Source organism: Leuciscus leuciscus (genome assembly GCF_965113295.1).
Source record: "Leuciscus leuciscus genome assembly, chromosome: 9".
Classification (NCBI taxonomy): Eukaryota; Metazoa; Chordata; class Actinopteri; order Cypriniformes; family Leuciscidae; genus Leuciscus; species Leuciscus leuciscus.
Genome location: NC_138733.1, coordinates 41,337,556 through 41,460,638, shown reverse-complemented (window position 1 = coordinate 41,460,638; position 123,083 = coordinate 41,337,556). Strand labels below are relative to the sequence as shown.

Here is a 123,083-nt window from a genome sequence, read left to right as displayed (position 1 = left end):
AAAGGTGCGCCATTTGAGCCTTTACAGTCAATCGATTTGAAACACCTGTCTTTCAAGACGGTGTTTTTGCTGGCTCTCGCTTCAGTGAAGCGCATAGGGGATCTGCACGCGCTCTCTGTGAGCGCGGCGTGCATGGAGTTTGGGCCCAATGACTCAAAAGTTATACTCAAACCTAAGCACGGTTATGTTCCAAAATCCCTCAACACACCGTTTAGGGCGCAGGTTATCTCCCTGTCAGCCCTACCGGTCCCTGATGAGGAAAGAGACGCGAGCCTCCTTTGCTCAGTCAGGGCATTACGAGCTTATGTGTCTCGCTCGTCTGTTTTCAGACAAACGGAGCAGCTCTTTGTTTCGTTTAGCGGACGTTCTAAGGGACTAGCCGCGTCGAAACAGAGCCTATCCAGATGGATAGTTGATGCTATAGCGCTGGCAGACGCCTCCAAGGGCATGCAGTGCCCATTGGGTGTCAGAGCGCACTCCACGAGAGGCATGGCCTCTTCGTGGGCCTGGTCAAGTGGGATTGCCTTGCAAGATATTTGTATGGCGGCAGGCTGGGCCTCCCCGTCTACATTTATAAGGTTTTATAACCTAGAGGTTCCCGCCCTGCAGGCCAGGCTGCTGTCGGTCTAAATTACCAGTATTATCTGACCTGATGCGATCAGCTCAGAATGCTGCGTCTGCTGAGCACAGCTCAATGTTCGACAGTATAAAGCTGGGCAAACTGTGTAAGACCCACTTTTTCCCCATCAGTTCAGGCCGTACCCCGCCCTGTCTGTATGATGAAATTCGCGTCCCATCGACGCTACTATAGGTGGAAAAGTGAGGCTGCACCCCTCCCTCTTCCCGGACTCCCTGTGAGTTCCCTGAGTGATTGTGCACTATATGTACCCCGGGCTTTCGCCCTTGGGTCTTTGGTGTCAGATCTCAGCATGCACGGCGTTTTACATTGGGTCCCCTAGCGTAAGATATCTTACGCAGTACGAGAGACCTCTCGTAAGAGAACGTACTCGGTTACTAACGTAACCTCGGTTCTCTCTAGAAGAGGGAACGAGTACTGCGTATCTTGCCGTGCATGCACACGCTCTGGTTGCTTCGATGATGAAAAACCAGATAATAGCTGCCTGCGAGCGATATTTATAGGCCTAGACCACGCCCATTTCGGCGGGACGTGACGCAGCGGGCGCGAAGTGCCCTGATTGGGTCTGACGTCACGCCAGGCCTCGCTCGATAGGCTGCTGCAGTTGCCGCAGAGCAGCCAATAGGCGCGCGAGCTGTCTCGCCTATGTCTGCATTGCTGCTGCAACGCGTTTTGCATTATTACAAAATTAAGGATAATTTTTGGCTTCAATATCTCGCGGAAAAGGATTTTCCCCTAGCGTAAGATATCTTACGCAGTACTCGTTCCCTCTTCTAGAGAGAACCGAGGTTACGTTAGTAACCGAGTACGTTTTCTTGTTTTTATCTTTCTTGTTTTTAGTGACTGAAAGTGTTGAACATCGTGGGAAGAAAGGAATATGGTCAAAAGCAGAAGTTGCTGCTGTGACACAACATTTTAAAATCCACGTAGCCAAAGGCCATTTGGCCACAAAATCTGAGTGTGCTACAAAACCGGTCAGTACAAAACATTAGGGATTTTGTGAGAAACAGAGGTATAACAGCCAAAAGGAGAAGTCAGTATGAAAGTGCATGAGTGCTGTTCATGAAATGCAGCCATAAGCTTTTACATTTTGTAAGCTTATTTTATTATTTTTAAATGTTGCCTGTCTTCTGGGTTATTTACACTTCACTTCTTTGTTGATGTGACTGGTTTCCAATGAGATGATCCAGTTTCTGTATTCAGTGTAGCTGATTTCTCATTTGTTGTTGTTTTTACCACCAATTTGTTGTTGTTTGTTGTCGTTTTCCACCAATGCAATAACTGTGAACTGGACTTTGCATCGCTGCAGCACACACCATTATACACATTTTTCCTCGTTTCTAATGATTCTTCACCTCATATACAATTTTTTTTTTCTTGTTTGTTATTTGTCCATGTGTACGGTGGCCGAGAGAGCTCAACGCGCTGCAACTGAAGAAAACACATGCAAATAGAAAAAAACACCCGCAAATTAAGAAAACATCTTCATCAGTTTCACAACACATGTGTGCTCCATATACTCACAACACAACCAAATACAGAAACGCGCTGCAAATAGAACAGAACACAACGGAAATGTTTCCGGGGAACCCAATAAGTGACGAACGGACGGACGGACGGACGGACGACTGGGACGTGCTTATTGCTCGTGAGCTTTACCTATGCCCTACTCTCTTAAAAGGGCAGACGGCAGAGCCCTTGAATTGGGCACTTTGGAGGGAGCGGGGCACTTGTGTGCCATTATGTTGATGAAGGGAGCAACGAAAGACAACGTAATTTCCTCATTATTTTCACCTGGGATGTTCCCATGACAACGCAGCGCGTGTCCATCAGCTGAATAGCCGTTCTTACCAGAAATATAGTATTATTGCTGTTAACATAACTGTTGCAAATAAATATACATTTTATACAACAAAGTTTTTAAAATATGCGTTATATCTGTGTGTGTGTCTCAACTTTAAAACTTGCCGTCTCATATTTGGACCCTAGCTGCATTCTAACATTTCTTATGAAACTTATTTTAACATAACATGACAAAATAGATTAATGTCTTTCCCTCATGTTCTTTTTCTTTTTCTCTATCTTTATTCATTTATTTGAGTCTTCAGCTCATTGTTCTTTTTAGTATTCTTATGACATTGAACATATTGTAAATACATTTTGTATATTGTATGCAAAAGTTGTATGCCATAAACGTGTAATCTCTGTATGTTTTGCAAAAAAATTAAATAATAATAAAAGTAGACAGCTGTAAGCGCGTCCCAGCCGGGTCCGTCACTTATTGGGTTCCCCGGAAACATTTCCGTTGTGTTGTGAACTTTTGCAGCGCGTTTCTGTATTTGTTTGTGTTGTGAACTTTTGCAGCGCGTTTCTGTATTTGTTTGTGTTGTGAACTTTTGCAGCGCGTTTCTGTATTTGGTTGTGTTGTGAGTATTTGGAGCACACATGTGTTGTGAAACTGATGAAAATGTTTTCTTAATTTGCAGGTGTTTTTCTATTTGCATGTGTTTTCTTCAGTTGCAGCGCGTTGAGCTCTCTCGGCCACCGTACATGTGCCCTGTTTACAAAATATGCTATTGTTGATCTCTTGCACTCCATGAAATTGCACTGTCGATTGATGCTGTGATGTAATTTCGTTGACAATAAATTATTATTATTATTATTATTAGTTTCAAAGGGATAGTTCACCCAAAAATGAAAATTCTGTCATAATTTACTCACTCTCAAGTTGTTCCAAACCTGTATGAGCTTTTTTTCTTCTGCTGAACACAAAAGAAGATTGAAGAGTGAAGAATGTTGGTAGTCAAACAGTCGATGGTAGCCACTGACTTCCATATTATAATTTTTTCCTACTATGGAGGTCAATGGCTACCATCAACTGTCTAGTTTCCAACATTCTTCAATCTTCTTTTGTGTTCAGCAGAAGAAAGAAACTCATACAGGTTTGGAACAACTTGAGAGTGAGTAAATTATGACAGAATTTTCATTTTTGGGTGAACTATCCCTTTAATTGTAGTATCTGCCTTGCTGTTCACATTGTTTTATAGCACTTCAAAATATTAAATACAAAACATTAACATGGTTGAAACTTTTTTTTTCTTTACTCAACTGCTTAGTTGCTCAGAGACCTCTTTAATGAAGGGGAGGTATTGTTTCTTTATTACCAGCGAGGATGTTTCATTGAAATCTTATGGTACTAAGTTGTTGAAAACCTGTAAAGAAGATCAGAAGGCAGTTACATGCTTCTGACACCAGCCCTAATTCAATGAATACTTTAGCACTACTACAGGGATAGTTCAATAATGTAAATTGTCATTTACTCTCCCTCATGTCGTTCCAAACCCGCAAGACTTTCATTCATCTTCAGAACACAAATGAAGCTATTTTTAATGAAATCTGTGAGATTTCTGTCCCTCCATTGAAAGTCTGTTCAACCAAAACTCTGATGCTTCAAAACATTTATAAAGAAATGGTAAAACAAATCCATATGAATGGAGTGGTTTAATCCAGTCTTCTGACGAGACATCATGATTTAACCGATTGAATTCAGGCTTTCATTCACACACAAACATTGATCAGTGAACATACATAAGAGTTCAACTGTACCTGCTTGATGCACAGGAATGAACCTCTTTAAATTAAGGTGAAGGTCAGAGTAATGGACGTGCCGAAAGGTGAATTGCTACAACAGAAACTAAGCCCTAGCCCTACCCCACACCCTGACAGGCTGCTTTAGTGACGAATCATAAAGACCTTTCTCCACACCCATTACTCCAGCCTGCAGACACCCACACTTTAATTAAGGGGCGCGTTGAGGGAATCATCTCAAATGTGCCCATTTTGAGGTTGTTTTGAGGTCTGAGACTTTCAATGTGTTTTTGTTTTGTATTGTAGAGTAACCTCTTATTTTAGTACTTCAAGTTGAACAAAACAAAAATGAGAAATCTAACTGTTACAAAAAGATCTGAATTTTATATTGAGTTTCTAGTCGATTTGGTATATTTTCTCTGCTACTCATCAGTGCTTTATATTAAATAATCTTAATTAGGCAACATAGCAGATCAACTGAGGAGGTAATTTATTCAATTTTGGAGAAATTGATGAAAAGGTTAAGTAGATTGATATGGTTAATCTTGATTTACAGAAAACAAATTATACTGTGTCTGGTAGTCTGGAAAATACAGTTACCCCATAAATCCTATGTAGATTTTGTGGGAACAGCTTGGTTGGAAAGTTGGTTAGACCCATAGGATGTGAAAATTCATCTCAAGTCATCTTTATTTCTATAGCGCTTCATACAACTTAATATTACGACAAACTTAACAGGTAGAATGCAAAGGTTTGCAGTGTTATTGCTGCAAATATTATATATATATAATTAAATGAAAAGTCTAAAAAGCCAGGGGTGTCTAAAGTGTGTCCTGGAGGGCCACTGTCCTGCAGAGTTCAGCTCCAACCCCTACTAAACACAGCTAAATCAGCGAATCAAGGCATACTAGAGTCCTCCAGGCAGGAGTGTTGAGGCGAGCTGGAGCTGAACTCTGCAGGACATGAGTTGGGACACCCCTGCTCTGTGATAATATTCCTGTTTGCAAAGTTTCAGAAAAAGCAGCTGTACCTTGTCATCTCCTCTTTCTGACATTATAAGGCTGCACTTTCAGTCACACATGGTATCATGGTATGAACAAAGATTCCCACACAGCAAGTGTGGCAGTGGCAGCTGATTAAAGGCATTCATTATGACACTACACTTGGTGATATTGATATGGGTGCATTCTCTTACTTGTGTTTCTTCTTTCTTCAAGATTTGATGGGGACAGGTCTCAGGACAGGAGGCCTCTTTTATTTGGTTTGGCAGTCCAGTGTTGGGTTATGTGACCCATTAGCTGGATATGTTTGTGAGGGGGTGCACTATTACTATCAGTGAAAGTAACCCAGCTGCTAACTCAGCAGTGAGTGACCCAAAACCTAGTCAGCATAGTGAAAACAACCCAACAAAAAGGACTGAACCCAGAATATATATTAATATATAAAACCCAAACAATTTTAACATGTATCATATAAATAACCTTAAAGCTACAAACAAACCTTTCTGGCTTTGTTTTTGTGTAGTGATTGTTAACTTTCATGTCAAAGACACGTCATAGTCCCAGTAAACCCATCTGTCTTTGCAGTGCAGTGTGTAGTCATGTTTCTTTGTATATGTTAATGAACTGTGATGTCATTGTGACATCACAAGTCCTTGTAATCCATTTGTCCTCATAATCCTGGTTTTTGTCTTCTAGGACACATGTCCTTGTAAGTCAGCAAAAAATCAGGGTGCCATGTATCTTGTTTTATAAGTAGGGCCCTATGAAATCCGTTTTATTTTTTTTTCAAATTCCGGGGTTTTTTTGGATTTATTTTTAGCCCTTTCGGATTTTTCGGATTTGCTTGTTTTCTTTTCACTTCTAAGCAGTATTGACCTTTAAAAATGCAGTTACACAAACTCACAATTCAGCTTTTTTTATTTAAACTGTTAATAAAGCACATTCAAAATTCTGCAAAATTCAGCCAAATCTCTGGCCAAAAATAACAGTAACATGAAGGTAACAGTTACAAGGTAGGGTTGATGAATATTAAATTAAAGAATAATTGTAGCCATGCTGCAGGGAGACAGAAACACTGAAACAACGATATGTGCCTGACAGAACGCCAACACAATGACATATTACAGCCTAAAAGTATACTGTTAACCCATCATCATCAGTGACCCCTCCATGTAAGCAGAACAATGTATTTTCTATCTACAAAAAAAATCACATTATATTTGAATCAGCTGGCCTTTTCCATTACATTAGTGCTCCAACATGGCTCTCTGTAACTGGGCATCAAGGGAAAGAGGCCGGATTACACTGCGGAATAAGTACATATCGATTTCACATGTACTAACATTTAGCAAAGCACTTTTCTTCATGTATGTGCAGATCGATATCCAAAGAACACAGACAAAATATAATTTTTCATAACTTTAAAGTACTTTCTTGAAGATACAAGCAGGCATGTGTTGCTTTCTAAGGCATTTCCCATCTTTTGCCCACATCTCCATTGAAGTACATGATGGTAAGGCACTTGGTGTTGAGCTCAGTAAGAGACTCTCTCTTGTCAGTGAGCAGTGTCTTGTACTTGCTGAAACTCCTCTCACAGTCAACAGAACTGACTGGGAAGTATATGTAGGACATGGCAATGTTTGCAATGCCTGGAAATCTTTGGCTTGTACCTTTCCAGTAGTCAGCAAGGTCCAAGGAAGCTGAGATGCCTTCATTTCTGACACAGTGTTGATATGCGGTCCACTGCTCACTGAGCTCTGGAGATGCTGGGGTCCTCAATTCCCACAGTGTGCCATAGGCTTCAATATGCCTTTCCATAGCAGGAGCCTGTCTGGGATCAAACACTCTGATCATCTTGTATTTTTTTTTGGCAGGATGGACATCCCAGTGCTTTGAAAAATTTTCAAATGCAATGTGAAATTCATCGTGAAGGTGATCCAACATATCCATTTTCTTTGGCATTCTCATTTGGTTCAGCAGCTCATCAGTTTTGACCCCAAAGCCAAGGGTTTTGGCTGTTCCACTGACTAAAAAGGAACCGAGCTCTTCCATGATGTTGTATGCAGAGACTGCTACAGGAGTGTGGGTGCCCTCCAGCATTGTCAGAGCTGTAACCAGTTTCCCACACCCTTCAGAGATGAAGGTCAGCTTGAAGTGGAGGGCCTCTTGTTTTTCATCGGTTTCAACCAGCTCAATTATGTTTCTTACTGCCTGAGCAGAAGAGTTCTCAGCTAAGAAGAACTCATTGTAGAGGTGGACATGTTCAGCATGGTATTGAACTGCTTCAAACCAGCTATTCCACCTTGTGCTTATAGGCTTAGGGGGTACCTTGGGTTTCTTAGCCTCCTTCATTGTCAAGAAGTACAACCATCTTCTCTTCCTTGCAGGCTTTTTGAAGAAGGCAGACTTAACCCACATCACAAGAGCTGTAGCCTCACTGAAGAATTTGTAGTGTTGCCAGGTCTCTCCCACCAAATTGATGACATGACATAAGCAGGTTGTATGGACACTGTGAGGCATGACTCCCTTCAGTACTTCTCTGTAGGCTTTCAGACAGTATGATGCATTATCAGTCACCACTGCCAGAATGTCATTCAAGTTCAACTGACTGGTATGAAGTGACTGCAGAACTGCCTATGATAATGTCGAAAAATTGCAGCTTTCCATGAAGATGACATCAGTTAGAAAGTATTTTCCCTCAGTGCCTTTTGAATTGAAAAGGGAAGAAAGCTATCTATCTATCTATTTATTTATCTATCTATCTATCTATCTATCTATCTATCTATCTATCTATCTATCTATCTATCTATCTATCTATCTATCTATCTATCTATCTATCTATCTATCTATCTATCTATCTATCTTGCCTATCTTTGCTCCTAAAATGATGAATGTAGTAGGTTAGGCTAGTAGAATATTATATATAAATATTATATTACTATATTTAGAGATCCAAACACATGGTCAAAAAAAGAGAGGTAATCGAAGCCCTCGCCCCGCGACAGATATCCAAATACTTACATCGCCACCAACCCCTGCCATCCCCGGCCCACCCCTATAGGCACATATGGTAAAATGAAATTTTTGAAGTTTTGACAAAAAAGGTTTTATAAAAAAGATAAACCTCACATATTTCAGCCTTTAAATCATTTTTCACAAAAAAAAAGTTTTATAAAAAGATAAACCTTACATATTTCAGCCTTTAAATAATTTTTCACAAAAACATGTTTTATAAAAAGATAAACCTCACATATTTAAGCCTTTAAATCATTTTTATAAAAAGAATGAGTCAAAAAAGATCAATTACTGACATTTACAAATACAATGCACATTAGCTTATCTTTAATTATTAATAGTAAAATTCGGTCCGATTTTCCCGTGGCGTCTGTCGTTGCTATGCAACCATGCACTGCGCTCTCCACAACGACAAAGAAGTTTTAGTAGTTAATAGATTTCCACCACTGAGAACCGCTTGCTGTAGCTCTGCTACAAGATTTATTTACGGAGAAGAGAAAAACACCCTGTGGTGCACCCCCATCCTTTATGTTGACTGGGTTTTCAATGTTGTTATGGAAAGGGTGAAGTTGATATGTTGGTGGTTGGTTCTTATGGCAGGCGGACGGGGACAAAAGTCTTTAAACGAAACGCGTGATTTTCGGCCGCGTCAACACCCACAGCAGCCAATGAAATTGCTGTATTTGAGACTATATTTGCATATGTGACGCGATGGTACGTTGGTATATACGTATACAAACATCAGACATCATGTTTATTCATGAACGTTGTCGTAATGGTATACTGGTATGCACGTATGCAAACATCAGACATTATATTTGTTCATGAGGGATAATGCATTGGTACGTTGTGAGTGATGTCAGTCTTATGTCATGATTTGTCATGCCCTTTTAAGTTGTTCATTTAACGTTCTTTCTCATGGTAGAAACGTCAACAGCTTAAACAATGGCTCTTAGAATGGCTCTTTTATTTTAGCAAACTGCCAAAAAAAAACTTTTCAGACTGTGTGCAGCTGAACTAAGAAAAGCTTAAGATTGCACAGCGCTGATAAGCATGAATGGCAGAAGAAAAAGACTGCAATTAAAAAACAAAACAAGAGAAAATTATTTTAATGTAAGCAATAAAAAACTGCACACATCAGCTGTGGAATAAAATAATTGAAATGCACGTTTAACTAGATTAAGGCATACCCCTGTCTTAATGTAAACCCTGTCCACCACCCCCAAATGTTTCACAAAGTTATTTTTGCCACTGTAACTTATGGCTTCCTAAAGACAGGTTTATGGGTAAATAAATGAATAATAATAAAAAATATATATACCAGGGCTCAACATTAAGCCTTTTCATTTGTCCTTCGGTCGGTCATTCACTTGTCCGAGTAAAAACATTTGTTTGAACAGGAAAAAAATTTGATTTTTTTTTGTGTGTGTTGTAAATATAATTACAAATATAATATTACGAATCAGTATTCTCATCACTGTTCAGTCAGCTTTAACATATATAAATCGGTATATTTATGATATTTTAATCTTTATAAAGGGCATTTTCCCTAATCGTTTTAAATATAGGCCTATGCTTCATCTTTCATTAGAATAATAAGATGCTAAAGGGCTGTACCAATCAAATTAAACTGCATTAAATAATGTAATAAGATTATTTAAAATATTTTTTGAATATACAAATAAGAAATATTATTTGTACATAGAAATAATATTTATAAACCGCCAGTAGGAGGCGGCAGGCGACCGTCTTAATGAGTGAGTCATTTATTCAAACGATTCATTCAAACGGCTGATTCATTCAGGGATGAGGCAGTTGTAAATTAATAGGAATTCATTTAATCTTTGACTCAACTGATTCGTTCAAAACACTGAATCATTCGGTAATGAAACGCAGTTGAGTTTTCCTTTGAGATATGCTGTGGAACTATTTTCGCTGCTGAAATAGAACATATATTGTATCTAACATTCAACTGACTTAATATTAATTACTTGTTTATTGAACTGTAACTGTAGCCTATCATATGTTATAAATATAAAAACACATTTTGAATGTTTCATTTGTTTCCAAATTAGGCTCGCAGAAACTTGTTATCGTCAGAAGCCTATATATTATATTAGGCTATTGTATTCACTATCAGTCGCCACTAAATGAATGCAGAATAGTAATTTTTTGTTAGTGACGTTTTAATCAGGCTATTTGTCCGGTCGGGCAAGTAAAATTCTCTTTCACTTGCCCCTTCAAAAAAAATCCACTTGGCCCAGACACGCGTAAATGTCGAGCATATTATACATATTACATATTTTAAATATATATTACATATTTTAAATATAATGTACTAATTTCATTATAGCACCCATCAGCCTGCAGCATCCAAGATGATGTTTAGGCTACTGTAAAACACACAGAGACAGAACAGCACAAACAAACAAACTCATAGTCATAGCAGAACATTTCTCCATTCATATTTTGTTTCCATTTATGTTGATTTATAAAAAAGTGAACAGCACGAGTCAGATAGGATGAGCAATATATCGAGAGACATGGAAAGGTTGATTGAGACATGATTTTGACCACTTCATTAAGTTTTGTTTTGTAGAAAACCTTTCTTTAAAGTGAATTTCGTTTTGTATAAATTGTATCTTAATTTTAATAAATTTTTCATCAACCAATTGCCTGGATTTAATAAATAGGAAGCCAATATAACAGAAATATAATCATGGAGGCGCCCGCGCGGTCACTTGCATTTTACGTTAACTGGAGCGCATCTCATCCTAACTTAACGAAACTCAGTGTATGCCTCACACAGACATGAGAAATACATCAAATACACAAAGCTTGAAATGTCCTTAAACGAAATAATTCAAAACGAACAGAAAAAGGCTACTCTCTGATTATGTAATCCATTATGTGCATTTCTCTCTATAGGCGCGTTCACGAATATGGCGATCATCAACTTCATCTTTGCAGTCGACACTGTCAGAAAACACTCGTTTATTAATAAAAATCAATACACGCGTCATCGGATTTATGCACGTTGCTTGTTGCACGCACACATATTATGTCGAAATAACGAGATATTATGTTGAAATAACATGATTATTAATAATACATCTTTTAGAATATTTGCTTGAATGCTGAATGTTGCGCTTGTTCAATTTAATAAAATTAAAACTTTAATTGTGATCATTAAAATAATTGAATATTAAATATTTAGTGGCCAAGTTTCTCATTTATTAATAGTAGGCTATATATATATATATGATTGCGCAGCTCCCCCGTCAATGATCTCAGCACATGCGTTAAAAATTCTCTGTCTCAATTTCTGTCTCAATTTGTGTTTAAAACAGTTACAGTTTATAGACTTTAAAAACATTTATCACCACTTGTGATTCACAAAGTGAAAATTAATTTTAAGAAGTTTGTATATCCAGTTGGTTATTGGCTTTTACCGATAAAACAGACACTTTAGGCTACTCTTGTTCTGAGGACATAGTTTAACCTGCTGTCTTATTTTATTTTTATTTTTATTTGTTTACACAACAGCTCTGACAAAAATATGATAATAAAAGGTTTTGTGTTGAAAACCAAATTACAAAAACATTATTATGTTAAAGTGAATAAAGTTCTCTCTCTCTCTCTCTCTCTCTCTCTGTGTGTGTGTGTGTGTTCAGTTATAAATATAGCCTATGCTGTGTAAGTTATATACTTTTGAAAATGATAAACCAATAACTTAAACATTTAATAACCCATATAAATAAATGATATTGTATAATATGGAATATATAGCATTTACTTAATTTACAATGTAACATGAATTAATTTACTCTAGCAGTTAAGATATCAGTAAAAAAAAAAAAAAAAAAGGCCACAATAAACTAAAGGATTAAAATGTGGGTAAATCTAAAAGTAAGTCTGCTTTAAAGGTGAACTAAGTAACTTTTTTTACCTTAACTGAACAGCTTCGGAGTCATTGGAATGGTTATATTACTTATTTCGGGTTGAATGGTGGTCGTTTCGCACCCCCCTGGTGCCCGTGAGCGGAAAATACGCACTTGCAACTTTGAGCCGGCGGCCCGCCGGCCGCTGCGTCAGGAAGTCTCGCGTGATATCAGGTCTCGCAATGTAAACAATTGCTTTACGGCCAAAAGAAATCTGCTAAAATGCTGTCATTATTGCGCTCCCTCACGCTGTCCGAACCCGAATGAAGAAGACGTTTTAAAGAATGTCCCATCTGCTTTGATGTCGTTGATCTATAGCCTCTGGTGTCTGAGAATCACCAACGAGTTTTTACAACAGTGTTGTCAAATATCTATTCCGAAGCTGTGGGGGGAGCTCTAGAGAGAAAACTGCAAGCAAAAAGCGAGAAAACAGCGAAGAAATCCCGAAGCTACTGAGTGCTGCTTTAAAAACATATTACAAGTTCGAACACGGCTATAATGTGCGCATTGAGAAACATGTTCAAATTGGTCGTCTTAACATGGTAAAACTGTGCGTCTTTACACGTACTAAAGTAACGCGACCATAACTGACGCCTTAACACGACCAGAATGGGCGTGTCTACACGTACAAAAGAAACGCGTAAAAAATTGCCCCGTTAACGCGGACAAACAGTGCGTGTTGACGCGGTCAAAAATCACGCGTTTCGTTTAAAGACTTTTGGCCCCGTTCGCCTTCCATAGGTTCTTGTCACATGTTTTTTCATCTCGCTGCGCCTGGAAAAATTGAGCGCGCAAAAGACACGACATGTGAACGGCCCCTTGACGAGCTAGTTACCTCCAATCAGTTGGTTCCTTAGGGTGCGTCACTATACGGGGCCGTGACGTCATCCGCGCACCCTGCTACTTGATGGAGTGCAGTGTCAAATGTGTTGTTGCTCGTAAAAGATCGCTGAACTGCTTATCCACTGTCGGTGCAGAGTTGAATGTGGACATTTGAGACAGGTAAGGGAAGCATTTGTATGCGACGGTGTTTTGTAAATGAAGTTTCTATGGATTGCTTTGGCTGAGCGGGTAATCTGACTAATCTGTATGTTTAACGTAGTGTAAGATCTATCTGCGCTTTCTGCCAACGAGCTTTGTCGGAGACATCTGGCTCCATCCACCGCATAGTTTGGGGATAGTAATCCCGGGACATCATGTTTTGTTGTGAGTATACTGCTCGAGCGTGAAGCCAAGGGAGAAGGAATCGCAGTGTAACACCTTTTGTTTTGTTTTTAGGCACCCGATAAGGACAATAGCGGCGTTCTGCATGAGAATTATCTACCCTGTGCTTCATCGTAAAGTGCTGTTTGCTCTTTGTCTCATCGGCTGCTGTTCTGTCTCGAGTGAACTGTCTCGAGTGAACTGTCTCGAGTGGACCGTCTCGAGTGAACCGACTCGAGTGAACCGTCTCGAGTGTTCTGTCTCGAGTGAACTGTTCCAGTGCACTGTTTCCAGTGAATTCTGTTCTCAGTGATATGCTTTGAGTTTCTTTTGTTTGCCTTCTTTTGTTTATTTCTTTAATTAATTTATTTTTGAATTTGTATGTTTATTTTGATTCAATTATTGTATTAGCGAATTTAGGTATTGCTTTCATTGAACCATTATTATGGTCGAACTATATTGTTGAATTTATGTAATCATTTGTTTATAGTGGTTTTTTTTTTAGTTTCTGCTTTGTCTTTTGTTTTGTTTTTTGTCTTGATTTGTGACGACCGGGTCGGGACCAAGTAGTAGGTTCCTTCCGGGAATTCTATTAAGTTATTCATCATATTGTTATATCATTTTGTTTTTGCATATCACTGCTTGATAATGTCTTTTTTTTTTTTTGTTGGCAGGGCCTGGGCAACCGGGGGCAGACGAGTGACCTTGTCGTGGTCTTCTCTGACATGAGTCGTTGAGTGTGTGTTAGTGTGTGTGTGTGCACTGTGAATAGAGTAATTTTCATAAGGGTGATATCTTGAGACTGCCCCTGTGGGTAAGCCCAGGTTCCTCTGCTGCCAACGATAGAATTAAGCAAATAGATGAGAGTGATTGCTGGTCAACGCCTTTTATAACCATTATGTCTTTTAACAATTAATAAAATCTTTTTCATTACCTATGTCTCTGATTCCAACAGTGATTAGAACCTGTGTGTGCCAGTAGTTTAGAGGTTGTGTTAAATTCTTGGGGTGAAATTCCCCAGGTGGCGTAGTCGGAAATAATAATCTAAAATTGAGGGTGTGTACCATTTGTTGCTCGGCCCAACTCCACATATAATAGAGTTGCCCTCTCACTAGCGCTTCGCTACATTTAGAATACTATAAATGGTTAAACATTTTCTTGTTTAACATGAATTTGTTGTTTTAATACCTGAGTTATTTTTTATTTTTTTACAACTTTGAGCCAAATCTCAAAATCGTCCTATGGTGTGACGGTAGACAACATTATTTCATAAATATTAACATTTATAAATAAAGAAAATAATGTTTAAACATCTTAATGAACACTCCTGGCATAATTGTGCAAGTTTCTATTTCACTAAGTGGCCATCACTTTTCCTATACATACATTTCTAAAAGTGTAGGAATGTCATAAAGTTTGTCACAGAAAAAAATGTCCTTTGGTGTTATGCAATAACCTGATCTTAAGTTGGGCAATATCATGGACAACTAAATTTAGTTGAAAGACCCCATTCAAGGTCATGTGACTGAAGACCCCTATGAAGCCCATGAGCAGTGCACATGGCAAGTATTTCTCTCATAATTGTTCAAATATTTAACTATGTTTTCAGACCACTGAAGTTGTTAAGTTTTTTTGTCCTTTAGTGTGACATCCCTAAATTTATTTTTTTTATTCAAATTTGTATTTTTAACAGCAGGACTATGTAATATTATGCAAATGTATCATGTCAATTGCTAATAACAGTTCAGCTAGTATTAGCATGGTTATTAACTGCCACAAAAGCTCAAATATCCTTTGGTGTGACAGGAAATGTCACAGGAAATGTCCTTTGGTGTGACACTTTGGCCTGTCACACCATAGGACACACAGATGTCACACAATAGCACAAGACCTCCTTAAGAAGCTTTTAAAACGAATATATAAAGTTTCAACCCAAAAAAACAAATGTCCTCCTTTATTATTGTTACAGTGAACACTATATATTCTGACTCTTTTTATGCAATGACTATCTTTGTCCTTTAGTGTGACGTTTTGTCCTATGGTGTGACACATAAAACAACAGAAAAATATACTTATTTTAAAATATCTTTTAAAAAAAGAGTCAAGTTTGGCATTAGGAGAGTTACAATAATATCTCCTCTTAAATAGGTACAATTTCAAACAGTTTTGTAAGGTTGGCGAAAAAGTATTATTGACATTCGTAGGGAAAAGTTTATCAGGTTCATCTATCCATGGTGAAAATGATTCTAATTAGTACTTTCATGTAAAATAAATATCACTTTAAGAAAATAATGTTTTAATAATGTGAACAATTCTGTCTCAAGTATTTTTTTTATGTTATTTAATATAATTTCTTAGTTCTTTTTAAATGTCACACTATAACAACTCCAACTCTTTATAAAAGGTTGAATAATTATCTCAAAGGGAGTTGACTATTGTTTCCTTTTAATCTTATGATTTCAAAGATACTACACAGAACAGCATGATTGAAAAATCATCAAAGACCCCCAAACAACATTGTTTGAACATATAAAGGCAACTTAGACCATTGTAAAGCACATGCAAACATAACATAAATCTGTTGACTCTTTGTGTAAAACTCAAACAAAATAGTCCAAATAAAGAAAGTTCAAAAGTAGTAAGTCCATGCAAGCAAAATATAAATAGTCCCGTCTCAGTCCTTTTCTGCTTGAGGTATGTAGGCAATTTAAAGTCCTGATGAAAAAACTGCCCCCAAAAAGAGGAAAAAATATAAATCCACTGGTTCAAGGCCCCACAAAAACAGGTTATCCTCCAGCTGAAAAATAGGCCTCAGAGTATAGTCCACCATGTATATCCCAGACCAGGGCGTGCACATATGAAATGGCTCCAACGTCTAATACACTAAGTCTCTCTTCCCAGAGAACATTTTAGACAATTAACTTAGAGCTAGGTTAGCCAAAAGAACCATACCACCTCACCAAACACCCCTTTCAAAATGGCCACCCCCCTCTTTTCTTTATCCCTCAGCTCATCCTAATAAGAGTCCTTAGAGCCGAACAAAAGTCCCCTCAAAAATAAGCATAGGCAAATGTTCAAAATCAACATACATGCCAAAAAATAAATAAACAATAAACATATTGGCATGGCACATACATACAGATATCTCAAACGTTTTGTTTGGTTTTTTTTTACTTAAGTGAGCATATTGCAGGGCTTTACTGTGGCAGTGTCACAACACCATAGGACACATTTACAGTACTGTTGAGTGAAAACGTGAAAAAAATATGTGAAGTCACTGACAAAATGAGTGACCACTACTATTTTCTGAAACTGCAGTTTTCCTACTCCATAAATATATGTATTTTTTCTTAAAAAGTTATGTTTTCCAAAAAAAGTACTTTTTCTTGGCTATTTGTCAACTACCCATGTGCTGGTCAAAGACCCGCGGCAGGTGGGTCTGCCTGAGGCTGCTGGCGTTTTCTGGGAGTGCACCTCCCTGCTTGCAATGTTTAACAAGAAACGGACGTATCCTCTTCATTTTCTCAAGTGGTATGTCAGCTTCAGCACACATTGCAACAAAATCTTCCACAAACTCACGCCTTGCTTCTGTTGATTTTGTCGTTGCCTCAATGGTAACCTGGAGGGATTTGCCCGCTGTGGATTTAGCTTTGTTCTTGAGATGAACTTTTGATATCAAATGGTCGTTACATGTGTCTTTGCGGGTCCAGTCAACAGTATGTTGACAACACTTACAAAAAAGTTGTTGTCCAGACTCATAGTAGTCGTTGGGGTTTGGGATTGGGATTGAGGAGATCCTTGAAGTATTCCTTCCACCGTCCGATGACATCCCCAGTCGAGGTCAACAACTGCCCACCTCCACTGAAAACAGTGTTGGTAGGGCACTGCTTCAGTCTACTGAGGCGCCGGACGGTTTGCCAGAATTTCTTCGAGGCCAACAGGTAGTCCTTCTTCATGGCCTCACCGAACTCCTCCCAAGCCCGATTTTTTGCCTCCACAACCACCCGGGCTGCAGTCCGCTTGGCCTGCAGGTACCTGTCAGCTGCCTCAGGAGTCCCACAAGCCAGCCAGGCCCGATAGGACTCCTTCTTCAGCTTGACGGCATCCCTTACTTCCGGTGTCCACCACTGGGTTCGGGGATTGCAGCCTCGACAGGCACCGGAGACCTTACGTCCACAGCTCTGAGTGGCCGCGTCAACAATGGAGTTGGAGAACATGGTCCACTCGGACTCAATATCTCCAGACCCCCCTCGGGATCCGGTCGAAGCTTTGCCGGAGGTGGAAGTTGAAGATCTCTTTGACAGGGGAATCGGCCAAATGTTCCCAACAGACCCTCACAGTACGTTTGGGTCTGCCAAGTCTGTCCAGCTTCCTCCCCCGCCATCAGATCCAACTCACCACCAGGTGGTGATCAGTTGACAGCTCCGCCCCTCTCTTCACCCGGGTGTCCAAGACATACGGCCGGAGGTCAGATGAGACAACCACAAAGTCGATCATTGACCTCCGGTCTAGGGTGTCCTGGTGCCATGTGCACTGATGGACACCCTTATGCTTGAACATGGTGTTTGTTATGGACAAACTGTAACTAGCACAGAAGTCCAATATCAGAACACCACTCGGGTTAAGATCAGGGGGGGCGTTCCTCCTAATTACGCCCCTCCAGGTGTCACTGTCGCTGCCCCTCGTGGGCGTTGAAGTCCCCCAGTAGAACAACGGAGTCCCCAGTCTGAGCACTTTCCAGCACCCCTCCCAGAGACCCCAAGAAGGCCGGGTACTCTACAATGCCGTTTGGCCCATAGGCGCACACAACAGTGAGAGACCTATCCCTGACCCGAAGGCGCAGGAAAACGACCCTCTCGTTCACCGGGGTGAACTCCAACACATGGCGGCTGAGCTGGGGGGCTATAAGGAAACCCACACCAGCTCGCCACCTCTCACCATGGGCAACTCCAGAGTGGTAAAGAGTCCATCCTCTCTCAAGGAGTGTGGTTCCAGAGCCCAAGACGTACGTGGAGGTGATTCTGACTATCTCTAGTTGGAACCTCTGAACCTCACGCACAATCTCAGGCTCCTTCCCCGCCAGAGAGGTGACGTTCCACGTCCCTAGAGCTAGTTTCGTGTCCAGGGATCGAGTTGTTGAGGCTCCCACCTTCGACTGCCGCCCGATCCACTACACACCAGCCCCTTATGGTCCCTCCTGTAGGTGGTGAGCCTGCGGGAGGGCGGCCCCACGTCGCTCCTTCGGGCTGAGCCCGAAGTTGTCGAGTTGTCGAGTTGGACCATGTTCCATGTTCCATGTGGACCATGTTCTACCAGGCGCTTGCATACGAGCCCCAACCCCGGGCCTGGCTCCAGAGTGGGGCCCCGGCTGTGCCATGCCGGGCGACGTCACGGTCCTCGCATTTGTTGACGTCATAAAGGGTTTCTGAACCGCTCTTAGTCTGACCCATCACCTAGGACCTGTTTGCCTTGGGAGACCCTACCAGGGGCATATAGCCCCAGACAACATAGCTCCTAGGGTCATTCAGGTACTCAAACCCCTCCACCACGGTAAGGTGGCAGTTCAAGGAGGGGTTACTGTTATCGTACCACTTATTAATAATTTATGAATGTATAGTAATGTTTTGTAAATGATTAGTTTTAACTAATAACTTATAAGTAACTTATAATTGAACGTTACGTTATTATAAAGTGTTACCAATTCAAGGGATCTAGCTAGTGGTTAGCTGTTGACAGGTTGCTAGCTGTAGACTACTGAATTGCGATGGTTGTGTTAGCTATCTAATTCAGGAATCACCTGAATGTGTGTTCTCAAATTCGTGTTTGATGTCTTCGAAGTTGAGAGCAGCTTCTTTTTTGGATTGCACAATAAGCACCTAAAGACATACTTTTACTCTGCTGTCTCAATCATTATCATGTACTTCTCGAGGTACGGCCACGGCGACTCCCCCCTAGGGATCAATTGTTCTCTGTCCTCATCTTCTGCCATCTTTCCATCAAGTAAATTTATTGCGTGTCAGCCCAAGTAGAGTATGTGATGTCACTTTCCGGAGCAGAAGGTGGCGGTAATGCACCAAAAAGCTGGTTGCCAACCGCCGTAAAACACAAAGAAGAAGTCGTCACCGGCAGGTCCGCGTAGGGCGGTGTCACTACTACATTAATGATCCAGGATCAGTGATCCTTAGCAGTTGTATTAGCATCCGATTTGAGCTTGTGCTTCAGAAAATGTAGCTTCAACTTGTGTGGACGCTGCCACACTACTTGATCAACAAAAGAGCTTTGCTACTGAAAAGCTATTTGATTCAGAAAACAGCGACCACCACGCTATAGAGAAATGTAGTTAAGCCAGTAACGTCACTACTTGTAGCGATGCTACTGCTCAACACTGAGAACAACACAGGTTAATATCTCTCTCTGTGGAGAAAGTGAGGCACGCGGGGTCTGAGCCGGTGTGAGCACACTAACTTCGAAATGCTCAGCCCTCTGACTTCGCCATTTTTTCCTCAGAGGCTCAAGAGGAAAAGGAAACAGGAGAGCACGAGGGGCGGAGTCTTTTCAGCTTGGGAGCAGCTTGTCTCAGTAAGAGCGGCCATTCTGGCGGGCTTTGCGCTCAGCTCGGCGGGCTGTGCACCGATTGGTTCGCGCAGTTACGCCACTCTGCCATAGGTTTGTGCAGTTACCATTGACCAACCAATATCATGTGAGTAGATCACTGCACTGGTATGGCTATGCAGTAGCACTGCGTTATAGGGGTGTAAGAAAAAATCGATACACTTGAGTATCGCGATATTTTATTTTGCAATACTGTATCGATTTTCAAAAATGCAATATCGATTTTTTTTGTTTTGTTTTTTTTTGTTTTTGTTTACGTGCAAAAATATTCATGGTAAGACGGTTCACGTTTATGTTTAAATCCCTTCCGCTAGATGGCTATGCTGAGACGCACCACTAGTGTCCTCACAGTGTTTAACTTTTTGCTAGAAGCTAATAACAACGTAGTAGTTATGGCTGAACCACATGTAAGACCGGCTCCCGCAGCATTCCGTGCTGAAGTGTGGAAACATTTTGGCTTCCAGTGTAAAGAGGGCATCACCGATATCGACAGGAGCCATGCAGTTTGTAAACTGTGTCAGGGAAAAGTCAAGTACTCTGGTAATACCACGAATTTGAGGGCACATTTAGCAAGACACCATTCAGACACTCAGTTAAACGAACAGCAAGCTAAACGAGTCGACTCGTCACAACTCACCCTTGCTCAAGTTCAAACGCACAAATTACCAACGACTTCAACTCGTGCAACCAAAATAACCCAGTCGGTAGTTTATTTCATTTGTAAAGACATGCGCCCGCTCAGTGTGGTTGAAAACGAAGGTTTCCGTGGTGCAAACAATGGAGCCTCGTTACACTATACCGTCCCGGCAACACATCACTGATATCGCTGTGCCCAATCTTTACAAGGAGGTTAAAACAAACGTGTTGGAATGTCTAGCTTTAGCTGAGAAGGTTGCCTTGACGTGTGACGTTTGGACGTCTAGGGCTACCGAGTCATATGTGACGCTTACGGTCCATCACATAACTGACGAATGGAAGCTGGAATCCTGTGTACTGCAGACGAGAGCGATGTACGATAGCCACACCGGAGAGAACATCGCTGCCCTACTGAAAGAGGCTGTTGCTGAGTGGCGTCTGGACATAAAAGATCCTGTCTTAGTTACAGATAATGCAGCAAATATGCATGTGGCGGCTGAACTTGCCGGAATGAGCCACATACGGTGCTTTGCACACAGTCTTAACCTCGCCTCACAGAAAGCGCTGAAAGTGCCATCAGTGGATCGACTACTCGGCAGGGTCAGACGCGTCACCGCATTTTTCAGACGCAGCACCATAGCTAGCCAGCAGCTTAAACAAAATCAGCTCCTGCTCAAGCTACCAAAGCACAGACTAATTACAGACGTTGTTACAAGGTGGAACAGCTCGTATGATATGGTGGACAGGTTTTTAGAGCAGCAGCCAGCCATCTGTGCAGCTCTCCTTTCAACAGAGGTCCGCAAGAGTGAGAAGGATATATTCACACTGACTGATGCTGACATCACATGTGCTGAAGCAGTACTCAAGGCACTCAAGCCCATGAAGGATGCTACCTTAGTGATGTCAGAGGAGAGCATGCCTACTGTTTCCATCATTGCACCACTTTATGCAAAGCTTGTCACGGGCACAGAAGAACACCTGGATGACACACAAACCGTGAAGAGTATCAAGGCTGCTATAGCAAAAGATCTAGGAAAGAGATATGCTGGTGATGAACAGGATATACTGCGAATGGCATCAGCTCTTGATCCTCGGTTTAAGGATCTACCATTTCTCTCTGAAGCAGAGGCCAATGACATCTACTTCAAAATAACTGATGCTGTGGTGGATGACCTCACCAAGCAACAGAATGTAAGTAACAAATAAATACATCAAATACACACACAAATGAAATATTATGTTTAAATATTATTAAATATTATTAGGAAATAATATATTATCACATTAGGCCTACAGTGTAAATAAATAGTAATATAATCTCCATTTAATTGGACTTGAATCTATATACAAAAATAGTATGATTAATATGTATCCTCCTATTGTATGTTTTGATAATAGTTTTATTTTATTTTTCTTGTCACTTTATTTCATTTTAATTTATTAAGTTTCATCTCTATATTTTATGATTGTGGGAGGATCTTGGGCTTTGTTGTACATAGTTATACATTTAAAAATGTTTAAATAAAGAATCACAAAAAAAAAAAAATAGGATGAATTTGGGCTAAGATAAGATTTAGTTGGTGTACATAATCAGAATCAGAATCAGAATCAGAAAGAGCTTTATTGCCAAGTGTGCTTGCACCCACAAGGAATTTTTCTTGGTACTGAAGCTTCCAGTGCACATATACAAATACAAATACAACAAGAAACATAGTAATACAAATTCTAAGAATAAAATATATAAAAAAAAAAAAAAAAAAAAATAGTATAAAAAGTAAAAAAAAAAGGGGTCACAGTTGGGTTTAGTCTGAATAAACATTTACAGATTATGAACATATTTACAGTATTTTGAGAAGTATGAATAATATAAATATAAATATCACCTGAGTTAAAGAATATTACACTAGACAGTGGGAGTCTAGTGCATGTTACAGATTATGAACATATTTACAGTATTTTGAGTAGTATGAATAATATAAATATAAATATCACCTGAGTTAAGAGAATATTGCACTAGACAGTGGGAGTATTGCACTTGCAGGCATATGCCTTGGGGGGCATGTTAAGTGTTCAGAAGGGAAATGGCCTGTGGAAAGAAACTGTTCCTGTGCCTGGATGTTCTTGTGGCCAGTGATCTGTGTCGCCGTCCTGACGGTAACAGTTCAAACAGGGGGTGTCCAGGGTGAGTGGAGTCTGTGATGATTTTACCTGCTCTCTTCCTCACTCTGGAAGAGTACAGGTCCTGGAGGGTTGGCAAGGGGGCACCAATAATCCTCTCTGCAGTCCGGACTGTCCGTTGTAGTCTCCTGATGTCCGATTTGGTAGCTGAACCAAACCAGACAGTGATGGAAGTGCTTAAAACAGACTCAATGACGGCTGAGTAGAACTGGATCAGCAGCTCCTGTGGCAGATTGAACTTCTTCAGCTGGCGAAGGAAGTACAGTCTCTGCTGGGCCTTTTTCACAATGGAGTCAATGTGATTTGCCCACTTCAGGTCCTGAGAGATGGTAGAGCCCAGGAACCTGAATGACTCCACTGCTTCCACAGTGCTGTTCATGATGGTGAGAGGGGGGAGTGCTGGGGATTTTCTCCTGAAATCCACAATCATCTCCACTGTTTTGAGCGTGTTCAGCTCAAGGTTGTTATAGCTGCACCAGACAGCCAGCTGTTCAACCCCCAGTCTGTAAGCAGACTCGTCACCATTTTGGATGAGACCGATGACGGTGGTGTCGTCTGCAAATTTCAGGAGCTTGACAGAGGGGTCTTTAGAAGTGCAGTCATTAGTGTACAGGGAGAAGAGCAGTGGGGAGAGAACGCACCCTTGGGGGGCGCCAGTGCTGATGGTGAGGGTCCTGGATGTGAGCTTCCCCAGTCTCACTCGCTGCTGCCGGTCGGTCAGGAAGCTGGAGATCCACTGACAGATTGAGGATGGCATGGAGAGCTGAGTCAGTTTGGCTGTGAGAAGATCAGGGATGATGGTATTGAAGGCCGAACTGAAGTCCACAAATAAGATCCGTGCATAAGTCCCAGGTCTGTCAAGATGTTGCAGGATATAGTGCAGTCCCATGTTGACTGCATCATCCACAGACCTGTTTGCTCTGTAAGCAAACTGAAAGGGATCCAGCAGGGGTCCAGTGATGTCCTTCAGAAAGGCCAACACCAGTCTTTCAAACGACTTCATGACCACAGACGTGAGAGCGACAGGTCTGTAGTCATTAAGTCCAGTGATTTTAGGTTTTTTGGGAACCGGAATGATAGTGGAGCGTTTGAAGCAGCAGGGAACTTCACACTGCTCCAATGATCTGTTGAAGATCTGCGTGAAGACTGGGGCCAGTTGGTCAGCGCAGGCTTTTAGACAAGCAGATGAGATGCCGTCTGGGCCTGAAGCTTTCCTAGTCTTCTGTTTTTTGAAGACTCGGCTCACGTCCTCCACACAGACCTTAAGCTCAGGTTGGATGGCAGAAGGGGGGAGGAGAGGGGTTGCAGGAGGTGATGGTGGATGTGTGAAGTGCACATCAGAGCGGGTGTGAGGTGTTTAAATTTACTGTAAAACTAATACTAGTTTGATTTAATGTTTTTCAGCAGCAAGGAGAGGTAGAAAGTCCAATGGAGGAAACGGGCCGGTCAGAGGAGGTTGATCAGCCAAACTACGAGGATGGCCCTGTATCCACCCAGTCCCCCAGCAAGAGACCAAGGAGCTCATGTGCTTTGGCAGACTTGCTTGGACCTACTTTTGCCTCTACCAAAAACAATGCAACACCAAAATCTACACATTACACTGCAACAGCTGAGGTTAAACGTTTTAGGGAAGAACCCCCTTTGCCACTTCCAGAGAATCCTCTCAGTTGGTGGAAGTTCCATGAGCACGAGTACCCTCACCTATCCAAAGTTGCAAAGCGCTTTCTTTGCATTCCCGGTACAAGTGTCTCTTCGGAGAGAGTTTTCTCCTCTGCGGGAGATATTGTTAATGCACAGAGAAGTGTCTTAAAGCCTGAGCATGTTGATCAGCTGGTTTTCCTCCACAAAAACCTTAAGATTAAATAAGCTTCCCTTTTCATTGATTTAATTAGTGTTACATTCCTAAATGTTTCCTTTAGGAATTGTGTTTTTGTAACACTAAGTGTTATGTGTTGGATGTACCCATATTAGTGCAAGGCTGCAAGCATTTTTCTAATGACAGATTGCACCTAATGCGTTATGCATTAGCCTAGATGTCACAGTCAGGGGCTATGTATTTTCTTTAATTGACAATTTACATTTGTTCCTTAATGTTTCCTTTAGGAATCGTGTTCGTGTTTTTGCAACACAAAACGTGTTGGTCTGTTGGATGTACCCTGTGTTCTAGGAATAGTGCAAACATTTTTTTTATTGACACAGACAGATGTCTTTTATTTTTTCAGATTGCACATAATGTGTATGTGTTATGTATTGTGACAGGGGCTATGTATTTTCTTTTATTATGGCCTACTTGAGCATATAAAAATTTGCTCACTAAGAACCTGTGAACCACAAATCCCAAACTGTTTGATTTTCTGTGTACTGAATTGTTTACCAAAAGTAAACTTCTTTGAGTTTTATGCACATCATGTCTTTTTTAAATATTACTTTTTCTAAAATTATAGTCCTACTTTAAAAAAATCCCAATATATCGCCTTATGCACAGTATCGAAATATATTGCAATATATCGAATCGTGACCCATGTATCGTGATACGTATCGTATCGCCAGATTCTTGCCAATACACAGCCCTACTGCGTTATTATACAAAAGGCTTCAGAATTCAGAGAAAACTGAGTTTTCCCCATAGCGTATAGCTACACAATACGACTGACCGTTCGAAAGGGAACTGCACATTACTAAAAGCACGTCAACCAATCCCCATGCAAAGCCAGACAGTCTGCTTGCAACAAAACAGCTTCCTGAGAGATGAGCAGTCGTCAAATCCAATACTGAAGCAAGCCGAAGGAAACACATAAAGTGATAAAAAGACAGGCTAGGATGCAACAAACAAATAGTAAATGCCACACGAACAGTTAGTGATGGCAATTTCAAAACACTGCTTCATGAAGCTTCAAAACCTTTACGAATCTTTTGTTCCAGATCAATAGTTCAGAGCGTGTATCAAACTGCCAGAATCACATGATTTCAGTAAATGAGGCTTCATTACGTAATAACTGTTTTGAAACGTTTTGAAACACTTCGAAATTTCAATCGTTCACCGCTGGGGGCAATGATCTGTCAACCCATGAATCATGAGAAGTCAATGAGAACCATGAACAAGTGTCTGTTGGTTTTACTTGATCTCTGATGAGTTTTATACATTTGTAAACATTTTAATTAGACATTAGTTTCATTAAAATTAATAATGCTAGTTATGTCTCTTATTGGCCTGTTTAGCTAAGCCATTCATAGAACAAACAAAACAAACCCTGATGATTGATGATAACTATGTTATTCGTCTGTGCTTTTCCTAGGAACTCATCTCATCAATGTAGTATCACTTTATATCTTTATACTTTATATCACTAAAATGAAATAGGAAGCTGCTCACAGACACTCACATCCACATATGTAAACATAACACTGACGTCTTCACTTCCAGAAACTCAGAAACTCAGTGGCCAATGAGAACACACCACTGTTAGCCCCGCCCCCACGATAGAAATGTGCCAGAATGGCGAACGAAAACTCAGGGAGCGTAAACGATAACTCTGGAAGTGCATTTGTAAATACAGATCAGCGAAAGAAAAAGGATAAAACAGTTAGCAAAACATGCAGTATATTAAAAACACAGTCAAACATTTCGCCTGCTATTTATTTTTTTCCGGTTTCAAAGACATTTTATTCAGTGTCTATTTATATTTTCATTAGTTTCTTGAAAAGTTATGTTCAATATTAAAGGCACAAAAATAATCCCATACGAAACCTCGATCTGCCCACCACTATGAACAAACAGTAATTAAAAAGTTAGCAAACTGCTACATGCTAACAGTACATACATCAAGGGGGTAATCTTTCAGCCGAAACTGAAGCTTCCCTGGGCGCCGCCATTGATTTGCAGACCATCACCTGCTGTTAGCATTCCATTGACTTTACATCTAAGGCGTTTAAAGACTCCATTTGTCCATTATTTATTTCTAAAGAAACACGAAAATGTATAAAAGGCTCCATTACCTTGTATCTTATGTTATAGCCCCGTAGAAGCAGTTTTTGTAAAAATAGCCTAACAAATGCGTCATAATCACGCGACTCTCTATCGCACAGTAGAGAAATTACCGTATGGACACGAAGTGAAGCTCGCGGGCAATCGGGGGGACGTGGAGGCAAAATGACAAAATAATCCATCAGGAGCCATCAGGAAGTGAGTGCTTCTAATTGACTTCACTTTTCTCCGTTGAAATCAATGGGGTCACTGTGTCCATTTCTTTTACTGTCTATGACATACATGCAGCTACTGTCAACAAACAGAAAGGGAAGGAGCTGGACGGGATGCATCACAGGCTACAGCCAACCAGCTCTTAAATAGGAGGCACTCTTCACTGATAGGTGTCAATCACCACCATTTACTTCATTTATTCATTTATTCATTTAGCTGACGCTTTTATACAAAGCTTTATACTTCATTCATTCTGTCACATACAGATTGAAAATGAATTATATAATTATTTATGATAATAATAAGTTTAGGCTACAGACTAATAACAAACACATAAATGCATTACATTCAAAGTTTATGTATGGGTATGTTCATGAATTAAATTAAGACAAGGCACATTTTCCACAGACGCACATCGGTAAACTAGGAAATGCATTTGCGCTCCCGGGGGCGGTTCAGCGTGAAGAGGAGGCGTGTTCCGGCGCAAACGTTCCCTGGTGCCATTTTGCAGGTTTAGAAATCAATTCCGCCACTGACCAGGAAAAACCTAGTCTAAAATCAGTGGCGCGTTGCGCATGTTATTCCCTATTTAAAGGGCGCATGTTTGGCCATAATCAATGTAGCGTGTGCACAACACGCAAACACTTTGCTTCTCTACTCTACATAGACGCAGCAGTTCTCATTTTTAGAAAACCATACATTATTACTAGGGATGCACCGATTGGGAAATTCTGGGCCGATACCGATACCGATGTTTAACATAACAACTTGGCCGATGGCCGATGCCGATGCCGATGTTTTTTCTTTTTGTTATTTATTCCTTCTTTTGTGCCACGGAAACATACAAGTCTTTCGGCTCTTGATCACACTATCCTAGAATGAGCACAAATTCAATCAGACCAATTTATGAAACAAAAAAAACCCTTTAATGTCACTTTCTGGTTGACAGTTATAACCTTATTTATAAGTTCTTTTTCAGTTGTTATGAAGAGCAATATGAGAGAGAAATTTGGTAATCATTGTCTGACCCAACAAAAAAAACATTATAATATTCATTTTATTTTTCGTGTTCGCATTTATGAGGGAAAAAACACGGGTGAATGTTCATACCAAAATATTAAATTTTAAGCGCGCACGCGCTCTTCTGCAAGAGAGAGAGAGAGAGAGAGAGAGAGAGAGAGCCCCGACCGCGCGCGCGCTCTCACTCACTATTCAGAGCGGTCAAGCTTCCCCGTACTTTTTGACAAGAGTCCATGACAGGGAGGCCAGAGTTTCTTTGCAGCTCAAGTCGGCGGCGGTGTGTACAGTTAACGCTCTATCTGTTGACGGCGCTGAGGGAAAAGCTCCCCCCACTGGAAGAAGCAGTCGCCGCCCATTTGTGTCCTCCTGCGCACCCATCAAAGCCGTGCAGAACGTCTTCAGCACTCGCGGATCGTGCATACTCCGCCGCTTCTTCTGCTACACACCATGGTCGTTCTTTTCTCGAGAAAAGGAGTTTTCTCATAGAAAATAAATAAATAAATGCGTCATTGTACCCAGCACTTCTGAAAATGCACTTCCGAATGCGTCTCTGTCCCCAGCATATCAAACCAAACTGACGCCCATGTGACATCGGCGAATGTCATTTTTATTTCCCGATGGCCGATGGCAGTTAACGAGGCAAATATCGGCCGTTACCGATGTTCAGCCGATGCATCGGTGCATCCCTAATTATTACAAGGAAAAATATTAACACACGAGGGAAATCATTGTTGTTTCCATGAAGATGTGAAAAAATAGGCATAAATCTAGCTTACACATTTATCCACATTATTATACGCCTGTTTAACCGAAGCTAATTTGGGTGTGTTTCTCCATCCCCAATGTCACTTCTCTGTGTTTTACGGCCCTGACGAGAACGTCGGTCTCCTCGGCTGTGAAGCGCTCCTGGCGTGCGTCTGGCAAATCCGCCGTTATAATAGCAAGCCGCCATGGAACAAGTGCGCTTGCTCTTAAAGGGAATGTGAGATGTCGCTCTGATTGGTTTATTTCACGTTATGCCCAAACCACACCTATGAGTAATGAAGCTACTTCAGACCAACTCATTTTAGATTTGCGTCGGGTGCAAGAGTAATTTATCCCGCCGGTATAATAGCAACAGTGCCCAAGACCCGCCCACAAAGTTACTTGCGTTTCGCGCTTGATACTTGCGTTTCAGATCATTAAAATAGGGCCCTAAGTGATCCCTGACTGATCCATGACCTTGTTTTCACCGGGGGCCGAACGGACCAGGCGACCCGATGAAGGAGCTGGGACAGTGTGCACAGGAGGAACCGCACCATCACGGATTCTTGGTTCTTGCTTCGGCATCCCATGTTGAACTCCATCATATCGCCGGGATTATAATCATCCGGTCTAAAGTGAACGCTACACACTACCGCATTTTTTGAAGCAGATGCAGAAGTGAAGTCCCGTCTCTCTTACCTGCACAAAATGCACCCAGGCACAAAAGATAATAGCACCGTCCTTTTTCTTATTCAATGTCCTGACAGGCTATAATTCACATTAATTGACCATGATGATGATAAATTGAAATACAATAACTACTGAAAACACACTGAATCACGACCGCTCCCACTGAATTATTCTGCACTGAGCAAACTCCTTCTCGTGACGTAATATATCGCGATGATAAAAAAAAAAGTGTTTTTCAACATGGTCAAATAAACTGTCACGTTTTCTACTAAATTTGTGCCCTAATACTAGTGGCATAACTAATTAATGAACCCCCCCATCACATACACATTAATCTTTATCCTAAAACTACTGTAGAATAAATGATTCTTACACTGTACAAAAAAAAAAAAAGACCTTCAAGGCATAAGCAAAAGACTATAGTTTCTTTATGACATGTTCTGTACACTAAAGGCAAATTTCAAGCATTTTAACTGTCCAGTAGAGCTCAAAACACGTCACTCTCAGTGTGTCTCTGCAGTCTTTTTAATACACGCCTACAAACTTCAGACCTCTTTCACTTCTTCTCTAACAGAAAGAGAAGAGAACGTGGGAGGATTGAAATCTCAACTATATGAAAGAGCCTAAATCACAATGATGAAGTTTTTGAAGAAGCTTTTTTGTGAATACTCTACACCACAAATACTAGTGGTAAAATCCCGTAGAATCGGAATATTGTATCGCGTGTATCAGGTGTCAGTGATTGCTTTGATTTTCAAGTAAGTTGCAACCTTAGAAAATTCATCAATTGAGTCATCAATTTATAGTGTAGTCTTTATCTAATCTAAATGATTTGTAAACAAATGACATTCACACAGTTAATTTCACAGAACTTCAGCATACAATAGTAATGTTTACTTATACTTTTTTACTTGTATGTGATTCTGTTACAGTTATGTGATTCTGCGTCGAGAACACCAGACCACTGACAACATCCTCAGCTCTGTCACAACCAAAGTGAAAGGCATCACTCTAACAAACACCAGCGAGCTCGGTGAACAGATCTGGGATGTGGCTGACTACATCATCCCATCTCAGGTAGTCTTTTGATATGGTGAGAGGTACAGGCTAGCAGTAGCGCTGGAAGGGGGGTGCTGCGGGGGCTGCAGCCCCCTCGTCATAGCATCTGCACCCCCAAGTGGGGGGCTGTGGACTAACATAATATTGTACTTTAAAAACGTGAAATTAAAATAAATAAATGGACAGCGTTAACTAACTCTATTATGCCTAATGTAGTGAGTGTTCAAGCTATGGAGAAAATGAAATAAAGTTTGAATTTGTCATGCTTTGTTCCGATCAGAGCATGTGAGCGGAGATCGAGCGCATTTCTGAACATTCTGCTCAGGGTCGCTCGCTCAACCCAGAATGGCCTGCTGGTTCGAAAATATGTGGAATAAGGGCTGCCTCCGACTAAAGTTTTTTCCTAGTCGACTAGTAGTTGTTCATTTAAGCCAGAAGTAATTTTATTACTTAAATAGTCTATATACAGGATAATGAGCGTGTAGCCTACATAATATAGCCGCACTCAAGTGCACGGCCGCACGCATAAAGATTGCCACAATAAACCTGCAAAAGTATGAATGTGTCAAAAATAGCAAGGAGACATTTAATTGTTTTTTTAATAAACTGGTGTTAATTCTGTGTCGCTGCAAAGATGAAGTTGGCGATGCGGACTCGCATGAACGCCAGAGAGAAATACATGTGAAATGCACATTTCATATGGATTACATCAGAGAGTAGCCTATTTCTTTTCGTTTTGAATAGTTTCGTTTAAAAGTAGACATTTCACGCTTTCTTTAATAGATAGCCTATACTTCTCAAATCTGTGATGCACAAGCTGAGTTTCGGTGCCCTCCAGTTCACGTGCAATGCAAGTGATTGTGCCGGCGTCTTATTACATTGTCTGCTATATAGGCCTATTTGCTTCTTATTTATTAAATACAGGCAACTGCTTGATAAAACATGGATCAAAATTAAGATACAATTTATACAAAACAAAAATCTTTTAAAAATTGTCTTTCTACAAAACAAAACTCAATGAAGTGTTCAAAATCATGTCTTACCCACTTCATTTCTCCAGTCATATTTCGCATCTCATGATGTATCTTTTTCTTTCTCATGATGCATATGCTCACTTTCATAATCAACACTGATTAAATTAAAAAATAACATTAGCCTATAATATTTAAACATAAATGAGTAGTTGAGTACTAAGTTGAGTTTAATGGCTACAACACATATACAGTACAGAGAAATTGTATGTCTTGTTGTCAGCCACAACATAATGACGTCACATATTTTCCAACCCAGCCCCCAGCCCCCCTCGCATGAAACAGCTTCCAGCGCGCCTGATGTGTTAAGAAATAACACAGGATGTGTGGTTTTTAGAGGATGTGTGGTTTTTAACAGGATGAGCGATTTTTAACAAATTAGTTTTAAGAGTTTGTTAGAATTACAAACAATGCATACAATATTTTTTATTTACAGGCATAAAAACAGTGACTTCAATTGCCATATTAGGATGAAGTGAAGGTGTACACAAACTTTATTGGTTCTTGTATGTATTGTCAGGCAGTGTTGGGGGTAACTCATTACAAGTAACTTGAGTTACATAATCAGATTTTTGATTTTTTTCAAGTAACTAGTGAAGTAACGTATTATTTACAACAAAATAGCTGAGTTACTTTTTCAAATAAGTAACACAAGTTTACTTTGTTTTCCCATTTATTGACTGACAGCTCTCCTGTCCCCATGTTGAGACAAATCAAAGTGCAGAGGCGTTGTGTGTGTGTGTGAACATGATGGTTATTGTAATTCTAGACTAAATGTCTCACTTGCACAAAAAAAAAAAAATCAAATATTCCTCAAAATCAGTGAAATGCAGAATCATGTAATACTATGTAAACCTCCATTAACTAAATATGTTAAATAAAACATCATTTTTTAATGCATTTAATCTCACTTTATTGACAAATGTACTTGCTTCTTACCTTCGATGATTCAGTTAAACCATAAGCAAAAATGACTATAGACTTTTTTGTTTTTATTGGTAAAGTGTTAAACTTTTTTCTCCTGCATCCTATTCTTCCATTATCCAGAATAACAGCAGCCGAAAGGTTTGTTTGAGCGGCGCCGTCTTCTGTACACATGTTAATATGCATTTCCTTCAGCCTGAAGCTTATTATTTCACTTTTGGGGCCCTATTTTAACAATCTAAGCGCATGGTCTAAAGCTCAGGGCGCAATTGCACTTAGAGCGTGTCCGAATCCACTTTTTCTAGTTTAAAAAACTGGTCTGTGTGCCAGCCTATGGTCTAAAAGGAAAATTACGTCAGAATCTCTTTCTTCACGCTAGAAGTCTTATCTAAGTCATTGTGGAAGTTGCAATAGAGGACTACTGACCCCTGTTTTTCCTCTCCGCATCCGATGGCTGCTACATGCCAGATTTGTGCGGGTCCCATTGACCCACCCGACCTTCACCAGTTCTGTGTCACCTGCCTGGGCCTCGCCCACGCCGAGGCGTCACTCACGGATGACACGTGCGCCCACTGCGCCGAGCTGCCAGTGCGCGCCCTCAGAGCCAGAAGAGAAGTGGCTCGGGCAACAGCGGGGATGAGGCCCACTGCCGCCAGCGAGCCGCTGGTGGGCCCTCCCCTGCCCAAAGACGAGTTTGACGCTGTAAACTTCGCGGACGATAGCTCTCGCCCCCCCACCACGCCGTCGCGAACTTCGCACCGGACGAGCCTGTGAAAAGTAAGCTGGACTCGTGGTTCCTCCAGTCGAGCCACTTGATGATGTAAAGCCAATTAAAAGTTCCTATTTTTGCCCTTCGAAATATTATAATAGTTAAAAGACATGGCTACAAGTGAGACTGTGTATCGTGATTCTGTACTATTCTGCTAGTTGAAAATGTATTATGCATGCAGTAACTTAATATTACTCTGAGAGTGTATGATTTATGTGCTTACATGTCAGTCACTCTTTTTTTACAGTCTATGGTCCGTCAGCGCGGCATTGCTCGTCAAGTTCGTAGAGAGCTTATTCGGTCCATTTTAAATTCTGATTTTTGCCGCCTCTCAAATGTGTTAAACCATAGATATATTGCCTATGAAGTTCAAGTAAATGCGCTAGAAAATCCGCGCTCATTCAAGGATGTGCATTTATTGCATGGACGGAGAAAGCGCCGACACCTGCAGGATTTCATCTGATGGTACATAAACATATTATAATCTATCTGTTCCGTGAGAGCAGAACAAACGAGCCTTTATTGACGTTTTTAAATCTGAAAACTCCAAAAAGCAACAAAATTGTCAGACATCCATTAATGCATGTTCACAGAGGAAAACAACTGAAATACAGCGCTGGTTGTTCTCTCGAACGATACTCGACGACAACGACAGAATCCTAAGCCGTGGGCAAAGTAATGGGTGTATTAAATTGTATGAAATAATCCCGAAAAAAATCACAAAACACTGCAGAGGTGGCAAGTTTAGCAGCTAACATTTGCTGAGGTGAAGTGACGGTTAGTAACAGCAGACAAACGGCTAGTAGTGATATCAGCGGCAATCCACCTGTCACTCAAGTGGCCACACCCTTAATTATGCAGAACTTTAAATATTAATCAACTAAACGGATGAGTTATAAAAAAATTCACCCTCCTCACAGTTGTTATGAAGGGCAAAATTAGCTGAATAGACCAAAGCCACATAGAGAACCAGGCTGTAAAGATGTTTTTTTCTGCTGTAAAGTTGGTCATTTTAACATGGGGGAGATACAGATTTGACTCACTTCTGCAGTCGAAGTGGCCGGTCAATGAATTGCAGTTTAACTCACTTCCATGTTGGTTTCAAGAGAGAGACGGGGAGGTTGCCGTTTGGAAGAACCCTGTTCTTTCCAGACATGCACGAACACGTGGTGAAGTCGTGGGCTGCACCCCAATCGGCACGCACCCACTCTGCCACGCAGGCCATGTGCGCGCACGTGGACGGGGTGGAAGCCCACGGGTATGTGCGCATGCCCCCCGTCGAGGAGACTGTTGCCCCTCTCCCTCCGTGCCGCCGTGGGATCTAGCTCTAGTTTTGAGGGCTCTATCTCTACCACCGTTCGAGTCCTTAGCTTCGATTGCGGTTAAGGAGCTTTCCCTGAAGACAGCCTTGCTTCTTGCTCTCGGCCTCTGTGAAGCGCATTGGAGACTTACACGCGTTTTCGGTGAACAATGATTGCATCTGTTTCGGACCTAGTGACTGTAATGTCACTCTCCGGCCGAGACCAGATTACGTTCCGAAGTGGCAGATTCGCTATTTACTTGACGGAATTTGCAAGCGGAAAGACTGAATGCGTCTCCAGAGCGCAAACGGATCTGCTCGTGCACGAGGTAAAAGCGCACAAGCAGACCATATGGAACAAGCCGGATTCCACTATATCTTTACGTACACAATATTAATCTTTTACATTGTAATCCTTTTATTTTTTATATTTGGCATGTTTGTGTGACCCCTAGGGGGCGCTCCACACACAATTTGGATATCTAAGCTAGAAAACCCAAACAGCGCTCCCCTTTAAACTATTTAAGTCAAGTCAAGTCAAGTATATTTGTATAGCGCTTTTCACAATACAGATTGTATCAAAGCAGCTTCACAGTATTAAATTAAAATAATACAACAAGGTTTGTTTCAAGTGGAATTTATTGATTATATAAATTCAAAATATCCCCAACTGAGCAAGCCAAAGGCAACAGTGGCAAGGAACCGAAAAACTCCATCAAGTGACCTAATGGTGTCCTAAAACTCCATCAGGTGACCTAATGGAGAAAAAAAAAAAAAAACCTTGGGAGAACCCAGGCTCAGTCGGGAGCCAGTTCTCCTCTGGCATTTATGAGCTAGAGACCGGATTGTATTTTGAACTGTAAGATTAAAAATATTATATGAATGCCTGGCTGAAGAGATGCGACTTTAATCTAGTTTTAAACTGGGAGAGCGAGTCTGAGCAACGAACAGTATCAGGAAGACTATTCCAAAGTTTTGGAGCCAAATGTGAAAATGCTCTTCCTCCTTTAGTGGTTCTGGATATCCTAGGTATGACCAAAAGCCTTGAATTTAGTGATCTTAAAGAGCGCGATGGATTATAGGGTGATAGAAGATCCGTTAAATAGACTGGAGCTAAGCCGTTTAGGGCTTTATAAGTCAGTAGCAATACTTTGTAATTAATACGGAACTTTATAGGTAACCTATAACCTTTAATAAAAGAAAATTACGCGTCATCCAATCTTTTATATCTTTAACACACTCTGTCAATTTGGAAAATTTAGCGTTTTCATCCGGCCGTGATGAAATATATATTTGTCATCAGCATAACAATGGAAACTAATTCCATGTTTCCTTATAATATTTCCAAGTGGCATCATATATATTGAGAATAACAGAGGGCCTAACACAGATCCCTGCGGCACTCCATAGTTTACTGGAGTTATGATCGATTTTTCTCCATTTAAATAGACAAAATGGTAGCGGTCAGATAGGTATGATTTGAACCAGCTTAGTGCTTGTCCTTGAACACCAGTATAATTTTGTAGTCAATCTAAGAATATTGTGTGATCTATAGTATCAAACGCAGCACTAAGATCAAGTAAAACTAGTATTGAGATACAGCCTTGGTCAGAAGCTAAAAGTAAATCATTTGTGATTTTAACGAGCGCAGTTTCAGTGCTATGATGCGGTCTGAATCCAGACTGAAACTTTGAGACTGACTGAAAAAGAGCCCAGTTGAGCGGACACCACTTTTTCTAATATTTTAGACATAAATGGAAGATTTGAAATGGGTCTATAATTTGCTAGGTTATTATGATCTAATTGTGGTTTCTTAATTAGAGGTTTTATAACTGCCAGTTTAAATGTTCTTGGAACATGACCTAAAGATAAAGACGAGTTAATAATATTGAGGAGAGGATCTTCCACTACAGGTAACACTTCTTTCAGTAGTTTAGTTGGTATAGGATCTAATAAACATGTTGTTGTTTTAGATGAAGTGATAAGTTTATTTAACTCTTTTTGTTCTATAGTTGTAAAGCACTGTAATTGTTCTTGCGGGGTGATAATTGAAGCTGAATTATAAGGCGCAATTGAAGATTGAACGTTTACAATTGTGGTTCTGATGCTTTCTATTTTCTCAGTGAAGAAGTTCATGAAATCATTACTACTGAACTGTAACGGGATATTTTGTTCGGGTGACGTCTGTTTATTTGTTAGTCTAGCCACGGTGTTAAATAAAAACCTTGGATTGTTTTGGTTGTTTTCTATTAGTTTGCGGAGGTGCTCAGCCCTGGACGCTTTTAGGGCCTTTTTATAACGTGACATACTGTCTTTCCACGCAATTCTAGAGACCTCTAAATTAGTTTGTTTCCATTTACGCTCTAAAATACGGGTTTCTCTCTTTAAAACATGCGTAGTATTGTTGTACCATGGTGCTTTAATTTTCTCTCTGACCTTTTTTAATTTAATAGGTGCAACCACATCCAATGTTCTAGAGAGAATGGTGCTCATAGTGCTAGTTAGTTCTTCTAGTTCATCTGTTTGTTTGGGTTCAGGCAGCAGCTGAGACAGATTAGATAAGCAATTTGAGAAATTATCTATGGTGGATGGGAGGATTGTTCTGCCTGGTTGATAACGCGGCGCCGCATGACATATTACAGCAGTACGTAATATGCAAGTTACCATGTAGTGATCAGTGACATCATCACTTTGTGGAATGATATCTATATCGGTTGGATCGGTACCATGTGATATAATTATAATTTCATTGAATTTAATTAAATGTGATTTAATTAAATCGAGTGTATGATTAAGACGATGAGTTGGTCCGGTGACGTTTTGCTTGACCCCAAATGAATTTAATAAATCTGTAAACGCAGCCCCTAACACATCATTTGGATTATCTACGTGTATGTTAAAATCTCCAACAATTAATGCTTTATCGACATTGACTAATAGGTCTGAGAGAAAATCTGCAAACTCTTTTAGGAAATCAGCGTACGGCCCTGGCGGTCTATATACGGTAGCCAAGGCTAGAGATAATAGGGATGTTTTTCTAACATCTAAGAGCGTAACATTTAGTACAAGTACTTCAAACGAAATAAACGTATAACCCGTTTTCTGAGTAACATGGAGAATATCTCTATAGATTGTTGCAACACCGCCGCCACGGCCAATCAGACGGGGCTCATGCTTATAACAGTATCCAGATGGAGTAGACTCATTTAGACCGAAATAATCATTTGGTTTAAGCCAGGTTTCAGTAAGGCAAAGTACATCGAAGCTATTATCTGTGAGTATTTAATTTACAATAACTGCCTTAGGTGTGAGTGATCTAATGTTTAGAAGACCTAGCTTTAGAAATTGTTTTTGTTTACTAATAGCAACATTTTCTGTTTTAATAACAATTAGATTTTTCCTAGATCCTGCAGTAGATTTATTATTTGATCCCACTAAACGAGGAATAGACACGGTTTCTATGCAATGTTCTACACTAGTATTTATATCAGTTAAGTTGGTGCAGCAGAGACTATGATTTGGACTTTTGGTTACTAGTCAAAGGGTATTTAACATTTTGGAGATGTTATCCGACAGAAGATCCGCTCCGAATCTGCTTGGGTGTAAGCCATCAGCACGGAAAAGCCTAGGACGCTCCCAAAACAGATTCCAATTATTTACAAAGAGCAGTTTCTGCTCATTGCACCATGACATTAACCATTCATTTAGCACAAATAATCTGCTGAACTTTTCATGCCCTAGTCGGTACGTGGGAAGCGGTCCTGACACAATGATCGTTGTTTCAGGCGATGTGCTGCGTACCGTATCGATCAGATTCCTGAAGTCTTTCTTCAGAATCTCCGTCTGGCGCAGCCTGATGTCGTTCACTCCCGCGTGCTGGACCACAGTTCCGACGCGCTCGTCACCGTTCAGGATCTCGGGAACGCGAGCAGCGATTTCAGAAACACGAGCACCAGGAAAGCAGTGACTGTGCACCTTACTTTTACCTAACGTAGCGTGTACGTGCCGAACGATGGAATCGCCGATGATCACAGCATCGCGTTCTGTTTCGCGAAGAGGGGAGAAGCGGTTTTGTGTGGATAACTCGAAAACCGGGAGGGTCGGAGAGAGTCTTGGTCTAAACCTGACTCGCGTCTTCCGCTGCGGAACCACCCAGGCTTCGTGGTGGCGTGTTGGAGCCGGAGTGAACGAGACCATGGCTGATCGCGACCGATGCTGAGGAACGCACGGAGTAGACGAGGTCGGAGTCAGCGGGTTAGTAACGTTACTCACTGATTTGTGTGCATCGGCGCGTGATGTTTCAAGAGCCAAACACCGGTCTCTCAGCTCGGCCTGTCTCAATAAAAGGTCGTGGATCTGTTTCTCAACAGCTTCCAGCTCAGACTGCAGTGCGTGCAGCTCAAATGTGTCCTCACCTGCACCAAAAGGTAGACTACTTACATCTGATATATTCGCCATTTTAACAGATGGACAGTGAGTTAGCAACGAAGCTACCAGTGATGCTATCAATATTAATACTAATTTATGACTGAAGTCTTGGATATAATCCGTCTTTTTAGTGGTAAGGGTGTAGAGTAGACGCACGATAGGCGAAAAAATGTTTGTTTGTAAATGAGTGTGGAGAAGACGCGTTCAGCCGTGATCCACTAGAGCAGGGGTCTCCAACACGTCGCTCGCGAGCTACCAGTAGCTCGTGTCCTGATTGGAGGTAGCTCCCCAAGGGCCGTTCACATATTGCGTCTTTTGCGCGCTCAAGTTCGTTAATTCAAATAATTGAAGCGACGCGCTCATTTTTTCCAGGCGCAGCGAGTCAACATGAAGGATGGGGGTGCACCCAAACACTACGGGTGTTTTTTTCTTCTCCGTAAAAAAATCTTGAAGCAGAGCAAGCGTTTCTCGGTGCTGGAAATCCATTAGCTATTAAAACTTATCTGTCGTTGTGGAGAGCGCAGTGCATGTTGCATAGCAACGACAGACGCCACGGGAAAATCGGACCAAATTTTACTATTAAAAGATAAGCTAATGTGCATTGTAAATGTCAGTAATTTATCTTTTTTGACTCATTCTTTTTATAAAAATGATTTAAAGGCTGAAATATGCGAGGTTTATCTTTTTATAAAAACTTTTTTGTCAAAACTTTATTTGAACTTGTACATGTTAGTAGATAACGTTGCAAGACACTCCTTTAAAATCTGGCCATAATTTTTTATGTTATTATTTTAATGTTTATGTAAACAAAAAGTGCATATTGATGCAAATTGTATTTGTTATTTGCTGGTTTTAGACATAAAACTTGGTGAATTGATTTTATTGTGTAGTATTACTTTTTGAACAGGATTCTGTGATAACCGTGATCATTTTGGTCACTATAATCATGAAATGAAATGTTCATGCCATTTCATCTCTAGTTATCATGCAACTATAAAATCAACAATAGTTATGTGTTTTTACAGAATAATATGCAAAGTACAATTCTCTATATTTTTTTTTCAAATCTCTGATTCTGTTCTTTTCTCTGATATTTAAGGGTGACATATATAGGCCTACAAAAACTATTTTAGGTCTAAAACAGTTTGGATAGTAGTTCATATGAGAGTTATGAGACATTATTTAAGATATTTAAGTATTGTATTACAAGTAGCTCTCGGCCACTTTCATTTTTAAAAAGTAGCTCTCAAATGAAAAAAGGTTGGAGACCCCTGCACTAGAGTAACCTATAAGAGTATCCGGAGTTGGATCACTAAGGCTTGAGACACGTCTGCTCAACAGTCCGCGTTGTAACTATGAGGTTTGAGCAGTAGTGCTTCTCAGTGAGGAAACGTAGAAAATGTTAGTTGTAAGTGAGTTTAAAGAGAAAAATCAAGAATTATAAATCAAATCGATAGAGCTCCAAAAACAACAACGCATTCAGACGCGACGCGATTTAGGCAGGTTGTATCCAATGAAGGCACAGAAATGGGACTGATGTAATCAAATATAATTGTATTAAACACTAGACAATATACTGATTGGCAATCAACAAATGTTGCCCCGTAGGTAACAGTGAACAATTCTACAATAAATAAATCACAGTGAATAAAAGTCTCATAGTAAATGAGGTACAGGATATAAAGTCTAACAATATCAAGTCTACAGTGAATAAAGTCGAATAAATAGATACGGTTCACATACACACACTCCAACACTGCAAGAGACACTTCAAACCAAATTGGCCGTGCATACACTAACACAGCATTTCACACTTCACACTAGTGAACATTGCAAAATAGACACTGTCCCCAAAGGAGATATTGCACAATGCCCATAGGCCGAATATTGGAATATGATGATTGCCAAACAGAGAAACAAAAACAAAACAAACAAAACAAACAAAATGAACCAAACATTTAGATTAACAAGCTACCACTAGCAAGACTCCATCCTAGGTCCAGGTCATCACAGAACAATGGTAGCAGATCCCCAAGACACACACACAAACATCCAAAGAAATAAAAAGTAAAACAGAATGATTAAACCCAGGAAAAACAGTGGCTAGTGACAGACGAAGGCAATCCTAATTTTTTTTTTTTTGACACCAGCCTAGATGAATTAGAGCTATATGCCCCGTAACAATAAAGTTAAACAGTGTGGATGACTAATTGCTGTGCACTCTTCCCAGTGTTGCTTGTTTCTGCAAACCCGTATAGAATCACTACTCGCTATTATGTGAGCAAGTTTCTATAGACCCGTAACTGCTGCTACCATTTACTGGTCACCATACATGCAGACACCAGACCAAGGTTCTCCCGTTTACACAGCCAATACACCAAGAGGCTCATTCTTCAACTCACACCGCATTTATGTTTTTCTGTTCATGTCTCACGACACATTTAAAGGGACGCGTCACTTACACCACCTGATCCAAATAATCAGTGCCAATGAGCAGGCCTTAAAGGTACACTTCCCATCTCAACCACCCTACCTGCTACATTTGTGTGCTGCTGCACATACCTGTGTGTGTACGCGCGTTGTGGACCCGCCCATAGATATCATATAATAAAGGCTAGATGTCTCGTCCGCGCTGCTGGCCAATGGAGGTCGACGTCTGCACACGGCGGCCATCTTGCCACAGGGAGCTCGCTCACTCATAACATGATGCATGTACTTTTAAAAAAACATAACTTGCTCAATTTTCTACCGATTTTCAAACGGTTTGGTTTGTTATAAACGTCAGAGATGTAGTTATGACACTGCATACATAATTATAACAATGGACTTCCATATGAAAGAATTATAGCCACGTTAATAACGTTTGTAAGAAACCAAACCGTTTGTAAATCCGTCAAGATTTCAGCGAGATAAGAGGATTTGTGTGCGTGCTGATCACTCACCTTAATTCACAGCTTCCCTGTGACAAGATGGCCGCCCGCCGGTGATGCCTTTCGAGACTCCGCCTTAAGACATCTAGCCTTATATGGATATCTATGGATCCGCCTATAGGCACACATTACTAACGCACTCTTTAAAGGGTAACTAAACCTTAAACCAACTTTTTTTTAGTTAATGATCTGTAAGACTGGGTCTTTATTAATGCTGTTCATTGATTCAAGTAATTTTTTTGACATTTGTGTTTAAAGGGTTTTAATTCTACAAAATATGGTGTAAAAACGTATGAGTGCTGCCCTCTTCAGGTTGAATGGTGGCTACTGCAGTTGAATTTTCTTATTGAAAGTTGTGGTTCCCTCTGGGTGGAGTCAGGCTCTGACCAGGGGTTTAGTTACCCTTTAAATATGCGTCACTGGTAAACTTGCGTCACTGGTGTGAGTGAGTGGAGGCGGGACCAATTAGCATATTCATAGATCCGAGTATACTAAATCAAGTAAGGGTGTCGAGTTACATTCAAGCTATTTTAATGCTTGAAGACATTTTTTTTCTTTCCCACAGGATTTACGTTTAAATATGTCATTTTGGTGATCAAAGATGAGTTTTATGGGATAAAATGTCTTTCTGCTCTTTGTTGGATTCGCTGAACATTCTATTGGCCAACATGTATGCAGTCTGGGATAGTCACATTCTATCAACATGCCTTTAGACATCTTATACTCATGAGTAACTATTTCAGGTGTCATTGATCACATTCACATGTTTTGCATGTTGCAGGAGGACAGTTCTTTCTTCATGATGACCAACATGATCCTCACACCAAACCAAACACTGTCAAAATGTGCAGAGGTGAGACATGAAGAAAGTGTGCTCTCTCGTAATCTTTCCTCTTCTTTGAGCTTCCATTTAGACAAAGGCACAAACACAACTAAAATTACATCTCAAAACAAATTCCGAATTATATATAACATTATATCAATGTCATTCAACTTATTGAATGACCATAAAAGATTTGGCTGTTAATTTATTTTAAAACTAAATCAACTGATTTGACATTTACCCGTCTTTGGCTTAGTATTACATTTATGAATTCTTTGTATTACATTACTTGATATTCATTTTAATTTCATTTAGTATCCAACCCTGAAAACCATTTGCACATCTGACATGAACTGCACCAAAGGCTTTAAAGATGCTCGAGGGAATGGTATGGCTCAATCTGTACACTGCATACAAAATATTACTTTTTGTGACTTGAAATCCAGGCAGTACCTACTATTAAGACATGCCTCTGTTTTAGGTGTTCAGACAGGTAGATGTGTCGATTTCTCAGACTCAGTGAAGACATGTGAGGTGTTGGCCTGGTGTCCTGTGGAGAAGAAAGTCAAACCTCCGAAGTAAAACTCCCACCACTCACCATCTCAAACAAAAAAAAATAAACGTTGAAACTTATTTCTTAGTTTTAGCAGTAAAGTTATTCATAATATTCATGTTTTTTGCCTTGATATTTCAGTCCAGCACTCCTGGCAGATGCTGAAAACTTCACGATATTCATAAAGAATAATATTCAATTCACCAAATTTAACTTCAACAAGTATGTTCATCTCAAACACATATTTCAGCACTGTTTTTTATGTAGCTAATGTAGTGTTGCTTATTTCTTTATTTCTTGCAGAAGGAATATCCTACCAAACATGAACAGGTCCTACTTGGCAAACTGTGTGTTCAACAGGAATACTGACCCTAACTGCCCAATTTTCAGAATCAAAGATATTTTTGAAGAAGCTGGAGAGGATTTTCAGACCATGGCAGTCTATGTCAGAAACAAATTTTATGTTTATTTGACATTGATCTTATCATGAATAAGCTTTAATCCCCTTATAATACTCTGTTGATGAATATGTGTTTTGTTGGTGCACTGCTGTAGAACTGACTGACATCTTTAAGTGTTTTCTGTGCTCAGGGGGGAATAATGGCAGTGCAAATCCAGTGGGATTGTGACCTGGATACTGACTCGTGTGCTCCCCAGTACTCCTTCCGCAGAATAGACAAGAAGGACCCAGAAAGTAGTGAAACCCCAGTGTTCAACTTACGGTAACAGATGTTTGTACTTTAACTATGTGGGGCCTTCAGTCCTGCGCGTTCGGTCTTTTCAGTGTGGCAAAGTAATATAATTCCAATTAAACTTTTATCTGAGTCCATTTTATCACAACCTCGAATTTAGTTAAGGATGCCAATTAGTTATTGACCATTTATATAATAATTTATCTACACACTTGATTATTCTGTTTAACTCTTTATTGAAATCACACTCACATTCGGGTTCCTACAACACTTCGAGTCTCACACCAGCCGGATATACGGATCTTATAATCACAAACTCGTCGGTCCTGGTCATTAGACAGAGGCAATTGACTTATACCTTTAGATGCCACACCATGCTTGCTTATTTCTAATAGTGTGCTATTTAGTGCCCATAGATCTGTACACACCTAATTAAGGTAAGACTATATCTAACGAGATGTCATGACCATTACCATATAAATAAGCTGACCAACTTTAGTTACCTTAAAAGTGAAGTTTGTCATTTCTGCACTACTAACAGCACCAATCAGAATTCCAAAATCGTTTCCAAACAGGTTTCATCAAACAAATGCGTTCTATTGACCAACATGTATGCAGTCTGGGATAGTTACATTCTATCAACATGCCTTTAGACATCTTATACTCATGAGGGAGTATTTCAGGTGTCACTGATCACAGTCACATGTTTTTGCATGTTGCAGGAGGACAGTTCTTGTGTTGCTTCCATCCGAACGGTAACATTTCGGAAGTGGAAGTCTATTGATCAGACAGTATTTTCAAATTCTCTTGTTTTCACTTTCAATGATCTGCACTTCACATCTTTGGAGGAGAAAGTCTCACAGCTGAATAATGCTCTTGCTGTTAATCTGGATACCTTTGCTCCCCTGAGGTCACGCAAGGTTACTTTTGCTCGCATTGCTCCATGGTATAATGACAATCTGCGCACTAAGAAGGCTGCCTGTCGGAAAATGGAGCGAAAATGGCGTCTCACTGGCTTGAATGTTCATTATCTAGCCTGGAAGGACCTTCTAAGTGACTACAGAGCATTAATTGAGATTGAAAGATCTTCGTATTTCTCTCAGACTATTGAAAACAGTCAAGAAAACCCAAGACATTTGTTTCAAACTATAAATAGACTGCTTCAAGTTAAAGCTGTTACTACCATGCCTGTTTCTCAGCAGCTGTGTTACTTTTTTCTTCATTTCTTCAATTCAAAAATTTATAACGTACATAAACAAATTTCTGTCCCATCTGTTTCTACTCTTTCATTCCACTATCCACCTGGGTTCACTGGTACTTTTCTAACCAACTTTCCCCTCTTGATACTGACTGAGACTCTTAAAAGGGAGGCATCTAGCATGAAATCTTCCACTTGCTTGCTTGATCCTATTCCCACATGCGTATTTAAAACATGTCTTGTGCCCGGCTGTTCTCAGTATTATGAACTCTTTGCAGACTGGGGATGTTCCAGCAGCATTAAAGATTGCTGCGGTAACTCCAGTACCTAAAAAAGAGAATGTATATGATTTTAATAATTATCGTCCTATTTCAAACCTTCCGTTTCTGGCAAAAATACTTGAGCGTATTGTTGCCTCTCATTTGTGTAACCATCTCATGATTAATAACCTTTTTGAACCACTTCAGTCAGGTTTCCGTAAATTTCACAGTACTGAGACGGCCTTGGATAAAGTCACCAATGATTTGTTGATGGCTTCTGACTCTGGTGCAACATCTATTCTCATTCTTCTAGACTTAAGAGCCGCTTTTGACACTGTTGATCACAGTCTATTGCTTACACGCCTTGAGAGAGTGTCTGGTGTGTCGGGGACAGTTTTAAAGTGGTTTAGATCCTATTTTGCTGACCGTTCCCAGGTCATCAATGGGTATGAGATTAGCTCTGTTCTCACTGGTGATCCTCAGGGGTCAGTTCTGGGCCCTTTACTTTTTAACATATATCTATCACCACTTGGCTATCTCTTGAGATCGCTCGGCCTCCATTATCATTTGTATGCCGACGATACACAGATTTATATACATTCAAAACCAGATGAGCGCCCTGACACAGATTTTTTTTTGGCTGTATTACTGAAATAAAAACCTGGATGAGTAATAATTTCCTGTGTTTGAACAATGATAAAACGGAAGTTATGCTCATTGGTTCCCATCACCAAACTTCCAAAGCTGGTTCTTTGTCTTTGACTCTTGATGGCTCTGTCTTGGGTATCCAGAGTAAAATGAGGGACCTTGGAGTTATTTTTTATGCTAATCTTTCATTTGATTCTTTCATTCAGAGTATTGTTAAAACATCTTTCTTCCATCTTAGAAACATCGCTAGATTGCGGCCGATGTTAACTTTTCCTGTAGCTGAAAAGCTGATAAATTCCTTCGTTGTCTCTCGGATAGACTATTGTAACGCCCTTTTAGCCGGAGTTTCTAAATCTACACTACACAAGCTTCAACATGTACAAAATTCTGCCGCCAGGATCTTAACTGGGTCCAGAATATGCAACCATATCATTCCGGTTTTGGAATCTTTGCAATGGCTTCCAGTCAGGTTCCGAATCGATTTCAAGATTATGATGCTCACATACAAATCTTTGCACGGCCTGGCTCCAAATTATCTAGCAGAACTGTTGTACCCCTACACTCCTAATCGCAGATTGCACTCCTCACAATCGAGCATGCTGGTTGTTCCTAAAACTCGCTTAAAGTCTATGGGTGAAAGGGCTTTCTCTTTCTATGCACCTGTCCTTTGGAATTCTCTACCTCTTGAACTTAGGGAAGCTCAGACTTATGCCATTTTTAAAGGTCAACTTAAGACATATTTTTTTAAACTTGCATTTACCTGTTGATGTGTTTCTTTTAACAATTGTTTATTGTGTGTACAGCGCTTTGAGAAGCTGCTTTTAAAGGCACTTTATAAAATAAAGGTTAATATTATTATTATTCTTTCTTTCCGACAAACTCGTCGGTCTTGGCCATTAGACACAGGCAATTGACTTATACCTTTAGATGCCACACCATGCTTGCTTATTTCTAATAGTGTGCTATTTAGTGCTCATGGATCTGTACACACTCTTCTAAGAGACTTGTTTTCTTCTAAGAGACTTTATATAATCATACCATGGTTTCCCATGTACACTTAGAATAATATTACAATAATACGAGGTTGAGGCTCACCCTATTTAGACTGGTCTAGCAACACTCTGTTGCTCTAAATGGAAATTTAAGTATTAGCCCCTACATCCAATTTGTTAGGCGGAGCTCTAAAACTTCAGTCGGCCTGCCCCAGTGCTCCACCTATTCTGAGAGTGTACTTGCACTAGACATGGTTGGTTGTCTTGTATCATGCCCTGGGGTGATTTCTCCCCCTCTTTCAGTTGCTTAGTCGGTATAGGGTCTAACATACATGTTGTTGATTTAGATGATTTAACAAGTTTAGACAATTCTTCCTCCCCTATAGCAATGAATGAATGGAATTGTTCCTCAGGGACACTACAAATGCACTGCCTGATGCAATACTGTAGTAGACTTCGCATTGTTATAATTTTTTCCCTAATATTATCAATCTTGCAAGTAAAGAAGTTCATAAAGTCTTTTCTGCTATACTTTTTGGAAACTTCAGAATGAGAAGCTTTATTTCTCGTTAATTTAGCCACTGTATCAAATAAATACCTAGGGTTGTGTTTGTTTTCTTCTAAGAGACAAAAAAAAAAAAAAAAGCAGATCTAGCAGTTTTTAAGGCCTTTCTGTATGAAATCGTGCGTTCGTTTTCTGAAGGTGGCTAGAAGGCTGAACCGGCTTTGTCCCCTTACTATTCCAACATCTACAGTCCTTAGGGCCATTAGGGGCCCACCCTTCGAGCTGTTCCAGTCGGCCGAGCTGTGGCACTTTCCGTTATAGACCGCCGTCCTACTTGCCCCAGCGTCGGTCAAGTGAGTTTGTGACTTGCAAGCACTCTCTTTGAGCACGTCTTGCCTTGATTTTCTGTAAAGTCATTCTCAAACCAAGACACAGCTATGTACCTAACATGCTCTCTACTCCATTTAGAGCACAGGTAATTACTCTCTCTTCCGTTTTCAGAGGACAGGCAAGATTTGCACTTACTCTGCCCTATTCAGGCCTTAAGAGTATATATAGAGTGCTCTGCCCACTTCAGTTCAGGTGGGCTGAAGACCCATAGATTCATGAAGTTTCACTGTGTGATTCAATAAGGCTTCAGTATTCGGAGTAAAAGTAGTTTTCCCAAAGCATTTAGCGATGCAATACTCATTCCTGTTATTTCAGGGAACCAAGGTTTTGTTAGTAACAAGTATGTTTCTTTCAGCCAAGACTCCTTGAGTTTGATGCTTTAAATACATGATTTTATCTCATCTCGACTAGACTACTGCAACTCAATGTATATAGGTATTAGCCAATCCTATATAAATCGCTTACAAACAGTCCAAAACATAGCTGCTAGACTTCTGACTGGCACTCGCAAATATGAACACATCACCTCCGTCTTACAGTCTTTGCACTGGCTGTTTGCAATTTTACTCTTTGTTTTTAAGTTTTTAAATGGACTAGCACCTTCTTATCAGCTAGATGTTTAAAGTCACCGAAAAAAGTTGACCAGGCTTTTGCCATAGCTGGCCCTAAACTGTGGAACAGCCTACCACTCTCTATTAGAATAATCTTATCAGAATCACATTTTAAAGCAAAATTAAAAACCTCTCTTTGAGAAGGCTTATAATCACTGAGTCAAATGGGGTTTGTCTAAACATCAATTGTGTGTTTGTGTCTTATTGTCATATTGTTTTTTTGTCTTTTAGTTTTCTTTTAAATTATATTGTTCAGCGCAATGCTCAACCACTGTTGTTTTTGGGCTTTATAATTAAAATGAGATTGACTCAGTGACTCAGTGATAAGGATGCCCATGTTGAAGAGAGTTTAAAAGCTAATTTCCATAAAAGTCCTTTGTTTTCTAAGAGTGTAGCCCTTTCTGAGTCTAGACAGCTTGGTTCCAGTCTAACAGTAACTAGTAAAGATGATTCTTCAGAAGAAGTGAACAAATGTTGCAAATAAATGGGTGTTTTTGTGTAATCTTTACAGATTTGCAAAATACTACAAGAACAGTGATGGCAAAGACACCAGGACCCTGATCAAGGGATATGGCATTCGTTTAGATGTTCTGGTTTATGGCAAGGTGAGTTTTCCAAAAAAGGACAGTTCAACCTTTGTTAAAGACATTAAACTTAATATAATGCTTTTAGGGGTTAACAGTTTAGGATCCAAGGACCAGATGTTTGAAAGAAGATCCGGAGTCAGAATTTAAAAAAATTGAAGAAAAGTTTTACTGAAGATAGTTTGCAGTTTCATCAGCAGAGGTCAGCTTCAAGACTCACACAGGAGTTCGCAGGCCGCCCCGCGTACAGTTACAAAGATCACAGCAGTTATACAATTTCCAAGGTCTAAGCTACGTCATTGCTTACAGGCTGAATGATTCTGATTGGCTGAGAAATTGATAAACATAGTAATTTTCCACACATTTTCAGATAGACTGAAGCATATCTCCATAGATTATGCAGCTGACACTCTGACCCTGAAGTTAGGCACATCATGACCTTCCAGGTTGCAGATTTGGGTTGCTGGGCGCCAGCATGTCCCGAACAACAACTCAGTAAATCTCCAATAATGCCAGTGGTTCCTTAACCTGTAACCAAAAAGACTAACACACACATCGACACACAGCTTTTCCAAAGGTTGGATTTGGCCAGACTCTAACTATAAACAGGAGTCTCATCTCAAAACATCAAGATAACAAGTCCTTTCTCTCAAGGATATAGGAAACTTTAGTCTAAATGGAAAGTATGGCTTTAACTGAGAAATAGTCCCTTAAACTATAGACTTCAATGACCCCTATATGTTTTAACACGTTGAAGACCTTTCTCAAAAACAAAACCAGTCCCTATTTCATTTCTGGAAGCCGGGATAAATAGGCAAGCATTGTTACTGCATTCAGATATCAAATACTGACATTAAAGAATACATGAAAAGAACATTTCAGTAATCACACTTGTAACTTCTATAACAAAGTAAAATCTCCAGGGAAGTCATTCAACTCATTTGATATTTAGAAGGAAAAATACTGATTAATACCTTGATTATAATCACTCATTACATATACTTTGAAGCAGCAAAGGATTCCAATTCACCCCCTTCAATAAAACGTCTAGGTTACCTTTTGTAACCCCCGTTCCCTGAAGGGGGTTACAAAAGGTCTCACCTGAGAGTCCTATAACCTTCTTGTGTTAACAGAACCAGCAAATGGACATTGGCAAGCGAGATTTGCATCGCAAACCATGCCCTGTGCTGCAGGTATATAGAAATCAAGCAGAGAGACAGTCACCAAGCTTTCACTGAAGAGCCGAGCAGTTCCCGGTAGCTCAGCGGTGAGCACGGGGATTGTGACGATGGGAAGTAACGTCTCCGTTTCCTCCTTCAGGGAACAGGGTTACAATAGGTAACATCGACGTTCTCATTCAGTCAGTCACTACGAGTTATGTCAGTGCCTGATGAATTGGGATCCCTCAGAAAAACGCCACAATTACTGCACCTTCCAGTGCTCCGCATAAGCCGCCTGATCCTCCCGCACCCCTTGGACAGGGCTTACTTAAAGAAGTCAATCACTGCTGTTCCTACTTGCCCCAAACACTGGGAAAGCGGGCCTAATCCATCCAGAAAGGGACGAGACCACATCCTGCCCGTAGGGAGGTAGCATGTGGAGTTACACATATGGACTGGCTAGAGGGCAGTACTACATATGGAAGGTCCCTGCAGAGGATCCAACCTAGCTAGGGTGGTGGCAACACCAACATGGACGGCAGAGTGGCTCTGCCAAGGGAAAGACACGGGCTTGCCAACTGGGAAGTCGCACTATGGAAGAATACACATATGGGATCACCCGAAGGGAATTACAACATATAGGGACCTTGTCTAGCATAGGTGCTGACCACTGGGCATGCACAAAAGTGATATACCTGGCGAAGTGCTGGAGGAACACCAAGCAGGGTTCGCCATTTGGGGACTCACCTGTGGCGCAAAATAACAGACGTATCCCGTCCTAGGAGAAGAAAGGCACTGCAAGCAGGATACCGAGCCCATCCACCTGTATATCATCTGTTTGTAGACAACACACAGGAAGAAACAGGCCCAATTTGGAGGTTGTAGAACCTCGCAAACGTGTTAGGTGTCACCCAGAACTTGACAGCACCGGTCTCATATCTCTCACGGAGGAGCGGAAGCATAAAGGAGGAGCGACGACAGTGAAGAGCGAGAGAGGAACAGGCCTGAGTTTTATGTGATGTTTTGTTCCTGTTTTGTGTGGCCAGCAGTTGTCCGCGAGGGGACATCGTTTTTGTATTGGTTTATTTATTTATTAAACTATTTGAATGTTCGCCGATTCCCGCCTCCTTCTTCCCATAACAACGAACCTCGTTACAGTATCTTTTGTTGAAAATGTGGGTACCACATGTCGTGAGACCAGTGGTGTAACATAAAACAAATTCAAACAAGGATTCTCTGCCCGGCCCTTCACAGGGAGAAGGAGCGTTGCCTTCACCATCTCCTGAAGAGCAGGCCTCCACATCTCTGGGTCTCCAGTCTCAGTAACGCCACTTCGCCTGATGCTTGGAGAGTCTGGCGGTGCCCACGAGGGTGGGGGGGGAGCGGCCTGTGTGAGGGCTTCGGCTGTGGCTGCCCAGGACCGAAGGTGGAGGCCGTGGGGGGTGCCCTCATCAACGAGCAGGCAGAGGGGCTGTCACTGGCAGGTGAGTGGAGGCAGCAGTGGTCCGCCTGGGCAGGATGTACCGTCTGCTTTTGTACTGCTGAGAACTGCGGGACAAAGTCCCCAAAGGAGGGGACCACCTCTTACGAGGTATTGGAGTCTCGATCTCAGCATCGAGATAGCTATCTTCCCGCAGAGGGTGAATGACTCATCCACGAACGCTACGTCAGCATGCTTACATACCAGATACGAGAAACAGTGATCGGGACTGTCAGCCGGGGCCAGGAAACTGCCGCATCCAGAAACGGGTCAAATGACATCTTGAAAAATATGAAAACACACGCGTGTTACTCTTTCAGAAGAAATGCTCTTTGTGTTGAAGTGCACAGGCGAAGATCGCCTGACATCGTGTAGAGAAGGGCTCTTTCAGAGTTCCCCAGGAAGACGATAACTGCTGACGCACCATCACACCAACACAGGAACACTTCTGGGTTCTGAAGACAACACACGTAGATGAAAATCAGAGTTGAATCTACTAAGAAATGCTCGGCTTTAAAGCAAAAGCTTGGTGAGTGTCTCTCTGCTCGCTTCCTATACAGGCAGCACAGGGAGTGGTACGCAATGCAAAACTCACCCGCCAATGTCCAATAACAAGGGTACATTAACATTCAAAGGAGATAGGACTCTCAGGCACTATCCCAATGGGCTTTATGCACAGCTGCACTACTTCCTGAACTTCAGCCAGCTCTTTGTTTCCTGTCTGCCATTATTGGACAAACTGATTAATCCAGGTGTGCCTGACCTCAGTAACAATAATCAGACACACCTGGATTAATCAGTTTGTCCAATAATGGCAGACAGGAAACAAAGAGCTGGCTGAAGTTCAGGAAGTAGTGCAGCTGTGCATAAAGCCCATTCTCAAGCACGATCCCAACTCATAGTGATTAAATGAATTAGAATCAAAGTTGTTTAAGACATGTACATTAAGTGTTTTTTTGTTGTTGTTGTTGTTCTTTGTACAGGCAAAAAAATTCTGTTTTTTAACAACAATTATCAACATGGGTGGACTATTGTCGTTTGTAAGCGTGGTAAGTCGAGTTTTTGTATATAGAAATGTAATAATTAGGGTTATAAAGGGGAGGATCTAGATCTGACATTTTTTTTAAATATATAGAAAAATTATATATAGCCCATCAAAAAAAAAAAAAAAAAACTAATGCTATTCTCTTTTTCATTTATCTGTGGGCCACTGTAGGTGGATTATATCATTGATTTGCTTGCTAGGTGTATACTGAAAGATTTCTCAAAGAAGAAATATAATTATCTTCATGAACAGGAACTTGTGAGTATTTCATTTCTCACTTTACAAATATAGAATCAATGAATGTCAGTAGACTGTCAATAGATTAATTTTTTTTATCGTGATTAAATTGCACACTTGTCGTAAAATTAACCATACATCATTTGTCTAGTTTAACATGTTAATTTGATCACCATTTGCTATATCCAGCAAAGTAAACCATCAGATTTAGTCAAGTCAAGTCACCTTCATTTATATAGCGCTTTTAACAACATAGATAATTTCAAAGCAGCTTTACAGTGATAATAGGAAATTAAAGTAACAGAGATTGTTTTGGCTTTACAGCAGCTCTAGAAGTAGCTCTAGAACTAGAGAGTAGAAAGTTATTGTCCAGCTAAAGGTAGTTTTGATTGATTCACTTCCTTTGCAACGATCATTAGTTATTAACTTAGGGGCCGCTAACACAACACCCGACACCGTTCTAACACAAAACGCCTCGGTTACGACTGTAACCTCGGTTCCCTGAAGAGGGAACGAGCGTTGCGTCGAAACTGACGCTATGGGAACGCTTTGCGTGATGACGTCTTGAAGCACATGTAAAATCAGTCCAATGGTGTGGCGGAACGTCAGAGGCGGGTGACGTCACGTACCAGGAAGCTATAAAAGCCGGCCCGAAACAGAAAACGAAAGCTTCGTAAAGTCTGAAGTCGCGCTGACAGGCATGAAGGAGATATGGCAAGGCGACGCAACGCTCGTTCCCTCTTCAGGGAACCGAGGTTACAGTCGTAACCGAGGCGTTCCCTTTCAAGGGAACTCCCGTTGCGTCGAAACTGACGCTATGGGAACGTCTATACCAACGCCTCCATAGCTACAAATGTCTGTCCTGTGTGTAATCATGTGAGCAGCACTAAGAAGACAAAACATGAGACCCTGGAGTAGAGTCTAAATCCAGAGAGTAGAACCTGACGAAGGTGTGCGGTGAGGACCAGCCTGCCGCATCACAGACGTCCTGTAACGATACTCCTGATATAAGGGCCTTAGAGGCCGCCATACTCCTAGTAGAGAGCGACCGGACAGCCAAAGGAGAAGGCTGTCCAGCCGCCTCATAAGCCAGTGAGATAGTCTCAACCACCCACTTGCTCATCCTTTGCTTAGACACTGGACCTCCCTTGTTAGGGGAGCAAAAGTCACTTTTACGCCACAGGGCAGCTCTGTGGACATACGCGCCTAACGCCCGAACAGGGCAAAGCAAATTATTCGCCTCCTGGTCCGATTTCGAAAGGGAGGAGGACCTCCAAGTGCCACGAGGGAAACGAGATACCAAAGGGTCTTTCCCCACAGACATTCCACCCAAAGGACTGTGGTAAGCACCTACGGCCGCCACATAAACCTTTAAAGTGGACGGGGTCAGACCTGCAGTGAACCGGTCCTGCAGGAACTCCAGAACTGTACCAATTGGGCAGTTGACTGGATCCAACCAACGGTCACTACACAAAGAGGTGAATACTCTTCAGTTCAGGGCATAAAGTTTCCTCGTGGAGGGAGCTTGGACTGTAGAATGGTCTCAACAACCTCAGTTGAGAGACCTGACTCTATGAGCTGGGCCCCCTCAGAGGCCAAGCCCACAGGTTCCACAGTTCTGGGCGGGGGTGAAATATTGAGCCCCCTGCTTGGGACAGAAGGTCCCTCCTGACGGGTAGCTCCAGAGGATGCCCGTCGAGGAGGGACACAAGATCGGGAAACCATACTCTGCCCGGCCAGCGCGGGGCTATAAAAAGCAGGCAAACCCGGTCCCTGCGAACTCTTTCCAGAACTCCCGGGAGCAGAGCAACTGGGGGAAAGGCGTACAGACGTAGCCTCGGCCACGTCTGTACCATAGCATCCAGTCCCAGAGGAGCTGGATGCGTGAAGGAGAACCAAAGTGGACAGTGAGACGTCTCTCGAGACGCAAACAGATCCACTTATAATTTCCATATCAGCTCCACCACCTCGGGGGTGGAGCCACCATTCCCCGGGCCTCGGCCCCTGTCTCGACAGAGTGTCTGCTCCTATATTCTGGACCCCGGGGATGTAGGCTGCCTTGAGTGACAGCAACTTCCCCTGGGACCACAAGAGGATATGGCATGCCAGCGCAAACCCCCTTGATATAGGCGACTACCGACGTGTTGTCCGTATGTACTACACATGGTGTCCCCTGAGACCTGTGATAAAGCTCCTCAGAGCCCGGAAGACAGCTAACATCTCTAGGCTATAGAATGCCAGGAACGATGATGGTCTTCCCACAGACCTTGAGATGAGCGACCCTCAGGATCGCTCCCCAACCCGTGAGGGAAGCATCCGTCGTTAGCAGTTTGCGACGACAAGGAGCTCCCAGCACTGGGCCCTGGGACAGGAACCAAGGTTTCTTCCACATAACCAAGGCACGTAGGCATCACCGCGTGACCTTGATTGTGCGAAATGGGTTGCCCCTCGGGGAAAAACCCTCTGGTCCTGAGCCACCACTGCAGGGGCCTCATGTGCAGTAGTCCAAAAGGTATCCCGTTGGAAGCTGCTGCCATGAGACCCAACAGTCTCTGGAACTGTTTGACAGTGAGTAGCTGGCCTAGCTTTACACTTCTCACAGCTGCCAGGATGGAATCGAAGCGTGGCGATGACAGGCGCGCCTGCATCGACACTGAATCCCAAACCACGCCTAAAAAAGTGGTCCTCTAAAATGGAGAAAGCACACTCTTCTTGGCGTTCAGCCGTAACCCCAACTCTTTCATATGGGCGAGAACAACATCTCGATGTTGAACCGCCATCTAATGCGACTGAGCTAAAATCAACCAATCGTCGATGTAGTTCGTGATGCGAATACCCTGGAGGCGCAGAGGCGCCAGAGCTGCATCCACGCATTTGGTGAAAGTGCGGGGTGATAAAGCCAGGCCGAATGGAAGAACTCGATATTGGTATGCTTTGCCCCCGAAAGCAAACCTCAGGAACTTCCAATGACACGGACGGATGGAAATATGCGTCCTTGAGGTCTATCGTGACAAACCAGTCCTCGGACCTGATCTGTGGCATGATTTGTCTCAAGGTTAACATTTTGAACTTGAGCTGCATGGCTGACTCGTACAGAACTCGAAGATCTAAAATGGGACGCAATCCCCCGTCCTTTTTTGGAACTATGAAGTACCGGCTGTAAGACCCGGTTTCCCTGTTGGAGGGGGGTACATATTCTATGGCCCCTTTCTCTAACAGAGTGTTTACTTCCTGTTCCATAACCAGAACCTGCTCGGGGCCCACCACTGTGGGCAGGACCCCCATAAATCGCGGTGGGCGTTAATAGAATTGTATCTAATACCCTTTTTCCACGGTCTGCAGGACCCAACGAGAAACATTTGACAGTAGCTTCCACGCTGTCAAAGATTCTACTAGAGGTACCAGTCTCTCGAGACTGGTTTCTGGATTTTGTTGCTGTTGAGTAGTCGGTTCGTCGCCCTGTAACGGCGCACCGGCAGGGAACGACCAAACAGACTGCTCCAGCACCCTCCTCAGAGGGGGCGGGCATCCCGAGGCCACTACGTTTCCGGGTGGACCTTGAGATATGTGCTCGCCGGAGACCGCTGCGCCCTGTAACACCGGAGGCGGCAGGGTTGGCAGAACGGTCCCCTGAGGGCACCGAAGAGAGACGGCACCGTATTTTTCTCCTGCTGTTGAGTAGTCGGTTCGTCGCCCTGTAACGGTGCACCGGCAGGGAACGACCAAACAGACTGCTCTAGCACCCTCCTCAGAGGGGGCGGGCATCCCGAGGCCACTACGTTTCCGGGTGGACCTTGAGATATGTGCTCGCCGGAGACCGCTGCGCCCTGTAACACCAGAGGTGGCAGGGTTGGCAGAACGGTCCCCTGAGGGCACCGAAGAGAGACGGGCACCGTGAAAGAGGTGTTAACCGCTCTGCTTCGGGGGGACTACCCTCATTTGTCCTGAGCCCTCAGACATCAGGACTTTTTCCCAGCAGCCTTCTTGGCGGTAATAACGGTCCGCAGATCCGTTTTACCCCTCGAAGACTGCTGGGTTTGAGAGCGCCCTCCGTGTCCCCGAGATTTTTGTGGGGGAGCACGAGAGGACACACTCTGTTTTTGAGTGGCACGATGTTCAGCGCTCTTTTTAGAGGAGTGAGGCTGCTCCCGCTCAGCAGCCTCAATGAAAGAACGGCGGGGGAGAAGTTTTTGTAATGCAGCTGCCTGTTTAGCAGCTTCCTGAGATTTAGCTACCGCACTGTTTACTGCATCACCAAATAAACCAACAGTGGAAACCGGAGCATCTAAGAGAACGTGCTTTTCTTTCTCTTTTATATCGCTCAAATTGAGCCACAGATGCCTCTCAGTGGCCACCAGGGCTGCCATAGACCGCCCGATTGATTTAGCGGTCTCCTTGGTGGCCCTGAGAGACAGATCTGTGGCTCTGCGTAGTTCAGCCACTGTGTCAGGACCAATTCCCCCGCCCTCCTCTAAATCCCCCAATAATTCTGCCTGATAGGCTTGCATAATAGACATCGTATGCAGACACGCTGCAGCTTGACCAGCGGCTGCATACGATTTATGAACCAGAGATGATGTGAATTTTACTGGCTTAGAGGGAAGTGAAGGAGCTTTCAGGGAAGATGCCGTTGCTGGAGAGAGATAGCTCGCGAGCGTCTGTTCCACCTTCGGCATCTCCCCATAACCATATTCTTTATATTTGTGAATGGAAGAATAGTGGGATGTTTGTGGTGCATACACTCTGTATGAAACCAGTTTTCGCCACGATTTCGACACCTCGGTGTGGAGATTGGGGAAAAACGGAAGGCTTCTTCGCTGAGGCTGTGTACGAGCTGGCAGGAAGCGTTCGTCGAGCTTTCTTTTCGAACGAACGTCCTGCCTATCCTCTGGCCACTCAATAGATAATCTGTGAACTGCTCTCGTGACAACATCGAGCAGTTCCTCAAAAGCGTGAGACTGAGGTGGCGAATCCTCAGACTCAGCTTCAATACTAACAACGTCCAACTCCTCAGAGCTGGACAATTGCAGTATTGGTGCCTCCATCGGGGGGGAAGAAACCACAGCGCGTGCTTCCACACCCTGATGAGAGGCACTGGATCTATCAGAAGGATGTTGAGATAAGGCAGAGCCCGTCTCAACATCCACTGATAAATCCATTTGTGAACCCCAGGTCTGAGATCGACGCCGTGCCTCGGCAGCGGTGGGACCCAAGCCCTGGGGAACGTGATCGGGATTGAACCGAGCCAAGCGGGATCGGAGCATACGCAATGGAAGCGCCTCGCAATGCACACAGTCACCACCCTCGAGTGCTGACTGGGCATGCTCCTCACCCAAACAAACAACACAAAGAGTGTGAGTATCACCTCCCGTTAAATAACGCGGGCAGGGATGGACACACACTCTAAACTGCTGCTTGCTCGCCATACTGAATATATATATATATATATATATAATATAGACAGACAACACCAAATAACAAGGACAGATTCAACACAGAGCGCAACTGAAGACTCAGAAAGCTTTCGTTTTCTGTTTCGGGCCGGCTTTTATAGCTTCCTGGTACGTGACGTCACCCGCCTCTGACGTTCCGCCACACCATTGGACTGATTTTACATGTGCTTCAAGACGTCATCACGCAAAGCGTTCCCATAGCGTCAGTTTCGACGCAACGGGAGTTCCCTTGAAAGGGAACCCTTAATGCGCTCCGGCTGCTCATTCACACAACAACAGTGCCTGGTGGCTCGAGAACGCAAACCTTGAAATAGGTTTCAAGGTGCAAGGTGAAAAAAAAAAAAAAAAAAAGTTATCTCTGCGCGAACTTAAAAAACACGAACCTGTGAGAGCGCTGAACGCGTGCACATGCGCATTACGTGTTTAGTCTATAAGTATGCGTATTTAAATATATATGTGCGTAGGCGTGTAGTAGCCTTTATAAATTGACCTCAACAAATTACTTGTCTGGCCTTAAAAATTTTAAATACATAATATTTATCGCTTCCGCGTAGCCATGTGAACTGGAATTATTTGACAAAGTTTTATCTGAAGGTAAAGGGAAGGGAAGGAGGCCTTCACAGGGGAGAGACTAGTTGACAATTCAGGACTGCATTGTCGTCGTGTACAGGCGTATGTCTTTCATCAGATCTGGATACGGCCTGGATCCGGCGGACTGCGGTAAACCTCGGGATAAACAGAGACTAATATTAGCGTAGACGCCATTGTTCTTATGATGTAACGAGTACAGCAGGTGTTATAGGAAGGGTTCCCGGGTTAACTGATTTGAATAATAGAACTGTATTATGTTCTATATGAATGTCAGGTTAAAGAGATGCGTTTTAGTCTAGATTTAAACTGTCAGAGTGTGTCTGCTTCCCGGACAATGTTAGGAAGACTGTTCCAGAGTTTAGGTACTAAATAGGAGAAGGATCTACCGCCAGCAGTCGATTTTGATATTCTAGGTATTATCAACTGGCCAAATATTGAGATCGCAATAGATGTGAAGGATTATAATGCAATTTACATATGAACGCGCCTGGAGACAATGGAAAAACATACGGAGAGCATCAGCTTTCGTTTCTGCTCTGACAGCCGCAAGATCGCTGTGAGAGTGTTAGAAATCAGGAATGGTAAGAGAACATTGTGCTTGGTATGTTTTTCATCTTTAAAAAAACAAAATTAGGTCTTCCGCCGACAAAGTTTAAATCCCGTCTGGCTAGTGCACTTCTCATAGGCCCTGTCCCAAATGGCACACTCCGGACTTGTGGACTTCCTCAGAGTCCACACTTTGGTGACGTCATGTAGTGCAGACCTATAGGGCCCTTGGCGCGAGTCCACGAGGGCGCATTGAGAGGTATTTTAGGGACAGACTCGACCGTCACGCCGGAAATAACGGTCTGGTTGTTGTTGGACAGGAGAAATCACATTTTTGCACTCCCGACGTCTTATCTCCATGTCAACTACACAGCCTAATTTTACAGTTCTATACTTTGATATTGTGCATGCCACCTGGGCATTAGACAATAGATACATCATGCTTATTTAAATGATGTATACAGTTGTACATAATAATACATAATGTTCCATTTGAACTAAGATTACAATTTTAACACATAATGAAAATGTGCATGAGTTTCAGATGAATTTACAGATTTCAATATTCATACTGTGTTTATATGTGACTCAGTAAAGCCCTGACATTCAGTTCTATTTATTTAATGAATCATAATGCGATCGTATTATTCAACGCGCTATTATTATGTTTGAGACATCAACCACTGGTCGATGACCATAATGTTTGTAAACTGTAGGTAACAACTGGTAAAATGTACATCTAGTAGGGCTGGGGTAAACGATTATTAATTAAACGATTAGTCGGGCGATTATTTTATCGATTAGTCGACTAATCTAACGACTAATTGGAATTATTTATCCTGTCTGTTATTCGCATATCTCTGTCGAGCCGTTACTCCGATGGATTTCAAACTCGACAGCTGTCTGGGCACGAGTAAGTGCAGTGCCAAGTTTGACGTTGTTTGGATGAGAAATGCAAAAGATATGTTAAATATATTGGTAAAAGAAGCACTTAGAAGGTTGTGGTTTAAAAATAAACATTCTGACATAAACACACTGTCAGCTACAATGTTTACTTCTGAATAATATAGTATAAATGTGATAAATCCTTTTTTTTTTCATGCAATTAATCCATTGAATCAATATAAAAGTTAATTTTCACATTGAAACTGTTGAAAATACACAACAAAGTAAGTTGATCCACATATGACAGCCTCTGAACTCGGTCAATACTAATCTGGACTAAACATAGGCTACATTCAATCAGCCATCGCTAGAAATACCTTCTGAACGACGGCGACCTTCTTTTTTGACGGCGATCAGCTGTAAAATGGCTTAGGTCCTGCTCGGTTTTCGTTGACTTTGAGTACAAGAATTGAAAGTTTTTTAAAAGATCCCCTGGGGTTAACGTGTCAGCATTCGACAGAAGTTTGACGCTGTCGTGTGAGAACAAGCATCAGTCGGCATTTCTCTTCCTCCCGCGTGCCTCATCTTCTTAATCTCCTCACGTAAATGATTAGATTTCGATGGCTTACGTTTCTTCCCTACGGCAGAATCCACCACAGGTTCATCAATGTATTATTTTTTTTGTTTGTTTGTTGATCAAAAAGTGCAAAGTAGATAAGGAAAACTAGGATGCCGGGTGTCAGAGCGCCACCGTTACTGTTTACAATGCGTGGAATGGTGCGCTGTGATTGGTTGAGCGGATTTGTGGCATTCTGCAGAGAAAGGAGACGTGTGTGTGTGGCGAGCTGTACCTCCGGGAATGGTGCAAAAAAATAAATAGATAATAAATAAAGAAGCGTCGACGCAAAAAATATGACGTCGACGTAATTTTGGCGTCGACGCGTCGACGTCATCGACGCACCGCTACAGCTCTAACATCTAGGTCATAAAAAACGTAATATTTTCTTCTCAGCATGTCAACATTTGTCTGTGAGCGAAATCTCGTCCCATCCGTTGTCTGATTGGCCTTTCGCAAGGATTCCTGGGTAGTTAAAGTGTGTGGAGCCTGCATCTATGCGGGCTTCGCGGAAGACCGCTTCAAGGGTACAAAGGGGGCGCTACTGAGCACACTTCAAAGCCTTAAAATGCTGAATGGGACAGCCTACGGACTCGTAGACTCAGCGAGCACGCGCAATTTAAGTCCACGAGACCGAAAGTCCACATGAAGTGCGCCATTTGGGACAGGGCCTTAATGTTCACTCATTAGATCAGTAGGCGGAGAGTAGGCGTCTTTTAGTGGTTGTTCGAACATGTTCGATCACATGAGCGTCTGCACTATGAAAGCAATCCGGTCCAATGCGTTTTCAACTCCCTCTGGAAGTGGTGGAAAGTGCTCAAACTCAAAACATTTTAGACCCCATTTACACCTGTATTTAGCGCCATTTCAAATTAATCGCATGTGTTAACGCGTCAATGTTGACAGCCCTATGGCACTATTTGTAATTGATTCTACGCTTGTGTTTATCTAGAATCATGCTTATGATTATTGTGATTTTGTGTTGATGCTTTCTTGAGAAAAACATTTTCTTTGATTTTCATGTTTTTCCCCTCTTTTGTAGAAATAATACATTGGTACAAATGTACACCTGTAACCTTTTATTTTATTTTACTGTACTTTGTGCCTTTTTATGTGCTAGTCATATTATTATAATTTTTCCCCATTCTTAAAGGTAAAATAGTTCAGCTAAAAATGTTAATTCTGACATCAACTACCCACCCCATGTCTCTAGGCCAGCTCTAGACACATACGATTGTTTTTATGCAGAAAGCAAAATGACCTCTCGAGCAGAATGTGGTTACTTTTTTCTGTACAATGAAAGTGGATGGAGTCTGCAGTTTGACAGATATACAGCACAGATATACAGCACTCACACACTGTTCTTCTGTTCTCCACTTACATACTTTACATGTTCTGATGCAGTGCATTATACATAAGAAACAGAAAGTTAAAGTTGTTCAAATTAAAGTTATTTACTTAAAATCTTGTATACTGCAAAAATGTTCCAAAGTCCAGGATTTTATTAGAAAAACAAGAGGATGCACAGAAGAATATAAAAATCCTTTTAGGAGCTAATGGCCTAAACAGATGAAATACGGAGTGAAAACTGGCGATTTGCTGGAAAAGGAGAGACTGTGATGCCTATCATTTTCCTCAGGCAAAAGACATGTTGACTTCTTACACGGGTGTCATGTTTATTTTGATCAACATGAATGTGAGTTGATGATGACAGAATTTTCATTTTGGTGGGAACTATCTGTTCATAATTGGGAAATTCCTAAAATGTTCCTAAAATGTTTAAAAGGTGTTTTAAAAACCAATTTAAAAAACTGATTAAATGCATGTGTGTTTCAGCAATGAAATAAGGACCTATTCTGTAAATCGATGACATCATGCCCATGTGTATTACTGTATGTGTTCGAAGGTGTTTGTTGACAAAATGACATCAACTACTAGCCTGGCATGACTATTACAGCCTGTTTTGTCATTTTCACAGATCCGTGTGAACGGGGATCATTTTGACAACACTGTCGTCTGATTATAGTACATCGTTGTCGTGAAAACATGCCCTAAGTCACTGCAATATACAAACATAGTGTGCATGAATTACACACAAATAATAATACATATGCACATCTTTGAACACACTGGGTAAACATGTACAGGATCTATGGATTCTCAATAGCAACATGTGTGTGTTAATTTAAGAGAGCAACCATACTTCTGTGCTGTGCTTTTATTTTCTTAGTTTTTATACAATTTAATTCTATAATCATTTATAATCAGCCATTTATGTCATTGTCATTTGATTTGATCACTTTATTGATTTACATCATTTATTCATTTTTTTTTTCACTTGTCATTTTATATTTTTATCATTTATATGATCATTTCCTTGCTCACCTCTGGATTTAATGGTATGATTGCATGGTTTAAAGGGATGTTTGTGTTCACGAGGAGGAGATCAGAGAATGTCTTGTAAAATCACAGGACAATGTTGTGAAGCAGTAATTTTCCATTGTTTTTCCCGTGGTATAATAACACTTGTACTGGCCAGACGAAATGTAACATCCAGACGAAGTCTGAGCATTGAGACAAACGCAACTAAAATGATTCAATAAACTCTGCTCTGTTTATTATCATCACTTCATCTCCTGCTTTGCTCTTCCCTGGCTCTCTCAGTCAAACTCTCAGTTTTAGATACCAGACAAAACAAATATTCTGGCAAGGATTCGGGTCCGAGTAAGATCTGATCTACCTGAGGTGGAGATCCATCCGATCTAACAGTATGAATACGTGTAGTATGAATGTAATCCAGATGCACTATATTCATCATGTTATCATCTTCATCATGTGACCTACGGCGTCAGTTGCGTCGCTTCACTGTCTTTCTCATGTTGTGCATCCAAAATCAGAGACTTCCATACTACATAGTGTCCGGGAAAAGTAAGCCAAAAAAAGCAGGGTCCGAATACACAATACTCCGGATGACCTTTTGCATTTACTACTTCATGAGGCGACAGCAGAGAGGATTTATGAACGACATTGAAGAGACTCAACTGATGATGATAGCTCATGTGACAATGATACCATGGTGAATCTAGTCCAGATTACATTTATACCTTACAGAACGAACTCAAATGTAGTAGCATCTGTGACAGTATGTGATTTCGGACACAGAGATGGGATAGTAAAGAGTCCATCACATGCACACTTCAGAATCTGGCTGGAAGAGGTAGGTCATCCAGGGACATTTTGACGACTGGTTTATGAATACTATGATTTTGAGTTTGAGTAAATACCATCATAATCCTCTGCTCCAGTGACATCCATTAAAAACGTCCTCTCGTCTCCTCGCCACCGGACTGCAGTGTTACTCCCACTCTATGCAAATACCATAGAAATTAATGTAAAGTGCCTTAAAAGGATACTTCACCTCTGGAAAGATGAATGTGTATTTAAATTGGGTCATTTATGTAGAAGAAATGTGAAATTATTTTTGAATTTGGAGCTTTCTAGACTGAGAAAAGCCAGAAAATGTATTTTTGGCTCATGTGGATGAAAGACAACAACTCCCAGAATGCACTTGCTTCGCTGCTCTACGAGGCCACTCCCAAGCCACGCCTACCGGTTAGAGAGCAGTTGTAAACAGGGCTTGACATTAACTTTTTTGCTCACTAGCCAATGTGGCTAGTGGTTTTCCAAAGTTACTAGCCACACAGCATTTTTACTAGCCACATTTTTGTTGTTGTGAAATTACCTGATAAAAGTTGACTATGGCGTGCTAAAATTTACTTGAACTAGATTTACAACCCTTTTAAATGTAAAACCACTGTACACACCCAAATCAAGACTACATAAATATATAACAATACAGGTCATTATCATTAGCTCTGATAAGGTTGTGTGTAAAGCTCCTTTTTAAAATAAAACCATGTATTATGTATTATATGTCGCCACATAGCTCCACTGGCATACGACATAACTCCAGCAGGGCAGCTAGCTGTCTCTTCGTTTCTGTGTTGTAGTTCACTAGAGCGCAAGCGCAAGGCAACACTGTGTGCATGTAATACTCTAGGGCTGTCAAAATTGCTCGAAATGACGTTCGAATATTCCCTCTAAAAAAACACATAGCCTTTATTCGAACATCTGGTTGCGCATTTTGTCAATGACACGCATTAGGTCAATAACAGGACAAATTAATACAAAGAGACATAACTACTTGTATAGTTTATTTAAGTTTAAACATATTTGACAACGTATTACCTACACAAAAACAAGTAAATCAACTAATGGCCAAGACCGCAGACCTCACTCTCGCTCGCTCGCTCACTCGCACTCGCAGGCACTCTTTCTCTCTCGCCCTCACCCTCATGCTGCGTTCACACCAAACGCGAATAGAGCGTCTGGTGCGAGTGATTTCAATGTTAAGTCAATGTAAAACGCGCGTCTGGAGGTCTTGCGGCGCGAATGAGGCGTCACGCTCTCTGCGCATAACGGTTTAAATGAACAACAACAAGAGTTTTGTGCAAGCAATTTAAGGTCGCGACTCTTATATAGCAGGCTTCATTCAGTGATTGAAACAAATATTATTAACATTAATTGAAGTTTTACAGTATAACCGACATCGAACGCTCCGAGCGAGCTGTGCTGTGGTAAACATGGAACTTTTCCTTGGCATGAAACGGTAAATAATCAAACCAGTGGAAGCCTATGCATGAAACTGCTGTATCTAACCTACCTTATTCATGCAATATCTATTCAGTCAGTACAGTAGCCTACACTTTAGTAATGTTTCTGTTTAACGTTAAATAAAATGACCTGTCCCTGTCCCTGACCCCTCAGGCAGCGCGCCCACTCGCAAAGCAGACAGCCGCGCCTCTGCTACCGCGGGTGTTTTTCCACATTAATATTCATTTTCACCTTCAAAATTCTGTTTTTTAAAACTATTCGAATATATATTCGAATTTAGAATATTCGTTGACAGCCCTAATAGCCTACTCATGAGTCATGGGAGTTGTAGTGTCGTAGTGTCACACTTATTTCAGATGCCTTTTGAAAAGACTACAATTATTCAACCCGCCAAAGTGGCTAGTTGGAGTTACTATGTTACCTGCCACGAGCAAAATCCACCCGCATTTGGCGGGTTGGCGGGTGTTAATGTCAAGCCCTGGTTGTAAACAATAAAGCTAAGCTAAGTTACTAGTCTCCGTGAGTCTGCCTGGGTTTTTGAGATCGCATCGCACAAAATGTCCGGGATTCTGCTTTTGCGTTCTACAGTCGCCATTCATTGTGTTTACTGTGGCGAGCAGGACGAGACTAGGGCCGCGGGAGAACGACGCGAGGCCGGTGGCGTGATTACTGATGACCGACACCTGTGAGGCACTGGTCTCGTATCTCTCACGGAGGAGCGGGTATTTTCTTAGCAATGGTAAAACGCACATCAACCAATCACGCCACCGGCCTCGCGTCTTTCTCCCGCGGCCCTAGCCTCGTCCTGCTCGCCACAGTAAACATGATGAATGGCGACTGTAGAACGCAAAAACCGGTGGCTTGATTACTGATGAGCGCCTGTGAGACGCACTGGTCTCGTGGGCTATCTCTCATTGAGGAGCGGGTATTTTCTTAGCAATGGTAAAACGCACATCAACCGATCACTTGTTTAGCGTTCATGTAAACACTACATTCAGATTCACCAATCGGAATGAATTCAGTTAGATTAAAACAAAAGGTGTGCATGTAAACAATGAATGGCGACCGTAGAAAGCAAAGCTGAATCCCGGACATTTTGGACGATCTCGACGGCCGGACATGCAGGTTTCTGCCGGTGAAATCAAACGCACTGGCACTGATCTGTGATAGGTCTGTTAGCGCATTAGGTCCAACCCCCTATGGGCGGGTTTGAAAGGGTGGGAACTAGTGCTTTTAGTCTCAACAGAAATCCCCCCCTCTTACACTTCCTTCGACAATGACGCAAAATGACGTTTTTTGCGTCTAGTGGGAGGAAGTGTAAGAGGTAAATTACGTATTTCTCCCGTCTCAGGGGAAAATGAGAGGGTGTTGCACGACCATTCAATAGTATGACTGGGTTTCTAACAATGCAAAGCTTAATGCAAATGGGTGGAGTGTTCCTTTAAACTGGCTTTCCTTATAAAAGAAAAGCATTTCTCCTAACTCAATCAATCCAAAATGAAGCCGTGCTTCACTGACAAGCTGCACATTAAAAATAATCACAGCCTTTGCGATTTCATAATCGCACGAAGCCAAATCTTTTTAAGCGCGATTTTTCATGTTGATTGTGATTAATAGTGCAGCCCTGGTTCACACTCAGAGCTACACAAGGCAAGTGTTGTTCAGTTAACAATGACCAGAACTTGTATAATGGTTATCAGAGGTGGGTCCCTAATTAGAATTACAAACTTACTGTTGTGAAATCAGTAATGAGGCCATGCATATTTTAACAGAGTAAGAATAATCTCTAAAAGAGCCGAGCAACTTTGAAGTGTCACCAGTTCAAACAAAACAAAACTTGTGTGTCACAGCAGGAGAAAAGCTCAGTGAAATGTAGCCACTCGAGCACTGTTCGATGGGATTAGTTTTACAGGGGTGGATGGAGTAATGTAATTTACCACAGGACATCTGTAATAATTATGGCCAGTTCGCAGTGGATAAGAAATCTCAGTAACTATTTACACACCGCCGTCACCTTCCTGCAGAGGTGGGTAGTAACGAAGTACATTTACTTTGTTACATTTACTTAAGTATTTTTTTTTTAACTTCTGTAACTCTATAAATTCTGTTTTTGTTGTAAAGATAGCCTATCGAATCTTAAATGTAAAGTACATTTACTTCGTTACAACTTTGGGCGACGTTCCTCTCGTTACTTTTTTTAATGCAACACATGTTGTTAAATGCATAGTTAGTAGGCCTATATACCAAGCGCGCTGTATCTTTTTTTCTGGGCATGAGCGATGCTCAATTCACAAATGAATCACTCTTTTGAGTCGATTCTGTTCAAAGACTTCATCAAACAAGTTGGCAGATCTGTCTAAATCGGTTCGCAAATCAGTTTGAATGATCTGTTCAGTTCCTGCACGCACTGAATCGTCTGAAGCGATTTCAATTCATACTCGACTCGGAGTCGTAACAGGAAGATTTAAGAACAGCAAGATCGTTGGATGAAGTGGCCGTGGACCTACAGTACAGTCAATTGAGAGCAAATCTGTAAATGTATCATATTTTTGCCAGCGATGAAGATCTTTATTAGTTTAAGTTTGAACATCTTCGTAAGCTGTCTGTGAATGAATGATTCCACAGGACGATATATTCGATTGCATTTCATTCAGGTAATACATTTTACAACCAAACAGATTATTACGCCACGCCACAATAGCACTACTAGGCCTACAAAGTATGACGTTACCCGTTTTTTTGGACATATACATTCATTTATACATTAAAGAAGCTACCATTGTCCACAGTTTATGAAATGAACACCCGCCATCCCGCGGTAATGTGTGTGTGGTAATGTGAATGCAAAACTCTGCAGAGTCACTTTATTTCGACATTGTCTAATAATCCAAATGTAGTTGTGTAAGTTACTATTATACAAACCAAAGGACAGGCAATTATTTTTGGGCTACAGATGGCAGAAATAATGCTTGTCTCTTCTGTTTTTGTTGTAAAGATAGCCTATCGAATTATGATAATAATAGTCATTTAAATAAAAAAAATCTAAATAATATCATGATATATATATATATATATATATATATATATATATATATATATATACACACTCACCTAAAGGATTATTAGGAACACCATACTAATACTGTGTTTGACCCCCTTTCGCCTTCAGAACTGCCTTAATTCTACGTGGCATTGATTCAACAAGGTGCTGAAAGCATTCTTTAGAAATGTTGGCCCATATTGATAGGATAGCATCTTGCAGTTGATGGAGATTTGTGGGATGCACATCCAGGGCACGAAGCTCCCGTTCCACCACATCCCAAAGATGCTCTATTGGGTTGAAATCTGGTGACTGTGGGGGCCATTTTAGTACAGTGAACTCACTGTCATGTTCAAGAAACCAATTTGAAATGATTCGAGCTTTGTGACATGGTGCATTATCCTGCTGGAAGTAGCCATCAGAGGATGGGTACATGGTGGTCATAAAGGGATGGACATGGTCAGAAACAATGCTCAGGTAGGCCGTGGCATTTAAACGATGCCCAATTGGCACTAAGGGGCCTAAAGTGTGCCAAGAAAACATCCCCCACACCATTACACCACCACCACCAGCCTGCACAGTGGTAACAAAGCATGATGGATCCATGTTCTCATTCTGTTTACGCCAAATTCTGACTCTACCATCTGAATGTCTCAACAGAAATCGAGACTCATCAGACCAGGCAACATTTTTCCAGTCTTCAACTGTCCGATTTTGGTGAGCTCGTGCAAATTGTAGCCTCTTTTTCCTATTTGTAGTGGAGATGAGTGGTACCCGGTGGGGTCTTCTGCTGTTGTAGCCCATCCGCCTCAAGGTTGTGCGTGTTGTGGCTTCACAAATGCTTTGCTGCATACCTCGGTTGTAACGAGTGGTTATTTCAGTCAAAGTTGCTCTTCTATCAGCTTGAATCAGTCGGCCCATTCTCCTCTGACCTCTAGCATCAACAAGGCATTTTCGCCCACAGGACTGCCGCATACTGGATGTTTTTCCCTTTTCACACCATTCTTTGTAAACACTAGAAATGGTTGTGTGTGAAAATCCCAGTAACTGAGCAGATTGTGAAATACTCAGACCGGCCCGTCTGGCACCAACAACCATGCCACGCTCAAAATTGCTTAAATCACCTTTCTTTCCCATTCTGACATTCAGTTTGGAGTTCAGGAGATTGTCTTGACCAGGACCACACCCCTAAATGCATTGAAGCAACTGCCATGTGATTGGTTGATTAGATAATTGCATTAATGAGAAATTGAACAGGTGTTCCTAATAATCCTTTAGGTGAGTGTATTTTAATAATGTTAATTGTATTTATATGTTAATATAAACGAAATTATCGGCCTGTAATAATTTTTACCGTTATAGATACTTAAGACAAAGTTCATAATTATTGCATGAGCATGCTTATCTTCCGGAAAAAAAATATTTGCAATGTTACAGGCCTAATACAATTTGGACGAAAGTCTTTGTTGCTGAATGAAGAATTAAAAATTAAAGGTCTCAGCTCGTGTAGGTTTTTAGCACACAATTTTTGATAAATACAATAAAGCGAGTTTGAGCACCTGGCCACAGTTGCACTGAATATATTAATAACTCGTGCTATCAAAGTTAACGCATGCGATTATTTTAGTCCAGTTTAACGTGATAAAAATAACGCAGTTTTTTTTCTGTCATCATTTAGCTAGCGTTACATTTAACATGCACTTAAAGCAAATGGTTTAAAAACATTTGAGCGCGAAAAGACACACACATGTCCTGACAGTCGCGCGCACCATATGGTGTGCACTGCGCAGCAGTAATTGGCAGTCGGCAACTGCAGGTCTTAAAGGGACAGCACCCAATATAGCTGTCTCACTCGAGGTCAATCAAATAACAATGGGAAAAGAGAAAATTACTCACTGCTTCTGACTAAATAACTTTTGTAGCTTTAATAAGGATTCATTTATATCAAATTTATAAATTATGCAGTGCAGAGTGTTTTACGCTTTATTCAATTTATTTTTATTTCCCATATTTATCAAGACATCAGTAGCTGTTTAAGTGTTTTAGCTGAATTAGTATCAGTGATACTGGCCTTCATGTATATAAAAAAATATGTCATTAAACAAGTATTTAAAATATAATGTCTTTATTTAGTTATTTTATGTTTTTCTACATTAATCTGGAGATTAAATGTGAAATGATTAAATGATAAATATAGTAAAAACGTATAGAGACTCGGGTAACACTTCATAATAACGTTCAGTTGTAGGTCATTAATAAGTGGTTAGTTAATGATGAACTAATCATTTACAAAACATGCATAAATGATTAGCAAGTGATATACTAACATGTTATGTATGTTTTGTAAATTCCGTTACAAGTGATTAGTAAATGTTTAACTAATTATTTATGAAACATGACTATGCGTTCATAAATGATTAATAAGTGATATACTAACATTTTATGTATGTTTTGTACATTTCGTTACAAGTCATTTACAATTGATTAGTTAATGATTAACTAGATGTCCATTTACATAACGGAATTTACAAAACATACATAAAATGTTAGTATATCATTTGCTAATCATTTATGAATGTTCTGTAAATGATTAGTTCATCATTAACTAACCACTTATAAATGACTTAAAACTGAACGTTATTATACAGTGTAACTGAAACTTGAGTGTTTATGATTGCGATCAATCGCAATTAATCAGAACAAAAGTGTAATTAATCTAGTAAATTTTTTGGATCGATTGACTGCACAATTAATACGCTTAATCAACCTAATATCATTACTTTTGTTTTGCATTAAAGTTATGTTACAGTTTGCGTTGCATGCTGAGGTGAAGGAGTACCTGGAGCGTGGAGTTTACCAAGGGAACGCCGACAACGGACGCAAGAGAATTGTCAGGCGTTCTGCTAAGAAGTTCATTGTGCAGGGGAAGTAGAAAAAATATCATTGCCTTTTAATGTGTTATGTATTCTGTGATTTACAGTATCCGCGACGTTTGCTTATGATAAAACAACTAATTTTACATAATATTTTCTTCAATAAATAACATGATTTAAATACGGCATGTTGCGTTCCCTCACATTACCTCTTTATGTCTCTAATACAGATGGACATCTTTATTACAAGACTGCAGACGGATCAAACCGTCTAGTTGTCATGGATGAGCAACAGAAGGAACTAGTCCTTCGGGACTGCCATGAGCTACAGGTGGGCATCAGGGGAGTACAAGGACATGCAATAAGATTGCAAGCGCATACTACTGGCAAGGCATCTTTTCGGACGTCACGAAGTGGGTAAGATAATTGTAGACTCAAATTCCCAAACCACAAGATGGTTTCATACAGCCCCTCAAGTGTAAATTCTTAACTCATGGGTACGTTATGTAGAGGCCACCACATATTATATTGAGGCCACAAGATCATATTATATTAAATACTTAATGGTGTTAAGTCATGTCCTCAAGATCCTATGTTGAGTTTGAGAGTTTTAGATTGCCCAATGTACACAGTGTCAGCGTACTGATACTATTAAAACAGTGGCTCCAGTGTTGCACCCTATCAAAGGATTTGATGGGACCATTTCCAACCAGTCCTCAGGGGAACATTTATGTCCTCACAATGACTGACCTCTTCAGCAAATGGGTTTTCGCCAAATCCCTGAAGTGTAAGAACGCAGTTGAGGTGGCTAAAGGGGTCTTACAAGCATTTAATGCATATTGACTAATAATCACAGACCAGGGGAGGGAGTTTGTGAACCAGGTTATTATTATTTAGTTAAGAAGATTTTATTAAATTTTTTGGCTATATGTTATAAGAATCTACCATGTCTTGCATACCTTTTTGATAACAGCTAAATGAGGACATATTTAAGGAATTGGGTGTGAAGCAGTGTGTCACGTCAGCTTACCACCCTCAGTCAAATGGACAGGATGAGAGGACTAATCAGACTATAAAGAGGTCATTGTCAAAGTACTGCAATGACATGCAGAATGACTGGGACGACTGGTGCATGCCATCAACACCTCAAAGCAGGTGATTGGAACTGCTTAAAAAAGAAATGATTATATGCAATTGATTATGTAAATGTAATTTGTTGAAACACTTTTTTTTAGGGCTCTACAAAGTATACACCATTCTTTTTGATGTTTCACCGGCACCCAAACACGCCAGAGGTTCTAAACACCTCGTTTAGAATTTCTGCCCCATCAGCGTGGAACCTGTTACAGAATGATTTAAAACTTGATAACGCCTCGGTTACGACTGTAACCTCGGTTCCCTGAAGAGGGAACGAGCGTTGCGTCGAAACTGACGCTATGGGAACGCTTTGCGTGATGACGTCTTGAAGTACATGTAAAATCAGTCCAATGGTGTGGCGGAACGTCAGAGGCGGGTGACGTCACGTACCAGGAAGCTATAAAAGCCGGCCCGAAACAGAAAACGAAAGCTTCGTAAAGTCTGAAGTCGCGCTGACAGGCATGAAGGAGATATGGCAAGGCGACGCAACGCTCGTTCCCTCTTCAGGGAACCGAGGTTACAGTCGTAACCGAGGCGTTCCCTTTCAAGGGAACTCCCGTTGCGTCGAAACTGACGCTATGGGAACGTCTATACCAACGCCTCCATAGCTACAAATGTCTGTCCTGTGTGTAATCATGTGAGCAGCACTAAGAAGACAAAACATGAGACCCTGGAGTAGAGTCTAAATCCAGAGAGTAGAACCTGACGAAGGTGTGCGGTGAGGACCAGCCTGCCGCATCACAGACGTCCTGTAACGATACTCCTGATATAAGGGCCTTAGAGGCCGCCATACTCCTAGTAGAGACCGACCGGACAGCCCAAGGAGAAGGCTGTCCAGCCGCCTCATAAGCCAGTGAGATAGTCTCAACCACCCACTTGCTCATCCTTTGCTTAGACACTGGACCTCCCTTGTTAGGGGAGCAAAAGTCACTTTTACGCCACAGGGCAGCTCTGTGGACATACGCGTCTAACGCCCGAACAGGGCAAAGCAAATTATTCGCCTCCTGGTCCGATTTCGAAAGGGAGGAGGACCTCCAAGTGCCACGAGGGAAACGAGATACCAAAGGGTCTTTCCCCACAGACATTCCACCCAAAGGACTGTGGTAAGCACCTACGGCCGCCACATAAACCTTTAAAGTGGACGGGGTCAGACCTGCAGTGAACCGGTCCTGCAGGAACTCCAGAACTGTACCAATTGGGCAGTTGACTGGATCCAACCAACGGTCACTACACAAAGAGGTGAATACTCTTCAGTTCAGGGCATAAAGTTTCCTCGTGGAGGGAGCTTGGACTGTAGAATGGTCTCAACAACCTCAGTTGAGAGACCTGACTCTATGAGCTGGGCCCCCTCAGAGGCCAAGCCCACAGGTTCCACAGTTCTGGGCGGGGGTGAAATATTGAGCCCCCTGCTTGGGACAGAAGGTCCCTCCTGACGGGTAGCTCCAGAGGATGCCCGTCGAGGAGGGACACAAGATCGGGAAACCATACTCTGCCCGGCCAGCGCGGGGCTATAAAAAGCAGGCAAACCCGGTCCCTGCGAACTCTTTCCAGAACTCCCGGGAGCAGAGCAACTGGGGGAAAGGCGTACAGACGTAGCCTCGGCCACGTCTGTACCATAGCATCCAGTCCCAGAGGAGCTGGATGCGTGAAGGAGAACCAAAGTGGACAGTGAGACGTCTCTCGAGACGCAAACAGATCCACTTATAATTTCCATATCAGCTCCACCACCTCGGGGGTGGAGCCACCATTCCCCGGGCCTCGGCCCCTGTCTCGACAGAGTGTCTGCTCCTATATTCTGGACCCCGGGGATGTAGGCTGCCTTGAGTGACAGCAACTTCCCCTGGGACCACAAGAGGATATGGCATGCCAGCGCAAACCCCCTTGATATAGGCGACTACCGACGTGTTGTCCGTATGTACTACACATGGTGTCCCCTGAGACCTGTGATAAAGCTCCTCAGAGCCCGGAAGACAGCTAACATCTCTAGGCTATAGAATGCCAGGAACGATGATGGTCTTCCCACAGACCTTGAGATGAGCGACCCTCAGGATCGCTCCCCAACCCGTGAGGGAAGCATCCGTCGTTAGCAGTTTGCGACGACAAGGAGCTCCCAGCACTGGGCCCTGGGACAGGAACCAAGGTTTCTTCCACATAACCAAGGCACGTAGGCATCACCGCGTGACCTTGATTGTGCGAAATGGGTTGCCCCTCGGGGAAAAACCCTCTGGTCCTGAGCCACCACTGCAGGGGCCTCATGTGCAGCAGTCCAAAAGGTATCCCGTTGGAAGCTGCTGCCATGAGACCCAACAGTCTCTGGAACTGTTTGACAGTGAGTAGCTGGCCTAGCTTTACACTTCTCACAGCTGCCAGGATGGAATCGAAGCGTGGCGATGACAGGCGCGCCTGCATCGACACTGAATCCCAAACCACGCCTAAAAAAGTGGTCCTCTAAAATGGAGAAAGCACACTCTTCTTGGCGTTCAGCCGTAACCCCAACTCTTTCATATGGGCGAGAACAACATCTCGATGTTGAACCGCCATCTAATGCGACTGAGCTAAAATCAACCAATCGTCGATGTAGTTCGTGATGCGAATACCCCGGAGGCACAGAGGCGCCAGAGCTGCATCCACGCATTTGGTGAAAGTGCGGGGTGATAAAGCCAGGCCGAATGGAAGAACTCGATATTGGTATGCTTTGCCCCCGAAAGCAAACCTCAGGAACTTCCAATGACACGGACGGATGGAAATATGCGTCCTTGAGGTCTATCGTGACAAACCAGTCCTCGGACCTGATCTGTGGCACGATTTGTCTCAAGGTTAACATTTTGAACTTGAGCTGCATGGCTGACTCGTACAGAACTCGAAGATCTAAAATGGGACGCAATCCCCCGTCCTTTTTTGGAACTATGAAGTACCGGCTGTAAAACCCGGTTTCCCTGTTGGAGGGGGGTACATATTCTATGGCCCCTTTCTCTAACAGAGTGTTTACTTCCTGTTCCATAACCGGAACCTGCTCGGGGCCCACCACTGTGGGCAGGACCCCCATAAACCGCGGTGGGCCTTAATAGAATTGTATCTAATACCCTTTTTCCACGGTCTGCAGGACCCAACGAGAAACATTTGACAGTAGCTTCCACGCTGTCAAAGATTCTACTAGAGGTACCAGTCTCTCGAGACTGGTTTCTGGATTTTGTTGCTGTTGAGTAGTCGGTTCGTCGCCCTGTAACGGCGCACCGGCAGGGAACGACCAAACAGACTGCTCCAGCACCCTCCTCAGAGGGGGCGGGCATCCCGAGGCCACTACGTTTCCGGGTGGACCTTGAGATATGTGCTCGCCGGAGACCGCTGCGCCCTGTAACACCGGAGGCGGCAGGGTTGGCAGAACGGTCCCCTGAGGGCACCGAAGAGAGACGGCACCGTATTTTTCTCCTGCTGTTGAGTAGTCGGTTCGTCGCCCTGTAACGGCGCACCGGCAGGGAACGACCAAACAGACTGCTCTAGCACCCTCCTCAGAGGGGGCGGGCATCCCGAGGCCACTACGTTTCCGGGTGGACCTTGAGATATGTGCTCGCCGGAGACCGCTGCGCCCTGTAACACCAGAGGTGGCAGGGTTGGCAGAACGGTCCCCTGAGGGCACCGAAGAGAGACGGGCACCGTGAAAAGAGGTGTTAACCGCTCTGCTTCGGGGGGACTACCCTCATTTGTCCTGAGCCCTCAGACATCAGGACTTTTTCCCAGCAGCCTTCTTGGCGGTAATAACGGTCCGCAGATCCGTTTTACCCCTCGAAGACTGCTGGGTTTGAGAGCGCCCTCCGTGTCCCCGAGATTTTTGTGGGGGAGCACGAGAGGACACACTCTGTTTTTGAGTGGCACGATGTTCAGCGCTCTTTTTAGAGGAGTGAGGCTGCTCCCGCTCAGCAGCCTCAATGAAAGAACGGCGGGGGAGAAGTTTTTGTAATGCAGCTGCCTGTTTAGCAGCTTCCTGAGATTTAGCTACCGCACTGTTTACTGCATTACCAAATAAACCAACAGTGGAAACCGGAGCATCTAAGAGAACGTGCTTTTCTTTCTCTTTTATATCGCTCAAATTGAGCCACAGATGCCTCTCAGTGGCCACCAGGGCTGCCATAGACCGCCCGATTGATTTAGCGGTCTCCTTGGTGGCCCTGAGAGACAGATCTGTGGCTCTGCGTAGTTCAGCCACTGTGTCAGGACCAATTCCCCCGCCCTCCTCTAAATCCCCCAATAATTCTGCCTGATAGGCTTGCATAATAGACATCGTATGCAGACACGCTGCAGCTTGACCAGCGGCTGCATACGATTTATGAACCAGAGATGATGTGAATTTTACTGGCTTAGAGGGAAGTGAAGGAGCTTTCAGGGAAGATGCCGTTGCTGGAGAGAGATAGCTCGCAAGCGTCTCCTCCACCTTCGGCATCTCCCCATAACCATATTCTATATATTTGTGAATGGAAGAATAGTGGGATGTTTGTGGTGCATACACTCTGTATGAAACCGGTTTTCCCCACGATTTCGACACCTCGGTGTGGAGATCGGGGAAAAACGGAAGGCTTCTTCGCTGAGGCTGTGTACGAGATGGCAGGAAGCGTTCGTCGAGCTTACTTTTCGAACGAACGTCCTGCCCATCCTCTGGCCACTCAATAGATAATCTGTGAACTGCTCTCGTGACAACATCGAGCAATTCCTCAAAAGCGTGAGACTGAGGTGGCGAATCCTCAGACTCAGCTTCAATACTAACAACGTCCAACTCCTCAGAGCTGGACAATTGCAGTATTGGTGCCTCCATCGGGGGGGAAGAAACCGCAGCGCGTGCTTCCACACCCTGATGAGAGGCACTGGATCTATCAGAAGGATGTTGAGATAAGGCAGAGCCCGTCTCAACATCCACTGATAAATCCATTTGTGAACCCCAGGTCTGAGATCGACGCCGTGCCTCGGCAGCGGCGGGACCCAAGCCCTGGGGAACGTGATCGGGATTGAACCGAGCCAAGCGGGATCGGAGCATACGCAATGGAAGCGCCTCGCAATGCACACAGTCACCACCCTCGAGTGCTGACTGGGCATGCTCCTCACCCAAACAAACAACACAAAGAGTGTGAGTATCACCTCCCGTTAAATAACGCGGGCAGGGATGGACACACACTCTAAACTGCTGCTTGCTCGCCATACTGAATATATATATATATATATAATATAGACAGACAACACCAAATAACAAGGACAGATTCAACACAGAGCGCAACTGAAGACTCAGAAAGCTTTCTTTTTCTGTTTCGGGCCGGCTTTTATAGCTTCCTGGTACGTGACGTCACCCGCCTCTGACGTTCCGCCACACCATTGGACTGATTTTACATGTGCTTCAAGACGTCATCACGCAAAGCGTTCCCATAGCGTCAGTTTCGACGCAACGGGAGTTCCCTTGAAAGGGAACTTGGTCTCCTTTGGTCAATTTAAGAGGCTAGTAAAGTACCGGGAAGCAGGCACAATGGGCACCTGTCCCTGCTTCCCAAATTAGGATAAGTCTATCGTGACAATGGGGGATGTCATGTCATGTTTTTTTTTTTGTTTTTTTTTACATTGGTCGATTCATTGTACTGTTAACGTATTATGTTTTGTATGTTCATTGTATTTATTATATTTTGTATTCTATGTGTAACTTTTATGGCGGCCTTCTTGGCCAGGGCTCCTTCGTAAAAGAGACTTGTTCTCAAAGGATTTCCCTGGTTAAATAAGGGTTAAATAAAAAATAAAAAAACACAAAGGTAGTTATCTGAGACAGATTGCTTTGTAGCAGAGGATCCGAATATTGTAATGGACACACGGATAGTAGAGGTGACAGCAGTACAGGCAAAGGTAATTGTCTGTAGTACACTGTTAGACCTTACCGTTTTTTTTACAGTAAAATACTGGCAAAATACTGTAATCTACAGTATGTTACTGTAAAAATGCACTAAAACTCGAGTTAACTAGTTGACCAACTATCATTTAAATGTATTAACTAAAATGTATAATGCATTAACAACGTGAGCAAAGTATTACTGTGAACTTATTTCATTTGAAACCACAAAAAAACTTTTGTAAATAAAGAGATTACCACTGGACCAACAACTACACAGTCGCCGCCTTTTAAATAAAGCAACATGCAGCAAATCATCAATGTTTGTAGATCTTCTCCTGGATTGAAGCACAGGCTCTACTCTTCAGCACAATGGTGACCCAAAAAATTTATTTTACAGTAAACTACTGGCAACAGTGTTGCCAGTATATACCTGTTTAATAACTTACAGTTTATTACTGTTAAAATACATTTTGTGGGTGTGTCTTTTTAAAAAAATGTATCTTACACTGTTAACCCTTTCAACCCCACTGGGCAATCCACACTACAAAGAGTAAAAGTAACATTGAGACAGTGTTGCAGTGAGATAATTAAGGGAATATGTAAGTGATTGTTGAGCATTAGTGATGAACACCTGCTGTTAACAAGCAGAATCACTGAAGGAAAGAGAAACACACGAACAGAAAATAGAGAAACACAAGAACTACAACTGACTTCCAGCCATTACACATTATTGCACTTATTATTAACCAGAACGACTTTATTTCTGTCATGCATCTACAGAAGTTGTTATTGAGATGTTTAATTGAAAATGTTTGGTTTGAAGTTACCATTATAGAGATCAGTTTTTGCTTTAGTTGGGATGCTGATGCTAAACATTAGTGTTTCTTTTGCTGCTTGAGCTGGTTTTTGAAAGTCACACTTGTGCACACACACAGTTTATGAATGATTGCGGTTATAATGATTATGATGACAAAATCATCATATTGCCTGTTCATTCACTAAGGAATTCATTCTCACTCATTCAGAGTTTAATCCTCAATCAAAAGTGTTACATTACCACCACTGTGAAAACACAGCAATAAATTACAATGACAATTTTTTTTTAACACATCATGCATAAACCACAGAAACAGAGCTACACTATCATTCAGAAACACAGAGATATCACAATTTAGCACATGAATCTCAACAATGGTGGCAATATTTTTTTTATTTTTTTTTATTCAAGCAGCAGTGCATGCTGGGAGTTTTATATTATCCTGGAACCCAGCATGCATTGCGACATGAAACTTTTGATTGTCACCATTGTTGAGATTCATATGCTGATTGTTGATATCTGTGTGTGTCTGAGTCAAAAAGGAGTTGAACATTTTAATGCACTATATTATTATGATATTCTTCAGAAGTTCTGATTACAGAAATATATATTTCTTGTTGTAGATTCACAGATATATGCTAAACATGAAATGCCCATAAATTCAAAGAATATACAGGAAAGATCAGAGAATCGGACATGTCTAGGATAATTGTGACAACATCACAAAAGCCAATAACACCTGACTAACTTCCTCTTGACTTTTTTCTTGCCATAACAAATGTGTTTTATAAACTCACTGTTACAGCAGCCAGAGAGAGATGAATGGTAAGAAGTCAAGGGACAAGTGACCAACTAAAGCAAATACTGATCTCCATCATGGTGACAACAAACTTTATTATTAACCAATCTCTGTTAATTCTCAACAAGAACCTTGTACATGTATGAAAGAAATAATCGTAAACTGGTTTGTAAACTGGTTTCACACTCAGTGTTGCTGGAAATCAATTGTAGTTTTTGTGTTTCTCTTTTTTCTGTTCTTGTTTGTCTCTCTCCTTCAGTGATTCTGCTTATCAGGTGTTCAACTTTTCTCAATTCACTCACTACTTTTCATTCACTCTGTCAAGGGGACTATATGAGTGAACTAATGTAGGGAATAGTGAATGAGGGTATAGGGTGTGATTGGGAAAACAGCCTCTGAGTGTCGATTTTGAGCACTGTTAATTCACAGTATATTCCTGTAGACTAGTTTTGTTTTCTACAGTATATTACTGTTTTAATGGAAACTGGTATGATATTGTCAGAATTTGGCCTTTTTTTACAGCAAGGGTTAACAGTGTATGAACTATAATTAAGTAATATTTCACATTATTTAAGGTATTCTATTAAGTCTGTTTATTATACATTATTTTCATTAGGTGCGGGATCACATTGAAAAAGCACAGGGGAAGCAAAAGGCGGAGTACGAGTCCTGGAAAAGAAACATTTTTAAATCATTTCACATCCACGAAGGAGAGGAGGTACTCAAAGCAAACAAAAGAAAAGAGGGACGCAAAGGTGGACGTTTAGAGGGGAACTGGACAGGCCCTTTTGTAGTCAAAGACATTACCGGAAAAGGGGTTGCTACTACACTTGCAGACAAATCAGGCAACATTCTCCGCCAGAAAACCAATGTGTCCCAACTCAAACCATTCCTGCGGCGTGACATTAACCTGAATGGTGAGAAAGGCAGTACATTACAGTAGATGGCCCACTTTTTGAAGTAAATGTTTATGGCAAATTTAAAATATTACATATACAACCTTTTTCAGTGAATATTCATGATGACCATGATTCTTACTGCCTGAAGACAGACATGGCAGGAGGTGATGCATCACGCACAGGTATGCTTTATTTGATTTGCTTTTAAAAAAGTACAATAAGTAACTTTGACAAAGATTTGTGACTGATCCAAACATGTTTACAGAAATTGTTCAGTTTTCAGTGGATCGCTTTCACATCTTGGAGCTAGAAGAGGTAAGATGTCAAATAAATGGAAGTCTGTTATATATTACATAATATTATATATGTAAGACAATTACAAAGCATTTTTTTTCTAGGGAATATATATGAGAATTTTGAGTGAGGAAACCGACAGAAAGCGGCCACTCATTCAGTTTCCGAGATGCCAGGCCACAGTTGAAGATTTCGAAACACTGTGTCCACAGAAGAAAAGTTTCCCATGGCTGAATGACGACGTTAGAATTTTAATTTGATAACATTTTTGAGACATATTTGTAATAGCTCTAGTTAGTCCCGGTTTCCAGAAAACGTCCAAACAAAAAGCTGCAAAAGGGCCAAATTTCATCCCAAAATTTCACTGTATGCAAGTCTCTATTTGCCCCAATGGAATAAATGCTTTGTGGGATCTCCATATCTCAGCTCTGGAAGGCTCTAGAGCCTCCAATCATGCATTCATGTCTATGTCTCAGCACCCTCTAACAGAATCCACGAATTCAAGAATATCCAAGAAACTTTATTTTTCGACCCAAAATATCTATAAGGGGGTAGTACTATATCAAATATATTATCTGGATCTTAAAAGGATGTTCCCATCATGTTAGAACATAACTGCGTTTGAAAATGGAGGTACACCTTATAGTTTTTTGGGTCGAAAAATAAAGTTTCTCGGATATTCTCGAAACCATGGATTCTGTTAGAGGGTGCTGAGACATAGACATGAATGCATGATTGGAGAAATTTTGGGACTCAGGCGAGCCCTCCATATGTGTCCAGTGGCAGCTTATTTGTATGGTCGTTTGTACACGAACCTCCTATATGTACTTCTTATATTATTCAAAAACATTTTATTGAAATCTACTATTTCTTTTAGATTTTTGACACAAGGATTGCACAGCTCTGTAAAGCACATGGTGGAACTGCTTTACAGGTGCACACGTTCGTTCTCTGGTGGCGATCCTTCACTATCAAGAAACATGTGGATGACAGTCACATTTCTTGTCTGAAGGTAATTGAAAATCTATCAAATAAATTTCAGGGGCAGGGGACACATTTACTTATTTACTTAAAAATATTTTAAAGGACCTTGATGAGAATGACACAGTCCTTATTCCAAGAATTGTTTGTGGACAGAGCCCCGAAAAGGGAAAACACTTCATTTTGTGGGTATGTGTGGATAAAAAAATACATTTGTACTCAACAGTTGTTACTCTGGTTAAAGCGGTTTCTGTTTATGTTGTAAAGGTCTTGGATGGTTTGCTGAATCATGTTTAAGTGTACGACCCCACTGGCAACTACAAGTCAATTTCTGCGATGGACCTGGCTATACTATGGTATTATGTGCTTTGTAAATGTCAAAATTGTTATCTTTATTTACTAATGTACATTTCTTAATTTCTTTTTTCTTTTGTACAAAAGCAATGCCTTCCGAAATACTTGGGACTTGGGAAAATGGACTGTTGAGTACCCAGAACAGTGGAGGCTGGCTGACTCTAACAACTGTGGGGTTTTGGTTTGTACAGTAAGTTAAATAAATGCTTTTATTTATTTATTTTATTTTATTTTTATCTACATTACTTTAACAACTGTGTTTATTGCATTAGATGGCAGAAATGGAGGTGAGGGACAAATGGACCTCTATGAAAAACGAGGTGATACAGGGAGACGATCTGTGGCATCTGAGAAGATATCACGCATCATCAATGGCAGCATATGCTGTTCAGCATATGACGTATAAAAGGTATGTGTAAAATGTGTGTCCTCATTCATATAAATCAACTTAAAAGTTTAATAATTCAAGTAGATCGATGATTTTTCAAATATAGGACAGTCGAGGAGGGAAAAAAAAGGAATTTGTTCTCTTGTCAGTGACACTGAAATTCAGGTACATATAAGACTTTACAAAATTTAAAATGGCTAGATATTGTTTGCTATACTAAATATTTTTTTTCAGGAGTTGTTTCAAGGAATTGTGAAAGGCTCACTGAAACCCACGTGGAACAAATGGTGGCAAATGAAGACTGGAAAAATGGCAAAACCTAAGAGCTTTCATCCTGCCTTGTCAGCACATGTTGAGGAACTTCTGGGACACATCGACAACATTGTGTTTGAGCAAAAGAAGGACAACAAGCTTGAACATATCGACCTTTTAATGTGTGAATTGATTCCTGAGGTAAGCATTTTATGGGATCGTGTTGGTACAAATATGTACTTGAATTTTTTATATCACCAAAAAAACACATAATTTTCTCACCCTGGTATCATTTGATAATATGTTGGGAGAAACTGATGGCTGATTTTTATATGTTTTGGTGAACTAACTCATTAAACTAACTCATTAAGTAATTACTTTTTTTATCTTTTGTTGTACAGATCAGCCTTCTAATACTGAGACGAACGGAAGGTTTCAGTCACTTTTGGGCTGATATATCTTATCTTGTGGAGTGTGTCATTAAAATAGCCTTTTAATGTCACAACATCCCAGGTTCAACGAGCTAACCACGTTCTGCTGCGTTGCACCTTTGAGCTTGCATATGAAAGTAAAAACAGTGAGTGATGTTCCATAGCACTAAAGACTGTGCAAATGTACAGTTGCACATGAGGTGTTGCAGCATGTTTGTGTGTTTTTGCAGAGTTCCCTCAAGCCAGTCCATCCATGACACCCCAGGTTCAATGAGCTAACCACGTTCTGCTGCGTTGCACCTTTGAGCTTGCATATGAAAGTAAAAACAGTGAGTGATGTTCCATAGCACTAAAGACTGTGCAAATGTCCAGTTGAACATGATGTGTTGCAGCATGTTTGTGTGTTTTTGCAGAGTTCCCTCAAGCCAGTCCATGACACCTAGTCCAGCCTCCTCGCCTACAGGTCACGACCCCACCATCTAAAGGGGAAATTGACTGACTGCATCATCTAGGCCAGTGGTTTTCAAACTGTGGGTCACGACCCACTTGTGGGTCACACAGTGAGAAAAGGTGGGTCGCACAAAGGCACTTAGCTGCAGCTAAATTTACGTTACGATGAGTGAAACAAAACCAGTCCGATTAATGACCAAACGGCTATGAGTTTTAGCGCCCGCCAAAGTGTTATTTGATCGCTGAGTAATGTAGATGAACTGCTGCGCTTGTGACAGAGTCACAGTGCATGTTTAACTGAAAGAACGAGCAGAGAGAGTACTCGGTCGCGCGCGCTCTCTCTCTCTCTCTTCGGAGCCAGGCGAAAGTGTAAAAAAGACTTCACCGTCTCCAAACTAAGCGCTGTCCTGCTCTCTCTCCCTCGCACATTAATCAAAATAAATCGACACGGTGGTAAAAGGTCGGAAGACCAAAGTTTCATGTGGAGCATTCGGAGAAATTTTTTTTTTCCTCAATTACCGCTGGGTGTGAATTGTGCTAAATAAGTTGTTGCCTTATCTTCTCTGAAAAGCGTCCCAGACATTCAGCTGACATAAAACAACACTTTAATTAAACGAAAAAAACTATCCAGTGATGAAATGTTTTCTGTGTTGACACAAATCTTGGATGTCTATGTCCTAACTGCTGGGATAATCACACAACGCGCACGACATGTCCAATTCGCAAACTAATGACTCCTTTGAACGATTCATTTTAATGAATGGACAACTGATCTTTCCAACAGTGAACTCAGGAGACGTCTGAATCAGTAACACTTTACAATAAAGTTCTATTTATTACATAAATTACATAAAAAGTACAGTTTGCTTACTCAAGCTTAAGCTTTAAAATAAATAAAACCTTTTTTTTTTTTTTTTGAAAAGCATATGACTACATTTTTCCACACAGTGCAATCAAGAATCGATAAGAGAATCGTTAAAGAATCGGATCGATAATCAGAATCGTCAGTGGCATTATTATTATTGATAAAATCGTATCATTTCCCATCCCTATGTGAAGACGGTAAAATTATAATCAAACATTAAAGAACATACATGTTTTTAAAAGTTTTTTTAAGAGTTAAAAGTTTAAATATTTTGCTAACATGAAGGCTTGTCACTGTCAGTCTTTTTACATCAGTGCAAAACTAGGGAATGCAGATTAAGACCATCAGCATGCATTGATTAATCCCATGGCATGTAGCAAAAAAAAAAAAAAAAAAAAAAAAAAAAAAAAAATTTGCGACCAAATCATCAAGTGGGTCTTGAGATTGATTATACTTGTCTAGGTGGGTCCTAGAACGAAAAAGTTTGGGAACCCCTGATCTAGGCCTTAGGATGGTTCCACAAAGAATTGACTGCATATACAACATGAATTTACTTCAGACTAAAGATTTTACTTTTCATACAGCAAAAGACACTGCATCTATTTGTGTCTCATTAGTTCTCTTACGAGAGGTACTCTCGTACTGCGTAAATCTTACGCTAGGGGAAAATCTCTTTTCCGCGAGATACTGAAGCCAAAAATTATCCTTAATTTGAAATAATGTAAAACGCGTTGCGGCTGTCACGGTTCATAAATTCATTGTTTCCTTCTTGTCTCGTGTAACTGTTGTTCTGTGTGTGTGTGTGTGTGAGTTGGCGTGGCACTCATTCCGGATGATCAGCGATCCAGCTGATCTCATTCAACACTCCAGCTGCAGCTCATTCAACCACCTATAAAACCTCACCGCACTTTTCTCTCATTGTCAGATCGTTGGTTGATGTCTCCCGTGTGTGATCCCAGTTTGTCGACGTTCCTGTTCCATGTTCCCGTTCCTGTTCCTCGTTCTTCGGATTTCGTCTTCACCTGGGTTTCACGGTTTCAGCACTTCACCACGGACATCTCGCTGACCATCCAGTCCTTGTGTTACCAGCTACTCACTCATCACCGGATCTTCACTTTCATCTTTACCAATAAACTGAGTTTACTTGCACTATTGCTTCTGTCGTTTGTTCGCCATGACAGCGGCAGCATGCAGACACAGGCGAGACGGCTTGTGCGCCTATTGGCTGCCCTGCGGCAACTGCAGCAGCCTATCGATAAGGCCCACTCGTGACGTCAGCTCCAATGGGGGCGCTTCGCGCCCAATACGTCACGTCCCGCCAGAATGGGCGTGGTCTAGGGCTATAAACATAGCTTCGAGAGGCTAGCTCACTGATTTTTCATCTCTTCAGCGAAGCTCTCGCATCGCTGGATCCGGAGAGAAGCCGCGCCGTCTGAAGAAGCCTTTCAGCGGGACGAGTCGACACTCTGAAGCCGCTGGCCGCGCCGCCTTCAGTCGCCTTCCTGCTGCGCTATCCGGCGTTATATCCTTTCTCTGCTACTGTGTTTTGTGTATGTGTGTGTGCTCGCCGCCGCGACACACACTCTCATTGCACTAAAAGAGCCGGGCGTCTTTTTCAAGACGCCCCTTTCCTGAGGATCACGCAGCTCTCGCGCTCGCGCTCGCTGACGGCGACCGCCCTCACTGCGAGCCAGTTACTGCCTATGGTGACTCTGAGGACTCACCTGGCATCCTTCTCCGAGACTGCTCCTCCGCCCCCCCCCAACCCGCAAAGCTCGCCGGTTCGCCCGCTTGCCTTGCCTGCTTGGGGGATGATACCTGCTCTCCCTCTGTTCGAGCCGCGCAAACCGCGCCGTTCACAGGGGATGTCAGGAGCGGACGGTCAGGTGGCTAGCTTTCTCTCTCCCTCTGTTCGAGCCGCGCAAACTGCGCCGTTCACAAGGGAGGCTGGAAGCGGACGATCGGGGTTAGTTTTTCTTTACGTTACAAGAAAGCAACCCTGCCCTTGCGCCCCATTCACGCGTCGCTCACCGGCGAAAAGAGAACTCAGTTCCCTGATTAGGCGACTGGAAATATCAATATTGCAGCAAACGAGCCTGTTGTAACACGCACGCTTGCAAGCAAACGCCGAAGAAAACATGTTGACGCTCTCTTATATGCTCATGCATCTATACACCTTTGTGTTCCCCCCTGTGGCTCAGTGGCGGAATCTTAGGTTTTTCACACGAGAGACCGGGGTTCGAATCCCGGTCTAACGGCAGATATATTATGCCGCCAATGCTTCGCTCTGTCAGTTCCCTGAAAGGCGACTGCAGATGTGCATTTTGCAGCCAACGAGCGCGCTGTACAACCCGCTCGCCTGCACCCAAACACCGTTTCTATGGTTCCCGTGCGTCACTGGCGAAAGGAGAAAAGGGTGTTTTTAGCCCCGCTGCGGCCGGGCCGACCTCCACTCCTGACACATTTCTCATTCCCCTCTTAAGTTCAGGTGACTGGAAATGTCAATATTGCAGTGAGCGAGCCTGTTGTTTTGCACGCACGCCTGCAAACAAACGCCAGCATGTTGACGCTCTTTGATAATACTCGCGCTACTGAATGTCTATGTGTCTTCCTCTGTGGTCCAGTGGTAGATCATCAGATTTTCGCGCGAGAGACCCGCGATCGAATCCCGGGTCTACCGGCAAAACACATTTTTTGCCGTCAATTCTCGCTCTGGCAGTTCCCTGAAAAGGCGACTGCAGATGTGTATTTTGCAGCCAACGAGCGCGTGGTACAACCCGTTCGCCTGCACCCAAACTCTGTTTCTATGGTTTCCGCCTCTGAAGTTCAGACGACTGGAAATGTCAATATTGCAGTGAACAAGCCTGCTGTAATACACGCACGCCTGCAAACAAACGCCAGCATGTTGACGCTCTCTGTTTCTATGGCAACTTCTCGCTCGTTCAGTTCCAGTAAATGCGACTGTTCCAGTGTATTCTGCAGTAAACAAGTCGGCGAAACAGCCCGCTTGCCTGCACACAAACGCCGCTTTTACGGCTACCCAGATAAATCCCATAAGAGTGTATTTTCTGGTGTCCCGGCCACGGCCGATGGTGTTACGAATGTAGACGAAATTCCTACACACAAACACAGCCCGTCACACAGGGCTCGCGCACATGAAATCGACCCAGGTCGATTGCGCATTAAACGTGGTAAATGTGCCCACTGCCCAGTGCCCACAAACACTACGTTCCGCATATCTCAAGGTTTCTGTAAAAACAAAACCAACGTGCATTCGCTCTGCTCAGGCGGACAATGCTCTCAGTGTTGTAAATGTGCCCGCTATCCCGCGCCCACATTCACACATAGACATGACAGGTCCTACGGGACTCGCCCAGCCCTCCCCTCTCGGTTGACCACCGCAAAGGAGTCGAGCGCGGGCAATCTGCCCGCTGTTATCAGCGCGCCCCCTGCCTCGAAGCGCGACGCTTATGTTACAGCACACCGAAGCCCCTCTGTCGCTGAGCGACCAGAGCGCGCTCCGCATTCAGCCCCTAGCCATTCGTGCAGATGCATGGGCAAGGCTACCCGGGGGTTTTGAAGTGGGTGCTAGACATTATAGAAAGAGGCTATTCGCTACAGTTTCGCCGACGCCCTCGCCGCTATGTGACGCGCGTCGAAGCTACGGTAAAAACAGAAGTAGCACCACCTACTTCGAGCCGAAATTTTGAAACTGTTGAGCAAAGGGGCCATAGAACCTTTATCTCAAGCTCAGAGTGAAGGAGGGCTATACAGCAGATACTTCCTGGTACTGAAAAAAGACGGGGGTCTCAGACCCATACTAGATCTAAGGCAACTGAACAGAGTGCTTGCGAAGCAACAGTTCAGAATGCTCACGACCAGAAAAACCCTCACGCAGATTCGCCGAGGAGATTGGTTTGTGTCAATAGATCTGAAAGACGCATATTTTCAAATACAAATAGCGTCACGTCACAGGCGACGTTTGAGATTCGCCTTCGAGGGCCAGGCATATCAGTGCTCAGTCCTACCGTTCGGCTTGTCTCTAGCCGCTCGCACCCCTCAGACTACAGGGCATGCGAGTATTGAACTACTTGGACGATTGGCTGATTCTAGCTCAATCTCACTCGGTGCTCATAGAGCACAGGACCATTTTGCTCGATCACCTCGAGAATCTGGGTCAATTGGGCGAAGAGTTCTCTGTCTCCCAGACAGATAATATCTTTTCTGGGCACAGAACTGGACTCGCTGTCTATGATAGCGCGACTGTCACCAGAGCACGTACTAGACATTCAGCGCGCAGCGAGCTCTTTCCGCTGCGGCGCATCTGTCCCGCTCAAGAAATTTCAGAGGATGCTAGGTCTCATGGCCTCAGCATCATCAGTACTTCAGCTGGGCTTGCTTCGCATGCGCCCGCTACAGTTCTGGCTGAAAGCGCGAGTACCGCGCCGAGCGTGGGCTTCCGGTCTGCTTCGTCTCAAGGTCAATCAGAAATGCATCGCAGCTCTGAAACCTTGGAAAGCAAACGACTTGTACCAATCAGGTGTTAGCCTGGGGACTTCCTCGAGTGTGAAGGTAGTGTCTACGGACGCCTCCACCTTGGGATGGGGAGCACTGCTCAAGGGCAGACCGTTCTTCGGCCAATGGTCAGAACGGGAGAAGCTTCTACACATAAACTGCCTCGAAATGTTGGCAGTAGACAACGCACTGACGCGTTTTTGTCCCTAAATACGAGGACACCACGTCCTGGTCCGCTCGGACAACATGTCAGTGGTGTCCTACATAAATCGCCAGGGCGGCCTCAGGTCCCGAAACCTGCACAGGCTGACAGAACGCCTCCTGGTGTGGGCTCAGCGCAACCTGCTCTCGCCGAGAGCAGCGCATGTGCCAGGGCTCCTGAACGTAGGACTGGACAGACTGTCCAGAAACAATGTTCCGACAGGCGAATGGCCTCTACACCCACAGACAGTCCAGCTGCTGTGGAAGAAATTCGGCAGAGCGGAAGTAGACCTGTTCGCGTCTCAAGAAAACGCTCACTGTCTGGAATTTTTCTCCAAGAGCAGGGACGCGCTGGCTCACGTATGGCCCCGCCGCCCGCTCTATGCCTCCTGCCTAAGGTGATAGAACGGATCAGAGAAGGATGCTCAGTGCTACTCGTAGCGCCGTTCTGGAAAAAACAACCCTGGTTCCCAGTTCTGATGCAGCTAGCAAGCACTGCCCCATGGCCAGTGCCAGTGAGGAGGGACCTCCTCTCTCAGGCCAAGGGCTCGTTTTGGCATCCGCGCCCAGAGCTGTGGTCCCTTCATGTTTGGGCCATCAACGGGTACCCGCTGACCTCCCCAAGCGGAGTGTTAAACACGATCACGCAGGCTAGAGCTCCGTCTATGCGACGTCTCTATTCCTCGAAATGGTCAGTGTTCTCCAGCTGGTGCACAGCTCGTGGCGTGTCGCCCCTAGACTGTGGGGTGACGGAGGTTCTCTCCTTCCTACAAGAGCTGTTGGACAAGGGCAGGACCCCTTCCACGCTCAAAGTGTATGTGGCGGCCATAGCAGCGTTCTCAAAAACAACGCTGGGTCAGTCAGTAGGAAGGAACGATTTAGTCATCGTCTTCCTTAGAGGAGCTAAGAGACTGAATCCTCCCAGACCTCCCTCAGTCCCTGTATGGAACCTTTCTACAGTGCTGGAAGCCATGAAAGGTGACCCATTCGAGCCTTTACAGACGATTGATCTTAAACACCTGTCTTTCAAGACAGTGTTTCTTCTGGCTCTCGCTTCAGTGAAGCGCACAGGGGACTTACACACGCTCTCAGTAAGCGCGACGTGTATGGAGTTTGGGCCTAATGACTCAAGAGTTATACTCAAACCTAAGCACGGTTATGTTCCAAAATCCCTCAACACACCGTTTAGGGCGCAGGTCATTCCCTGTCAGCCTTACCGGTCTCTGACGAGGAAGGAGACGCAAGCTTCCTTTGCCCAGTCAGGGCATTAAGAGCTTATGTGTCTCGCACGTCTGTTTTCAGACAGACAGAGCAGCTTTGTTTTCACTCTACGGACGTTCTAAGGGACTTGCCGTGTCGAAACAGAGCCTATCCAGTTGGATAGTTGATGCTATAGCGCTGGCTTATACCTCTAAGGGCTTACAGTGCCCATTTGGAGTCAGAGCACACTCCACGAGAGGCGTGGCCTCGTCGTGGGCTTGGTCTAGTGGGATTGCCTTGCAAGATATCTGTATGGCGGCAGGCTGGGCCTCCCCGTCTACATTTATAAGGTTTTATAACCTAGAGGTTCCCGCCTTGCAGGCTAAGCTGCTTTCGGTCTAAAATCGGTACTGTCTGCCCTGATGTGTTCGGGCCAGAATACTGAAACTGCTTGAGCAAATGCTCGCTGTTGGATCGCGCAGCTCTATGGGCAGTGTGTAAGACCCACTATATTCGTCAGTCCAGGCCGGGGGTCGCCCTGACTGTACGACACATCATCAGTATAACTGCTCCTTATAAGATGTTATATTATTACAGGAATGATGCTATTCTAGCCACTCTTTCCTGGGCTCTCTGTGAGTCCCTTATGATCATGTACTATATGAGCCCGGGCACTTGCCCTTGGGACTTTGGTGCTGGATCTTAGCATGCACGGCGTTTTACACTGTTTCCCCTAGCGTAAGATTTACGCAGTACGAGAGTACCTCTCGTAAGAGAACGTACTCGGTTACTAACGTAACCTCGGTTCTCTCTAGAGAGGAAACGAGTACTGCGTATCTTGCCGTGCCTGCACACGCTCTGGTTCGCTTCGGCGATGAAAAACCAGTGAGCTAGCCTCTCGAAGCTATGTTTATAGCCCTAGACCACGCCCATTCTGGCGGGACGTGACGTATTGGGCGCGAAGCGCCCCCATTGGAGCTGACGTCACGAGTGGGCCTTATCGATAGGCTGCTGCAGTTGCCGCAGGGCAGCCAATAGGAGCACAAGCCGTCTCGCCTGTGTCTGCATGCTGCCGCAACGCGTTTTACATTATTTCAAATTAAGGATAATTTTTGGCTTCAGTATCTCGCGGAAAAGAGATTTTCCCCTAGCGTAAGATTTACGCAGTACTCGTTTCCTCTCTAGAGAGAACCGAGGTTACGTTAGTAACCGAGTACGTTCTCAAAAAACTTTAACCTTACAGTTCATTAAATATTTTAACACAGCTAACACAACATTAATTGTTTTTAAATCTTCACAATGTATAGCCAGAGAACTATCACACAAGTATTTAGGAAAGTAAAGACATACAAAAGTATGTCTGTTTAAAGCTGCTTTGTATTGTTGTGTATTTTAAAAAAGCTCTATAAATGTCCTAAAACGATGTGCATTTTGCTTGTAGTTTTGTGTTAATAAAAATGTAATATATTACATCTCATAATTCAGTTGAATTCATTATGTATTGTATTGTGTAATTTAATTAAATTTTTATACAAGTTTTGGTTCACTCATTTTATTATATTAAATGTTATTGTGTTGTATGATGTTCTGTATTAAGAACTAATTATGCCATAAATCATATGCATTAGTACACAAATTACATTAGTAATAAAAAAAAGCATATTATGCCCTATTGCTCAATAACAAATAACTTTGTCACAAAACATACTTAAAAATGGTATTTCTTTAAAATAAAAGATTATTATATGAATTAAGGGGTTTGATTACATTAAGATTTGTGATTCCATAATTTTATTATACTGTTCTTTAGTCAAAGCTTGACAACCAATTAATATTTATACCCACAAAACAGCTAGCATTCTGTCATTTATTTAAATGTCTAAACTGTTAATAAGAAAAATAGTAATATACACAAATAAACATTATTTTATGGCTCTTTTATAAATAAAAGTGTACCTGTAACATATTGCGCTGATTATTGCGATAAAAAATAATGACATAATTATAATTGCACTACGAATTGCTGTGAATATGTTAAGGCAGTATCAGTGCAGTATAAGCTCAGGTAAAGCTCATAGCACGATCATCGGATAACGTTAGCTGTATGCTATGCTACTATCTAAGAAAAAAAACACACTAACAACCAGAAATGTTTAATTTCACAATCTATAGCTTCGGTTAAATACTAGTATATGAAACGTATAATTTAAAATACATTAAATACATTAATGACTCGTTATAACGTAGTACAAACGTCTTCTATAATAAAGTGATTTTGTATGATTTGTAACCAGGCACTAAAGCGATTACCCATAAAACGTGCTTTGAACCAATCGGATTGCTTAGATCCTACGCCCGGACTCATCACACCAAAGTGACCGGATTATTCACCACACCGTAAGTGGACTGCGAAGTGGACTTCACAGGGTATTCCGCCATCTTATGTGAGATTCTAATCCGAAGGGAGCGAACATGTTCAGTTCGAAGGGCACTGCGCACGGCATAGGGAATAAGGGAACATCGATACATCACTTCACAGGAAGTGGAGAGCGATGATCACCCAACTGTCATTTCGCGCACCACGTCATCACCAGTCAGAACGGTCATAACTAACGATGGAGTTTACGTATGTGTGCAAGTATTCATACATTTCGCCATTGTTATACAAATGACAGCATTTTTAACGGTTATTGTTGTGAATATTACATATACTATTTTTGATGATTATAATTTACCTCAGTGAATGCAGCCAGCTTAGCTAGTTTGTGAAGTAAAGTGATTTTATTTTAGGTAGTTGTAAAATAATTGCAATATAATTGTAAATATATAATATAATAATACAAATTAAAAAATTAATGTTGTCCTATATATTTATGTTATATCATATCTGCGCGACCCCGTCGTTGACTTTCTTTGATGACGTTTGCAGGGCGTTTCAAATGAGCGGTTATTGTCAGTGAAGTCCACTTCAACTGATATACGGTGCTCAGGGAGTAGGGGAGCAGTGAACACTGCGTATGGACCCTGTCGAATGGAACGCACCTTAGATGTGTAAAAACAAGTGGAAAGCGCGGGCGCGCCGCTGTCTCCTTTCCACAAGCGCTTGCTCTCCCGTGGCGTCTGTCGTTGCTATGCAACCATGAACTGTGCTCTCCATGATGACAAGGAAGTATCAGCAAAAGATTAATTGATTTCTAGCCCTTGCATTAGCTTTACTACTAGATATATTTATGGAGATGAAAAATAATAAGGCGCCCTGTACAGTTATGATCAACTGTTCGGCCGAGCATTCAATGTTGTTACGCTGCAAGCTGATGGTTCGTTGCTGCCGCGCTCTATCACTCGCACACCATAAAGACCAAATTGTTTTTTAATGTTTCAATTTCGTGATTAAAATGACATAATTTGGAAGCGGATAATTTCTTCACAAACAGCTCATTATGACTCAATGTTAGAATGCTGCACCTACACTCGATAGTGTGAATAAGATCAGCGCATCGCAGACCACTGCATTGACAGCGTGAAACACATGATCTGTCTACGGCCAGGGCTCAGCGGAAGACAGAGAATCTAGCGCTGTCCAGCGCTGATTGAGGAATTAAATTCGAAAATAAAAGACAGTTTGACATCTTTGTTCTCGCATCTGTGAATTTATTTTTTAATAATTTGCTCTGAGATGAAGCGAATATATTTGTGCGGGAATTTCTCGCACTATAAAGGCTAACTTGCGGGAATGGTTTAAATTATGCGCAATCCCCACATTCCCGCACCGAAATTCAAGCCCTGAAATGGCAGCGGGATGTGTAACTCTAGCATAAGGCGCATATGTCATATAAAGTTAGGCAAGGCCAAACAGCGTTATCCATGTTGTTGCGATTGCATCGCTAGAGTAAGCTAATAGTGAAACTGATAGCGTTTTTCATTTAATTACAATATGAGGACTGATGGTCAGTGGCGGATTTAGGCCCCTCCCCATCCAATCTTTAAAAGAGAACGAAAAAAATATGTACCGACTGAATGGTGGATAGGCAGGTAAAGCTAATCTACGGGGAAGTAAAGGTTAGAGAGGAGAAAAAAAACGCCCCCTTTAAATCCTGCATACACTTCTTTACTCCTAAACAGAAACATGTTACAATGTTTACATGGTACAATTTCTGGTAGCCTAAGCTATGTTTTTTTTTTTTTTTTTTTTTTCTTCACCATTTCGATTCAATTCTTGTGATTTGATTCAATATTGACTCATTTGGATAAATATTAGGTAACGTTTCACAAGATAGGCATTACTTTTTCTCAAGAAAAAAAGCCCTATCAGCTGGTATAATTTAAGGTTAAAATAAGTAATATAGTACACATATTTAGCCAAATACTCTCTATAGCTCTTTTTTTCTAGCCAATTAAATGGCTTTCCTGAGGTAAATTTTATGTGACGATTGTTCTCCAGCTGTTTTACCTCTTTCCGCGGTTGAAAAACACTTTGATTGATATTATGAATGAGGAATATACATTTCGGTAAGTTATACTGTATCTTTCAACATTGTTAATTCGTGTTTATTTACTATTAGCTAGAGATGATCAGTTCACGTGCCGCTATAGGAATCTGTCACGTCACATTAAAACGGCAAAAATGGTATTTATTGTTTGAATTTCGTAATAGAATTGACAGAATCTGAGAGCTGAGATTTTTTTTAAATATCATGATTCAATTAAACTGCTCAGTTTTGTCTGTCGATCTCCGTGTCCTCTTTGCTTCACGATTTTTCTGTGCATTGGACGTTGTTGTTCCTGATCTGTATCCCCAACAGTAGCCGTAAAAAAGTTTGTCATTTTTGCCAGCGTTCCCAAATAACGTTACTTATCAGCGTCTTTTCACTTTTTTCTTTTATTTGAGCCGCTTGGGTAACTTCGAAACTTAAAATTTTCGCGTTTAGACTCGTCTTGCTCTGTTTGTGTATTTCCCAGTCCTCCTGTTACTGCGTGTTGTTTATCTTTCGCGGCGCGCACCTTTACAGACTTTTTGCTTTCCTCCCGCTTCCTCCTTTTTTCAGCACCGCTTGGATAGCTAGCCTCGCTTCATTTTTACTCTGTCTACTACTCTGTCTGTCAATCACTTCTTTTTCTCCATCAGTTTTTTGGCACAGCCTTGTCACTTTCGCAGATGCTCAGTAAGTGAGATAATGGAATAGTCCAATGTAGTGAGGCGGGGGGCCCCCTCCTGTCTGCGACACTAATGATTTGATGCCATTTTTCGCAAATGGAGTTTTAGAAATATATAATAAAAAAATAAAAACCTTAAGCATAAGTTAATAGGGCATTTTGGGGGCCCCAAGGTAGCTCGGGGCCCAAGGCAATTGCCGACCTTTGCCTAATGGTAAAGTCCGCCCCTGCTGACGGTAGGCTATAAAAATCAGCGTTTCTGTGTAGGTGATGACAACCATCTTGACAGCAGCAATCAAAGCATTGCTAATTACGGTAGACCTTAATTTGAGATAGTAAATTTGTTCCTAATCAAAGGGAACACTCAACTACAGAACAGCTGGGTGAGTTTTGTATTGGCTTATTGGATACAGTAAATGAAGACTGTCAACTTCTTTTCAATACTATTTCATCACCCATAACACTCCCACTCTCTGCTGTATATTCATAACCAATTATTTCAAAACCAACAACCAAGCCACATAAACAATTCCATTGGCACTAGTCTACATTGCAGACATGTCTCTTAATGCACATAACTTTTCACCTTTTTGCACACTCTTGAAGAAAGTACTATTGTTGAAATTCTCAGATCAAGCAAACTTCAACGCACCCTTATCCACCACCTGCTACCGTTAGTGAACCGCACCCGAGCAAGCACACTTTGCAGTTCCTCCGGAAATGCATTTTTCTATTTAACTCTGTCCTGTGTCTAAAGGTCTGTCACCTCAGAAAGACATAGTTTCTTCACAGGACATGAATAATGAAAATGATTATTCATAACAGATGTTTGTTATCCAGATCTGTGTAAAGAGCAGCTATTAGAGAGTTTCTCATGTCACTTTGTATAAATTAATATGCATAAATGTAAACATAAAAAGAAAGCCATAAAGTTAAGTAAAAAAAAAGTGGGTAATTATGTAAAAAAAAAAATCTTGTTTTAAATCAACATTTCACAAAAAAAATTGTATTGCTGATAATATAATTTGTAACTTACACAATAAACTCAGTACAACAAACATACAAAGGTTGCGCATGTATTTAGATATCAAATTATATCTGGTCATACCTGTGATTATGGATTTATAGATCAGGGGCTCGTTCTTCGTACGTTGCTTATTACATCCGAGATCAAATGACACATCCAAGATGATATCATCGTGCTAATCATGATCTGGCTAACTCGGTTCTTCGAACACACTTGCCGGATATGATTAGTATAGCTGGATTGAGTTATCTGAGATAATTACGCGTTCATGCGCTGGGTTAAAAGGGGATATGTATCGATAGTAGAGACATTGATCAGCAACGCTGCTATTGGCTGCTCAGCGTGGCCAAAGAGCGCGCTCAGTTTTTCTCCTCAGCAGAGCAAGAACTAATAGTCGAAGTTTATTCGGAATTTTAATGTTTAATCAAAACGCCAGGAAACACCTCAAAGTCTGCAAAAGCCAGGAGAGAGGGCTGGCAAAAAGTAGCAGACAATTTAAATCCGTTAGAAGTGGCCATGTTAGATGTTTTTATCACTTATTAGCCTATATATTTGTATTTTAATAATTGCATAATTATTTTGTTCATTGTAATGTCAGAGTCACCACACTAGAACATGGGAACAAACAAAAGTGAAGTACAAAAATATTCTACATAATGGTAATTTTTTGTTATATTATAGTCTCTTTTATAAAAGGCACTGTTAAATAAATGGTTGTCTGTTTATAAAAGCAACCAAGAAAAAGGCTGGAAAAAAGAAAAGAAAAGATCTTAGTAGCCTAAACTGTAAAATATTTTTTGCCGCATTAAATTAAGGCCGTATAGTCATTTTCAACTGTTAAATCTTGAGTAATGATGAATTGCTTTGACTTGTGAAAGTGAAAACTGATAAACTTATGTTAATGTAAAAATATTTTGCCATGAGTTATTGATCACATGTTTCCCGAGTGTAGTTCATTGTAATGACATTGTGTTTTCCTCTTTTGTGCACTTTTACATAATACACCAACACTTGTATCTGTTCCCAAGAAAGTGGTGGCTGAAATATGTGCAGTAAGTGGACATTTTCTAACTTTCCAAAGGGAAGAAAGTATAAGACTTTGTAATGTCCATTTGTTTCCATTGCACTGGACAGTGAATAAACCCTCTCAGATAACTGTCATATGGAGGAACTAGCCTACCTGCAAGTGCATAAATAACTTTTACATAAATTACTTAATTTATGCTTGTATGCTTTATGGCAGCAATATAAGTGTCAGGATTCCACATCTACAGAAAGGCCTACAGAAGAGTCTGCACAGACAGAGGAGACATAGGCCTACAGGTGGGCAGTGGATAGACAACTTTTCCTTTTTATTTGTTGCATGAGGCACGTGTCTAATATATCTTGTTGCAGGCACTTGACCACTGGCTTTTCTTTACAAAGAACAATTGAAATAAAACTCAAGGAACTAAACATATTTGTCTTTTATTAAACATTTAATGAAAAGTTTTTTTTTTGTTTTTTTTTTGTGGCAATGTTGTGTAATATGGCACATGCAACAATGTCACAGGCCCTGTCAGGTGTGCAACCCTCAGACTTAACAGACACTGAAATCTTCCCTTTAGCCAAAGTTCATTTCATTGTGTGCCCTTGTCCTGGCTAGAGCTGCATTGTAACTGGTTTGGGTCAGGGAATGGGGTCATAAAACACCTGTCTGCAGGCAGGAACATGTCATAATCACCTATGAAAAAATGCAGTTCTGTTAGGATCAAGTGTATGTAATACAGTGAGCTTGATATTTAATTGTGGAACTTTTCTTACCACTTTCAAATAATGTGCATAAATGTGAATTTCTGAAAATTCTTAAGTCATGCACAGTTCCTGGCCATTTTGCTTTCACATTTGTGATATGGAAGATTTTAGTCAACTGCCTTTTTTAAATTTGATATAATATTATTAATCTGGAATATTAAGAATCCCAATAGTAACTGGGCTGCACATTTACATTGTGAACCCCCTTTCTGTTCACATATTCCCCTTCATTGAGGCCTTGATGGCAGTCTATGGTCTAGCCTATAGTCTATGGTACCAATCACGTTAGTGAAGCCTCAGTGACATACTGTAATCGGCATGGTCATGATTGCATGATCTTCATAAAAAAATTATGATAGCCTAAAAAAAAAATTTGCTTAAAAAAACACTGCTTTACAACATTGGGTCTTAAGTGGCTTGGAAATGCCACAAAAAAAACCCCTAAAACTGTTTTTTAAACCTAAAAGCGCCAGGTAAACTCCGAATGACACGACAGACAGCACTTTCCATCAAGTTCTCCGCATCTCCAATAGTGTAAAGGAAAGAGCCACTTGCAAATAATCTTAGGGCAATGCAAACAGTTTGTGCTGTAGTTAAAGCCGACTCCGACAAGTCGAAAATAAATGTGCGTTTCCAACAATTTAATAATGTAAACGACAATCTCACGAGTCACGAGAAAAAATATACATCTCAGAAAGTGCACTATCGCGCTGCGCTGGACTTCCCGTATCAGCTCCGCTTATGAAGCCGCAATCTAATCCTGTTTACATGAAATAAGCCTGCTCCCGAGCAGGTTCAAGCTTACGGACCTGTTGCTATGACAACAAGTCCAGGATGAGCTTCGAAGAACCAAACAATCCAAGATCATGCCAAATCGTCAACAATCAAATCCAGCTAACTGAGTTAGCGACGTACAAAGAATGGGCCCCAGGTCAGATAGGAGCGGCACGTTTGTCTGTAATCAGATGTGATCTTAGTTTTGGTTTCAATATGAATGGAGGGCAACTATCACACATGACCTAAAATTAAACGTGATCTTTGGTCTTAAAAGAATAGTCAAAGACTTAGAATAGTTCATCCAAAGATGAAAATGTACTAATTTACTCAACCTGGGTCGTGTGCATTGTTTTGTGGTGCGTAATTTTAAACACCTTTAACCTTTTTTAAATTATTCTGAGGTTAGGTAAAGTAAGTCAAATCTGTCCTAAATAATAAGCATTTGAATTTCCATACTTACAATATTTAGATCACAGAAGACTTCTCCGTGGTCAGTTCAGCTCAATCTTTTGTAAAACAGAGACTTATGGCAGGCGAGCTTCTTAATTTCAATTATATAATTTTTTTATTAACAGATTAACTAGTTTACATAAAAGGTACTAATACATAAAATAAAAATAAAAGTAAATCAAAACCAAATAATTTACGAGCTTTTAACTTCATGAGGCACAATGGCAAGGCATCTAACACCGGAGAGGCCGTCCTTGGTGAATCAGCGTCTGACTGGACATGTCATTCCAGTCCTTTTTAAAGTCCATCACTTTTTGACATCTTCAGAAATATCCTCCTGGAAACTCCCTAAAACTTGGTCATTAAAGCCTTTGCCTCTTCGTCCTTCTTCTTCTGGACCTTATCTTCATCGCTGTATCTTCTGTATCTCGTCCGCAACACATAGACGGCAATGATTGCATTTTTCTTCTTTCTTTCGCAAAGCTCTTTCTAATACATTTAAAAAATGTCTCTACTCTGCCATATGCTTAAAACATGCTTACAACATTCAGTGTGGTATGTTTTTTTCTTTATAAACCATTTTCTCAATAAATGATTTTACAACAACAGTTGCAGTGTTTTTCTTCATAAACCATTTTCTCAATATATGGTTACAATAATTATGACAAGTGTCTTACACTTTCTTAATAAATTGTTTAACAACATCTTCTGGTGTCTTTCTTTATAAAACCACTTTCTTAATAGTTCCAGCAATTGTGGTTTACTACAACACATAAGTACTTCATATACCAAAAGGCATAATTATAATAGAATAATTGCATATTAAATAACAGCATATAATGGCAGTCAACAGCTTCAAGCTTTAAAGGTAAGATTTTTAGATTAAAATATCCAAAAACCACTTAAACAATGTTGTATATTTTGTTGACTTGTGTCCTTGCATTATCCCAAATATTATCAACAATTTTAACCAGGACACGGCCCGTGTCTGTGCTTCACCTGTCAGTGACGTCATATCCGAGTTACCTTCAACTTCGATTGGTTTTTACTTCCGTAGGAACCATGGAAACACCAAAGATGCTTTAATATATTCTGTGTTTTATTAGACAGGTGAGCAACTGTTTGGATATATTATTTATCAACAGAAAACAAATCATTGTTATATAGCTCATCACGGTTAGTCTAATTGTTTGAATCTCTTGTTTTCTTAATTTAACTCGAGTACCATGTTTACCATTTAGAAAAACGAGTCATCCAGTTTTTATTAAAGGCACAGTATGTAAGTTTTGCCCCTAGAGGTCGCATATTCCAAACAATAAAAAAAGCCGTAGGTTGATGACTCCGTGAATGAGCATGAAATGATGAGAGTTTTCGTCTTCATCTCCACTGCTGATGGAAATCAATCCGACGGGACAAATCATATATACGGATGAGCTAATGAAATAAAGTTTTTTAACGTTTAGTTTGATCACATGATTTTATTTTATTCTAATGAATTAGCCACACGTAATGTAATATTTTATGATAAATTACTACTCATTCATTCACTTTATTTGTTGAATTAATTGGTGGTAAACGTGATGAGCTACATAACATTAATTTATGTTGATAAAGGTACCCAAACAGTTACTCGCCTGTCTAATAAAACACATGCAAGATCAGCGTCTCTGTCTAGTTGAAGTTTGTCGCGAAGCTCTCTCCATCTAGGAAATATTGATCCTCAGAGCGGTGTGCTAGACACTACAACTACTACTTCTGCATTGTTTTCATTAGACTCACTGTGTTGCCATGGTTTCTACAATGTAAAAAGTTAATCTCTTGCAGTTAACAACATGCATGAATTTAACTATACATCACGGGATCATTAACTACACAATCACCGCCTGTTAAATAAAGCAACATCCAGCATATTCTCAATGTTTCTTGGTCTTCTCCTGGACTGCACAGGCTCTACTCTTAAACACAATAGTGACCCACAAAACTCAACAGAAACACTTTAAATCCCAACAGAACAATAAACACTAACACATCTCTCAAGATCTCAGCAGAGGATTAAACAACAAACATGCCAGCTTCACTTATTACTTACCAGACTGACTTTATTTCTGTATTATGTCTACAGAAGATCTTATTAAGAATTAACAGAGGTTTAGATGTTGATATCTTATTGAAAAAACAAGTTTGAAAAAATATATATGTCACCATTATGATGATCGGTGTTTGTTTAGTTGGACTCTTTACTATTTAACATTAGTTCAATGGTTGCTTTAAGTCTGTGTTTCAGATACATGTTTGTTATGGCAAAAAGTGCAATATGATGTTGATCACTCTTTAGTATAGGATATAGTCATCATGTATGGATTTGAGTGAAATCTGCATTGGGAACTTTTACACTCTCGTGTGAAACTCACGATCACATGGGTTCCTATAGGGATTACTGATTTTCAGCTGTGAAATTTCATCAAGCAATGGCAAGATTTTATAGTAAAAGAGCCAACAAACACACCTCTGATGTTAATGTCTTTTGTTCCACAGAGCACTTGTGCACTTCCTGTTTCACCTTTACACAGCAGAAAGTATTGTTTCACTTTACTGGATGTTATGGGCACAACAGCATTAGAGGCACATATTCACATATTCAATACTGCCTGAGAGGAAATAACAGATCTCTTCTTGTAAATCAGGGCTGTTTCTGTCAGACAGAGCACTGTGTACAATCACTTTCACTTTTCACTGCAGGGAGACTTGATTCACTTTAGCCGATAAACAGCATTAAGATTCTTTAATAATAGGGGACATGAACAGTAGGGTAGCTTATTTGGATTATAAGATATGTGTTACGATTTTACTGGTGTAAGAAATGAAAGCTTTAGCATAAGTTCTGCCGGGAAGACTCAATTGTTAAGTCACTTTACCTTCTCATCTATCCAATCACATTCTAATACTCGTGGTATAAAAGATTGGTACTTACACAAGTTTGAGTTCACAGATGATGACGCTTCCATTCACCTCCATCCCCCCCATCACCTCCAAGATGGATCCCTCCCTCCATCCTCCCCACCACCACCACCACCACCCCCACCACCAGGATGGTCCCTTCCCATACCTCACAGGGGGTCGGCTGCACCCCTGCCTTTGTCTTCAGGCAGGATATGCAGAGTCCGGACCCTCAGATTGCGAGCTACGGACGGGGCATACGCCAAAGAACTTTATTGCTTGCTGGGCTGTTAATAAATGTATAATTAAGTGTGCTTGCTGAAAGCAGCACACTTATTGTTCTTCTTAAATTTTCTTCTTCTTCTTCTTATTATTGTTATTATTCCCGGGAGATAAATGTTGGCCAGCTCCTGCGCTTAGGCCCTTTGAGACAGAGACACCGTTCCAACTTTAAAACGTCCGTTCCAACTTTAAAACGTCCTTGCTCGCGAAGATGACATCACGACTCCATGTCGTTCGTCCGCCATATTGGATTGAACAGAAAGCGAAACAAAATTTTCACAGGTCACAAATTTGGTCCGAACTTCACGAAACTGGACGTACATGATCCTTGGACCAAGCCTCACAAAAGTTACTAGAAAGATTTTTGATTTTCGGAAGCGTTTGCCCGTCACAGCTAAACGAAATCGGCGGCGTAGTCGCCAAACAGGAAGTCGTCCATATCTCAGGAACTCTGTCACGTATCGAAACCAAACATTGTACATGAACTCGGGACTCCAATGTGAGGACGCACAAGATCTGATTTTTTTTTTTTTTTTTATTACAGGCTAATTGACAAACCCATTTACTTATGTCTATGCAAAAGAGTTTCACCTCACACTTTTAATGTTAATGCATTTAGACAGAAGGTGGCACTGTTGTATTACATTTCACAGAGCTGCCAAGTCAGTGTATTGACTGCATTCGTTTTTACTAGGTTTGTCTTAATGGCAGCGGGATGTGTAACTCTAGCATATGGCGCATATGTCATATAAAGTTAGGCAAGGCCAAACAGCGTTATCCATGTTGTTGCGATTGCATCGCTAGAGTAAGCTAATAGTGAAACTGATAGCGTTTTTCATTTAATTACAATATGAGGACTGACGGTAGGCTATAAAAATCAGCGTTTCTGTGTAGGTGATGACAACCATCTTGACAGCAGCAATTAAAGCATTGCTAATTACGGTAGACCTTAATTTGAGATAGCAAATTTGTTCCTAATCAAAGGGAACACTCAACCACAGAACAGCTGGGTGAGTTTTGTATTGGCTTATTGGATAAAGTAAATGAAGACTGTCAACTTCTTTTCAATACTATTTCATCACCCAAAACACTCCCACTCTCTGCTGTATATTCATAACCAATTATTTCAAAACCAACAACCAAGCCACATAAACAATGCCATTGGCTCTAGTCTACATTGCAGACATGTCTCTTAATGCACATAACTTTTCACCTTTTTACACAATCTTGAAAAAAGTACTATTGTTGAAATTCTCAGATCAAGTGAACTTCAACGCACCCTTATCCACCACCTGCTACCGTTAGTGAACCGCACCCGAGCAAGCACACTTTGCAGTTCCTCTGGAAATGCATTCTATTTACTTTTACTTTTACTTTGAGTAAATATTTCTACAAGTACTTGTACTTTTATTTGAGTACAGTTTTTGGATACTCTACCCACCTCTGCCTTCCTGATATCATGTGCGCAAAACAAATATAACCTACATTTATATATATATATAGTATATATACAGTCGAACGATGTATTAATTAACTTCTGAGTGGGTTCTGTTGGTAATAGGCACTTACCTAATGCTAAAATAAGTGTCATGCCTCTAACAAGTGCTTTTGATCTTCTTTTTGCTCTGAATGTTGTGTGGAGAACACTTGAGTTTTGCCACAGACTCGTCCCAGTGTCTAGAACACGACTGAATGCTTCATCAAGCGTCTCCATACTTGAAAAAAACACGGAAAACTACTTTTAAACAGGAGATTGACGGATTATTTACATTGATATTTACAGCGGGTCTATTCGCACGAGATTAGTATCACCTGAGGTCATTTTTCAGGACCTTTTTACTGAAAGTAAAAGTCGCTGTAATCTTTACTGATATTGACCGTAATGATCACTGAGATGCACATTCAGATGGGACTAAAATACTGAGAAGCTCTGGTAATAATTACTCTACCCCAGCTCTCCATGTTAAACTAATCCCATCTGAAAAGGGACTGAAAAACACCCACATCAGATCAACAGAGGAGCCACAAACGCCTGAGAAAGCATCATTTACGCTGCAGATCTTGCATGAAGTTTCCACAAGTTTAATACACGTGAAGGATCTCTCAGCTGTATTATAGTTGCTCGAGCGAGTACACCGTTGGGCAGCTGGTCTGGTCGGTCACCAGTAGACTGGGCTTCCCCTCCAGCACAGCGGGACAGACCCAGTTCACCTTCTCCGTGTGCTGGAAACACAGCCTGGGTCTCGTCTCTGAGCTACAGGCCTCCTCCTCGTCCTGCGGGTTCTGGCCTCTCCTCTTCTTCCTCCTCTTCTTCTTCTTGCTGTGGTCCACCAGTGGGTGTCGGCTGAGGTCCCAGAGCGCCACGAGCCCGTCGTTGCCCCCGCTGGTGAGCCAGTAGGGGTGCAAGAGGAAGCTGATGAAGTGAGCCTGCGACGCCCCCTGACTGTGTGCCGGGATCATCCCGCGCTCCCGGAGCCGGCCGTCGGCACACGCACGCAGAAGATGCAGCCCGCCGTCCTCCGCCGCGCACACACACACACGTCCCCGCAGGACGACACACACACGCAGTGAGCCAGAGGAGGGTTGAACACCTGACCCGTGTGCTCCTGCTGTGTGTCCTGCAGACTGACGCTCCAGACGGGACGGGGCTTCGGGCGGGTCCACAGACACCCCTGCGGGCGGCACACACACACACGTCACACTAACATGTCTTTACTGTCACACTATCATACATGCAGGTCTACCTGAAGTCAAAGCAAAAATGATTCAGACACCAGATATCATTTTAATATTTTTTTACTAGTGGGTGAAACTATAGTTCATTTATGTAGTGAGGAGAGCAAAATAAAGTAAACTGTGACAAATTATACAAGGGTGGATGGAGTAACGTAATTTACCACAGGACGTCTGTAATAATAATAATTTAATTAATCCTTGATGAATAAAAGTATTGATTTCTTTTATTTATTTCCCCCCAAAAATACAATAAAAATTATTACTGACCCCAAACTTTTGAACGGTAGTGTTTAATGTTAAAAAAACATTTAATTTCAGATAAATGCTGTTCTTTTGAACTTTTCATTCATCAAAGAATCCTGAAAAAACCCGTAAATAAATGTTTTCAGCATTGATAATAATCATAAATGTTTCTTGAGCATCAAATCATCATATTAGAATGATTTCTGAAGGACACCAGTCAAACTCATCAGTTTACATGCAGGTCTACCTTCAGTCAAACCAAGAATTAATCAGACACCAGATATCATTTTTTGATATTTTTACTAGTGGGTGCAGGACACTATAGTTCATTTAAGTGAGGATAGCAAAATAAAGTAAACTGTGACAAATTACATTAAAAAAATTATATAATTTCGTGTAAACACTCTTCACTTCCTTTTTATTCAAGTTTGAACTATTTCTTTACCTGTGAAAAAAAGAGGATTATAGAATCAAGAAGTTTCTACTGTTTTTGCATAGACTATTGATATATTTTCCAATTAATTATTTCTAATTTAGTAACCGTGTAAAATAAATATACAATTTATTGTGTTATTTACTAAGTAGTGAGATATCACATATGTGACCCTGGATCACGTCACCAGTCACGAGTCGCACGGGTATATTTGTGGCAATAGCCAACAATACACTGTATGGGTCAAAATTATCGATTTTTACTTTTATGCCAAAAATCATCAGGATATTAAGTAAAGATCATGTTCCATGAATATATTTAGTAAATTTCCTACCGTAAATATATAAAACATGTATTTTTGTGAGTGAATGCTGCACAATCGCCAACATAAATGAACAACTTTAAAGGAGATTTTCTCAATGTTTAGATTGTTTTGCACCCTCAGATTCCAGATTTTCAATATGTATAAATCTCAATTTCATATAATTGAACCATGTGACTGGTTTTATGGTCCAGGGTCACATATAGGCTATTGGCTTTATATCACCCATAGATGCTATTTTCTTTCGTGTCCCACTTTCACAGCGCCTGTAACACAGACCCATCAGCGAGCGCTCCAGAAACCCCGGGTGTCGTCGTACCTGCATGTCGAGTCCCGCAGACACCAGACTCTGAGGCCAGCGCGGTCTGAAGGCCACGGAGGAGCAGATGTTGGTGTGTGTGCGCAGGGTCCCGGTGGCCTTCATCTGCTGCAGATCCACGAGGGTCACGGCACCGGTGTCGTCGCCCGCAGCGAGCGTCCGCCCGCTCTCGTCCACACACACACCGTTGATCTCGTCCTCGGCCACGTCCCTCAGCTCCGCCAGCGGCATCTTCAGGCTCCTTAGGTCCAGCAGGGTCACGGCCCGGCCGTGACAGGCGGACAGGAGCGAGGGGTCCGCCGGGGAGAAGCACAGGCCCGTGACGTCAGCGCTCAGGTGCAGCGAGAAGAGCAGAGAGCCGGCGGGGCTCCACAGGGTCAGCTCTCCTGCCTCGGCTCCGGTCGCCACCATCGCCTCACTGGAGATGGCGGCGCACAACACCGGGGAGGAGTGACCTCCCGTCCACACGCGGGACATCCTGACCTGCACACACACACACAAGAGTACAGAGCTCACAATCTGACAGCATTCACACTAGAGGTTCACAGGCTGATCGGTTTTGTAGATTACTCGATTATCGGCAAAAAACACACTGTGTGTATCAGTCATGGATCAGTAGCCGTGTTTCCAGAGATCAGCTCTTTTAAGTAAGCAATAAGGTACGAGAGGCTGTGCTGTATCGTGAATAAGTAACGGCTGAAGGGCGTTGTTAGGCCCGTTGTTAGGGCGTTGTTAGGCGTCACAGGGTGACGCCAATCAGGATTCCCACACTCCGTCTCATCTACCGCACTCTTGCCAGTCAATATGACCCATTAGGGTACATCTTACCTTATACCACCCGGGCTAAAGTGCTGGTGCAGGACTTGTGGAAACTCAAACAAGGTTGGGATGACCCCATCACTCCGTCCGAACTAGCAGATCAATGGCTAAAGTGGGAACAGGAACTGTCGGAGCTCCCCAGCATCAGACTGCTCCGCTGTTATGTGCCCCCTTGTGCGGACCAGTCAGGTATATACCGAGAGCTTCATGTCTTCTGTGATGCCGCGGAACGGGCCTATGGTGCTGTGGCTTATCTGCGTGTCCAGGACAATCAAAATCACATTCATGTGGCCTTCATCATGGCCCGTTCCAGAGTGTCACCGAAGAGACAGTTGTCAATACCCCGACTTGAACTGAGTGCTGCCTTATTAGGTTCACAGTTAGCCACGACCTTGAGGTCGGAACTTACCTTGTCGTTAGCTCAAACTATCCTCTGGAGTGACTCCACAACGGTGCTGACCTGGTTGAAATCCGAGTCGTGCCACTATAAGGTCTTCGTTGGCACCCGGATCGCAGAAATCCAGGAACTTACCGACAGTGATGACTGGAGATATGTCGACAGCTCAAACAACCCAGCGGATGCCCTGACCCGAGGCAAGAAACTGAGTGATTTGGCTCAACCCAACTGCTGGATGGCCGGGCCGTTCTTCTTGCAGAAGTCTGAAAATTGCTGGCCAGTTGCCCCTACTGTTGCCCAACCATCACCACTCGCAGACAGTACTGAATTGAAGAAAGCTGTTCTGTGTCTGAATGTTTCTGCTACCTGTATCTTACCAGATGTCTCCCAGTATCAAAACTGGAGTGACTTAATCGTCGCCACTGAGCAGGCACGAACTCAGTCAGACCAAGTCTCTAAAGGAGCAGCAGCCGAAACCTTAATCTTACGGTTTAAGTCTACGAAACCTTAATCTTTACGGAACTTGACGCTCTCCAGAAAGGGAAACCTCTCCCTAGGCAGAGTCGTCTCCTCTCATTGTCTCCTGAACTGGATCCAGATGTGGGGCTGATGAGAGTAGGAGGAAGACTCCGTCGATCCCAGGACTTGGACCCCGACATCATTCACCCAATTATTCTAGACCCGAAGCATCCTACTACGCAGCTCATCATTAAGGACTATGATGAGTCCCTGCTGCATCCGGGCCCAGAGAGGGTCTTTGGAGAATTGAGACGCAAGTATTGGATCATGGGAGGAAGACCAGCTATCCGTAAACATCAGCACAGCTGTCGGGAGTGTCACAGATGGAAATCCTCTCCTGAAGTACCGAAGATGGCTGATCTGCCCCCAGCGAGGCTGCGTCTCTTTAAACCACCATTCTGGTCCACCGGGGTAGATTGCTTTGGACCCTTTGTTATCCACCAGGGCCGTAGAACAGAAAAGCGATGGGGAATCATCTTTAAGTGCTTGACTACTCGTTGTTTACATCTCGACTTGCTCGGAAGTTTGGATGTTGACGCCTTTCTCCTAGCTCTCCGTCGCTTTATATCCCGTCGTGGCAAGCCCTTGGAGATCTGGGCAGACAGAGGAACAAACTTCCGTGCTGGAGACAGAGAACTGAGTAAATGCTTCCAGGAGATGGAACCCAAGCTCCAGGAACACTTAGCCGATCAGCAGATTTCATTTAACTTCAATCCACCAGGGGCTCCACACTTCGGTGGAGTCTGGGAGCGTGAAATCAGATCAGTTAAGAATGCCCTGCGAGTGATTCTTGGAAAGCAAACCATCTCCGAAGTTGTCCTTCAAACTGTCCTGATCGAGGTAGAAGGCATCATGAATTCCGAGCCTTTAGGTTATCTTTCCTCCAATGTTGCGGATCCTGATCCGGTCACTCCCAATTTGCTCCTGATGGGGCGGCGTGATGCCTCTCTGCCACAAGCCATGTTTGTCAGCAGTAAGCTCCTTGGGCGAAGGAAGTAGCATACATAGCCAGATTTTAGCTGACCACTTCTGGACACGATTCATTCGTGACTATTTGCCTAACCTGCAACCTAGAGGAAAGTGGCTGAGGGAGGTCCAGAATCTCGAAGTAGGGAAGACTGTTCTAATCTTTGACCCACAACTGCCTCGGGCTTCTTGGCCAACCGGGCGTGTCACCACCATCACGACCGGGAGGGATGGTCGTGTCCGGTCAGTGGACGTCCAAGTTGGCGGTCGGATTTACACAAGACCAGTGTCACGTTTGATGGTGCTTCCTGAGCTGGTAGACGAGTGAGTCTTTATATCAGGAGGAATTGATCCCAATTCCGGGGCGGCTATGAAAAGACTCCGGCCATTCCATTCCCTTTCTACTCCATTTCGCTCTTTCCAAGATACTTTCCCACTCGCCTCCTGACCATGCCCGCCTCACCTGTTGTCTATAAATTGCTTCTACACCTCTTGGCTCACTCTTTGCACTTTCTCCTGGCACTCTGATGTATACTGTGTGTGTCTTCATCAGTTAACGTGAGTTAATTTGTTTCCATTTGACTGTCTTCTTTTTATGATTTACTGTCAACTGTTAACATGTGCACTGTTGGTTGATTTCTTTGTTTGCCAGACATGTGCCATGAACCATGTGGGACGATTGTTTGTTTGATTCATGTTTTAATAGCCTGTTTAGTTGTGATTAGTAAACTCATATCTCTTTTGTTTATTTGTATTGTTTAATTTATGTGGATTGACAACTGTCAATTAATTGTTATCTCTCTTTATATTTAATTCTGCAGCACACAAACCATGCATCTCAACCAAAGACAACCGTAACAATAAATAAACTACTACTGGTGTTGCAATAAACCTTGCCTTCTCCTTGCTTCCATCATCACTCTATATCATCTGACGTCTTCTGACCGAGACTCTGTTTGCTCACCAAACCCTCACTTCACCTGAACCATTCCCATTATAGTACAGTTCCTTCAGTAGGCAACATAAATAAAACCCCAAAATGTAGAAATTTACATTATTTATTTACTTAAGAACAATCAAATAGTACAAGAACAAAAATAAGACAAAAAACTGAACAGAAAAAACTAACAATTTATCTTTTTGATCAGCTCCGTGAGCTTCGAATTGATAGATGTGCCTATCTGAGCTAGGCATCATGTATGACAGTTGCCAAAGTGAGAAATGAGCTACAAAATGACCATCCTGCCATGAGCTATATAGGAGACATATCTTGTATGTACATATAGGGCTTATATGTATATATAAAGAAGCAATACAGGAGACCTATATGGCCTGTATATATGCACCTCAATTTTGCCTATATGTGGCATATATACGCATATATGCAGCATATATATTATCATATATGTGCATATATGCTGTATATATGCAGCATATATGTGCAAATAAACTGCCAAAATGCCAAACTACCAAAATGCATGACAAACCAAAATAATAAATTGTATTATTTAATACATAAGCCTGGTTTCTCCTAAGGTTTCTTTTTCTCTCCATTCTGTCACCTGATGGAGTGTGGGTTCCTTGCCACTGTTGTCTCTGGCTTGCTTAGTTAGGGGCACTTAATATTCAACAATATTATTGATTTGATTGCACAGACCATATCAGATGAGAACTGAACTGAATGACTTTTTTTCAGAGCCGCCTTAAAACCAAATTGAACTACAGTTACTACTTCATAATTGAGCATCTTTACACAGTTTTTGAACGGAAATGAAGCAACACTGAACTGACTTCTGCTTAACAATGACCGTTTTTGATGAAAATTGTACAAGCTGGACGATGACTTTCTACAGAGCTGCTTTATAGCCAAATTTAACTAAGGCCCACGCACCCAAACACAGAGAACATAATGCAACATAATCAAATATTTATGTACCTTTCGAAAATGACTAACAAAAACAGATAAATAATAGGTAGACTTACAGCTTCTTTAGCTTGTGCAGCCGCTAGCCACTAGCCAGTGCCGTTAACGTTACACTGCAATCCAACAACGAGTCAGTCAGTCAGTCAGTCAGTCAGTCAGTAGCCTCATGAGTAGCCTAGTCTGTTTCAAGTACAAGAAACCAGCACGCAAAATTTCTGGAATAACCAACAACTGTATTTAGACATTGTGTGACCGTGTTATAAGTGGAATAATTGATGACAGACCGTGTAAGAATAATGAATGTTATGTGTAGCCTAACGGTCGCTAGTGGAATAATTGATGACAGACCGTGTGAGAATAATGAATGTTATGTGTAGCCTAACGGTCGCTAGTTCGACAGACGCAAAATCTAGAGCATTCGTGTTAAATAATGTAAGGGTCCGTCGTCAATAATTCACAGTTAATTTCAACATAACTTCTTATTGACTTGCCGACTACTTAACGTTAGGATAGTTTTAATAAAACAGTGTTACTCACCTTTACACTCGCTCCTGCTTGAACCTCTCGTCCTCCTGTTGACGTTGTGATTTGGACAAAAGCGCGCGTAGAGGTAAGCGCTGGGTCAAAGTTTCCAAAACAAACCCAAATGCTGGGTCATTGTCAGCTGATTACGGGGAAAATAACCCAGCAACATAGTCAAAATGCTCAACCCAGCATTTGGGTTTAAAAATAACCCAGCATTTTTTAGAGTGCACGCACACACACACACACACACACACACACACACACACACACACACACACACACACACACACACACACACACACACACACACACACACAGACACACACACACACAGACACACACACACACACACACACACAGACACACACACACACACACACACACACACACACACACACATACATCTGTCTCTAAGGTGGGAATTCCTCTTGGTGCAAAAGACCATTAGTTGTGTAGTTGGTTTCTGGTTTCTGAATCTGAGAACAGCTCATTCTGAGACAGTGCTTATGATTTATTGAGATTGTAAAAAAAAAACACTGTGTGGATTTTTATCATTCTAGGGTGGTTTTGCTCACACACTGCCAACACACATTTATGTTCAAACACCATGTAAAAGTGAATTTTGAATAATAGGTGCCCTTTAATTATATTAATGATAGAAAAGAGAGAATACAGGACAGTCTCTGACTCGATATGAAACACTTCTATAAAGACACAACAATATTACAAATAACTCTCTTCTGATTTCCATGCAAGCTCTGGTTAATATGTGTATATAAACTTAGTACTCTTCTAATATATTCTGTGCACTTTAAATCAAGTCTTTTTAGGGATAGTTCACCCGAAACTGTCCACTGACTTCTAATGTATGGACAAAGACATCTCTAAATATTGTCTTTTATGTTCCACAGAAGAAAGAAAGTTATCCAGCTTTTGGTCGACATGAGGGCATATGTACATTATATCAGTTTTCATTTTTGAGTGAACCATCTTTTTAATACATTTACATTGAATCATTCAGCAGACGCTTTAATCCAAAGCGATTTACAAATGAGGAGAACAATAGAAGTTAAACTAACAATATTCAAGTGCTGTGAATAATAGTGTGAATAGTAGTTATTTGGTAAAAGAGTATAATGTACATGCATTAGGAACACAAGCAAGACTATGACATTGAACTACTTGATGTTGTTGATCTGTCAGTCTATCGGGGGAATTAATGAGAATAAACCGTGCTTTATACAACCCTCCTCTCCATCGTATGATAAAGTCCTGCTGATACAGAACGTCAGCAGAAGCATCAACGGCACATCAATACATCTTTAATAAAACTCTGTTTACCGTATGTGTTTAATGGAGCACAAACAGAGCAATTGAGTTTTGAGTTTTATGAGTCAAGAGTTATCTCTAATAACCCTAAATGTCACAGAAAGGAAGGGTGTGTGCAGTGAGAAGAAGGACATGGACTTCATTTATTGAGTGCAGATGTTTAAACTGAACTGCAGGCGGTCTGTGAATGAGACGCAGGCTTTTGCATCGAAACACAGCAGGCAAACGCTGCACTACTGTCTGGAGAGTGTTCGTCCCGGCTGTGTGTCGAACTCTGATGTGTGTCAGTTCTACAACAGCAGTGAACAGACTTCATTAACCCTCCAACATCAGGCCTCAAGAACATGTACAATACACAGTCAGCCAGTGGGTTCAGATACAGGAGATATTCAGAACAACCCCAAATTATATCAAACAATACAGGGTTGTAACTATAAAAATGATATCTAATAATATTCACGATTATGTAGGGGAGAATGAGAAAAGTGTAAGTCAGAAGCACCAGGAACAAACTGCCCAAAATTCTCTTGCGCTTTAGAGAAGTAAGTGATATTGCGCGTGAAAGACCGCGACAAGTGCCAACAAAACACAGAACGATTATCGGGTAGGGGATTAAACAGCCGATCGATCCAGACAGAGGGCTAAAGAGTATGACTGTAAAGATCAGAGGAACAAACCAGATGATCACAGAAACGACACAGCAGACTTTCAGTGAATGATGAGATCTGTACCAGATAGGATGAGAAACCAGAAGATATCGTTCAAAAGCAACACATGCCATAAAATACAGACCCGCAATCAAACTATACCAATATGCATGATAGGCAGCCCCTGGCTCTGTGATGATTGTGTGTGTTAATCTACTAATGATCTGAATGAGATCTGAAAGAATCAAATGAATAACAAACACTGGAGTGGAGCGATTAGATTTGATAAGAGCAAACAACGCAAACAGAGTTAAGATCATGATTGGAATCTCAATGGATGCAATTATCCTGATAATTAATGGGTATGTAGACACAAGTTTCCAGAGAACGTCCCACATCTGATCGTCATAATCTACTCCACTTGATCCGGTGATGCTGGCGTTGATATAATAATCTCCACTTGATCCGGTGATACTGGCGTTTTGTTCTGCCATTGTTTCATGAAATCTTGACAGGCAACACTAAATAACAAACCAGGCATTAGTTTAAAAACATGCATTCATTTACTATTTACTACTTTATTAAAAACATTAGTGAAAAATATATGACATAACTTGTTTTCTGTGTGATTGTTGAAATAAAGTTTCCTCAGTTTGCTCTACATGTTCTTTAGAGGAGATGTGTGTCATGTTAGAAAGCTAAGATTAAAGTTTGGAAATCCTCCATTTGAACAATATCACAGAAGCAAGAATGCTGTTGTTCTGAATATTCAGTCCAGCACAGCTGCAAGTGTACAATGGTTTATTAAACTAGGAATAAATCTTGAAGAACTTACGTTACTGACAGGATTGTGTGTTTCGTCTGCAGGTCAAAGCAGAAGTTTGTGGAGCAACACACAGACTGACAGATGTTTCACAAGTTTCCACTGCCGTGTTTAAAGAGCTCTTCATTCACTGCACACACTGTACAAACACACATCTTAAAGCTTGTGGATCTAATGTAGGAAATGCCTGAGATTACAGACAAACGTGTGCAACTGTAATTACCTTAAAGACACAATTAACTAACAATGGTGGTTTGAGTGAAAAACCAGTCTAACTTCCACAAACGCTTCGGCTCAACTACGACGACTGGAGTAATCTGAGAACGCTTTATATCTTCATTTATAAAGTTCACTCAGCGTTTATAACTCTTTCCCTGCAAGTGTTTCAGATCATTTTCACTAAAGCTTCACGGCCCACAGAATATTTTGTTGTATGAATATCTGAACATGTAATATATCAAAAGAAAGAATCGACACTCTGCTTTAAAAAAAGAAAACATGCATACAACACTTGAAAGTGGGAAAGTTTAATAAAAAATCAAAAATTAAGAGCAAAAAGCTGAGAAAATCATGTTTATGTCAAAGACTTCATCCAGATCATATTCAGAATGATGATCAAACTCAGATGGATTATTTATTGAGTGATGTAATATTCATAGTGTACTCTTCAGTAATACAGGTATAACAGAAGCTCTACAGAAGTGTATAATATAGCTCTGCCATAGCATTTCACTGATCTTTATTATAATGTATTTTGTTCCAGAGATTATATCTGCTGCTGTACTTTAATGTACTCTAGGTATTTATTTTGCAATGTACAAGATACTATATTAAAGTTTTCTTGATTTCAAAGTGTATGTCTTCACATTTATATTTAATTATTTTTGCACTTTTAATATATCATTTTGAATACTGATTAAAACAGCTTTATAATAAACTATTAGTGTAATGCTAATATATTTCTAATGAGCTGAAATGCTATTAAAATGTTCTTGAAGTACATTAAAATTAAGCCTCACATATATGATCACTGTAGTTTAAGAAATATGAAAGTATATTTTAAATGAACTGTAAAGAAATACACTTAAATGCACTAAATGTACTTGAATTTTATATATTAAAATATATTGCAAAAACTTTAAATTGATCTTAAGCATATCTTGAAATACACTTAATATACTGTTGTTTCAAAATAATATGTTTAATACGCACTTAGTACAGTATAATTTCAATATAATAAGTATGCCCAAAAAAGCACAATTTCCTTTTCACCTGGAAACAGATGATGAAGTTTATGAGCTGATCACATCATCATCAAATCAATATCAAGAGCCTGAAATGGAAACTGGTTCCGACAGGACCTTAAAGAAAACTTCCAAACCTGCTTTAAACAATTCCATCTTCATTTCTTTAATTTCTTCTACACATAATCAAGCACACTAGAGAGTCAACAAGCTGAACAACATGTGCTAACGTTTGAATAAAGGCTGAAACACAACGACACAATAATATGATCTTACCTGGAATCAGACTGAAGACTGAAGACGCTGTTCATCAGGAGATGATGGTGTTTATGAGCTGCTCAGAGTTCTTTTATAGCCTGAATTAACTCCAGAAACACCAAACAAAGATGCATTAAACATCATTAACAGTTAATGCACATGCAACCGCATCAGCACTCAGCAAACCAGACCAAACTCCACAATATAAAACCATTCAAAAAAGACAACAGAATATGAACATCCAGAAATACAGTGATATAATACTAAGATTTTGTCATACTGTAAGTGGATCAAATTATGATTATGCAGTAAGAGCAAAATAAAGACAAAATATGGTAAAAATACAAAATATTATAACAACTTTTACTTCCGGAAACAAAATCACTTTATTTGCAGTTTCATTCCAGACACAGAAACCCTGCAGCACACAAAATATGAACACATTAAACACAATACAATAATAATAAAATCAATAAATAAAAAAGACACTGATGTGTGTGAATCTCCACATTAATCCATCAGTAATGTTGAGTTAGTTTGATTCTGCACTACGCTTTAATAATGCTCCACTAATCTGTGTCTGATTCTAATTATGGACACTTGATGTAGTGATAAATGTAAAGTATATTAACTTTATCCACACGAGAAATTAGCATTTCTGTTAAAGATTTATTATTAATTACAAAATGTGCGTTCCACATGTTACATTATGTTGTCACGGACACTACATTTCCCATCATCCTCTCTGGCCCTCACCTGCATGCACTTCCTCTGTGTTCAATGTTGAGTTCCCTTTCAAGGCGGTCACTTCGACATTACGTCACTGACGTATATGGGAACTTCCTCCTCATTTTCACTGAAATCTTATTGGCTAACGCCAGCTGGAGACAGCTGGCCAATTGACGCGAAACATGCAAATGCTGACCGGACCGCGGGCAGTATAAATAGCATGGGCGCGACAATTACGTCAGAATCTCTTTCTTCACGCTAGAAGTCTTATCTGAAGTCATCGTGGAAGTTGCAATAGAGGTTACTCACCATGTTTCCTCCCCGCATCCGATGGCTGCTACATGCCAGATATGTGCGGGTCCTATTGACTCGCTCTACCCTAACAAGGATCAACCGAGGCCGCACTCACGGACGACAGGCATGTGCCGGACAGTGCGCGCCCTCAGGGGAATAACCCGGGCATCAGCGGGGATGAGGCCCACTGCCGCCAGCAGGCCGCTGGTGGGCCCTCTCCTGCCCAAAGACGAGTTTAACGCTGCCCGTCGCCACTCCGGTCCTTTTCGCGTGCTCGCTAGAAGGACTCGACGCGATAGGCTCTGTGGAGGATACTTAGCCCGGTATCTCAGCCAGGCTACTTCAAGAAAGACTCCGTCTTCCACGACGTCCTATGGATAGTCATGCGCAAAGACGCGCGTCTAGAGGGATGAGGCAAAGGCCATGGCTGCGTGTCTAAAAGGCGCAAAGTGCGGATGCTATGAGTCTCTAGACGCCCCACTCTTGACAATGGAAAAGTGCACAACCGCAATTCGGTGAGTGTTTACCCCCCTTCTAGTCAGTCTTGACTACGGGGTTGCGCAGTCGTTACCGCTTATGCTGTTGACGCTGGGCCTACGTAACATTACATTGATGTGCTTACACAGCTTATGTTGTCAGGCTGCCCTGTATCCTTCAGTGCAACTGGCCATTCTGATTTAACTACGTATTCACAGTTGTTGTCGCTACGCCACTGACGCTGTGTTTATGTACACACTGCACACTGATATGTGCTATGATTTGTGCCGTTATATTGCCCTGTATCCTTCAGTGCAACTGGCCATTCTGATTTAACTACGTATTCACATTTGTTGTCGCTACGCCACTGACGCTGTGTTTATGTACACACTGCACACTATATGTGCTATGATTTGTGCCGTTATATTGCCCTGTATCCTTCAGTGCAACTGGCCATTCTGATTTAACTACGTATTCACAGTTGTTGTGCAACGCAAATGACACTGTGTTTATGTACACACTGCACACTGATATGTGTTCATGATTTATGCCGCTATACATTGCCCTGTTTCCTTCAGTGCAAATGGCTATTCTGATTACCACGTATTCACAGTTGTTGTGCGATGCCACTGACGCTGTGTTTATGTACCTGATTGTGTGTGTTCTGCTTATGCCATGATATTGCCCTGTATCCTGCAGTGCAACTGGCTATTCTGATTACTACGTATTCACAGTTGTTGCGCGATGCAACTGACGCTGCGTTACGTACACACTACACACTGTTATGTGTATGATTTATGCCACTTATATTTCCCTGTATTTTCAGTGCAAATGGCTATTCTGATTACTACGCAGTACGTATTCAGTTGCTGCGCGATGCAACTTACGCTGTGTTACGTACACACTAGGCTACACACTGATATGTGTTATGAATTTTGCTGTTGTATATTGCCCTGTTCCTTCAGTGCAAATGGCTATTCTGATTACTACGTATTCACAGTTGTTGCGCGATGCAACTGACGCTGTGTTACGTACACTCTACACACTGATATGTGTATGAATTTTGCCGTTGTATATTGCCCTGTTCCTTCAGTGCAAATGGCTATTCTGATTACTACGTATTCACAGTTGTTGCGCGATGCAACTGACGCTGTGTTACGTACACACTACACACTGATATGTGTATGAATTTTGCCGTCGTATATTGCCCTGTATCCCTCAGTGCAAATGGCTATTCTGATTACTACGCAGTACGTATTCACAGTTGTTGTGCGATGCAACTGACGCTGTGTTTAGGTACACACTACACACTGATATGTGTATGAATTTTGCCGTTGTATATTGCCCTGTATCCTTCAGTGCAAATGGCTATTCTGATTACTACGCATTCACAGTTGTTGTGCGATGCAACTGACGCTGTTACGTACTCTGTTATGTGTAATGATTTATGCCATTATATATTGCCCTGTGTCATTCAGTGCAAATGGCTATTCTGATTACTACGCAGTGCGTATTCACAGTTGTCGTGCGATGCAACTGACGCTGTGTTTATGTGCACACTACACACTGATATGTGTTATGATTTATGCCGTCATATATTGCCCTGTATCCTTCAGTGCAAATGGCTATTCTGATTACTACGTATTCACAGTTGTTGTGCGATGCAACTGACGCTGTGCACACACTACGCACTGATATGTGTTACGATTACGCCACTATATATTGCCCTGTATCCTTCAGTGCAACTGGCTACTCTGATTACTGTACGTATTCACAGTTGTTGTGCGATGCCACTGACGCTGTGTTATGTACATTGATATGTGTCTATGATTTATGCTGTTATATTGCCCTGTATCCTCAGTGCAACCGGCTATTCTGATAACTACGTATTCACAGTCGATGTCGCTATGCCTCTGACGCTGTGGTTTTTGTACGCAAAATGTAACTATGCTTATGCATAGTCTCAGTCGTCGCTACGGCGACTTGCGCTGCATCTGTGTACACACTGAAGCGTTATGCTGTTATGTTGCCCTTCAACGTAACTGACCATTGTGTTTGAACTGAGCATATTCATGCAGTTTCGGTCGCTTCAGCGACTTGCGCTGCATTATACACAGATGTTTAAATGTGCACACTGATGTGTTATGCTGTTATGTTGCCCTCTATCCTTCAGTGCAACAACCAGCTATCCTATCTACTGTGCATATTCACAGTTCTGTCGCTACGGCGACTACACTGCACTTATGTATGTACAAGGACGTGTTTTTGCTATTTTGTTGCCCTGTTTCCTTCAGTGCAAAACTAGCTATCCTAATCTAACCGTGCAAATTCACAGTTTTTGGATGTAGGTACGTACACGGATGTGTTATGCTGTAATGCTGCCCCGTTTCCTTGTTGCAGCTAGCCATCCTGATCTAACTGTACATCTCAGTTCTGTCTCTACACAGTTTCTGTCTCTACGGCGACTTACGCTGCGTTTATGTACATACATGGATGCGCTACAGCGACCGATGCTGTTATGTACATGGGCTACGCTGTTATGTTGCCCCGTTTCCTTCAGTGCAACTGGCTACTGTGTGTTAACTCGTTTACTCACAGTTGAAGCTACGGCTACGACTGTGTTTGTGTACTTACTGAGGTGCTATGCTATTATGGGGATATTATCTAACTTAGTATATTCACAGTTGTTGTCGCTACGGCCACTAGCACTGTGTTTATGTACATTCAGTTATGTGTTGGTTTGCACTTCTGTGCATCGGCTTAGAACATTGGCTATGTTCTACAAGGGAGTGTCAGTTCCTCGTGACCCCCTTACTAGCCTATCATCCCCAAACTGTGAAACCTTCTTGTGTGTCCGCTGCTGGGTCCATAGTTGAGCAAGACACTTACACTAACAAGTGTTGAGAGCTCTCTTGAGATGGCCTTAATCCACCTGCTCTCGCCCCAGTGAAGCACGTTGGAGACCTACGCTCATTCTAAGCAAATCATGTTGCATTGTCTCGGACCTGGTGACTGCAGCGTCACTCTCCGTCCGATACCAAGCTGCGTTCCGAAGTCGCTTACACCGTTCAGAGCACAGATTGATCCCTGCCCGCCTTATCTGCTGAGCCGTCAGCCTCGCATGATGCCGATGCTCAGAGTGCTGTTGGCCCTGTAAGGGCTTTGCGGATGTACGTGGATCACTAGGCAGCAGTCTGACAGCTGTTTGTGTGCTTGATGGAAGGTACTAGGGACGTGCTGTTTTATACTGAGACTTTCTCACTGAATTCGACGCTTTCAATGTTGGCTATGACTATGGGATTTAGGTATGCTGGCTGTCTTCTCAGAACACGTTCGCCAGGGTTTCAAGTTTGATGCATTGCCTATAGCGTTGTGGGTTCGGTGAGTTTTATTAATGTACTCATGAACTGTTACCACCAGCTGTGCAGTAGTCTGCATTATGCAGAGTTACCATTGCTGCTAACTCTGTGTTATGACTATAATGTTACATAGCGGTTTCCGCATTACGCAGTAGTTTTCAATTCCTGTTAACTCTGTGTATGGCTATAAGGTTATGCAGCTGTCACCGCTATTGCCGTCGACACTGTGTTAACTCTTGTGCTCGAGTGCTTATGGTGTTGTGCTGCCCTCTCCAGTGCAGTCTTCGCTTCATTGCATTGGATATGCAACTTTGGTAAGGTCGGAGCAGACGTTTTTGGTCTAGTTTCGCCTATCAGTTTCGAGTGTTCCTAGCGGCGCTGCTGGCTTAGAACTGTTGTCTCTCGTGGGAGTGTAGCTTGACCCCGTTCAGGGCTTATCTTCACTGCGCTCACGGCGGGATTCTATACAGTTCCCATATACGTCAGTGACGTAATGTCTAAGTGACCGCCTTGAAAGGGAACGTCTCCGGTTACTATCGTAACCTCGGTTCCCTGAGAGGCGGGAACGAGACATTACGTCAGCCGCCGTGCTCGCCGTTTGATCAGCTGTGCTAGCGTTCAGTCTTGATTCTGACGTAATTGTCGCGCCCATGCTATTTATACTGCCCGCGGTCCGGTCAGCATTTGCATGTTTCGCGTCAATTGGCCAGCTGTCTCCAGCTGGCGTTAGCCAATAAGATTTCAGTGAAAATGAGGAGGAAGGGAGTTCCCATATACGTCAGTGACGTAATGTCTCGTTCCCGCCTCTCAGGGAACCGAGGTTACGATAGTAACCGGAGACGTTTCCATGGTTACGTCATTATTAGCTGTTTGGTTTCAGCTGTGTGTCAGCTTTAGTCGCTCGTTTCAGTGTGTGATTTAAAGGGATAGTTCACTTTGAAATTAATTTTTGGTATGTTTTAGCTTACCTCAAGGGCATCCAAGATGTAGGTGTCTTTTTTTCCGCAGTAGTTTCAATTTTGATATTTTTAGGTCAAACCGTTCTTGTCTGTCAGTCATAATGCAGGTCGATGGTCATTATCTCAAAACACAAGCA

General features: G+C 41.9%; 4 protein-coding genes and 1 long non-coding RNA gene across 6 annotated transcripts; 3 read left to right on the top strand and 2 right to left on the bottom strand.

Annotated features, from left to right (window-relative positions):
• Positions 1–20,774: 20,774 nt before the first annotated feature.
• On the top strand, positions 20,775–27,155 carry LOC309505844 (E3 SUMO-protein ligase ZBED1-like; the record flags this gene model as incomplete). Its single annotated transcript, XM_082179308.1, has 3 exons — positions 20,775–21,824; positions 24,216–24,549; positions 27,085–27,155. 3 exons carry the CDS (start codon positions 20,775–20,777, stop codon positions 27,153–27,155), a joined length of 1,455 nt encoding a protein of 484 aa, XP_082035434.1.
• A 2,781-nt stretch (positions 27,156–29,936) lies between these two features.
• On the top strand, positions 29,937–72,146 carry LOC309505560 (P2X purinoceptor 4a-like). 2 transcript variants are annotated; one of them, XM_082178964.1, is made up of 12 exons: positions 29,937–30,221; positions 30,396–30,540; positions 42,686–42,757; positions 43,043–43,115; positions 43,209–43,305; positions 43,422–43,502; positions 43,584–43,725; positions 43,872–44,002; positions 49,088–49,181; positions 52,784–52,849; positions 53,017–53,103; positions 71,686–72,146. In XM_082178964.1, the coding sequence occupies exons 1-12, from the start codon at positions 30,097–30,099 to the stop codon at positions 71,716–71,718; spliced, it is 1,146 nt and encodes a 381-aa protein (XP_082035090.1). In that variant the 5' UTR covers positions 29,937–30,096; the 3' UTR covers positions 71,719–72,146. The 2 variants fall into 2 exon arrangements, with proteins under 2 accessions (XP_082035090.1, XP_082035089.1); XM_082178963.1 differs by lacking the exon at positions 71,686–72,146 and adding an exon at positions 63,152–63,797 and having other exon boundaries at positions 29,952–30,221.
• A 6,545-nt stretch (positions 72,147–78,691) lies between these two features.
• LOC309505568 (uncharacterized protein) lies at positions 78,692–84,484 on the top strand. The gene is made up of 13 exons (XM_082178985.1): positions 78,692–78,771; positions 80,990–81,290; positions 81,383–81,454; positions 81,538–81,587; positions 81,671–81,808; positions 82,444–82,578; positions 82,653–82,903; positions 82,989–83,091; positions 83,174–83,310; positions 83,524–83,742; positions 83,943–84,118; positions 84,203–84,301; positions 84,386–84,484. Exons 1-7 carry the CDS (start codon positions 78,730–78,732, stop codon positions 82,842–82,844), a joined length of 930 nt encoding a protein of 309 aa, XP_082035111.1. The 5' UTR covers positions 78,692–78,729; the 3' UTR covers positions 82,845–82,903; positions 82,989–83,091; positions 83,174–83,310; positions 83,524–83,742; positions 83,943–84,118; positions 84,203–84,301; positions 84,386–84,484.
• A 20,632-nt stretch (positions 84,485–105,116) lies between these two features.
• On the bottom strand, positions 105,117–108,157 carry LOC309505565 (WD repeat-containing protein 53-like). Its single transcript, XM_082178976.1, is given in 3 exon segments — positions 105,117–106,162; positions 106,165–106,296; positions 107,678–108,157. Coding segments are annotated over 3 exon segments (1,035 nt in total). The 5' UTR covers positions 108,155–108,157; the 3' UTR covers positions 105,117–105,736.
• A 6,922-nt stretch (positions 108,158–115,079) lies between these two features.
• Positions 115,080–117,204, bottom strand: LOC309505582. Its single transcript, XR_014208496.1, has 3 exons — positions 117,147–117,204; positions 115,639–115,765; positions 115,080–115,324 (listed from the first exon to the last, which is right to left on the bottom strand). It is a non-coding gene; the product is annotated as an uncharacterized lncRNA (long non-coding RNA).
• Between the last annotated feature and the right edge of the window lie 5,879 nt (positions 117,205–123,083).

Coding starts and splice junctions, on each gene's coding strand:
- LOC309505560 (XM_082178963.1), top strand. CDS start 30,097: ATGATGAAGTTTTTGAAGAAGCTTTTTTGTGAATACTCTACACCACAA. Junction 43,306..43,421: donor AAGAAAGTCAAACCTCCGAA/GTAAAACTCCCA, acceptor TTGATATTTCAG/TCCAGCACTCCTGGCAGATG. Junction 44,003..49,087: donor ACCCCAGTGTTCAACTTACG/GTAACAGATGTT, acceptor TAATCTTTACAG/ATTTGCAAAATACTACAAGA.
- LOC309505568 (XM_082178985.1), top strand. CDS start 78,730: ATGGACACACGGATAGTAGAGGTGACAGCAGTACAGGCAAAG. Junction 81,291..81,382: donor GCGTGACATTAACCTGAATG/GTGAGAAAGGCA, acceptor AACCTTTTTCAG/TGAATATTCATGATGACCAT. Junction 82,579..82,652: donor GTCACATTTCTTGTCTGAAG/GTAATTGAAAAT, acceptor AATATTTTAAAG/GACCTTGATGAGAATGACAC.